At 36.8% G+C, this 144,179-nt stretch overlaps 2 protein-coding genes and 2 long non-coding RNA genes across 11 annotated transcripts; 1 reads left to right on the plus strand and 3 right to left on the minus strand.

Moving 5' to 3' along the window:
• Positions 1-7,267: 7,267 nt before the first annotated feature.
• On the minus strand, positions 7,268-40,365 carry LOC123867780 (G protein alpha q subunit). Of its 7 annotated transcripts, none has more exons than XM_045910038.1 (9): positions 36,256-36,588; positions 35,973-36,175; positions 27,224-27,408; positions 25,185-25,339; positions 22,655-22,783; positions 18,247-18,376; positions 16,773-16,926; positions 14,828-14,935; positions 7,268-8,801 (listed from the first exon to the last, which is right to left on the minus strand). In XM_045910038.1, the coding sequence occupies exons 1-9, from the start codon at positions 36,279-36,281 to the stop codon at positions 8,719-8,721; spliced, it is 1,173 nt and encodes a 390-aa protein (XP_045765994.1). In that variant the 5' UTR covers positions 36,282-36,588; the 3' UTR covers positions 7,268-8,718. The 7 variants fall into 7 exon arrangements, with proteins under 7 accessions (XP_045765994.1, XP_045765992.1, XP_045765997.1 ...); XM_045910036.1 differs by lacking the exon at positions 22,655-22,783 and adding an exon at positions 22,139-22,267 and having other exon boundaries at positions 36,256-36,568; XM_045910041.1 differs by lacking the exons at positions 7,268-8,801; positions 14,828-14,935; positions 22,655-22,783; positions 36,256-36,588 and adding exons at positions 11,557-11,701; positions 15,702-15,809; positions 22,139-22,267; positions 39,990-40,365.
• On the plus strand, positions 12,188-25,832 carry LOC123867795. The gene is made up of 3 exons (XR_006796504.1): positions 12,188-12,832; positions 15,818-15,820; positions 25,821-25,832. It is a non-coding gene; the product is annotated as an uncharacterized LOC123867795 (long non-coding RNA).
• Positions 40,366-41,842: 1,477 nt separating the features above from the next.
• On the minus strand, positions 41,843-75,592 carry LOC123867770 (fatty-acid amide hydrolase 2-B). 2 transcript variants are annotated; one of them, XM_045910019.1, is made up of 9 exons: positions 75,457-75,592; positions 53,945-54,127; positions 53,491-53,710; positions 48,611-48,828; positions 47,538-47,667; positions 46,032-46,171; positions 45,382-45,522; positions 44,804-45,073; positions 41,843-42,354 (listed from the first exon to the last, which is right to left on the minus strand). In XM_045910019.1, the coding sequence occupies exons 2-9, from the start codon at positions 54,119-54,121 to the stop codon at positions 42,052-42,054; spliced, it is 1,599 nt and encodes a 532-aa protein (XP_045765975.1). In that variant the 5' UTR covers positions 54,122-54,127; positions 75,457-75,592; the 3' UTR covers positions 41,843-42,051. The 2 variants fall into 2 exon arrangements, with proteins under 2 accessions (XP_045765975.1, XP_045765974.1); XM_045910018.1 differs by lacking the exon at positions 75,457-75,592 and adding an exon at positions 63,207-63,660.
• A 23,245-nt stretch (positions 75,593-98,837) lies between these two features.
• Positions 98,838-107,142, minus strand: LOC123867792. Its single transcript, XR_006796501.1, has 3 exons — positions 107,132-107,142; positions 102,681-102,686; positions 98,838-99,018 (listed from the first exon to the last, which is right to left on the minus strand). It is a non-coding gene; the product is annotated as an uncharacterized LOC123867792 (long non-coding RNA).
• Positions 107,143-144,179: the final 37,037 nt, after the last annotated feature.

Below are 144,179 nucleotides of genomic sequence, written 5' to 3' on the forward strand. Positions count from 1 at the left end.
AGTTAACCTAGAGAAAATCTAGCTAGAATATTCCGCTAGATTTTTCTTAGCCTTAATTGCACTAGGGGCGGGTTAACTATGTCCTTGTCTAAAAATATTTATTAGTAAAACTATTCTCTCGTCTTTGTAATAAAAAATGCTTTAGAGTTTAGTCTTATTCATTTCAATATTGGACAAAAGTTCCATTTAAAGTTTATTTTCTTGAGGGCGTAAACGTGAGGCGGCTTTTAAACGATCAATCAATGTGGCATCATTTATAATCAGTTCAATCCGTGGTTTTCGATTGACACCTAAAATCAAAAGCATCTAGGTTTTTCCACTAAACCATGATCATTATACGATCAATTGATTGAACTTAAGCCTTAAGTCAGATAAATCGTCTAAAGTCCGCCTAACGCATATAATGCTATGAAATGAGGTTAACCTTCATGAGCAGGGTTTAGGGAAGAAATGAGTTAGTTGATTTTATAATATGCTTAGAATCTGAGAAAGAAAGGAAATAAGTCCAAAAGTTGCGAGGTTCGGATACGTCAAAACTTATTCAATCGGTCAGTACATTACTATGACCAATTCCTGTAGATATACAAGTGTAAATTAAAAATTTATAACACCCCCGACGATCCAAAGTATTTGAGTTTTCCAAAACATCATTTTCAAATAAATAATTATGTATTTAGGCAACGTCCATCTTGACAGCTTGACATTTGTCAATTGACATAATATTAAGAACCTAACGGTTATCTAACCTTCTTTTCAACAAGAAAACTAGAAAAGAGCTGATAACTCTTAAACGGCTGAACCAATTTTTTTGGATTATAGCTAAGAACACTCTCGATCAAGCCACCTTTCAAACAAAAAAAACTAAATTAAAATCGGTTCATTCGTTTAGGCGCTACGATGCCACAGACAGATACACAGATACACAGATACACAGACACACAGATACACAGATACACAGACACACAGATACACAGATACACACGTCAAACTTATAACACCCCTCTTTTGGGTCGGGGGTTAAAAAATACATCATACAAACTAAAAAAACTCAACAAAAACAAAACCATAGTCTGTCTAAAGAAAATTGAGAGTGATTATTTATATAGCGTTTTTAGAAACCTGCAACAGTGCGGAAAATGCCAGTTTTTGTTTTGATAACCTCGCTACGGCAGTGGCGTGCGCTTCATAGAAGCATAAAGGCGTTGCTTACCCAATTTGAAATAGTTCAAGGCGCATTTTCTACACAACTTAGTAATTAAATAAACCATCAAACTGTTGCTTACCCTAGCTTTAAAATCTGTGCACGCCACTGGCTACGGGTCGATTCAAGGTAAATTGGCAGCTACAGTCCAAGTATTAAATACGTTTATTCATAGTTAAACACGGCCAAGGTAAGGGCCAGCTTATACTAAAACCAAAAAATGTAAGATTTCCATCCATCCACCATCATAGGAAAAACTTTCACATAATTGAATAGGTACCTACATGTTTAAAATAAACCAATTTTTCGTATTGACATTAATTAATGCATCACACTTACAAAGACGATTTTGAGCATTGCGTGGCTATTTATTGCAATTTGGAGTGATGTTTATAATTTTTTTTATGTTTGATCAAATAATTGGATTGTTACCAAAACTATATAAATAGACTAGCTGATGCCCGCAGCTTCGCCCGCGTGGATTTAGGGTCTGAAATCCCGTGGGAACTTTTGATTTCCCAGGACAAAAGTAGCCTATCTGTAATAGCTCGTCCCCGGGATGCAACGTGTTTCTGTACCACGTAAAAACATTTAAACGGATGATCCTTTAAAAATCTCGAGGAATCACCAGGATTTAGGAATGCAATTCCTTACAGCATCAGGGTTGAGGAGTTGCGTCCTCGAGGTCAACGACAAAGTCTTTACTTGGTACAGATACCATCAATATCAATCAATTTATAACCGACAGTTTCTATAACCCATCAGTATTGATGGTGAGGTGCCCTGCAGCATCAGGATTGAGGAGTTGGAATCCATTATTTTTATGAAACAATGTCACAAATTTCCTCTATCGATTAAAAAAAATTTACGCAAATCGGTTCAGAAATCTCGGAGATTTCGGTGTACATAGGTAGAAAAACACAACTCTCTTTTTGAAAGTCGGTTAAAAAAGTAGCCTATATTACTTCCTGGTCAATCCTCTACTCGTCTGTGAAAATCCCGTCAAAATCGGTTCAGCCGTTCCAAAGATTAGCCTTTTCAAACAGACAGACAGACAGACAGACAGACAAAAATTTTAAAAACGTGTGATTCAGTGTTTGTATCGTTCAAATAACCATATGAGCTTAATATGAGGTAGTTATTTCGAAATTACAGACAAACACTACAATTTTATTTATTAGGATAGATTAAAATTAAAGTATAAATTGGTTAAAGAACATAGTTTATTTTCACATAAAATTTTGAATAAAGTTATGCTTTATTCAACACGAAAAATCGTGTTAAACTAGCCATATAATTTGTGAAAATTGGCAAGTTCTTCTTTTTTAATCTATTAATGTGATTAAAAATCCTTATTCTAGAAAATTATGTGTCAATAGGACTATATTTTCTGATATTTAAGTAATTTTTTTTTCAGTAAGTCAAATGATTTCCAAGGACAAATATAGGGCTTCAAAGTCGAGTCTGTTATTTTTTTCATTAAAACTAGGTGCGGGCGATTGATCGTTACAAAATAAATAAAACAGTTTTTCCAATGATTGATTATTTTAAACATGTATTCAATTATGTGACAGTGTTTCGTATGATGATAAAATTGGAGCTTCAAATCTTACATTTTTTGGTTTTAGTGTAAGCGGGCCCTTAATCGACTTCCAAAAAGGTGGTGGTTCTCAATTCAAGCCGCTTTTTTCACTCTCAGCTTTCACTAGAAAGACTGACTATATTTTATATACTGGCCTCATCGTGATAGATGATTCATAACTAGAAATACTTATACCAGTATGGGCCGCGCCAAATTTTTTAATAGCTCTGAATCCTAAGGATTTTTTTCAAAAAATGACTCGAACCTAATAAATATAAATACAAGTGTAAATTAAAAATTTATAACACCCCCGACAATTAGTGAAGGTTACAGTAATAACTAGAAAAGAGCTGACTGATAACTTTCAAACGGCTAAACTGATTTTCTTGGATTATAGCTAAGAACACTCTTGATCAAGCCACCTTTCAAACAAAAAAAACTAAATTAAAATCGGTTCATTAGTTTAGGAGCTAGGATGCCACAGATAGATACACAGATACACACGTCAAACTTATAACACCCCTCTTTTTTGGTCGGGGTTAAAAACAGGTCCGGACTTCGGAAAGGTCTATTTGCATTTGTGTGTCAAACTGCGTCACAGATTAGATATCCAACAGTAGGTAGGTAACGGTTGGTAGGTAGTATTCGCTATGTTCGCGCACCAAGTTTTGTGCGATTTGTATCCGTTTCAATAAGTGGTAAGCAGGGGTTCCTTGGTTCGCATTACGTAACGATTTTTCTTTGTGCGTATATGAGTGCCGTGAACGAATTAACCCGGCATACTGTCAATTAGATACTAAAAATATTCCTGACTCACTAACTCATCAAAGCCTAGCCCAAACCCTTGGGCCGAGAAATTGAAATGACCAAATATCCCCTTTAAAAATGTAGCGGGGGCTGTTTGTACATTACGTATGTATGTGCGCTGCATTCGTAAGCACTAGAGGACGGCTTTCGTTCTGTGTCCATTACAATTTGATCTAAGGTTCCTTTAAGCGTGACTAGAACTGACAACATAAATGGCTCTGTGAATAGTTATTGACTTGGATAATTAATGTAACCCGTAAGAAACATTTGTTTCGATATCTACAAGGTCAATTTAGATTCGAAGTGAACAAAAAACCTGGCGAGATCTGTTAATAAATGTTTTAAGGTGCCCACGCACTCGAACTGAACTGCAGCTGAACTGCGCGTCGCGGCAGCGCGCTGCACGATATTCTCTCCAGCCGCGACGCGCGTATCGCGTAGCGCGGCACTGCTGTGCGTCGCGGCTGAAGAGAATATCGTGAAGCGCGCTGCAGCAACGCGCAGTTCAGTTGCAGTTCAGTTCGAGTGCGTGGGCACCTTTAACAGTAAATTCAAAATTTTTGTTAGGATTACAAAAAATAATATAAATTAAAATGCATACGACCCATAAATGCATTGGTATCACGCATTATTTATATAATTTTAATTCGAATAAATTAATTATTTATAATAATCGACGATTAAAATCAAAGATGGTAATTGATGCTGATTCGTGAAAGGAAACAAGATACAAGCACAGAATAAGGATATGATATTACATACCGTCCGTCCGTACCGTATGATATTACCGTTCGACGAAGCCGTCAGGCAGAGCAGTCGTGCGGCAACTGCGGGAAGGAGCGATACCTGACCTACGTAGTGAGGGCCCTATGTTGAAGTGTCATCATGGTATCACTTACCGCGAGATCAAAGGCGTCGGACTACTGTCTCTCTTTATACTGTGGTACAACTAAGTTTACCTATATTATATTGTTTTACGAGTCAGCATCAATTACTGATTTTTTTGTAATTATAAATAAGTAGGCTTTCAAAGTAATATGAGAAATATTGCGATATATAATATTGATTTAGATATTTTAAGTCTCGTGCCAACTTTGATTTTTCGGGATAAAGCGTGTGTCCGTCGCCGGGATGTAAGCTATCACTATATATTATTATGTAATTGCTTCAAAATCGTTTAAGGCCGTGAAAGGATAACAGATATAAGTACACACAATTTCATTTTTATAATATTAGTATGGATTATTATCATAATATTCGAGACCAGACACTTTATTAGAAAACAATTCCTTTAAATCAGAGTGTGCGTAATTTTTAATAAATACCTAAGTAAAATGATAAAAACAAGGTTATATTTTTCATAAGTCGATTTCAAAATAAAAACCCTCACTGATAAATGTTTAAATCTTTTTCTAAATCGATATATTTTATTGATAAAGTAATATTTCAATCAATAAAGGGAGTTTACAAAACTTTCATTGACTCTTACTTAAAAGGTTAAAATAAAATATAATGTAAAATTGTAACATTATTTGAGTTTTTAATATAAAACATTAAAAATACGTTAAGTATATTTTTATAATATCTAAAAATTAAAACGTTAATATAATTTGTTCGATTTCCTGTCCCGTCATATTTTAAAATCTTATGCTGCATCCAGGCAAATCCGTGACGAAACAATTTGGCTCATAGATATTATGAGGACAGGTGCATTATAGTTATTATGTTTATCTACCCACATATCTTACAATCCTGATTATGAATTCAAAAATTGCTCAAGTGCGTGCCAGAACACGGATAAGGTAGGCTCCCATAGCTATGCTAGTTACTAAAAACGTTTCAAGTCATTATTTCTTAAACAATAGTTTATTTTCAAAAATTGTCTAATATACTCAATAATGATTTAAAATATCTATGTAACGAGTATCATTCGAAGAGGTGAACCAATTTCAACTTTGGATTTTCATGTACAGACGGTACCTACCTTGAAAAATGTATACATTTTTTTTCAAAATTGTAATATGTCTCTGTGTAGCCCAGGTTTCCATAACTGTGCTAAACAACTTTTATAGTTTATTTTTAAAATCGCTGTAACAGACAGGGTTCCTAGTTTTAACTACGGAACTTTAAAAAAAGCGACTTAATGATATATTTTACTTTCGTACATCGAAAATATGATAAAAATAATATTACAGCATTGTTTTGTTATTTCGTGGCAGGGCGACTAATCGTAGTCAGCATATGGCTGACGATTTTGTCATCAGGATTTTGTCGTCATACATTATTTAATGTGTGGCATTACACCGTATTACCAATTACCAATAATAATATAATATTTGGCGTTTAAATTTGTTCTTGTTAAAAACGAAGAGCAAAAGTTCAATATCAAGAAAAGCATAGTAAAATATGTTAACAAGATTTTATGAAATTGATTTTAAGATATGAGTTTAGATAGTCCTTTATGAAACGACACATAACTTAGGTGTTAAAATATTCGTGTGATACTATTAAAAAACTCGCCTGCGGCACGGGTTTTAAACCCACACTCTGGGTTTTAATAACCTCTAAGGACTCGTTCCATAAACTATATTTTATGCCCTGGTGCAATCATCTGGAAGTCCGGATGCGGTCTTACTTAAATTCTAGAATTTAACTTATACGGCGGTGTATTGAAAGAGCGAGTACACAATAAATAATAATAATTAATCAACTGACCCTTTTATTTGTTTATTCTTCATCGCCAGTACACGCCAGGGTAAGGAAGAAATTACTTTATATTAACATAAGGACTAAGGTAAGTGTATAACAATTAATCCACCCATTTAAAAATCCCGTGGAAATGGGTGTACCACTCTGGGGTTTTTTTGTAATAACTTTAAAAAAAAAGCCTACATAGGTGGCCGACCAATTACTATTTTACTTTTTTAGGGTTCCGTACCTCAAAGCAAAAACGGAACCCTAATAGGATCACTTTGTTGTCTGTCTGTCCGTCTGTCGTCAAGAAAACCTATAGGGTACTTCCCTTTGACCTAGAACCATGAAATTTGGAAGGTAGGTAGGTCTTATAGCACAAGTAAAGGAATAAATCCGAAAACCTTGAATTTGTGTTTAAATCACAAAAAAAAATTAAAATGTGTTTCAATTTTCTAAGTAAGATAACTATACCAAGTGGGATATCATATTACCTGTATATTCTAAAACATATTTTTATGCATAATCGTTTCCGATTTATAGTGCAAAATGTCGGGAAAAATACTTGAGTACGGAACCCTCCCTGCGATTTTTACAAAAAAAATCCATTTCAAATAGGAATAAAAACAACTTTAACTACACGTTAACGATGGTTTGGCAGTAAAAGACAATTATTACTAGTGCCAACCAAAAAATGAGAATGCAATCTCTGTGCGCGTAAGTGGAATGTTAATCACGTTAGGATACGAACCCTTGGCGCCGCATGAGCATAAAAGCTGAATGAGAAAGCAAAATATCAACGAAATACTATAGTAAACGTAATATTTCTTTAGGAAACAGTAAACCACTTTTTATGAGTCAGTGTAAATAGTCTTGCATTATCTATCAAGACAAACGAAATGCAATCGCCCTGTCAGTACACCGCTGCGGCGTCGGCGGGCGGCCGGGCGGAGCGCGCGTCGTCGAAGAGTCACACTACGTATAAAAGCGCCAAGTCAAAAATATTCTACATTGCTGTACAATTACATCAAACGAAACGAAAGTTATATGTACAATGCGAACACAGATACTGCTTGGATAACATCAATAAAGTATACAGTGTTTCAAGTTTGTGCGATTAGTTCCAATTTCACATGTTTTGAGCATTTCAGACAGCTGTATCTTACTCGGAGCATACAGTTTTGCTATTGACAGTGTCGAATGGCCCAGATATGCTTTGATGGTATCGGAAGATAGGGTTCACAACAACGAATAAATAAATTCAATAAGTTACATCTCTCAAACAGAAACTTAGTCTCAGACTATAAATAAAAGTAACTAAAAATATAACACAAAGCAAAACACACATTAGCGATATACTTAGTAAAAATACTATAAAATATAGACAACAATAATAAAAGTGTATAATTAATTACATTTGTGCTTCGCGTTACGATGGCGTGCCAATAGCAAAACATGGCATCGAACTGTCCGCTCAATTCACTCAGCACATTTAGACCAAAATGTACAATATATTACATTCCTGTTGGATACTTGGCGAAAAACCATCGGCACCGCTTTTTACAATTCACATTTAGCTTCAATTTAATCTGGGTTTTTTAGTAAAAAAAGTTATACAAATGCTTCAAAAATATCCTTACACGACTAACGTAGAAACCCTCTATCAGAAATACGTCTAGTATAATGGAATTTCGGTATAAGGTAACATCAGGAAGATAACCAGACCACTGCGTAAAGGAAGCCACGACCAACAAAACATTCGCGTGCATTCGCGGAGAACACCGCCGTTATCCTATCGAGTTAAATCATTTAACGAACGCAATGTCAATTCCAATTCATCCAATATAATATATAACTGAATACAAGCTTCCGACGAAGCGCGACGATGCGACAGCGCGCGGGTCCGACGCCTGTCGCACCGAGGGACTCCATATCATTAAATAAATACCTAATAGTAGAGCGGGAGTTCCCCGCCTCGACCGCGAGGATAACGCACCTCGCCTAAGTTCATTGGACTAGTTTGTTCAAATCCATCTGGACATAATAAATGTATACTTATGTAGAAAGATATAATGGCAACAAACTTTACAAAAATCTAAAACAATGACTAAAAGCAGCACGCGGCAACGCGACTCGCCGCGACTTTAAAATGCACAATTTAATATTCACCGATACAGACACATACATAAGTTGTGAATAACTTCATCATAAAAAACTTGTCAAAAAACCTGACGCGTAATGAGGCGACCCTTCCGGATCGAGAGATGCGGTCCGTGCTAATATTGATTAAATGACTTACAATCTATTCTTAATTTCATATAAATCAGTTTAGATGGTGAGTTCATCCTCATTAGTTAATTTACACAGTCGCCGTGAAGAGATGATGTTCAAAACGCGATACGCACAATCACAGATTTGTGTCAGGAGCGGCGCTCACTTAGACGAGGTTGTACTCCTTGAGGTTGGACTGCAAGATGGTGTCTTTGACTGCTGCGAACACGAACCGGATGTTTTCAGTATCTGGAATTTGTTTACAAATTCACTTTTACAATACCACTATTTAGCTAGCAGTAATATTTTAAAGCGAATATATACGACAAAAGTAAATATAGGGCAATAAATTAATTAGGTGAGTTATTTTCCAAAATGCGTTAAGCACATGTTTTTTTTTTGTAAGATTTAGTAGCGACGGCTTAGCTTGACCCATTCAAACGATTTTTTACTTTCCAAGTAAAAATTAAATACTTTTCATACATTACGGAACTAGTTTTAGTGGAAAAGTCGTCACACACAATTGAATTCAGTAAAATATCGTGGATTTTACAGAAGTCATCCTATTTATTTTGCTCGTAGAGTGGCTCTATTCAAATGCTATTACTATGTTGGGCGACAAAAAAATTCTTGTGTTACCGCTCTAGTGCGACAATATTTTAATGACCGCTAAACAAAACAGCTGTTTTGAGTACATTTATTTTAAATACAAATGTCTACGTCTTCAAAAAGAAAAAAAAAATATTAATCACTAGAAAAGTGCATCAAAAAAGAAAAATGCATCACTAAAAAAAATACCAGCTGATGTAATACATCAGCTGTACATTTTTGCATTCTTGCAATGAGAACATTTTGCCAGAAAATTTCAGGATTTTTTTTTACCTAGAGATAGGTACTTACGAGAATATTAAATGAAAAAAATAAAATCCCTAAAGCATAACTATTCTTGCATTATTTGAGTATATTTCAATGAAATGTCCAAAGCGTATGGCTGAGTCGTCTGCATTGCTGCATGGCAGTGATTCTACTCCCGCAATAAACATTTATTTTAATTAAGAAATAATATTCTTTTCATTGACTTATACAGTTGTTTGATTGTTTTTACTCACAAATGGCTTGAAAAAACCTAGTACGATTGAGTATTGAAAATTCTCAGCGCGATTAAAACCCTTGCCTTTAGCTCAGGTATTATAATGTATTCGCGATTTTCTTATTACTGCACTTGCAACATAAACTATAAGAGTTTTGTATATTATATATGTAATATTATATGGCTAGCAAAAGTACTGCATTTCGAATCTACTATAAAATTAAGTATTATAAAACTTACACATGTAACGGCGATGGTCCTTAAAGCCCCATTACCCTGCTGTGTTAGTGTTATAACCGATAAGTCGTACTATACATAAATCCATAATTATGATGAAATAATGATTTTGTAATTTTTATATTTATCAAGTGTCCCTGAACAAAACTTTAGTTCGATATAAGCAGCAGGTTTGATTGCTTATAGTAAAAAACTATTGTCGATAACACTGTCGATTGTGAAAGCTTTTATGTCTACCAATTGCTAGAACTAGGAACTGATCGGTAGGTATGGAATTATGATTCACGAACAATATGCAAGTTGGCTATTCTAGTATAAACTTCAAATAATTGCCATCAAAGGTTTATGATTTGACCAAACCAGCTCTGCCAACAATTTTTAGACGTATATAACTTGAGGGGCATGCATTTAAGAGGGCTCTCTCCGTCACTCGTTTCATACAATCGTAGTTCCAATTTCATTTGAATATTAAGCAACCAAAGTCCATGAAATTTTGCAGACATATTCTAGAAACTAATATCTATGTCTGTGGTTTTCCAGATTCCTGTTAAAATATTCGGTTTCAAAGTTACGCGGTCTTAAAAATTTTCATACAAATGTTTGAGCCCCTGTAATTTTAAAACTACATATTTTTAGAAAAATCTAAAACACCACAGACACAGATATTAGTTTCTAGAATATGTCTGCAAAATTTCATGGACTTTGGTTGCTTAATATTCAAATAAAATTGGAACTACGATTGTATGAAACGAGTGACGGAGAGAGCCCTGTTAACCTCCCATACCAGGCCCTGCTAGGGATACATCCAGTTACTGCAGTATTTCTTGGCTGGTTACAATCAGTTTTCGTTGGCGATACCTACTCAATCACACGGAATATTAACGCTGACACACTACGTAACACGTTCCATATTATAAAAATTAATTATAACTCCAGATATTATGGGTCCTTTTCCGCCCTGGCAAGGCTTCTACAGTTTTTATATGCTTAGTAAAGTTTAAAAGTGTGTTAGAATTATACAACGAAATACATACTTATTAACTAAAAAAAGTAATAAAGCATAATATTTATCATCATAAATAACATTAGTTTACAAAAAACATTTTTTTTTGCTCATGAAATGATATTGTTTGTGTCGGCTATGGACGGTAGTGTTCCTTAAAAATTTTTAGGCAGTAAAAAAAGTGATAATCATAAAGAGATTGTTGAAAATATATTGCAAAATTACGAGCGTATAAATATGTCACTTAAGATTCGTTTTTTGCATTCCCATTTAGATTTTTCCCAGAATTTTGTGGTATAAATGATGAATATAGTAACCTATTTCACCAAGATTTAAAATCATCTGAGCAATATTATCAAGATTGTTGGAACCAAAATATGCTTCTACTATTCTTGGTTTGGTTGCGACTTGTGAGGGACACGATGAAAATATTTATAAAAAGAGCCAAAATTAATCATTTTTACCCGCCTTTCATTTATTTGGATGTAGTTTCTTTGGTTACAAAAAAATCTTAGTAATAAATATTTCAAAAAACTGACGTGCTGGATTTTTTTATTAATATTTTTATCTAGATATAGAGATTCAAAGTAACGTTACCATAAGTTTCATTTCATGAGCAAAAACCTTGTAAACTAGTGTAATTAAAACAAGAGGAACAAAATAAAACACACCTAGAAAAACAAGAAATAATATTTATTACAAATTAATATAATAATAATAATATGTTAAAACAAGTTCATGCTAAATTAAATTCTTTAAGGGCGCTTTGCATTATAGTATCTTTTACGGCACAGAATACCAATTTGATGTTTTCAGTGTCTTAAATTTCCAAAGCAGCATGCGAAAATAAAAATAAATAGAAGTAAATGATGCAAAAATAACGTGATATCAACTGTCGCACTACAAAAACTTTAGACGTAACAAAAACGTGAAGTTCGAAGTACAAACGTGTATAACGTATAAACGTGTTTAACAGGGCTCTCTCCGTCACTCGTTTCATACAATCGTAGTTCCAATTTCATTTGAATATTAAGCAACCAAAGTCCATGAAATTTTGCAGACATATTCTAGAAACTAATATCTGTGTCTGTGGTGTTTTAGATTTTTCTAAAAATATGTAGTTTTAAAATTACAGGGGCTCAAAGATTTGAATGAAAATTTTTAAGACCGCGTAACTTTGAAACCGAATATTTTAACAGAAATCTGGAAAACCACATAGATATTAGTTTCTAGAATATGTCTGCAAAATTTCATGGACTTTGGTTGCTTAATATTCAAATGAAATTGGAACTACGATTGTATGAAACGAGTGACGGAGAGAGTCCTCTTAACGTTGCTTTAGACCTTGTTTACGTTTTTGTGGTGAGACACGAAGTTATGAGTATAAGTTTTTCAAGTTGAAAACGTGACACTGGAGTTACGCTAATCTCCTTGTAGGCCGGGCCTCAAGAATATGACGATCACAGTTTGACATGACAATTCTCACGCAGTACTTAATTTAATTTTATTTATTGAACTTAAATTTATTTTTTGAATTTAATATTATTTATTGAATGTAATATGAATTATTAAATATTTTTTTTGAATCGCCTAAGCATCTCGCGTCTAACAGCCATAGAGTTTAAAGAAGAACCTTTCGGATGCAATTGACCATTTAACGCTTGATGGAAGGTCAAGTTGCTGAAAATTAGAGTACTCTACTACTAATCGGTTTTAATGAAGGATTTCTCCTTTACGCATTAATAAAATAATATTACACCGTTGATTTTCATTCAACTTGTCGATCAACTAGTTGAATTTATCAATTATTATTTATCTAGCGTTGTTATTTTAAGTTTAACGGTTGATTTAACGAGTTCGTTAATTCATCGCTAGGATCGCTAGTGTAAGGCAGATCCACACCTGCGCACGCGCACAAATCGTGCACACAATGCGCATTATAAGAACATAGTGTGGATGTGTTCACGAGTGGTCTGCGAGCGTTTCGCCTGCACGTTGTACAATTATTGACGGCGTGCACATTTTCGTGAATTTTTGGTAGTGAATACATACATGGTATACGCGTTCGCCACATGCACGTGCGCACAGAGAAAGTGACGCGGCCATAGGGGCTCCATACGCATGTTGTTCACGGGTCTTGGGCGTGCACAGGTGTGGACCCACTTGATTTGCAAGGGTGAATTTGTGGTGTTGTTGTTTGGGTGAGAACATAGTGATTACGTTGTTTTGTGTCACGTTCGTTAACTGGATAACTTGCACTCAAGGCTCCGTATAATACCCTCAATAGATTGAGAGCCCGTGAACCCTCTGAGTGACGATTTTTCTGCCCTCATTTCCCTTATGTTTAGCGTTTTTTCTTTAAATTTTATTTACACTTGATAGGGTTCATGAGCTTTTGTACCATAACCTATGGATTTTTTTAGGATTAATTTAGAATTAGTTATCTATCTGTGTGCTAAAAATCTGTTTTCTTAATCAATCATGAATAGCAAATTACATTCGCAAACTGCTAATAATAATTAAGAGCATACCACAAAAACCAAAGATAGCAAACTAAACATACCTATACAAATAAGAAAGGATAACTCACCTATGAATCCATTGGACACTCTACTTTAAATCTTATATTAATAAAGAGATTAGACTTAATAGTTATCTACATTATTGTAAATATCACTGGAGGATCTAAAGTATTTCATTGTTTTAAATATGCAGTGATTTTGAGCCAAATAATATTAATATTATAACAAAATTAACAAGCCCTATACTCTCGGGTATTATATTAAACCCAACAAAAAAACATAGAATATTATGAGTTTATATACGTTTCAAACTAGGATAAACATTTTCCATATCGTATAGCTTGACCACTGGAGGAGAGATACATAATTACCGGTACGCTAGTGCACAACTAATAACTGTTATATTGTATGGCACACCTTTTCCAGCGTACACGTATATTATGTCCAATTCAGTGCATTACACGCTCTCCGCGGGGACGTTACCCCGCCAACGTTCCATCTCGGGACTGCTTCTGAAAATTTCTATAAGCCATATAACTTTATTGGTCCGAGCCCAAGACGTAATAATCCTGAATAAGCCACTCGACGAACAATCTAGAAAGAGTACCAATGAGTTTAAAGCAAAGGTAAACCAAACAAATTCAAGTAATGTTTCGTTATAGAGAAATCCGTCTTAAAGTTTACACTATAATAATTAAGATATAGTTTCAATTCAATCTTGTTTGCGGCCGAGAAGTGAGCTGTGCAAATGAGTCTGCGCAGGTACAGGACGGAAAGGCAGCAACAGAAAATACAGGATGTAACCAAAACGCTAGCGGCCGAAGACAGGTGATAGGACTGATTATTACTGATAAGATATTTAAAAAAACACAAAACAATAGATTTCAAAAATCATGTAATTTAAAAAGTTCACAATATATTGCAAAGTAGCCGATGCCCGCGACTTCGTTCGCGTGGATGTAGGTTTTTTAAAATTCCCATGGGAACTCTTTGATTTTCCGGGATAAAAATTAGCCTATGTGCTAATCCAAGGTATAATCTATCTCCATTCTAAATTTCAGCCCAATCCGTCCGGTAGTTTTTGCGTGAAGGAGAACAAATATACACACACACACACATACAAACTTTCTCCTTTATAATATTAGTGTGAAGTGTGATGCAAGACTGACACTAGAGGTCAATGAATGTTGCGTAAATATGCTACTAGGAGACAAAGGCGCGTCATAGGCGGGACATTGACCCGAGTTTTGCACGGGTTTGAAAAGTACAATTTATGGCAAATGGTTATTGGCATGACATTGTGTTTAGTTAGTATAATAATAACGCTAAGTTTTTGCTAGCGTTCTGGATACTCTGTACATATAATAATATATCATTGAATAACTTCTCAGCCGCCAATAAGTTTGGATTGCACTGTACTCACCAGTTGCACACGTGAAATGCGAGTAGATAATTTTCTCAGCATCGGGATTGAGGTCGACGAACATTCGCAGAATGAACTCGCGCGCAGTGCTGGCGTCGCGTTGTGGACCTGAGTGCATCACTAGCTTGTACTACACATACTTATAGCACAACAAACAAACTGTTTTACTGGTTGAACCTTTTTTTTTGTAACGTGATAGTTTAACAGGTAGCGATGTACTAAAGTTACGATCTAACCTACGAGTAAAGCTAATAAGTAATATTATTTTATTAACCACGAATCTAAATAAAGGTGTATCGAGCGCTCCCTAATACTTGCTATCCCTCTTCGACTGAGCGAGAGTCCTATGAGATTGGTGTCCAACCTCACGCACTCGCCCGACAGTCAGAGAAGTATAGAGATAAGTAGGTATCCCTCTTCGTCTGACTCAGCAGTGGAAGAGGGATAGCGTTAAGTAGGTATTTGCTCCAAAGATATAAGGGCGCGCTTGATACACTTTTATCTATTCACTCGTGATATTAATCTAAACATTTACATCAACTTTATTTAAAAAAGAATCTGTAATTGAACAAACCGTAAGAATATTAAATACCGTAAGAATTTCTGGTTACGCGGCTCTGACTCTCTACGAGATAGAAACCGTAACAACGCATGTTTATTTATTGTTCTTTTATGCTTATTTTATATAGGCACATTTTTTCAAACAGAATTTTCAACCAATAAAAACAATTTGCATCTAACTATATATCTACAAAACAACTCAGTAGCTTGGCCTACTTCCACACAAAAAAAATCACTATTTTGAACAGCAGGTAGATTTTACAAAAAATCTCATGTTCAATGATATATCTAGCGCATAATATATTATGTCCACCTGTGGCTGTAGTGAAATGTGAATAACACTGTCTTTCAGGATCAGGGTTTTCTTTTAAATACTTCTGAAGAATGTATTCCCGGGCAGGTATTGGATCGCATTTTGGACCTTGTAAGATTGTTAAAATATATTATTATACAAAGAGCCCTTCAAATCTTCACATATTTAAACGTTGAAACTGAGACGTTGCAGTACATCAGTTTACATATTATGTTTTTTGAAGTAATCACGTTCAGTAATTCGGAAGTTATAAGGCTCAACTCAACGGACGGACAAGTGCAATTTCACTCAAGTAGATTCAGAGACCTCGCTTTGCTCGGTCAACTAAAATAAAAGGAAAAAGGGTCTCTTTCATTATGCTCCCTGCGAAAAAGGATAGCATTCGATTTAAGCCTGTCAATTTGGTTTAGTTAAGTGATTGTGTACTACGGAATTGGTCACACTATCATCTTTTTTATACATAATCTGATATATTTGCGTATCCTATGCGTGAGCGCGTCATTTATGCGATTGAGTTGAAACTTTCAAGGACAATAATTATTATTGTTATTGGCACATGGGTGAAGGGCTTTGACGTAATAACAGCAACATACAATAGGTGGCGCACGAGTCGTGAATTGAAAGAGGCATTACAACAAATACCGGGTTTCAGCTTGTTAATCTTCTATCGTCGACTAGTTTGAGGGACTCATCTATTAGACGACTAGTCACCCATGTACTGTATTTTTGCAAGTTTACAAGATATTGTAGTGGCAGGCTCCGTTAACTCAACATATGTATATCAAGTCCACAGCAACCCATTCAATGGCTCCTTTAAGTAAGTTATTAGCATCCAAGTCCCTTGCAATACCTGCACTCAGTTTAGTTTAGTGAAACTTATTGATGTATTGAGTTCCACTTATTGATGTATATCCAGTTAGTATATCAGTCTCAACAATTTAGATTAATTCTCTCATGAAACTGCTAGGTATTGAACCTATGTTCCCGCGCAAGCTTAGGGTATGCATGCATTTTGGCCCGTGATGGTACAAAACAATTATAATTAAATATCATTTAAATAAAGCGCCATACCATCGTATTCCGGGAAGTAGTCTACAAGATGCGAGTACATGATCTTCTCTTCCAGTAAATCCTTTTTGTTCAAAAACAGAATGACCGACGAGTGTTGGAACCATGGATACGTGATGATCGTCTTAAACAACGCTTTTGATTCTTCCATTCGGTTCTGTAAGGTAAAATAATATAAACTATTTATTTTTCTATGCCTGTATTAATTAAATAATTATGCGCAAACAACGTATTTTCGATGTGGCGATGGCGAGAGCCATGTCCGGCATTTTATCTGTGACCAAATATGAATTTGGTCACAGATAAAATGCCGGACATGGCTCTCGCCATGAGCTATGTCAGTTACTTTGTTTTCCTTGGGATTTCCTCATGGAAATCCCAAGAAAAACAAAGTAACTGACATAGCTCAACGGGTTGCCAAGCTGAAGTGGCAAAGGGCGGGGCACGTAGCTCGAAAACCCGGTAGATGTTGGGGTTTTAAGGCGCTAGAATGGCGACCTTAAACCGGAAAGCGCCAGCGTTGGCATGCCTCTCTACTAAGTGGACAGACATCAAACAAATCGCAGGGAGTTCAAGCGGCAAACGGCCGGGCATGTGGAAGACTTTACAAGAGTTTTATATCCAGTAGTGGGCGATGTCACGATCGGTTCAGATAACAAGTGTAAATTAAAAATTTATAACACCCCCGACGATCCAAAGTATCTGAGTTTTCCAAAACATCATTTTCAAATAAATAATTATGTATTTAGGCAACGTCCATCTTGACAGCTTGACATTTGTCAATTGACATAATATTATGAACCTAACGGTTATCTAACCTTCTTTTCTACAAGAAAACTAGAAAAGAGCTGATAACTCTTAAACGGCTGAACCAATTTTTTTAGATTATAGCTAAGAACACTCTCGATCAAGCCACCTTTCAAACAAAAAAACTAAATTAAAATCGGTTCATTCGTTTAGGCGCTACGATGCCACAGACAGATACACAGATACACAGACACACAGATACACAGATACACACGTTAAACTTATAACACCCCTCTTTTTGGGTCGGGGGTTAAAAAGAGATAAACGATAATGGAGCGGGTGGTTGTGCGCATCCGTTGATTACACTGACAGACTTCTTTTTCGTGGCACTAACTGCGTATGCGAACCCCAATATCCTATTATATCGGTGGTGCTGAATCTTTCTCTTTCAGTCTTTTTTGAATAATTATGTAGCTACTTACCTATATAATACTATAAATTATTCATTATATCGACTGAACTGAACTGATTCGGTACTGTCTCGCTAATGTACGTGCTTTTTAAAACTTTTGTTCCAAGCTAGTAACTGTTTGGAACTATGACACTGCGAAGTCCAAAATATAATGAAATGAAATCTTTAAACAATTGAAATATTGCCAGTTTACAGTCAATATAGTATAGTAGTGTAGTAATAAACTATCCATAATAAAAATATTCATTATAAACTCACCTCATTTTCAGACTCGAATAAAATTTGATCATATTCACTAAGAGCTACTAAGAATATGATAGATGTGACGTTTTCAAAACAGTGAATCCACTTCCTTCTTTCCGACCTCTGGCCCCCTACGTCCACCATCCTGTTAAGCCAATTTGATCGATTAATATCTATGTAAAATCCACAAATGCGAAAGTGTCTGTCTGTCTGACGAAATTTGATACAAAGATAGCTTGCATTTCTGTGACGGATAGGCTACTTTTTATCCCAGAACATTAAAATCCCAAAGGATTTTCAAAAACTAAATTCACGCGGACGAGTTTGTGGACATGTTCTAGTATTTCAAGAACAAAATCTAATATCAGTTATAAACACTTGCAGAGTAATATATTATTTTATTTGCATTTACAGTATCTATATCTACTTAGTTTAAGCAATGTAGTTTAAAATGAAACCTGTTAAAGACGGAAACATACTTTTAACCGCGTTTCATCTAGTATCATGCTATGTAAATAGTATAGGCTACCCGAAACCATAAGTTGTTAGAATGGTGATTGGGATAGCTTCAGGGTAACAAAACATAAGAGATAGTACAATACAGAGAAAAAACGTGCCAAGGTGCAAAGTCAGCCTTATCATTAAAAATGAGCAGATTCTAATTCTACTAAATTCTACAATACCCAATACAACATGCATTTTTATAAAGCTTTGCAAAAATATCACCCATAAAACAACTCCATTGACTCCACCTGAATTAAATAGTTATTTATGTTTAGCTATTTCAATTACATATTATATAACTAATATTATAAAGGCGAAAGTTTGTATATGTGTGTGTGTGTGTATGTTTGTTACTCCTTCACGCAAAAACCACTGAACGGATTTGGCTGAAAGTAATGGAGATAGATAATATCCTGGATTAGCATATAGATTACTTTTTATCCCGGAAAACCAAAAAGTTTCCCCAGAATTTCGAAAAACCTAAATCCACGCGGACGAAGTCGCGGGCGTCAACTAGTATTATATAAAAGACCAATTAAAAATATGAATTTATTCATCACAAAGGAAAAATGATAAAAAGAGATGCATTTTTAGTTTTAATCAGTATTATCTCGCATCCCGATACGTTGATATCTTCACCTTACTCAAAGATAAACTCAACTTAAAGATATCAATTTGTAAGATCAAAGTTTACATAAAAGACAAAAAAAAAACATAATATTACATTATAATTAACTCATTAATTACACATAAGTATTTTTTGATAATTTGATGCTATATTTTCACATTTTTATTTTACCTTTTACAAGTATTATATCTAAAAACAATAAAACAATGTGGCATATTTAATAAAAAATATTATTTATGTAAATATATATTATATGTGTATTAAAATTCACGCGGTTGAGCCTCGATAGCTTAACGGTTGAGGAGCGGACTGAATTCCGAAATGTCGGCGGTTCAAACCCCACCCGTTGCACTATTGTCGTACCCACTCCTGGCATAAGCATAGTCATGATTAACATGGCTAATATTCTTTAAAAAAAATATATTTATAACTACCTAACATGTAACTCCGTCGAATCTGTATTCCAACATTTCAGACACTGGAGACAGCCTTTGCCAGTTGAACCTTTGTAGAGCCAATGACTTATGAAACCATGAAAGTGCAGAATTAGTGTGATAAAATACAAGTTTCGTAACACTCAATTTGTATATTTTATACTTCTTTAATAGTTGATCTATATTTCTTTGATTAAATCAATAACACCATTAATTTATTTTTCAACATAAGTTATTTAAACAATTTCTTCAAGTTGAAAATTTAGATTCAAACTTGAATTAGCTGAAAATATTTTCAAACAATTATGATAATAAAATACATTAAAATAAATATTAATTAGTGAACCAAACAAACTAGACATAAAGCACAGCAAATCAGCAACAAAGATTATTTTGTTAAAAATGATATAATGTAGGTAATGTCGACTGGCCATGATTTTGTTTTATATTACCTTACTTCACATGTTTTTCATTCAATGTAATTATTTGTTAGTAATTCAAAAAAGTCTAAAATTAAAATTTATGTGGATGTATATATTTTTCTTGATATAAATTGTATACTGTTTATAATTAATAGTTCTAATTAGTGACTCGGCACAAGGACGTATGATAAGGGCAATAATGTGTTAATTTTCAGGCAATGGGACAAAATATGTGATTTGTTTAAATGATAAAATCATTTATTTCTGATTACAAGGAATACAACAATTAGTATTTGTATTGTATTTTAGGACTAGCTGATGCCCGCAGCTTCGCCCGCGTGAATTTAGGGTCTGAAATCCCGTGGGAACTTTTGATTTCCCAGGACAAAAGTAGACTATCCGTAATAGCCCGTCCCGGGGACGCAACGTGTTTCTGTACAACGCAAAAACATTTAAACGGATGATCCTTTAAAAATCCCGAGGGATCACCAGGATTTAGGAATGCAATTCCTTACAGCATCAGGGGTGAGGAGTTGGGTCCTCGAAGTCAACGACAAAGTCTTTACTTGATACAGATACCTTCAATATCAATCAATTTATAACTGACAGTTTCTAAATCCCATCAGTATTGATGGTGAGGTCCCCTGCAGCATCAGTATTGAGGAGTTGGAATCCAATTTTTTTATGAAACAATGTCACAAAGTTCCTCTATCGATTAAAAAAAATATTACGCAAATCGGTTCAGAAATCTCGGAGATTTCGGTGTACATAGGCAGAAAAACACAACTCCCTTTTTGAAAGTCGGTTAAAAAAGTAGCCTATGTTACACCCTGGTCAATTCTCTACTTGTCTGTGAAAATCCCGTCAAAATCGGTTCAGCCGTTCCGAAGATTAGCCTTTTCAAACAGACAGACAGACAAAAATTTTGAATACGTGTGATTCAGTGTTGGTATCGTTCAAATAACCATATGAGCTTAATGTGAGGTAATTATTTCGAAATTACAGACAGACACTCCAATTTTATTTATTAGTAGTATATAGATTACGATAATAGATAGTCGGGGTGTTTCGCGAGTGCATTGTTCATGAATAAATCTTTATTTGTTCCAAATTGTGACGAAAGGTACAGAGATTGCTTGCGTGGTATAGGTTACTTTTAGTTCCGGAAATTGAAAGATTTCCCTCAGGATTTTTAAAATCCTTAATTTAGCTGTTATACATAATTTGATTAATATAGATGTTAGTCAATACTTTAAAACCACGAAATAAATGATAAATTGAAATTTGGAACATATTCTTTTACTGTTGATCATGGGAATGATAAATCAATAAATACAAATGAAATAGTAAGTATATATAATGCAAATGTGTTTTTCAGGCAGTTAGGTTTATATGATTCTATTAGGTACCAGAAAAGTATCACTCTTTATTATTCAATTTCTTTTTCATTTGGTTGGTTCTAGTCATATACGGAGTGGTTTTTTAGGAACATAGAGTGTGGTTGATAATAATAACAATAAATGGTTAAAACATTTATGTAGGTAACAAAAGGATTACAAGACAAACGTTAGTCGAAATACTTAGAAGAAAAACAAGCGAATACCACAAAATACCGGTTTAGAAATAATTTATTTTTTCTTAAATATTAATTCAATATTAATATGTAGAGGAAAACTCTCTTTTTACCATTTTTCTATTTCCTTTTACGTTGTATGAATAATAATAAATCAGTAAGTAGGCATATACTAAAGGTAGGTAAAGTAGTGAAAGGGTCGCGACATAGCACTGCCAAGGGGCGTGACATAGCATTACTAAGGGTTCGTGATATTGGATTACTAAGAGGTCAAGACACCAGTGCCAAGGTACCGCGAGTTAGCTTTCCTAAGGGGGCACGACCCAAACATGTACATCGAACGTACCTAAAAATTATGCCGTCAAGGTCGAAAGGATACTCAAGAATACCAGTAGTGGGCTGTCGAGCTCGAAGAATATCCTGCTCAGTAGGTAGATAGTCGGCAGCCTCAATTCTAGCCAAATCGCTTAGATAACTGTAAATTCATGCAACTTACTAATGCATAAAACATACAGGCACGTTATACACAATAAAGCTCAATGCAAATTGTCTCACTAAGGCTATATTTAAATAAACAACAAATTATAGAAAAATAAATTACTATATAGTAATTACTATTTTGTACTATTTCGCGGCAAAATAACTTGCTCACATTGTACATCCGAGCAAGTTATTTGATGCATTGCAAACGTAAAAACAATTTGCATCTTTGTTTTCTTGTTCAAACCCTGTTAACAACAATAAATATAATATTATGAAACAAGAAGTACAACATCGACATGCAGTTTGAACCCTGATAGATATAGAAATGTGCAGTTAAGTTAAGGCGAAGCATGCACATCTTACAGTTGAGCGCGTTTACCTAAATCTTATCTCTTCCAAGTCAAAGGGGTACTCAATGATACCCGTTGTGGGCACTCTCACACGCAGAATGTCCTGTTCAGTTGGTAAGTAATTTGGTGCCGCGACGCGGTCGATCTCCTGTAAGTAGCTATAGGAAATTGGGAAATTTAGTGGCAAATATAAAGTTCTCCCTAGTTTTAGGCACCATGATTTTACCCATCATAATTTATTATTTATACTTAAAAAGGCAAGCCGATAAAGGGTCTTTTTTATAGTTGCTATTTGACATTTAAGTTGAACAAAGTTGGGCCTAATAATAAAAATAATATAATTGTAGTAAAAAGGTTCAAGCGCACTAGTTTTAAAATACACCGCCTATGCTTGTAAAATATCCAAAGTTCATGTTTTTCGCATGAATTATTAATTTATATCGGCGTTGATGAATCAGCCTCTCTATCAGTTAGGGTCTCAGGGCGACTCATTGCATAGTGACCCTAAATAGATTAGTTTGAGTACTGGAGATAATTTTGAACCTATGTCAATTGCGGCTTTCCCACTACGGAGATAACTAGCCACGGCTTTTAATACGTTTAAATAAACGTTTAGTTTGTTACTGAACCATACCGCCGAAACATATTTGACACATAGATCGCTGCATCAGTGTCATATATGAGAAAAATAGCACTGAACCAGTTCACAAAAGATTATCTTAGAAAGAGAGAATCTTAAGATTCACATGTCAATGCACATAGCATACAAACACTACAATGTAGAACATGATTTAAAAAACTGCTCATAAATGTTTGCAGGCATATGTAATTAAATTAAAAGGATTTTTCGCAAATGGATTTCACTATCGTATTACAAGTAACTAATTGAATTACCTCCGTCGCTGGAGTTAATGTTGTTTCGTATACGTTAAGTTAAAAAGCGTGAATTAATGATTATTGGAATCATTACGAACATCAGATGTCAAATCAATGTCATCAAGCTCATGATTACCACGTAGTTATTGCTATCATCATCGCAAGTAGTATTGAATTCAAAGACGTTGCTATGGTTACCTACTAAAATTCTATTTTTGACCCCTGAACAAAAGAAGGGATGGTAAGAGTATGTACCTATATAAGTTTAACCACTTGAGCGACATTACAAAATAAATGATACTAATAAATAGGTAGGTCTTCCATCTGAATATTTAGAAAACAACAGCTGTTATGTATTTTAATAACAATATGAATAAACAAGTATCGCTTATGCCTATTTAATTGGTCATTCATATTATCATAACAAAGATGATGTGATCAAATTGATGTACTAACAGCTATTTTAATAACTGGACATAATTTTCTCCCTAATCATTCGACCATGATTTAATTGAATAGTGAAGCAAGTGTTTTTACTTTTGATAATAATAATGAATGACAGATGACATATCGTCGATTCAGAATCAAAACGAGAGCTCCCTCACTCTAGTTTACTCTGTAATGGATATCATTCATGAATGTATAAAGGCTAAAAAAGATAGATTGATCGTCATCTCCCCGGCGCCCTTGTTTTAACATGAGCATGTACTAATGTGATAAGTCAAAATTGAAGTGACGAGAAGGCTTTTGACCGAGTACCTCGAAAACTGATATGGGAGGCTCTACGATCCCAACAGGTGCCTGAACATTACATTAAGTTAGTGAAGGATATGTACTTTGATATAACCACCAAAGTACGAAGACCAGCTGGGATTAGTGACGATTTTAAAGTTGAGGTGGGAATTCACCAGGGCTCGACACTGAGTCCTCTCCTTTTTAATCTAGGGATGAATCATCTCACATCTAATATACAGGAGCAGCCACCTTGGGATCTTCTTTATGCGGACGATGTAGTACTTATAAGAGAAAACCCAACTGAACTTCAAAACACCCTTGAAACATGGAGGGCAACTCTTGAGGATTTAAGAGTAAGTCAAGGAAAAACCGAATACATGTGCTGTAATTTTGGTGGTATCGACAAAGGCGCTACCATACAACTGCAAGGAAATCCAGTAAAGGTTGATATGTTCAAATATCTAGGCTCAATGGTGTCAAACAAGGGAACTATTGATGCTGACATCACACACAGAATAAACACAGGATGGATGAAATGGAGGGAACTTTCTGGATTGATGTGCGATCAACGGATGCCTATTCGTATTAAAGGCAAAGTTTATAAGACTGCTATTTGCCCTGTTCTAATCAATGGCTTGGAGTGCTGGGCTGTAAAAAAAACCCAGGTTTCTAGGATTCATGTAATCCCTGAAAGGGAGCTAATTATTTTGGAAGAGATTTAACGATTTAACATACTAACTTAACTATTTATTATCGCAATATACCTTACTTTATTACCTTTTAAACATTAATAATATTATTGTACCTAAATCTTCTGTACTAGCCATTTATTAACGTTTATACTGTGTGTCTTTTAGTTGTAAATCTTATATTTTTATGTAAATATTTGTATGTATAAAAAAAATTGTTTGTTAGTCAAATAAAATAAAAAAATAAAATAATACTCACTATTTGGCAGAGTCGGTGAGCTGGTATTCTCGCCTGCGGTCGTAGCACTCCTGTATGCCGGAGTCGGCCCACAGCGCCTTGATCGCTTCCACGTAGGGGCTCTCGAACGTCGTCACGCTCTCGTAGTCGATTGACGATATCAACTCCGCCTTTTCCTGAAAATATAAATAATAGGTAATATTAAATTCGCTCCCAAACAGTGTTGGAATGGTTTACCAACACCAATTTTTAAAGTAAAACACAAAACACACCTAGAAACGCAAAAAAATGAATCTTTCATAAATTACTTATTGTCGCTGCGCGAACATTAATTATAGTTATTATATATTAATTATATGACAATTTTATATTTTCAGCACCTTACAGATGAAAAATGTAAATTTACAAATCTGAAGTGTTTGTAGAATTCGATTTAAATAATAATATAATTAACCTCTCTATTAAATTAATTATAATGTAATACTAATGATAGATTAATTAGAAAAAGTAACTTGGCTGCGTTTTTAATTTATGATAGATATTTCTATCTATTTAGGTGCCTATGTAATCTCGTTTTCGTAGCCATAGGTGTAAAATAAACAGAAGTTAAATTATATAATTAACTGACCACGAATTATATTAATTACTCAAAGCGAGTGATGTGGTTTGGAGCCGACAGCATATATAATTAGTCAATTGCGCTTGTCGACATTCGGCGTAGTTGGTAACTGAACACTAGTATAATTACACAGATTACAGACTGAACTTGGCCTACATGTTAATGCCTTCCCTCGGAAACACAAGCAGGTCGGTTCCCGTTTTACATTACTAACGGAAGATACTAATAAATAGTGACATCACCATTCGAAAATTGAGGGAAAGAGCAGCGTCGATAGAAGAAAGTCGTGGCTTAGAAACATCCGAGAATTGACTGGGATAGCCAACGTAGCAAACTTTTGTATTTGGCGAAAGATAACATATTACATGACGAGATGACGGCCAACCTGCAATAGACGAGAGGCAGAAGAATATTCGAAACATCAGCTTCCTATTTTAAGCTTGCAGGAGGCAAAATGGCAATCAATAACATAAAACATGTAGACTGTCAATGGCCGAGACACCAACATCATCATCAACTCATCGCCACGGGTCTCCTCTCAGAATGAAAAAGGTTTGGCCATAATCCACCACGCTGGCCAAAAATAGATTGCCAAACTGCTTACACGTTTGAGAAAATAATGGCTAACTCTCAAGCATGCAGGTTCCTCACGATGTTTTTCCTTCAATGTCGAAACACACAATACATAAAGTTAGCGAAAAACCTCGCCGAATTTTATGAGCAGAAAAACACGCGAAATATCTCTTCGGCGTCTAGACTGCGCAGATATAGCGCTCCCCAACATTGTACCAACACTCAACCGTTCACACACAAGGTCAATTAGAAAGTGCTCGCATCAGGTAAATAATTACTATTTTAAATAGTATGTCATACTCATTCGCCAATTTACTTGTTACAGATACTTCCAATATCAATCAATTTATAACCGACAGTTTCTAAATCCCATCAGTTTTGGATGGTCAGGTTCCATGCAGCATCAGGATTGAGGAGTTGGAATCCAAATTTTTAATGAAACAATGTCGCAAAGTTCTTCTATCGATTTAAAAAAATGACGCAAATCGGTTCAGAAATCTCGGAGATTTCGGTGTACATAGGTAGAAAAACACAACTCCTTTTTTGAAAGTCGGTTAAAAAAGTAGCCTATGTTACTCCCTGGTCAATTCTCTACTTGTCTGTGAAAATCCCGTCAAAATCGGTTCAGCAGTTCCGAAGATTAGCCTTTTCAAACAGACAAGAATTTTAAAAACGTGTGATTCAGTTATGGTATCGTTCAAATAACCATATGAGCTTAATATGAGGTAGTTATTTCGAAATTACAGACAGACACTTCAATTTTATTTATTATAATATTATTATATATATTAGTATAGATGGTCGCAGATTCACAGCCATACGGGCAACATATTAGAACGTAGACGTGACGTAGAATTAAATAAATTACCGAATTGGACGGATTCCCATATTGTATTTTGAGTAGGTCCATGGCACGTATCATGCTCTGCATCGCCATGAAGATGTTCTGGTAGACGAGTTTGATGAACCCGCGCTTGTCCTCGTCGCTGTAGCCGGAGCCGTGGATGATTCTCATCTGCTTGATGAATGTTGATTTGCCGGACTCGCCAGTGCCTGAGGGCAAATGCGAAATCATGTAAAAGTGAAATTGGAACCTAAATAGACTTCAGTGGCGCCTATAGCCATACTGCTGCAGACAAAACTGAGTAGTTACTCCAAACTGTTAAAAGTGCTTTATTAAGTAAATTGTGTTAAGACGAGAATGGCCCTGATTCTGTGCGCAACTAAATTCGCATCTTTTTCTTACCAATGTAATAACAAATGGACAGAGAAACCTAATTTAATTTAGAACTGTCAAACCTCGTGACTTTAGGTGTTGAGAAACTCTGCTAAAGTCACTGAGCATGACTATGTGGTCGGGAAATCGAAGCTGAGTGATGTAGTCGCCGCTGAGGTTTATGCCAAAGTCTGTTCCAATCCAAAAGCTAAAGACGTTTTCCATAGCAGCGGTAAAGAGCTTCGGGGAGTTACGTTTGTCTGTCGTACGTCTCGTTGCACTTGGATTGGACTCATAATCAGGTTCTGTATACGGACCGACATGGTGGCGTTTTCATACAAGCACTTTAGTATTTGAATATATCGGTGGTCAGTCCGGCATCTCTGTAGAGCGCAAATATCCACCGAATTGAAGGCATAAGTCATAGTCCACACATACTTTATGACAAATATGGGCATAAATAAACAAACTATATTGCAAAAGAGTTACATTATATCTCACTAGGAAGCCTGGCAGCGCTGTGTACGCGAATTTTTAAGATTACCCACGCAATAAATGTGGCATTAAAAAATATGACATGATTTTTATTACAGTGAGGTCGAGTTAATAAGATTGAAGTTCAATTCTTAAAGTGTCGAGTATTTTAAATGAGCTACGCCAGAAAACTCGCTTCGTAGCCCCTTTAAGCAGCTTCATCTAATCAAGCTTCGTTTCGCTACAGAGGTCATCAAGCCATGATTTAATATAATATCCTAGGCTGCGTCACATGGAATCAAATCAAATAAAATTATATATTTTACAATTAATCGTAAATAATTAATTAATTAATTACAACACAAGTATATTTACTTGCATACAATGTGAAGAAGAGTGGAGTTTTTAATATTTAAGCGCAACACTGTAGACGACATTCTTCCCTTAACTCTTAACGAAGTTTTACTTAAGAGAGTGACTGAATTTGACATTTGGGGCACATTTTGAGTCATGAATGACGATACGGGTATGTCTGACCTTAGAGACGTTGAGAGGGAGTGTAGGGCGTTGGCGGTCCGATGTAATATGCTACCTGCAGTATTACACAGTGCAATAGTGAGGTAAAGCTCACTCTTTTTAACCCCCGACCCAAAAAGAGGGGTGTTATTAAAGCATACTGTCAAACATTTTACACGTGTACCATATGGGTGATGTATATATGCAGAGGCCCTACAATGACCTACGAGTGCAGAATAAAAATGGTTTCAGAGTACTGATGGGGTCGCCGTGCTGGTGCAGAGCGTCACAGATGTTTGCGGAGGCTCACACTGATGATTTTTACGCAATTAAAGAGCTGCATCTATGATGTGCAGAGTACGCGGGAGTTCCAATGGTATTCTGAGAACATTGGCTGTGAAGTGGGAAAACCCTTTTATGAAGCTCTGGGTGCACATTACACATGAACACCAAGTGGTCAAGACGGCATATGAGTTGAGCTAATTCAAATTAATTAATAATAACAGCAATCTAGTTTAATTGCTAACATATGTAGTAACTATCACTTTATGGATGAAATACCTGAAATAAATGTTGAATAAGTACTGAATTGAGTTATTATTAACTTGATTTAGTAATATTATGTTAAAGACATAAGAGCAATATTTTTTAAATAACTAGGCATTTCTAGAGGCATATGTGGCACAGTTGTGGCATAATAATTATGACAATATATGTTATCAAGCAGAGGTGTTACGGAAGTCGTTGTATCGGAACCGAATTTGCAACCGGAGTTTTTATTTTTAACCGACTTCCAAAAAAGGAGAAGGTTCTCAATTCGTCGGGATCTTTTTTTTTTTTTTTTTATGTATGTTCCCCGATTACTCAAAGACCCCTGGACCGATTTGGAAAAATTTTTTTTTGTTTGAAAGGGTATACTGTGCAGGTGGTCCCATATAAATTTGGTGAAGATCTGATGAATATCTTCGGAGATGGAGAACAGAACTCCTCAATGGATAGGAGCAAATTGCTCGCGATCAGTGTAATAGCTTAGTAAACAGTAGGGTTTTAACTGGGCACAGCTTATTATAGTACAGTGGGGCCACTAAAAATTGTGAAATAAAAAAATTTCAAAAGAAAAATAAAACCGACTTCAAAAACGACAAACACTAAAAAATAAAAAATAACTTTTGTTTAGCTACACGTGTAATGCACCTAGGTATGAAGTCGGGCGAGCTTCACTCTTGGATTTCTAATTTTGTTTTAATATGCTCGCTCGACTTCATACCTAGGTGCATTACACGTGTAGCTAAACAAAAGTTATTTTTTACTTTTTAGTGTTTTTGGTTATATAGGAACCGGAAATGGAGGCGGAGGCAGAAGAGAGATGTGTAAAGTTGCCTTCAAACTAGGAAATATAATATAATATATAAATATCGCCCACCCTACTTCTAAATGTCACTGTTAGTGTAACATTGTTAGTGTTAGTGTAACACTGGTAGTGTTAGTGTTGTAGGGTGAGCGATATTTATCTATACTTCTATACTTAATATTATAAAGAGGAAACCTTTGTATTTTTGTATGTTTGTATTGAATAGGCTCAAAAACTGCTGGACCGATTTCAAAATTTCTTTTACCATTACTTAGAGGGATTCTTCCGAATCCGTATAGGCTATATTTTATCCCGGAAAAAAGAAAAAAAAATAAAAAATAAATGTCCACCCGTGCGAAGCCGAGGCGGGTCGCTAGTATATTATATTATGTTTCCGTAGTTTGAAGGCAACTTTAAGGGCAGGTCTAAGAAAATAGAGTTACACACATTTATTGATCAGTTTTCAGTCTTATCAGTCAGTCAGTTCTTATTATCAGTTCAATAAATAAATACAGGTAGGTAAATCGAATCTAAACTCTTAAAAAGTACCTACCTGCTAGTAGTGTAGTTCAGCAACATCAATATATTCAACCTCCGATATGACTACCGATTAAAATTTATCGGAACCGAAATCGGAAACGAATGTGCAAAATCAATCGGTAGTTCCGACCTTTCAATGCAAAATCAATCGGAATCGAACCTCCGTTACATTTCTATTAGCAACTAGCAAGTAGCAACCCGCGCGCCGCGACTTCTATCAAGACTTACATTGTTTTCGTTTAACTTTACTATTTACAGTATAATAATGTCCTTAAAGCTGTGATAGCCTAATGGTTAGGACGTTCGACTCCTATTTGGGAGGTCGGGGGTCCGATCCCAGGCACGGACCTCTAACTTTTCGGAGTTATGTGTTTTGAGCAGTAATCACACTAATATTATAAAGGAGAAAGTTTGTTTGTGTGTGTGTGTGTGTGTGTGTGTGTGTATGTTTGTTACTCCTTCACCCAAAAACTACAGGACGGATTGGGCTGAAATTTAGAATGGAGATAGATTATACCCTGGATTAGCACATAGGCTACTTTTTATCCCGGAAAATCAAAGAGTTCCCACGGGAATTTAAAAAACCTGCATCCACGCGAACGAAGTCGCGGGTATCAGCTAGTTAGTTATAGTATCGACTAATTTGTGACTTTTTATTTTGACAAATTTCTTAAAATGAACACTTTCAAGTAAAGATTTTTATGTAATCCTGTGAAGATGATACTGCCATTGTCGGAATTAGAATGCCATAAGCCTACCTTGTCGTATTAATTTACGAATTGCGAAAAACCATATTAAAGAATTTCGCGGGCAGACCCGTCTCATGCACCTTATATAAAAATATCACTTGCTTTAACAAAACATCGTGAGATGAACATGCATCGCATGTTTGAGACTTCTCTGTAATGTTCTCAAGGGTATGTGAAGTCTGCCAATGCGCAGTTAGCCAGCATGGTGGACTAAGGCCAAACCCTTCTCATTCTCAGATGAAACGTGTGTATCTGTGTATCTGTCTGTGGCATCGTAGCTCCTAAACTAATGAACCGATTTTAATTTAGTTTTTTTTGTTTGAAAGGTGGCTTGATCTAGAGTGTTCTTAGCTATAATCCAAGAAAATCGGTTCAGCCGTTTGCTAGTTATCAGCTCTTTTCTAGTTACTGTAACCTTCCCTTGTCGGGGGTGTTATAAATTTTTAATTTACACTTGTTTATTTTTTCATTCATTATAGGCAAGCGCTTGCCCACAATTACACCTGATGGAAAGTGATGATGTGGCCGAAGATGGAACGCGTTTACTTAGAAGATGCTTATTCACTCTTGTTTTACCTAAGAAATCGAACTGTAAAACCTAAGGACTCAAAATCTTGTTCTCATAGTTGAATTGTATGCAGATAGCAGATGGATCTGAGAATCCACCACATTATTACTCCAAGAAAATTGATACTACTATTGTATTGATTGTATTGTTGTTATAAATTACTAGCTGACGCCCGCGACTTCTTCCGCGTGGATTTAGGTTTTTCGAAATCCCGTGGGAACTCTTTGATTTTCCGGGATAAAAAGTAGCCTATGTGCTAATCCAGGATAGTATCTATCTACATTCTGGATTTCAGTCAAATCCGTCCAGTGGTTTTTGCGTGAAGGAGTAACAAACATACACACACACACACACATATACAAACTTTCGCCTTTATAATATTATAGTGTGAAGTGTGATAGTGTGATGGACAGCACGTCATAAATAGCTTCAGCAGTGTGAAATATGGTGCAGCAAGGGAGACCCACTTCTATGGTCTAAATTGGGATGATGCCTTTGTCAAAATAAATTATTTCTTAGTAATAAACGTTTTGACGTTTGATAAAAAGTCCCTCATTTGACTAGTAGTCATCATCCATAATAATATAATAATATCAGTGATCAGCTTTAGAGACCAGATTTTTCACATTAACGTTTAGATAATGTGTTTGACTACATGTTATATGCCAATAAGGATACAATTAATTACAACATACAATAAGTATGACACTTGTGGGATTTTTAAGAAATAGGTAATTACTTATAATCCTCCTCATTGTTTTGTGCGAATATCTATTTTAAAATATGACTCTCATCTCTGTTGAATAATAACTATTAGGCAACAATTGTGGTCTAATGACTAAATCAAAAAAATGTTAAAATAATGTACTCAAAAAAATGAATTTACTTTCTCTAAGATAATGATAAGACAAAACAGAAATCTCTATCTGCTATGTTCAATTATAGATTCAATTTATACACATGGACTACAGTCCATATCTATATAGACCATACTAATATTATAAATGTGAAGTGTGTCAGTCTATCTATGATGTCTACCAGCTTTCTATGGCCCATCTGTTTAAACAATTTTGATTTTTGATTTTGATGATTTTTAATATACAGTTTCTACTGAACGCCTTTTTGTTGAAAACGAAAGAGTTCTATATACATAATTTGTAAATAACCGCAAATCTATGTGGACAAAGTCACAACATCATCATAACGCCAAAATTGACCACATTTTGTGCATATTTTGCCCATTTTTAGGGCTTCGTACCTCAAAAGGAACAACGGAACCCTTATCACTTTGTTGTCTGTCTGTCTGTCTGTATGTCTGTCTGTCTGTCTGTCCGTCCGTCCGTCCATCGTGTCTGTCAAGAACCCTACAGGGTACTTCCCGTTGACCTAGAATCATGAAATTTGGCAAAATTTTAAAAGTAAGATAACTATACCATGTGGGGTATCATATGAAAAGGCTTTACGTATACATTCTAAAACAGATTTTTATTTATTTTTATGTATGACTAGCCGATGCCCGCGACTTCGTCCGCGTGGATTTAAGTTTTTCGAAATCCCGTGGGAACTCTTTGATTTTCCGGGATAAAAAGCCTATGTGCTAATCCAGCATATTATCTATCTCCATTCTAAATTTCAGCCAAATCCGTTCAGTACTTTTTGCGTGAAGGAGTAACAAACATACACACACACACACACACACACACACACACACACACACACACACACAAACTTTCGCCTTTATAATATTATAGTGTGATAGTTTTTGATTTATCATGCAAAATGTTGGAAAAAAAACCAGAGTAGGTAGGAACCCTCAGTGCACGAGTCTGACTCACACTTGGCCGGTTTTTTCAAAATACTATTTATTATTACTAAGTATTTTAATTGCTTAGTTTCACAATATAATATTTGTATGTATATTCATAACTTACTTACTATTACTAATAAACAATAATGAAATATTTTTCTACATTTTTTAGAGTAAACTTGTGAAGTTTGTCACATTAATTTTTAGGCTGATAATGTCAACTCACAATATTGGACAGAATTTGAAAGGGGCCATTTCTGCAGAAACCTGTTGCTAGATTTTGGCCAGTGCCATTGATAAATGTGTTAACTTTCTTTATTCCTTCAAGACCTGGGTTTTTTTATAAAACAGACTTTAATTTGCCACGGAACTTTACCAATAGTGAACAAGTAAGGGCATTAATTACTGAAATTACTATCTATGATTAAACTATCAATGAAAAAGTATTAAATATGCATTATTAATATGAAAATAGCGTTTTATGCATTTGCATATATGCAAACATGCAAATATGTATATATATGCCAATGTCTACTTATAACTAAAATAATCTACCATTAGATATGAAACCTATCTCAAATGGAAGGTCCCATTTAAACTTTATTTCATAACAGATGATGCTCCCAACTTCATTTTTATCACTTGGTATATTTATCTTACTTTAAAAATTTAAACACGTTTTAATTTTTTTTTAATGATTTAACCACAAATTCATGGTTTTCAGATTTATTCCTTTACTTGTGCTATAAGATCTACCTACCTGCCTTTCATGATTCTAGGTCAATGGGAAGTACTCTATAGGTTTTCTTGACAGACATGAAGAACGGACGGACGGACGGATAGAGGGACAGACAGACAGACAACAAAGTGATCCTATAAGGGTTCTATTATGGAGCACATTAAGAGCATTATGGAGGCACCAGGCTGCAGGTTTCCTCACATGTTTTCCTTCACTATTAAGGCAATTGATAACAAAGTTAGAGGTGTGCGGCCTTGCAAAAAGAAGGCTGACTTTCTATCCACTAGGTATCACAGCTCCAAATAATAATTAATAGCACAAAGAATCAAGCAAAGTTTGTTAAATTTGTCCCTAGTCTTATTATGTCCTTATAGTTTTGTAGAGACATAGCATTATTGTGCTGTATTACAATGAGTGATAATAGAGTTATTAAGTATTTTTGGATGTAATGATCATAGAATGATATGAGACAAAGGAGACTTTTTTTTATCAAATGTGCATGAAAAACCAATAAACTAGTTAGTCAAATATGGAGTCAATCCAGATTTTATCAAACACAAACATGTCAAAAATGCTGTTTGCTCTCAACTTACAGTATAAACTCTATATGACTTTATTGAGAGTTGTTCTTAAATGGGGAGAAGAAAAATCCGTATTAGAAAAAGAAAAAGTCTATTTCAGACTAGTGTTAGTAATTACATAAAAAAACAATTCTTATTTGAATGCTATTGCATATAGTCAGTTATTTTTGTCTGACGTCTTTTGCTGCACCAATAATTTTCATGTATTTTTTACTTATTTTATTAATATATTGAGGCATCTTGGTGATGAAGAAAGCACCTTTCCCATACATTCGTTTCCTTATCAATAAAAGTTTTCATCAATACACTTTCAATTTTCTCTTATTTGCTATGTTTACAGTTTGAAAGTTTGTGAGCAAGTAAGAATGTGATAGCATATATGCATATATATTTTTTCATATAGATAATCCATGATTCCTATAATAACAGTCCACACATGCAAGCAATCCCAATTTGTAAAAAAAGAATTGATTTCTTAGAAAGTTCGGTACATATATGATGCTGACAGTGTTTAATTGTTGTCGTTATTGAGAGTGGGTGTAACCAACCAAAGCCATGTGATTTTGACACTTTAGGGAGTTTGTCTTTAAATCATGGCGTTTACACTGTATTTGACAAGCCTATTAAGACAAACAAAGGATAAATCTGAATTTTATATGAAAGTTGGGGTATTCTTGCATTTGTCTTGCATCTTAACTGAACCATCGATAAAACATTGGAAATGCGCTCTGGATTATATTTTAAAAAAACCATTAAGATGTTAACTGGGAGTTTGTACTTTTGTAGCAAGTAGACTTTAAATATTTCAGATATTTTAAGTATTACAGGTTTCTGATACCAAATATGGTGGTTCAGCTTATTTCAAAACATTGTACGGCCCTTTTTTTAATAACTAAGGGGTTTAACTGTGCTTGCTTCTGACTAAAATAAATATACTGTAATTAAATTATGACATTGGTATTATAACTGTTGAGGGTTAGCGCAAAATGCCTATGATTCTGTATCACACTGCTAACCTCAAATTATGGCCTAATTTATTGTAAGTGCTATGAATTATAATAATTTGATCATCTTACCAAGCAGAAGTAGCTTGAGCTCTCTCCTGGCATCGCGTTTGTCCTTTCGGAGTTGCCGCTCTATTTCCTGGTTGATTCTCTTTTGTTCCTTGGCTTCTTCTGACATGCAGCACTCCATGTTTTCTCGAGGCGGAGGCCGCAGACCGTCCTCTCGCGCGGATCCCTGTCCCTTCGGCAGGCCTATCAACCGAGGCACACCACTCCTAAAAACGATATATCTTTACACTCACTGCATCACGGACACGATTATTTTCCGACACGGCGAATACACTAATTCACACACCGACTCGATGGCACGTGAACGATCATCCGATATAAGATCTAATAAATCCTAAAACCGACAATCCGGTCACTGGGTGTGGTGACTTATGATCAGTCATATACATATACGCTTCTGTCAACTGCCGACATAAACACTTCGAAATCCGTTTATATACGAGCGTCGAACCTTGCAAACCGACTGTTTAATCTCATTAATATAACTAGATTCAAGAAACCTATGGCTACTCCCCGCACCAGTTTAATAATATAATGAATACTGTGAACAAACAGCAATTTGATGATACCTAGGCAATCTACTGATAACTAGAATAGCCTATGTCTAGGTTACGGTGTGATATGCCGTACTTTGCGTATTTAAACACTTTTACGAGGTATCTTCGCCCGAGTTACATACCCGAGTATATATCCATAGGGTACGATCAAATCTTTCACTCCAATTTATTGCACTAACCACGATTTTATTCACTCAAGTCATACAACGTCCGCCTCTCAATATGGCGCTGGGAGATTTTGGGCGAAGTAACAACTGCGCGTGCGTCGTGCCAGTATTTAGAAAATAATAAATAGCTAGCAGTAATTCGATCAAGCAATACAAAAGTTGTTTAATGTAGAATTCAATTGTTCTGGATGGTTTTCTTTGGTCGATTTATAAAAATAGGATTTTTAATTTTCATCCTCACATCAAATCGTGTGACATATTATGTCAAAATCAAATTGACCCAATTCCATCATACAAATGTCATTCAGTTTCTGTTCTCTATTTACTCTGTGGTGATATTTGTTTAAGGTTCCGTAGTAAAATGACACCTCATAGCCATAGGTAGTTATAGTTTCGTCCAGTTGGTTGTCCGTCCATCCGTGTCTCACAGCAGTCATCCTTTTTTTTAAAAAAAAAACAAGAAAAACGCTGTAAAGTTGACATTTTTGGCAGAGAAGCTTGTTACCAGTTAACTACCTATGTACCTATTATGTACCTAATGCAGTGATTACAATACTCTTACATATTGCTTAAATATTTGCCTACCAGTACGCCTTCTAGAAAAATATGTTTAGGCAAAAATATGTGTAGGCAATTTATATAGTTTCTTCCTTCTAGAAATAGCTTCATTATTTAAAAAAATGGCAGCACCTAGGTACCTACCAATATTGTGCTGCCCTCACTGACATGGATTTACATTCACATCGCTGGCTGCCCTACGTGTAGGTACCTAAGTTTTCCACACTTAAATCCATTATATTCATATTGTTTTATTTTACAATAATCAGTAAGCGGTAACTAGTATTGTAATTGTATTTAAAATGTTCAGATTTTATTTGTAAACTTATTCCTAAATCAATTTCAGCCGTATATTTCGCAGCCTACTTTCAGTACAATTTATTACTACATGTCTGACTTAGTATTTATGAAATCTAGACTATGGGAAGACCTAGACTGATTATTGTAACCATTTAAACGAGCCGAGCGAGAGGTCCTCGTCCGTACTGTGTCCCTTTCTAATTAGGTGACCACGCGTTACTCATTTCCATATAGGAAAGGTATTCCTATGTATTCCATACAGAATAAATAAACACATCAAAATATACTCTCAATTTCATTTTGAAAATAGACAGTGAGTTGGACAGTTTAATATCCGAGGGGAGAGAGTTCCATAGCAGTATTGCGGTAACAGTAAAAGAGTGAACTTATTAGGAAGAGGAGTGTGTAATCATTTTCAGCCGTAGATTATTTTGAGAACGAAGAGAAAAAAGAGTGTGTATCACATAAGTAGTTACTACTCAAATCGTTCTTTAATATAAAGGGGAGTGGAGGATTTATATACGAAGAAGAATCGTGAGCCACTTGAGCTTACGTCGGAACTTGCATTGCAGATGTGGTTATGCTTTCGTAGCCCAAAATACAAACTTTATACAAAGATTTTGAAGTCGCTCAAGTTTGTTCAGTTGCCCTTCAGTTAGATTAAGATAACAAGTATCAGCGTAATCGAGAGTTGGTAGAAGAAGAGACTGAGCCAGCGCAATCTTAGTAAAAATAGAAAGAACATTACGCAGTCTTCGGAGGAAGCTGACTGCACCAAACATCTTTCTGCTCCTCACTCATTTGTAGTATCCAAGATAGAAATTGGTCAAAGGTGTGCAGTAGTGTGCAGCACCAGAATTGATAGTTGAGGAGTTAAGATTCAAAGTGCAATGATGAAGTAAATACTCGGTACCTACAAACAATATTATAACCATAAACAGTTTCTGAACTCCTATGGCTCCTATAACTCCTGACTTGATGTACGCTGCATCATCAGGGTTGATCAGTTGGGACTTTAGAGTTTAATCATGAAGTCGTTGCTTGGTATCTACGACATTAGATCGCCATCAACCGTTCCGTAATGTCTATAACTTAGGCGGGCAGTAACCCAGCAGCATCAAGATTAAGTAGATGGATCCAGAATTTATTTATGGCACCAACTCATAAACTTTTTCTAATGACCAAAAATAATTCCAAATGGATCCAGAAATCGGAGAGCCTATGTACACCGATACGGTAATCTCCTCCTTTTTGAAAGTTGGTTAAATTTTTTACTTATCTTATTAATTATTAAGTAATAACTACTACTAAATACTAATAAAAACAAGTGCTCGAGTACTAAATTTAATGATATATTAGATATCTATTTAATTTTTAGTGTCGTCGTCCTTAATATGCTACATTATTTTTATGGTCACCCTACGAAAAGCAAGGGATAGGTACATTACAAAATTAATAGGGTCCAGCTCAGCCATAGACATATATTACTTTATCAATGAGCTCGGCTCGTTTTGTCTTCTTTTATCTATGCTTAATCGAGTTTCGGCACTGGTAGCAAAGCGGACTGTGGTTTAGTGGTCAAGGCTTCGGGCACGATTCCCAGAAAATTAAGGTTTGAATCCTGCTAGTCCCGCAATTTTTAATATTCATTTAAAAATTATTATTTAGAAATTGCCTTGAGTGTGGGTAAAGCACTACCTATAAAAATTATAATATTACTATACTGAAATCTAGTACAGTAAGTTTACTATATGATCGAGTATCAAAACCAAGTGAAGTTAAAAAAACAACTATTATGGCATTTTCGGTAACGTTTTAAAAAAAACATTCAGTTTTCATTAGATAGACAAGTAACGCAATTATAGGCTGAAAATTTTATTCGCTGTTTATATCACATTTATTAGAAACCACATTAAAATATGGTAAATTGCTAGACCGTGTAATAATAAAAATCCTGCCCAATTTTATCAAACAAAAAATATTATTATTTCACGATTTTAATTCTCTTGTTGAATGACCATGTATTTTAATTCTGACTTGAATTTTTCGGCTGGCAACATTCTTAACCCGTAGCAAAACATCTCAATATTTTTCGCTAGTCGTAACTAGGATCGCGTTTTCTTATTAGTCTGTGCTCGCAAGTTCGCAACTGCGTTTTCGAGCGGGATTTTTAAAATCAGCAATGGAGATAAAAATATGGAGATGAAAAAAAATATTTTATATCGCAACATATCGCAGAGCTTTTTAAAAATAATTATGATGATATTCATCGTTGTCAGTATATAGGTTAATTAAATCTCTAAAATAATTACCTATCTTATTGTTTTTTTTTTTAAGTAAAACTATTTTGGCATAGGACCCGAGTAATTCTTTTTAAATAATATTTAAGTAGGTATACATAATACATATTATTATGTATTTTACATGTACATACTTACGAGGTTTTTTTCCACTGTGTTAATTAAAAAACAACAATTAGACAACTTCGGAAGAACCACCGTTTTCACAACTCCACTATTGATTGTTGTTTGAGAAAACCATTGAAGAACGTACTTATTGTGTTCATAATCCAGTAGGTACTAAGTAATCGGTGAAACGTCCATTCACTTCCATGTTACTAATAAAATTACTTTTTAGAGACCAAACGGACAAAACATAAGTATGAAGCACTAACTTACAGTTTAGTCTTATTGTAAACATATAAAATTGTTATTTATTTTAATCTCATTATAATACCGATACATAAGACACACAACACACATTTTCGCATTGTTCTTAATGGTCACACCATATGTAGGCGACTGGGAAACCTTGCCATCTAATCGCTGTTATATATATGAAGTGGTATACGTCAGAGGATTTAAGTAATATATCTATTTCAGAAGCTGTAAAAGTGTCGCCGGGGTACCTAGGCAGTTACAGTTAACTCTAGCCGCATGCTCGTCCTAGGCAAGGATTAACCTTGCACTTACCTACAGTACGAGTTAGCTTCAGTTGGTACTAAAATGTCGGGCATGTCACGGTTGGATGATCATTGAGATGTTATAGTACACCGTGTCCGGGATCAATCTAGTGATAATATACGACTATATTAGGGGTGTGTGCTACAAGACAACTGCTTGCCAGTTACCACTCCAACACTAACTAAAACCATCTCCAATACACCCCTCCTATGTAGCTACAGCACTTAAATTGTTTGGTTGTATTGTGTGCAAAAAATAATTTAGGTACTTAACTTGAAAGTCTGTGGTTTTGCAGGTCCTCAAAATAAATGGGTTTAAATAGATTGGATACAATATTCTCCTTCGCCAGACACTTAGCAAAATTGTAAAACGGTAGTTAGAATAACTCGATCAAAAATATGCTTCGGAATCAAAAAAATCGCTCAATTTTGTTGTTGTTTTAGAGTCATGGTTATGAGTTTAGAAGAGCGCCCCTAATATAGCTAGTTTGATGCCAGAAACACTTTGGTACAACTTTCATTATTACCTGCTTACTAATAATGATGCCCGCGACTTCATCCGCGTGCATTTAGGTTTTTTAAATCCCGTGGGATCTCTTTGATTTTTCGGAATAAAAGTAGCCTTCCCCGGGGTATAAGCAACTCTGTACCAAATTTCATCAAAATCAGTTTAACTGTTGGGACGTGAAAAGCTAGCAGACATAGTAGACAGACACACGCATTTATAATATTAGTATGGAATGGATATGGATAACTCACCAACCTACTTATGTAAACATTTAATCCATGATTATAAAATATGCAAGTCTGTCTGTCTAGTCCGCTAAGTTTTCACGGCCCATTCGTCTGTTCAAATCTACCTACTTATAATCGTGACATCGAATCCACAATCTGTCCCAAACTGAGTAAAGGATTTAGACAAAATATTTTGCTATAGAGAGAGATTGCATCCCGGGGTCAGACATAGGCTTAGACTACTATCCCGGGAAATCGAGGAGTTCCCACAGGTTTAAAAAGTCTAAAACCACGGATAAAGTCTCTGCCATGATCTAGTATTATCATAAAATCATGGCATGATTAATTATTATGAGTGAGCCAAGGTTCCCTTCGTTGCGATCACGATACAAAATATACTGGAACTTGGGTTCTACTACCTACTTATTACCTAATTAGTATTACTTACATGGGTTCGACCTACAGCTGCTGTTCGTCTTAATCCTAACCTAGACTCTGATTGAGGACAGACGAATATTATTAAGGTTCGAAGGCTGAGGCTGAAAAACCTCTTATTGCCTAGCAAGGGAGAAATAAAACTATTATAAATACTTATATTTCAAATATTTACTTTTTAAATTCCCTGTAATAATTATACACTATTAAAACAAATTTATTTTTATACAAAAATACTTATAGGTAAGGATCCATAAAAATCTAACGTCTTTGTCAATTATCTCTGTACCTCAGCTTTGGCAATTTTAATTTCCTTGGTTAGGTCCTTATCGCCTTTTCTTACATTATTCTAACATCGTTAGCGTTACCTATGCAGTCTTTATACAGTTTAAAAGTTCTTTGTTTGGCGGTGACCACCCACCAAAAGCTTTTTCGAATTCCTTGGCAACGGCTATTGTTAAGTGATCATTGCATTTGTTTGCAACTATTTGTATTCCTACCGGCAAACCTTTGTCAGTGAGTCCCAGCGGACAGGCAGTTGCAGGTAAACCTAGCGCGTTGAAAATTGTCAAATACCCACAATTAAGAAACTTGTAGAATATTCTATAGTGCAGATGAGCTGGGTATGGGAAAGTAGGAAAAAGTAATACTGCGTCGTCGGATAATGCTTCCTGTAAAAGAAAATTTCTTATATTACTATTGATATTTTATTGATAATCCAGTTTGAAATTATTGGAATAATTGGAAGATTACTTCACTTGATGTTTGAAGTAGGTATAGGTTAGGCAGATGATAATCTCCTTGTACCTAACGTGATTTTTTTATCATCGTTCCATTACTTCACAAATGTACTAGAGTTTAATGAAAGCTGATAAATAGTGATTTTTTAGCGTTTTTAGAAATCTGCAATACCTACTAGTTGTTTATAAAAAAAAGTAAATCTTGCGTAAAAATAAATCCAGTATCAAAATCAGGTTAGGTTATAAAACCTCGCCTGGTTTTAATACTGTATTTATTTAATAACAAGCCGATGCCCGCGACTTCGCCCGCGTGAATTTAGGTTTTTTGAAATCCCGTGGGAACTCTTTGATTTTCCGGGATAAAAAGTAGCCTATGTGCTAATCCAGGATATTATCTATCTCCATTCTGAATTTCAGCCAAATCCGTCCAGTGGTTTTTGCGTGAAGGAGTAACAAACATACACACACACACAAACACACATACAAACTTTCGCCTTTATAATATTAGTGTGATATAATAATTTTTACACTTAAAAATTCAGCAGAATTTATTATTTAATGTGGAATCGAATAGAAATCGCGTGGCATTAATAAAATTGTTTTGTAATGCTGTACCTAACCATATTTTTATAAAAAATCTATATTATTATGATTATTAATTTTAAACTAGACTAGATAGGTAGGTGAGCTCGCAACATACTGTGCGCTTATTCGCAGTTATAGGTCATGGAATATGTGGTGAATAGCCCCATATTTTAAAGATTTTTGGGAGTTGGTTCCATAATTTCATGTCGTGGAAAAAGATCAACCACGACAGATGGTCGAATTACATAGTTACACTAGGAACTCTGGCGGTAAGAGTGAAATTGTTAAATAAATGCGATAGAAATAGACAAAGTACACAAATGCAAAGAGAGTCTAGACGTCTCTGCTGTGCTTTTGGCTTTCCACATTGTTATCATAAAGTAACTCACATTACCCCTAGCATTAAGATACTCGATAAACATTCACTTTGCCTCCTTGGTGCTCCTCTTTATAATGAATCCATACAACCACTTTTGGATCAAAAAATTAGAACATTTTCGGCTAATACCGACAAATTGGGCGCTCTAAATTCTCACATTGCATTTTCGATCCTAAAATATTGCCTTTTCGTACCTAAATTAATTTATATCCTTCGCGCGAGCCCAATTTGGAAATTTCCTGGACTACTCGATAATATGGATGCCACCCTTAAAAGTACACTAGAACAAATTCTAAATTTAACTTTAGATGAGCACTCCTGGAACCAAGCTACTTTACCGGTCAAGTACGGTGGCATCGGCGTGAGGAAAATTTCCAGTGTAGCTCTTCCAGCTTTTCTGTCCTCTGTGCATAGTATAAGAGAGCTTAGCTCTCAAATTCTCAAATCAAATTCAATATCATTGACCTATGCCACAGAGGCCCTAGAGAGTTGGAAGGTCAGATGTCCCAATGTCGATATTCCAAAGGAACGTTCTACACAAAAACTTTGGGATTTGCCATTGGTTCAGCTGACACATTCAAATTTGCTGCAAAATCTTACAAGTGACAGAGATCAAGCCAGGCTCCTAGCATTATCGGAAAAGGAATCTGGGTATTGGCTTCATGCCTTGCCATCCAAAAATCTCGGCACCCTTTTAGATAATGAAAGTTTTCGTGTGGCTCTAGGTCTCAGATTGGGAACACCGCTGTGCCATCAGCACAGATGTCCGTGTGGAAAAGAGGTTGATAAATTTGGAATTCACGGACTCTCTTGCCAAAGGAGCGCTGGTAGGCTATTTAGGCATGGCTCTCTTAACGACACGATCAAAAGGGCTCTTGCCACCATAGACGTTCCTGCGCTCATTGAGCCGGCAGGGATTAGTCGGGATGATGGCAAGAGACCTGATGGATTGACGCTGGTTCCCTGGGAACGGGGACGGGCGCTAATGTGGGACGCAACGTGCGTTGACACATTGGCCCCGTGTCATATCAGGGAGACAGTATCAAGACCGGGAGCCGCAGCAGAAATGGCTGAAAACGGCAAGCGGCGCAAGTATGCCTCTCTTATTGAGAGTTACATTTTTGTTCCGTTTGCCGTGGAGACCCTGGGGCCATGGAGTCTTAGTGCAAAGAAATTTTTACGAGACATTTCACCGCGTTTAATAGCCTCATCGGGTGACAGAAGGGCTGGCTCATTTTTTGCGCAACGGATCAGCCTGGCTGTCCAACGCGGAAATGCAGCCAGTATTCTTGGCACCATTCCACGCGGGCATGATTTGTACAGTAATTAGATAAGGCTAGCTTTAAGTTTTATTGTAATATTTTCAATTAAAAAAAAAAAAAAAAAAAAAAAAAAAAAAAAAAAAAAAAAACTCACATTGAAATCTGATTTGATCTCTTCAAAAATCCTTAGCAGATTCTTGTAGTAACTTTTTGGTAAAGCATCAAAAAACTTCTTCACTGGGCCATAGGCGACACTCGTCAACGAATGATTCGATAGGCCGGCCATTTTCTTCAGAACATCGGGCCAAACGGAAACCCACTGGTCGCGTTTTTGCGGGTCTGTGTAGATGTTCTGTACATGTGGAATGTTGAAGAGAACTCTCACACTTATCTCCCACATATGTTCGATGTTCGCTATTTTCAGCTGAAATTAGGTGAAAGATAAAATTTAAGGTACCGGGTTAAAGTCGAGGTAAAGTCAATCCAGTTCACGATATTCTGAGGCTAGTTTGAGGGTAGTTTGATAAAGTTGCAACAGTGCGTAAATTGCGCTGATGAAGCAACGTTGATCTAAGTCAGTTGGGGTTTGGATTGGACCTGTAACTGCTCTCCGTATCTCGGAGATTATCAGGTAGGATTATAAACGAAGATAGAATTTTATCTTCTTTTATAATCCTACATGTTGCTTTAAAAGCCAATTTTCTAAAAGTGTAAAGTACTTAACGTCCTGACCTCCTTAACTTCAATATTGTACGTCGACTGTAAGTAGGCTTTGGCTTTGTCCAGCGCTTTCTTCACATCCGAGCCTATTTTATTTGTCACGTGACTGTCATCTCCCTCCATGTAATAAAACTTGAGCCGCGTGAGGTCTACCTGTAAAATACCAAAATATTTTTAACTGACTTCAAAAAGGGGAGGTTCTCAATTCGACTGTATGTTTTTAGGGCTCCGTACCTCAAAAGGAAAAACAAAACCCTTATAAGATCACTTTGTTGTCTGTCTGTTTGTCTGTCCGTCCGTCCGTCGTGTCTGCCAAGAAAAGCAATAGGGTGCTTCCCGTTGACCTTTGAATCATGAAATTTGGTAGGTAGGTAAGTCTTATAGCACAAGTAAAGGAATAAATCCAAAAACCGTGAATTTGTAGTTACATCAACAAAAAAAAAAAATGTGTTTCAATTTTCAAAATAAGATAACTATACCAAGTGGGGTATCATATGAACGGGCTTTATCTGTACATTCTAAAATTTTTATTTATTTTTTGCATAATAGTTTTTGTTTTGTCGTGCCAAATGTCGGAAAAAATACTTGAGTTCTGAACCCTCAGTGCGCGAGTCTTACTCGCACTTGGCCGGTTTTTTTTTATATATTTAGATTTTTCTTACCGGCTTGTCCAAAGGCACATCGGGTCCATTAGGTTGCCTCAAAACTTTGAGAAGTAACGTCAAATCTTCAGCGTATCTTGTTATAGGTCCAAGTGCAAAGTACTCTTCGAATTCTGTATCTAAACAATCTGGTACGTGACCTGGAATGGAAGAGAATTTCGAAAAATTAATTACTATAATAGGTATCATATATTTATTTATATTGCATAAAAATAAAAGTGATATGATCAGGTCCGGTTACGGAAAATTGATATGGTAATCAAGAAAAAACAAAATAGCGTGCAACAAGAGCTATTTTTTTATGTATAAGAACAGCTTAATATAAAATAGTATGTATTTTCTTCCTACCTATACAAGATGTAACCTGAACACTAGCAAAAACAAAGGCAGGTGATATTACTGATGATTACTGATAAGGTACCACAAGAAAAAAAAGATGTTTACAAAAACCTGTACTCTAAAAGTTCACAAAATATTGCAAATAAAACATCTGGCTGATGCTAGAGGTCAACGATCGTTATGTAAATAGCTCGCTCAGAGTCAACGTCGTGGTCGGACTCTAGCACGCTATACATTGCGGGTTTGAAAATTACTCAATCACTTTAAAGTACTAGAGCTGACAAATGATTATTATTATTGGCATTGGATTGTGTTTAGGTAGTATGATAATAACCCTAAGTTTCTACTAGCGTTCTGGTTACACCTTGTACACATATTTCTGTTTGTAATATGCATTGAACATAATAATATAATATCTACAATCTACATATATAATATTATGTACGATACTTAGGTACAACTGTACAAAGTATTTTTGGAAACAACAATAATACCTATGCATCAATCAATACTATTATTGTTATTACCATCATCGATACACCTTGAAAAGTTTTAAGCTTGTCACACACGTGATAAAATTATGATTTTTTTAATGCTTATTCACTGCTTTCTAATTTTTATTCTGCGCTGGCTCCTAATGAACCATCTAACTGATTAGACGGATGATGATTATGAATAATTTAATGGAAGACAGAATTACTTCCAAAAAAACGGGTGAAGACTGAGTCGGACTTGGACACGAGTACCTGCCTTTTATTCTAGGTCAACTGGAAGTATAAGGTTATAGATTTTGATTCCCTTGACGGTTCCTGACTGATACGACGGACAGACTGCGAAGTGATATTATAAGAGTTCCTTTTTTTGCTTTTGAGGTACGGAACCCTAAAAATGACAAATTACCTCTTTTGACGTGTGTATGTGTGTATCTGTGTATCTGTCTGTGGCATCGTAGCTCCTAAACTAATGAACCGATTTTAATTTAGTTTTTTTTTGTTTGAAAGGTGGCTTGATCGAGAGTGTTCTTAGCCATAATTCAAGAAAATCGGTTCAGCCGTTTGAAAGTTATCAGCTCTTTTCTAGTTATTACTGTAACCTTCACTTGTCGGGGGTGTTATAAATTTTTAATTTACACTTGTATTGACTTATTATGTATCCATCTATACTTGCCTTGAATAGAAAGAAGCCTTGGTGTGGGTTTGTGTCCGAAGATACCATTGAACATCGGCGGTAGTCGCAATGATCCTGCTATGTCCGATCCTACGCCCATGAGCGAGGCAGCCGATGCAATTAACGCTGACTGGGAATGTTTAGAAAACAATATATAAGTAATAAGTAGATCGATAGACATCTCTGTATCAGATCGATTGAGATCTCTACATCAGTTTCGGCTTGCAAACCACATTTTGAAGCTAACCGCCAGCGCGGATGACAAGAGCGGCTCGTATACTTATTTGCGGCGCCGCAATTTCACTATGAAACGATACAAGAAACTATAAAGCTCATGCTCCGCGCGCTTACCGTCAGCGCTGGTGGTTAGTGTAACTATGCAAGTACACTCAAACAATCGGACAGCCAAAGAGACGTAGGTCTCATCAGTTCCGCAGATTTTGGTTTGTTCCTTGTGGATCACGGACATCCACTAAGTCCAGTCCAATATTCCTAATGATTCACGATTTCATGTACCTATACGTATAGGTAAAAATCGGGTTGTAGACGACAATTTTTGCGCAGTTCCTTCGACTTGTACGTTTTATGGCGCTCCAAAATCGATGCTTTTACATAAACATACGGTTTCATTTAATGGACCGTACATACGTTTGAATTGTCTCACCCTGTAGTCTCACCAGCAGCGCCCGTCCTCTCGTGTTAACACAAACGAAAAGCCAATATTATCTGCTGATTATAACCAACAGACAGGATACCGTACTTTTAATTAAATTGGTGATCATAAATAAGTACCTAGAGCTAATTACCACTCGCCACTAGGTGGATGGATGAGTGATAACAGAAGTGTGTCGCAGGAGAGCCGCTGGATCCAAGCAGCTGCAGCGCAAGACTGCGCGGCGTGTGTACTATGAAAGTTTCTGCAGGGACCTTGTAGGCCTTAGGGTCCCTGTAGGGTCTCTGTAGTCCTGAATATCTTGTAAGTTGTAACTTTCAAGATATTCAGGAGTACGTCTACAGGTTAAGGACGACGATGATGGCATCTAATTTCTGTAACATTCTCAATAATTCCTTACTTCTCCTCCAGAAGATCCGCCCGTTGTACGCTTCTGGTCATACGGATTCATTGTCAACCCGGTGACATTGTTGTACGTCTCCCAATTCATACATAGCTGTGGCGTGTTGGTGACAGCTATGGGTATGGCACCAGCTGCCCTCGCCAAGCGAACTATATCCGCGTCTTGTTTAGCGGGATTTCTGTACGGATAGACGGTCCCGCAGTCGTTGCTCATGCCTGAAACAAACTTCTTTAAGTTTTTACCCACGACGGAACTGAGGTCAATTTATACCCTAGTGGAAGGACGGGTAAATACGAGTTACCTTTGCATCCACTGGTGGGACAAGCCGGTGGGTGCATGGCTTGCTCACCCAAATTATGTGTTAAACCTCAGAGGTTGCCAGTATAGATTTTGTATACGTATGACTGTTAGGTACCTAAACATATTTTCCTTAAAAATTATTATTACTCGACCAATTTTGATGCTTTTTATATTTTTATTGTTAGGACTATAATGGGTAAGTATGACATTAGAGCAGGTTCTTAGGCAGAAGGTCACTAAGGGCACTACTATAACTTGATTTTTAAATTCTTAGTTAGGTACTTGTAAACTTATTTTTTTTTATATATAACTGTCGCATAATGTAACTGCAAGGAGTAACTTTGTTAGTTCAGGCGCATAGACTCTTAAAACATGTGGATTGTGAGTATCCTATTAAATAAAAACCTTATACATATTTAAAAATCGAATTAGTAGATTACGTAAATATCTTCCTGCGTCGCTTCCTCAATTTTGAGGATCGTGGCTCCCCTTTGACGCAATCCTTGCTACGATGTTTTTCCATTGCACTCTGTTTTTTGCCGCATGGATTGCATCACAGATGGGTGTGTTGACCGCTTCTTTTATTTGGTCTGACCAACGTCTCGGGCTACGTCCGCGGGGTCTCTTTCCTTCGATCTTACCAGTGACCATGAGTTTTTCAATATTGCTGGCGTTCTTCCTTGCGATGTGACCGAAGTACTCAAGAGTCCTCCGCAGACAGATGTTAGTTAGCCTCATCTTTATCTTAAGTTTGTTAAGTATTGAGACGTTGGTTCGATGTTCAGTCCATGATATGTTGAGCATGCGTCGCCAACACCACATCTCAAAAGCATCGATCCTTTTTTTGTCAGCAGCTTTGAGAGTCCACGTCTCAGCTCCGTAGAGAAATATGGAGAATACAAGAGTTCTCACTAAGTGCATTTTTGTCCATTGGGATATGTTCTTGTCCTTCCATATTCTAGAAAGCTGAGCCATGGCGCTCTTTGCCATGCCGATGCGACGGCGGACTTCCTGCTCGCAGCCACCCTGGTTGCTTATGTTGGAACCTAGGTAAACAAAATCCTCAACCATTTCCAGGCCCGTAGTGCCGCTGAGATCCAGCTTACCTGACCTATCCACAACCATAACTTTGGTTTTAGACTTATTTATAGAGAGCCCCAGAGCGTTGCTCACCGTCTCCAATCTCTTCAGGAGAGCTGTCATTTCTTGTTCATCACATGCTATCAGAGTTGTATCGTCCGCGTATCGCAAGTTTGTTAGTCTTTCTCCGCCGATACTAACTCCCCCTTCCCAGTCCGATAGCACTTCACGCATAATAAACTCTCCGTAGATGTTAAAAAGAACGGGAGACAGTATGCAACCCTGGCGTACACCTTTTGCGAAACAAAACGGCTTTGAGGTGCTGTCATTTACCCTTACTACCCCAGAGCTGTTATAGTAGAGGGAATGCAAAAGGGCTACGAGGTGTTTTGGGACGCCAAGTTCTAGAAGCACTCTCCACAAATGCTGCCAGTTCACACAGTCGAAGGCCTTGCTGTAGTCGACGAAGCACAGCACAACTGGTGTATCGAACTCGTAACACTTCTCGATCAATTGTCTGATGTTCAAAATTTGCTCTCTGGTGCCTCTGCCCTTCACAAATCCTGCTTGTTCTTGAGGTATCTGCCAGTCTAAAAAGTGCCGAAGTCTCTGGTTGAGGATGTGCAAGAGAACTTTACTTCCATGTGATATAAGTGATAGTGTGCGATAGTTATCACATTTTTTGGTAGATCCTTTTTTGTGAATTGGCAGGATAATAGACGTTGTCCAGTCGGCAGGCCATTCGCATGTTTGCCAAATTTGGTTGCACAGTCTGTGGATAATCGCGATCCCAGTATGTCCTAGTGCCTTAAGTATTTCCGCTGAGATTTGGTCAACACCTGGGGCCTTTCGGTTTTTCAAGACCTCGATAGCTTGCTCCACTTCCGACCGCAAGATGGGTGGTTCTGACTGGCTACCGTCCCACTCGTGGAGTGATGTTGATTGAGTGGGTGGTCCCTGGTAAAGAGTTTCGCAATAAGATCTCCATCTTTCCAAGATTCTATCTAACTCATGTATAGGAATACCATCCTCATCTTCCACTACCCATGCCTTTGGTTTGAATTGCTTGGATAATAGTCGAACCTTTCGGAATAGGTCAGCCGTTTGATATGTCACAGAGTGCGCTTCAATTTCTTGACAAATGCTTTCTAGGAAGATGTTTTTATCCCGACGGCATTCTTTACGGATTTGCTTGCTTAGGGTAGCGTATGTAGTAGTAGGTTCGCCCTGACGAGGATGTTTTCCGGCTAACAGGTCCTTGCGTCTTTGCACAGTTTGCCAGGTTGCATCAGACATCCACATTTTGCGATTTTCAGTACGACTTCTGCGATCTTTTATTATTTTCATTGTAGCGATGACTGGCTTTTTGAATTCTTCCCATATGTTATTTGGGGCTGTTACATTGATGGCATTGCACTCTCGGAGTTTCTCTTCCACGGTGTTGCGAAAAAAATTTATTTCAGCTGGGCTAAGTTGTTTTAGGTGCAGTGGAGCTATTCTCTTTCGTCTTTTGAGTCGCAAGTTCATCCAAGCTACCAGTAGGACATGGTCTGAGCCACAATCAGCACCTGGAAATGTTTTGGCTTTTCGAATGGATGACCTCCAGCGGGTGTTTATTAAGATATAGTCAATTTGGTTTCTGTACCTATCACCTGGAGATTTCCATGTATACAAGCGACGGGGAGGTTGTTGAAAGCAGGTGTTCGCAATGGTTAACTTGTGCTCAATTCCGAAATCGACAAGTTTTTCGCCGCGTTCGTTTTGTTTACCGAGGCCATATCTACCAACGACACTTTTGTTGTGTTGTTCTGGAGTAATATTCCCAACTTTTGCGTTCCAATCCCCAATGATTAGTGTCACTTCTCTGTTTGGTATGGATTTCAACGTGTCTGTTAGGGTTTCATAGAATGACATCAATTCATCCTCTGGAGCTTGTGCCGTTGGCGCATAGATCTGAATAATGTTAAGTGTGCACGGTTTTGTGTTTAGTTTCAGAGAGATGATCCTATCGGAAATGGTGTTGTATCCGAGAACATGTTTATTTAAATGAGGAGGCAGGATGATTGCGACTCCATTTCGGCTTTGGGTGTCGTTCCCTGAAAAGTACATCGTATTACCCGAGGCGGTCTTGAAGTGGCCCGCACCTTGTTGGTGTGTCTCGCATATACCAAGGATTGATAGCTTATGGTGTTGCATTTCCTTTTCTATAATGCTCAATTTACCCGTCTGCAATATTCCACGGACGTTCCACGTTCCGATACGGTGTTCTTTAATGATGGACGTCTTGGGGACTTGGCCGTCAGTAGCATTTTTCCCATCAGAGGCCTGGCGGCTCGCCTCTTTAGGAGCTTCGGTAGTCCATTTCACACCACTCGGCCCGGGTACCAAGTGGCGCCGAGCATTGCCCGGATCGCCATGAAACTCACTTACTCTATTGTTACTTGTCATAGGGGGGCTTTCTTGGGATAAATAGTCATGGTGGGTTCCCAGATCCTTCCACGCCAGTCTTTTCGATTACTCTCGGCCACTGCTTGCCGCTTCTACTTCGTTGAAGCAGGTAATGGGTTATTAGACGCCGCCCAGATTCAGCGTTGCTGCTCTTTTGCACCACCCAGGGGACACGTGCAGGGTATCGAAGGGTTACCACCTGCGGACGCGAGCAGCCACCGACCCCCGTAAATATATAAGAAACTTAATTTTTAATACATTTTTAATAAAACAATTTCGCACGATAATTCTTCATTATTATCTGTACGCAAAGGTTAATAAAAATTAGCATAGCTTTAACCTTCATGAATGATGAATACCCTCCGGACACAGAATTTAAATATTTTTGAATAGATAACCTCAATTCAACCTAAGGAAGTGAACCACCTTAAAAATGCTTCATGATTTTGAGACTCTAACCCGTCAGAATCGAACGATCGTTTTTAATGATTAAAAAACCGGAGGGTCCAACTCGCACCCTTCGTGTGCGAGTTGGACTCGCACACGAAGGGTTCCGTACCATTGTACAAGGAATACCGTCTGCGCCATCTACTTAGGTATATAATTTATACAGAGAGACAGAGAGACAACAAAATGATCCTATAAGGGTTCCTTTTTAGATACGGAACCCCAAAAAGCTATAATATTATGACAGAAATCTTTCAAAGTGCGGCAGATATGATGAAAGATATTTAAAATCGGCTAACTCATAATTCGCATGACTTTGTTTATATTTTATTCTATTACAATTTACAAGTTAGCTCTTGCTAACTAAGTAAGCTTGGATAAATAATTCATCCAAGGCCGTAAGTGATGATGCAGTCTAAGATAGGAGCGAACTAGTTTGGAAAGGCGTACGGCAGTTATCCACAATCCATACCCCGTATCGGTTTTCTACATGGCGTCGTAAATTGCTTGGCGGCACAGCTTTGCTGGAAGGCGGAACCACGGTCGAAGGTCTCCCGCTAGACACTACTTCGAATTGTATTAGATAGGTATTAATTACTTACCTTCCACCGCTATACTTTCTTTCACAGTCATAGGTAGGCCTAATAAAGGATATTCTTTAGCCAGTTCCTCTGGCGACCGCTCGTTTGAAGCTATCATTTTGTCTATACATCTTGCTTCCTTTAGTGCCATGTCGTATCGGGGCTCGACGACAGCGTTCAAGAATGGATTAACTTCTTTACATCTTTCTATGTAAGCTTCCACTAGTTCTTCAGATGTGATCTGTAATACAATCAGTTCTTACTATTTGGTGAGTTGGTAGTTGAGTGAACCTTTTATGGCTGAAAGTGCCTACTGTGCTAAAATTCTACTTATAATATAACTATACTATAACTTGTTTTATTTGCGTTTTAGCTGCGCGAGTCAGAAAATCCCTGCTTTCTCCGTAGCAGAAGTCCGGATTCCCGTGAAACATTTTCCTCCTACGTAGAACAAACGAACTATTGGACGTTTTACCTGTTTATTCCTGATCATCATAGCCAATGTGGTGGCAGATTTGAACAGTATTGGATTCACAGGTGGTGGACATTTTCGGTTCCGTTTAATGTTTAACAGATAAGTGACAGGCCACACTACGATCGACAGCAAGGACACCAAGAACCTCAGGAACCAGCGCATGAACCCGTTCAACATGACGACCTGAAAAAAATAACATTAGATTTTACAATACACGTTTAATAGGTATATGTAGCATTTTCTATAGGCAAGCGTACTCAATCTTAAGCTGCATTATCACTTGCCAGCAAGCGAGTCTGATTGTACCTAAGCGTTAGTCCATACCTAAATTAAAAAAAAAGCCAGCCAAGTGCAAGTCGGACTCGCGCACCGAGTGTTCCGTACTTGGGTATTTTTTTCGACATTTGCACGATAAATGAAAAACTATTGTGCATAAAAATAAATAAAAATCTGTAACCACAAATTCATAGTTTTCAGATTGATTTCTTTACTTGTGCTATAAGACCTACCTACCTGCCAAATTTCATGATTCTAGGTCAACGGGAAGTACTCTATAGGTTTTCTTGACAGAAACGGCGGACGGACGGACGGACGACGTACAGACAGACAGACAGACAACAAAGTGATCCTATAAGAGTTCTGTTTTTCCTTTTGGGGTACGGAACCCTAACAAGTAAACAGATTCAGCACTCGGCATAATCTAAAGATAAAATGAACATTAGACTAACTTGCCTTGACTCAATGATGAGCTCTCTGGGGTTATTATGTGTGGGAGGTTCCAGAATTGATACCCGGCAGGGACAGTAAAGAAATTTCTAAATTGCCTCTGGTCTGGTGAATCAGTGGAGACTACGCTGGCTACTACCCTAGTGGCAAAGCCATGCTACCAAGCGATTGCGTTCCAGAACGATGCTGTGTAGAAACCGATAAGGGGAATGGGTTTAATAAAACTGACATACCCCCTTCAAGTTTCCATCTTAGATTGCATCATCACTTACCTCCAGATGAGATTGTAGTTAAAAGTAAAAATATGTATAGGTACTTAATTAGACATTTATGTCTTTGCTTTTTCGTGTACTCAATAAGTGGCTTTTTAACTTTCTTGTCTTGAATACTCGTAGCTTTCTCAAGAGAACGTCATGCGAGAAAGTAATCTGATCTCTACTGTGTTTAGTGGAGCTACTAAGTGCGAAAGATCTTAGGTCTTCGAGGTTTGAAAATAAGGAGTAAGTACCTATAAAAAATTCATGGAGATCCAAACTATTTCAATTAGATAGGAGAAAATGGGAAATCTGTAGATAAAAGGGACAGTTTCATATTTCAACCCTCTGTTCGTAAAGCATGACCTATAAAATGCATACAATTCAACATACCAACTGTCTTTGATACATTCAGTCAGAGATTAGATTTAAACTATGACTGCATCCAATTTTACATTTACGCTGGCGGCTCACCAGCCTTGAACCGTCGGTCTCCGAAACACATACAATAAATAAATAATCAGTGTTCCTAGGTATATAGTATACCTACAAGGTGAAATGTCATCAGAAGTTACGCCGACAAAGTAATGCAGTTAAGTAATCGATTTTTCTATTAAAGCAATATTGATCGAGTGCCTAACTGGTTCAAGTCTAAGCCATTCTCCACGCATTGTTAAAATGTCTAGTGTTCTACGCAACCGAACACTTGTTAGTTCAAGTAAAGTGTATTTGTTTGCCTTACTATTACACTTCTCTAACCGACTGGATCGATTTACATACTCGATTGATGACGAAGTTATGTTTAATCATAAGTTATTTGTTTTAAACCATACAATTTTTACTTAAACGTAACCTATTGATAGATTACAGATACATTAATTTATTAACTTTGCTCAATGTGGAAGTAGATATACAGTAGTTTTATTAAACAGAATTGAAATTGAACCCGGTATTGAAAGAGTATGTCTGTGATGTTCAACTTCCGTAAAGGCTGGAAGTATGTCAAAGTAGGTTTCTGACCTGCAATATTATGATAAATAATGTATAGCGTGTAGTTACATTGGCAAAGACTGCACAAAGTATTGTCACGGAATATTAATTGATAGATGAGAAAGGAGCGATAAGAGCATAAGAGTCTACGTAAGGAGATAATATATTTAACTGAAAGGTTGGCTTTCTATAGTAAAATACAGAGGACCCTAGTTTGAGAGCCGGAATAGAGGAAGATACTAAACTTTTTCGAAAGATGATGATTTATGGGATCCCGTGAAAATATACCGATGCCGGCTGGTGCAATTTTATGTATTTTTTGAAACAGTGGGTTTAAATAAAAAGAGCAAATCAGTATAATCGCCCAAATTTATTATATCACTTCACTAAACACACTAATACAAATCACTCATTGCTTTATTACTATTGTTACTTTGTTACTATTTATATAATTTACACTTGTTTACACAAATGGACATAGTTTCAGCTTACAATGCGTACGATAGAACAATAATCCTAAAAATGAGCTCGCATAGCTTTATATGGCGTTATCCCCACCGAAGGGATTCGGCAGTGGTGGCGGAGTTGCGTTCGGCTGTCAATGGCGCTGGCGTTGATTGGCTGTCATGGCGGCAGTAGGCTATGATTGGCCGTCTTGGCGGTTATCGGCTGTAACAGGCGGTGATTGGCCAGCTTGTCTTGACTCGGATAGTCTGGTTGGCGTTGGCGCGTTGCGATTGGCTGAGGCGGCGTGGCGTTACATTCGGCCGTCCTGAAACAATGAATTGCTCCCGCAATGGGAAAATGCTTGGTTAGCTTTCTGGTAGACGATAGCTCAACAAGGTCTTCGGTTTCAAGTTATTTATCGGAACAGTTAGCACTGTTGGATATAAGAGCCGTAGGCGCTGTGATATGGCTTTAAAGAGTCTGCTCAGGCATGTACAAGCTTCGTAGCCTCGAAACCCCTTAACACTTCGAGTTCTCTTAATGCCTACCAGCTTGGTTACGAAAATGAACCTGAGTAAATGCTATCAGTGTTTACTTCTATCGCAATGCTTGTGGGAGCTTGCCACTAAATAACTAAATTCCTTTGTTATAATTAAATGAAATATTAATTTTGTCAGTTACATTATCTAGTTAGCTTTATCCTATCGCTTGCTATCCTTTACCGAGCATTTGCCTTGTTACGCATAACCATCCCGAGTTCGCTAATTTTACATTTATAGTAACATGGCATCGTGATCTAGGTAAATACCAAATTATGGATATCACATTCATTGAGAGTATTGTCAGTAGTCTGAATAATATCAGTTAACAGTTTGTCCAATCATTTTATTCGCAGTTTCGCTAGGACCTGTGGCACAACGCGTTTAACATAGTCTTGGTTAGTGCTTGGCTTGGCTTGACTAGGCACTTGGCTCGTGGTAGTATCATGGAGATCAAAACATACCTATTAATCAGTCAACACTCGGAAACTCAAAATGTCTACTAGTAAAAGCATTCTTATGGTCACTTTATAAGTTTACTAGGATGTCCAAATAAGGCAAATTATGTATAATATTCTACGAAACTGATCGTTTTCGGCTAATAACAAATTTTGCAAAAGCATCTGTAATAATCAAATTGTACCTACACTACTGATGAGCGATACCCTTTCGCTGTCTTACAAAATGGTTTTACAAAATGTGGTCAGTATGAACTCTTCAAAATTCTAATCCAATGCTATTGGTTTGTGATCTAAACTGCAATCTTTTCTACTTTAAAACCACGACGAAATAAAAGAACATTATTTAATTTATAAATTATTATCGTTTTCAGTTGTACTATTTTTCCACGTTTTACTTTAGAGACATTTTTGAAAGAAAAACCGTCAACAGACTGGCTTGTAGAAAAGAAGTAAATAGCTTTTTGTGAAGCTGTGAATGCTATTACTCTGACTTGAAAAGGAATCTCACTTTAATCCTTGCAGGGAGATCTCTCAACGAGCAACGAGATGAAAGTACTCCTATCGAAAGTAAAACTTGGCTATTGAAAGTAAAACTTGGCTACCGAAAGTAAAACTTGGCTACCGAAAGTAAAACTTGGCTACCGAAAGTAAAACTTGGCTACCGAAAGTAAAACTTGGCTACCGAAAGTAAAACTTGGCTACCGAAAGTAAAACTTGGCTACCGAAAGTAAAACTTGGCTACCGAAAGTAAGACCTGGCTGCAGAAAGTAAGACCTGGCTGCAGAAAGTAAGACCTGGCTGCAGAAAGTAAGACCTGGCTGCAGAAAGTAAGACCTGGCTGCAGAAAGTAAGACCTGGCTGCAGAAAGTAAGACCTGGCTGCAGAAAGTAAGACTTGGCTGCAGAAAGTAAGACTTGGCTGCAGAAAGTAAGACTTGGCTGCAGAAAGTAAGACTTGGCTGCAGAAAGTAAGACTTGGCTGCAGAAAGTAAGACTTGGCTGCAGAAAGTAAGACTTGGCTGCAGAAAGTAAGACTTGGCTACTGTCTTCACTTCGACATCTATGTAATTCCGAAAACAGTTCACGATTGAATTTAGGTAATACAGGATCATCAGTCAAATAACAGTTTTCTATTCCATTCCTATTCCCTACTATGTAAGCTACATAACCAGGCAGGCATACTAACACCAACTGAACTCAAGATATTATGTAAAACGTCAGTCTAGTCGGCTTAGTGAAAATTCTTACGGTACGTCCGGTCCACCTGACTAACAATGAACGGCACAAAGCTATATCATGGTTATAATTAAAAGTGCCACTTGAACTTTCTACTTACATTACGATTGGACCGACAATCTTAAGGTAGAATGATGAAATTGACTCGATTGAAAGCTTGTTGGCAAAAGTACGTAACATACATGCTGCCTACAAGCACTACTTTTTTTTCTAAAATGACAAAAGCATTATCAAAATCATAAGGATATCTAACTGGTAATAGTTACTATTACGTTTCCTCCAAGTGCCCAATTCTGCCTACATTACACTACCTATTTGTATTTACTCATACGCTGTGCCACTGGCTTGTATATTATACGAGACAGTTCCAAAGCCGTGAGTAAGATCTACTTACTATGCTCTCAATCATTCAAAGAATGTGATTTAAACTACAAGTTACAACACGTACAGACTTCATAAACACTAACTTTTAGTAAAAATAAAAGAACAGTCATACCATACAGCATAAACGCTTAACAGCGCTTATGTCACCCCAAATAGGCAACAATGCGGCGGCTTATAGATACCCATTGGCTGCAACCCTGCATCGTTAGCGCGCCACGATGTGGTGCCTCGCAGTGACGCGCTCGGCATCAGGCACACAGCACACAGCAAAGCATCAGTGGTGACCATCGTAGGCGATGACGTTTGCACTTCACGAACTCACCAAAAATTCCGAGAAAAGAAAGATAAACACAATATTATTGTTTGACTACAAGTAGCTCCCAGTCAATTTATAAAGTACGTCTACCCCAATTATGAAGATCTATATTCATATTACATAACAATCATATAACCACATGAAAATCAATTTCACAAGAAACTCAAAAGTGAACATCATAAAACAATTCGATTTTACATTCAAATTGCGATCGCCATGCTATATGCAAAACTGGGTTTGAGCACACTGAAAGTGTTCATCAACCGATTCTGACGTAAATGATATTATTGTACCCTTAAAAATAATTTACAGGTACCCCACACGTACCCCGTGTTGTCTGTATGACTGCAGCGGGAATATCACCGACGACGCGAAAAAAATAACCTTAAAGGTTTATAGAACCTTATACTATAACTGAGCCTTGTGCAAATAAAAACACTAATAGCGTCAAAGCTTGTTTCTTGAAAACTTCTGGTTGAAATTTGCGGGTAGTCTGAGAACTATTGTTACCATCCGATATACTAGATCTTTTTTTTTTAAATTAATTCCTGATCAGTATGTATTTGTGTCAGTTCATAACCACTCAACAATTTTAACCGATTTTGATAAATGATACGTCATTCGTCTTGATGGCGTGTGTGTCAATGGATATATAAAATTCTTTAAACAATCAATGTGGTGGATTTTATACGATTTAATGTAAGAGCCGAAAAATATGCAGCGCAAACTACAGTCGGGAGTTTTTATTTTTTATTATTTAACTTATTGAATTACTTGTTAACTTTTTCGTACCGGTAGCACTTGGTCATAATTTCCACATACTGGAAAGCACTACTACTAACCCACTAAGTACGTTTTCTAGAATTAAACTGCGAATTCAAATTGCGGGTATCTCGGCGAGATGCAACGTGAAAAGTGGATGGTTGAGCGGGTTTTTACCTGATTCGATAAAAAGTTGACTAAATCAATCGGTTGCAATTTTAGCATTAGTATTCACCGCCATTATTTTATCAGTTATATATATACAATACGTGTATTTTTGTTAGGAAAACTATAAATAAAACAATACACACAAATATCACATTTACAAAAATTAAAACTAAAACTCGTCGAGCTAGTTACCTTGCCTTACCCAAAACTAGAACAATTTATGGCAGAAAAACCCTTACCTATGAAGGAGCTAAACTGTACATCAAAATACCTGCACACATAAAAAAATATACACTCCTTCAATCCATTTAAAACTGAATAATTAGCTGCTCACATTATGAGTAATGCGAATTACTTCAACAAGTGCGCTGAATGAGTACTTAATTAAATGGCGAATATTGTAAACTTTATTTTCTCAGAATTAAGTTCTCATGTAAATGACTTTTTTTGTCTTTATGAGAATTAAACGTCTTTAAACCTAAACCTTTTTTTTTTTGACGGTCAGATATGCCACAAATTACAGTTATATTTATCTTTAGCTATCACTCAAACCATTCACTATCCGCGAGCGTATGATGACCACCTATCATAACCCGCGTGCCCTAATACTAATTTCATAACCTCAAACAGGGTGTTAGTAATATTAACCTTTCACGGTCATCTCATCAGTAGAGGTTACAAACACGATCAACCTCATTACACTATGCATCAATATCATTAAAAACGGGATTGAAATTTGAAATGGAATAACGGATGGATCATACCTCAGTTATTACGCGTAGAAGTTGAGGGTAGGTTGCCATCGGGCGTAGAAACCATGCACGCTGCAGATGAATGTACCTCCGGTTCAAAACTCTTCTAAGGACCTTCCGGGCCCCAGAAGTGGACGATCTTCATTGTCGCTTGATTTTTACACGATGATTCGTTTCATCCTTGCGGATGAACAAAGTAGATGGCATGTCTTTGCCGACTCGTTAATTGGCGCGATTATGCATCATAACTTTCTTTATTAATCCCACTTCTGAGATGAAACAGTGGGTTTAAATAAAAAGAGCAAATCAGTATAATCGCCCAAATTTATTATATCACTTCACTAAACACACTAATACAAATCACTCATTGCTTTATTACTATTGTTACTTTGTTACTATTTATATAATTTACACTTGTTTACACAAATGGACATAGTTTCAGCTTACAATGCGTACGATAGAACAATAATCCTAAAAATGAGCTCGCATAGCTTTATATGGCGTTATCCCCACCGAAGGGATTCGGCAGTGGTGGCGGAGTTGCGTTCGGCTGTCAATGGCGCTGGCGTTGATTGGCTGTCATGGCGGCAGTAGGCTATGATTGGCCGTCTTGGCGGTTATCGGCTGTAACAGGCGGTGATTGGCCAGCTTGTCTTGACTCGGATAGTCTGGTTGGCGTTGGCGCGTTGCGATTGGCTGAGGCGGCGTGGCGTTACATTTTATTATAAAAACTTAAAACTAAAATATAAACATTAAAATCCAAATATGTCATTTTTTGAAGACTGGCTCACTTATTGCGCAACGGATCAGCCTGGCTGTCCAACGCGGAAATGCAGCCAGTATTCTTGGCACCATTCCACGCGGGCATGATTTGTATAGTAGGCTAGCTTTAAGTTTTATTGTAATATTTTCATTAAAAAAAAAAAAAGTAATAATACAGTTTTTCACAAATGAATATGTCAACAATTTCACAACTTAAACATATAACAAACGCATTGACAATTTTTCATTATATTTATGACCTAGCACATGCATTCATTTTTCACAATATATCTACTGTGAAAATATATCATTCATGAAAATTGTAAACGCTTTCGCTTGATCACGGTTCAAATAGTACAAGGTTTTCATTACGATTTATGCAATACGATGACCAATGATTTAATATTTTAAACTTTAAGGGCCTCTGGCAGGGGGTTGCCGCAACAATAAGACGTGTCTGGCAATGCATGACGTAATTTCTAATACTATTCCGAAGAAAATTTAAAAAACCGGCTAAGTGCGAGTCAGACTCGCGCATCGAGGGTTCCGTACTCGGGTATTTTTTCCTACATTTTGCACTATAAATCAAAAACTATTATAATGAAAAATAAATAAAAATCAGTTTTAGAATGTACAAGTAAAGCCCTTTCGTATGATACCCCACTTGGTATAGTAATATTACTTTGAAAATTAAAACACATTTTTTTTCTGTGATATAACCACAAATTCACGGTTTTCAGATTTATTCCTTTACTTGTACTATGAGACCTACCTACCTGCCAAATTTCATGATTCTAGGTCAACGGGAAGTACCCTATAGGTTTTTTGACAGACACGACGGACGGAGGACAGACAGACAGATAGATAGACGGACAGACAGACAGACAACAAAGTGATCCTATAAGGGTTCCGTTTTTCTTTTTGAGGTACGGAACCCTAAAAATTAAACTTTTTACTTTGACGTAAGATTTTTCCAAAGCTACCATGATCCAAACTTCATAGTCGCTGATCGTTCTGCCCTGTGTTGGGAACAATACGCAGATAAACTTTCAGCTTTTACAACATAACGAAGGTCTGGCACGTGCTGGCTCCTAGTCCATAAGGATTCTAACGATACCAGAATGAACTAGAGTGAGTGAACTCCCGGATGATTCTGAATCGACGATATGTCAAATATTAGGCTATGGCGACATACAATTGTAGAAAAATAGGGCTACCTGGGTCAAATGTGCTAACATTTGACGCTTGCCAGTGACGTCGAAACCTCGACGTTTTGTTGGTAGTTCCCTAACTGCCTTGAACTGTGACGATATGGAATACATCCAAATCTGTTCAGGCATTCAGAAAATATGGTGGAACAAAGAAATTCACATCGAAATTCATACATACATGCATGATGTACCTACCCTACGCTTGTTTTTTTTTTGGCAGGACCGTGTAATAAAGATAAAATACAGTTAGGTTACCTTCACTGTGATCCTTCTCAATAAAAAATTTGTTATTTTCGACAATACGTCGCGTAAGTCTTCTAACAAATTCGATAACCATTTCGGGTACCACACATTCGAATTATTTAACAACACTTCAGCCAAAACGAATCCTTGGTATATACTAGCACTTAATACCATTAAAAACACACGTGTAAAAACGTACAGACCGACATTCAAACACGATAAACACAAATTTAATATTGAATTCTTCATTATACGCTTCCTTAACCCGCTAGCTGGTTTAAGTAATTTAGGTATTTAGGTATTACATTTAGGTATAATATTTCAATGTCATAATTCAAGTACGAATTGTCGTTTTTACGTCTACTGTGGGTAGAAGAAAAACTTGTCTGTATTACGAAAATATTATATCCACAAGTACAATATACAATAGAACAAGTACAAAGAGAACTGCTATCCATTTTACAATAATGACAAGTGAATACATATAATAATGAATGACCTTTTACTCATTAGGTGCACAAATGAGTTGATAAGTTATCACTTATCACACGTTCGCTGCTAGTTATGCGTATCTAGTACTTTAAAACAACTTATTTCGTAGATCGAAGTCCAATCATGGCGAAAATAAATACAGATTGTACAACAGGTGCATAAAACAAGGCATTTTAACCGATTCTTAATTTGGTGCATTTTTCTGTAATAATAATACGTAGAAATAGATTAAAATTGTTAGTTAACGTGATGATAATAATTAATAATCTATACGTAATCAAAATTTAATTGAATAAACACAATTTTAAAGATACGTATAGATAACTGTCAAAACTTATCATCACGTTCATAGTTAGTTAATGTTATGGTAGACAATTTACATAAATTATTTTATTTTAAAATTAGCTAGGTAGACTTTATTTTAATAGCTAACAGCTTTGCGAATCCGTTAATCTATACTTAGCTACGAAATATCCTGTTCTATAACATATTATTATTGTTATCGATTTTTTGGTCTGGTTAAAATAATTCTGTATCTGTATAAGCATCATAGCACAATAATTATCGCGGTCTCAATAAGACACCCCTAATTTGCGAAAGATAAACTGAAGTGAAATGATTAGATAATTTTATGCGAGATAAACTTGCGAGGTCTGCATTTACTTGCTATCACCTGGATACCATTTATAGGTATGCTATGTTATGCCTGTTGCATGGTATCATTGGTATCTTATAGTATCTACGCACAGACGCGCTTGAATAAAAGATGCGTAATAATATAATAGTGCGTACAGGTAATGCGTACAGTGCGACAAGGTTCCTTTGGCACTTGAATGACATTGACAGGGGGGCGTAGTTGTAGAACGAAGGCTGCCAGCAAAAAAGAACCACTCAATTTTAGAGAATATTATGTTGAAAATATCAATGTTGAAAACAGAGTGAGTATGTTTTATCTAATTTTAACTGAATGAGAAATTGGGAAAGCCGCCCCTGTTTCCACAGCGAGAAAGAATAATAAAAACCATTGACAGGCCAATCATGTTTACCTGCTCAAATAGGCCAACGTAGTGCTAAATTTAGTTGTAAGATGCAGACGCACTTGTGCTGTATCTATTAACAGTATATCGTGATGTTAATGAATATGGAACGACTCTAATATAAAAAAAAAGTGAATTTCAGATTTTTTACTTAGCAACACCACAAACAAAAGGACAGCGTGACACTTCACAAGATGGCGGCGTTATAGTTCCGATCATGGAGGTTAGAGAGAAGGAGAACGATCGCTGTAGAAAATAGTGTCCCCGAAATACGGACAAAATAAGTGAGGCGCTGCGATCGCTAAGTTGTCTCAATAAAAGCGGGCTGTTGTGCGCTAATTTGAAATGATATATCAACGTTTAATATACGTGTATATAATATTAAAAAAAAACCATGATTAATTAAGCAAATAATAATTTTACACATTCAATATTTCAATGTGCTACTATGAAGATATTACCTTTGGTACTTTAAATAATGATGATTGACGTAAATTGTTTTTCACTCTATTTTTCCGATCAGATGCTAAACCACTTGTACATCCACGCACAATACAATATTTCACCATTTTTTAATGTTTCTTTTCGTCAAAAATTAAAAAATTACGGAGCACGATTATTTTCTCACCGATGCCGCGAAGAAAATTTATACATTATGCAACTAACTTCATCTACTTGTACTCATAAACAGCTAACTTCACAGATACTCCTTACCGACGACAGCGCGGCTGGTGGCTGAAAAACGAATTATAAATTCTACCAATTTTCAGGGACAGGCGCGCTTATGCTTTAGCGCGTAGCGATCGTTCTCCTTCTCTCTAACCTCCATGGTTCCGATTTTGGCCACACGTGAAAAGATCCTTGTCGCACTACATAGGCTGCACTAAAAGTATCGGGAATGGAATATTTCCACTGTCCCTGTCATATTAAAATCTTTTTAATTGGAAACTCCTTGGTTTTAAAAATCGAATACCATTTATTTATTTAAAAAAAGATTCTCGGTCTTTTCACAAGGTCTTGTCGAACTTGTTTAGTCGTTGAGAAAATGGAATTGACTCGAGAAAATTCTAGAGCGATGATTTATTATGACTTTCGAAGTGGTTTAACACAAAAACAGTGTGTTGACCGGATGATTTCTGCATTTGGTGATGAAGCCCCATCTAAAACCACATGTTATCGCTGGTTTGCTGAATTTCAACGTGGACGTGTCAAGCTCAGTGATGATCCCCGTCAAGGTCGTCCAAAAACTGCAGTCACCCAAGAAAACGTTGATGCTGTGCGTAAGCTGATTGAAGAAGATCGACATGTGACATACCGCGAAATTCAGGCAACTTTAGACATTGGCATGAGTCAAACACAAATAATCTTGCATGAACAATTAGGTGTAAAAAAGTTGTTTTCCCGATGGATACCGCATTTGCTCTGTGAAGAGCAAAAAGCGGCTCGCGTTACTTGGTGCGTCAGAACTCTCGAAAGATTCCACGCAGGATCCTCAAATGCTGTATACAACATCGTATCAGGTGACGAATCCTGGATATACGCGTACGAACCCGAAACAAAAAACCAGTCACGAGTTTGGGTGTTCGAAAATGAGTTAAAGCCAACAAAAATTGACCGTTCACGAAGTGTTGCAAAAAAAATGGTGGCCACGTTTGTCTCCAAAACCGGCCATGTTGCGACTATTCCTCTTGGGGGACAAAGAACGGTTAATGCAGAATGGTATGCTAGCATTTGTTTGCCACAGGTCGTTTCTGAACTCCGTAAAGAGAACTGCAACCGCCGCATCATCCTCCATCACGACAATGCGAGTTCTCACACAGCGCACAGAACAAAAGAGTTTTTAGAGCAAGAAAACATAGAATTATTAGACCATCCGCCGTACAGCCCCGACCTAAGCCCTAATGATTTCTGTACTTTCCCTAAAATAAAGAATACATTGCGTGGTCAGAGATTTTCATCACCTGAAGAAGCTGTGGACGCCTACAAAACGGCTATTTTGGAGACCCCAACTTCCGAATGGAATGGTTGCTTCAAAGATTGGTTCCATCGTATGGAAAAATGTGTCAAATTTCGCGGAGAATACTTCGAAAAGCAATAAATACATTTTTAAATAGTAATGTTGTGTCACTTCCTTGATTCCCGAAATTTTCAGTGCCGCCCTCGTATATTTACGGGGGTTCCATGTAATACATGGCAAGCAACAGAGGTGGCAGAAAGAGTGTTCCATAATTAATTAAGCGGTATGTAAATGAAAAGGCAGGTGCTAGACAAATGCCTAAGAGTCATTTTCTATCCTTTTTTGAGCTGAAAATTCAAAAATATTGTTTACTTACTTATTATCTAGGTACCTACTTTGGATTATGATTAAGTAAATATTGTCATTTTTTTATGTTTTTTTGTTATATTGCTTGAGGTGTGCCGCTTCGTCGTCCAACTAATATAAAAACAAATAATCTTAAGGATAACTAATATTAATATATAATTCGTGTGTGTCGTAAAGAAAATATTTGTTCACAAATGTGTGAAATATGCGAATCTAGTAAATTGACTTTAGTCGCAAGACAACAGTTTCTAGACCTACCTAGTACCTAGTTTTGTATCTAAAATCTAAATAATTCCTACGTTGCTGGCCATGGCTACTATCACTTGAACGATCGTTTCTTTTCAAATAAAATCAAATCAATAAATAAAATTATTTTTTACTTTTTAGTGTTTGTGGTTATTAAAATCGGTTTTTTTTTTCACAATTTTTAGTGGCCCCACTGTATTAAAATACGCTATGCCTACTTAAAAACCTACTGTTTACTAAGCTATTACACCGATCGTGAGCAATTTACTCTTATCCCTTGAGGAGTTCTGTTCACCATATTAAAATGGAACCACGTCGGTAATATGACCTACCAAACAAAAAAAAACAAAATTGGTTCATATTTGGCCGAGTGATTGCGTAACAAACTTACAAAAAAAACATACAGTCGAATTTAGAACCACCTCCTTTTATTGAAGTCGGTTAAAAATTAAAACTCCTGATCCAGATGTCTAAATCACATTGTTTTGACAACACATGTGTTGTCTTATGTTTAAGAGAACTAGATTCATTTATATCGGACGTATCGTTAGTTTCAGAATAAGTAATTAATATGGTAACTTAATAAAAGACCAAGAATTAGAGATGGTAGAATAATTTGTATGTCGTCCGTAGAATATTCCAATGATTTTTGAACATTTTTCCGCAATCAAAAATAATTTATTATAAGTAGTTAATTATTATTATAAACTCACAAATTGTGTTTGGATTCAAAAGAACGTCACTAGTGACATTGGATAAATTACAAGTATTAGATATCATTAAAAATGTCATTTTTTGTTATTAATTTGATATCAGTCGTAGGTAAAAAAAATACTTACAGGAAAAGGCTATAAGTAAATGTTGCAAAAACCTAACTTTATGTTAGGAATACGTAGCGCTTCATTTAAATGATTTATTAATTTATTAAGTTCCTAGTAAAGATTCTTGATATAAAAATAATAATGAATAATATATGTATGTATAAGTATAGCTAATTATTCAGGTTCTGTGCTTACTTAATTAAGTTAGGCAAAAAATTTAAATTAAAATCACCTAACTTTGGATTTCAGCTTGGTGCGAAATAGGTGTGAAAATTAAGAAAAGTACGCTAATTGGGCGGGCCTTGAATGATTGTATAAATAGGGGTTATATAAGTAGGGACATGTTAATAAGATTTGTGCAAAATGTGCCTAAGTCCAATTTACGTATTCGGAAGATATTGTAACCATAACATTATTACGAGTATGCTAAGAGGGGTCTCTCCGTCACTCGCTTCATACAAACGTAGTTCCAATTTCATTTGAATATTAAGCAACCAAAGTCCATGAAATTTTGCAGACATATTCTAGAAACTAATATCTATGTCTGTGGTTTCCAGATTTTTGTTAAAATGTTCGGTTTCATAGTTACGCGGTCTTAAAAATTTACATACAAATGTTTGAGCCCCTGTAATTTTAAAACTACATATTTTCTACAACACCACAGACACAGATATTAGTTTCTAGAATATGTCTGCATAATTTCATGGACTTTCATGGAATTTCATGGTTGCTTAATATTCAAATGAAATTGGAACTACGATTGTATGAAGCGAGTGACGGAGAGAGCCCTGTTAAAACAGGAAACAATGCAGACATGCGTTTATGATTTAGAACGGCAGTTGTGACATTGTGATCTACTTGTATGTAACGAGGTACAACTTACTATTACAAGTGATACTACTATGTAATGTACCTATTTAAGTGTTCCACTGCACATTTGCACGTAGCGTTTTATAGAATGGCGAATCGAGTTCACTGAATGTTTCTAACTAGAGTTAAGTTAACTAAGTGCCGGTTAAGTATGAAAATCTTAGAATGTACAAGGCTAGCTAGGTACTCCGGCTAAGGTTCATTACGCAGTACTCTGGTGTAGAAATCGTGCAAACCGCTGCCTTTGGTTGGTCAAGTACTGTCTTACGCCATTGCAGTTTACTTACTTATATGATGTATCTACACATGTTTGTAAATGTGTTGCTAATAATATGATGGGAAGCTGCCTAATAAGTCTTGCAGTTTCCTGCACACGTTTTTTTTAATAGCGAAAAAACGAGTGATTACCTACTGCCGCCTAGGCTATAAATCAATGCGTTGCTGGTTTCTGGAATCCAATTTAAAGTCTGGATTTAAAGCCGGGCTGGCTTAAAATCCAGACTTTAAATTCTGTCACCAGATGAAGCTGTTAACCGCGGTGTAATGTTTCATATTTTTTTCGCACTAAGACTCCATGATCTCAGGGTCCGCACGACAAACGCAACAAAAATGTAACTAATATGCATACTTGCGTCGCTTACCGATTATTATTAATGATTAGTAAAAAAATGCCCAAGTATATCATGAAATCATGAACGGAAACTGTTTCACGAACCTGCTATGTTGTACAATTTCCCTCTATGAAATGAATGTAATGGCTGAATGAACAACTACCTAATAGGCACCTAAGTACTTCTAGGCACCTGAATAAGTATTTCCAACCTTTTTTAATCGACTTCCATAAAAAACTTAAATGTATGTCATCGATTTTTTCGAGGTTTTTGGACCGATTTGCATCCTGATCCTGCAGGGTTGCTGCCCGCCTAAATTATCCAGATTCAGGAAGTGTTTATAGTGAATTAATATCGTAAGTACCAAGGTCCTACCTACTTTATTACCTGCATTCAAGCTAAAGTACCAGCGGAAAACCAAAACCTACATTATATTATTAAAGAGTTAAACCGCAAGAAAAGAAATTCGACGTAAATTCAGTTGTAATTGTAGTGGTAACCTACTATTTCGTAATAGACTACGTTAAACATATATCTACTGCATCGCCTACCTACCTTGATATTACATGAGTCGATTGAAAACCCTCAATCGCAACCACTCGTTCGATGAATGAAAAGTCTGGAAACATACTTTTAACATGCCACGCTATTTAACTCAAATCGCATCATAGCACAAGAACCTAGCATTTAGTTTATTGCTGCCGTTGATATAGAACTAATACACGACTAGGCACTACAAAAAGTTGAAAACTAAAACCCGACCACGATCGTCTTAATAAACGGTGAAATATTATAGTAAAAAATATAGTAAAGAACCCCATTTTTTTGATGTAACATGCGTTAGGTAATTGTTTTCATATAAAATATAGCCTATGTCACCCGGACCTTTACAACGAATCAATTGACACCTTATTTATCAAAATCGGCCCAGTAGTTTAGGCGCTACGGTGGAACATACAGAATCGGGATTCAAACATACATACATACATAGACTGCTAAAATCATAACTCTTCCTTTTTTGCCCCTGCCATAGTCGGGTAAAAATAGCCTACAGTTGTTAGTCTCTTTCCGGTCGGTCTTAAATTCTTGAAGTGGAACCGTTACGCATTATGTTGAACATGCAACCGTCTCTACTGAATAATGTAAGTATAATATATAACTCTTCAGCGCATTTTGCTCAAAATCATCGCCAACCGATACGTTCACTGCTGGACTCTATGGAATAAATAGATAGGCCGAAGGCTCCTATGTGCGAAGCCGGGCGGGTCTACTATATACCATGATATCTCCCTGGAGATTAAATATCGAATTAGATTCAACTCAACGCTGTATTCAAGTCATAGAATAAACACCATTCAAGTGTTGATATAGGTACTTATTATGCTTTCAGTTTTAATCTGCGAAAGTACTGTTTGAATTGGTCTAGTGATCTTCGCGTGATACACGCTAGGCATGAAAGCACATCCTACTAATATCTAGATCACAGAGACCTAAAAGCTGTTCCAACTTTGATCAAAATTGGTCCTCTAGCTGTGCCTCTCTGGGAGCGACATTAGTTGCGACAGCGCATTCAGACCATTGTGCTTGTTAAGCAACGTGGATTCAAATCTGTACCTTTCCTCCGTGCCTCGGTGAGCACGTTAAACCGTCGTCGGTCCCGATTCTTACACTAACATCTGATACAAATAAATTAGTCGTTAGATAACCTAAATCTCTTTTTCGAATTGTAGAGTAGATATTTAGGTATTTATATGGAAGGCTCTGGGAGTTATACCGCATTATTATCCCAAGAAAACTCCGACTTAGGGTCTTAGAACTTTTACTATGTTTGAGATTTTAATCTTTACTATTATTTTATGTTTTGCTTGTGTATAGTATAATATTTTAATACTGAATTTTAATTTTAATTTAAGGTTAATATTCCAACACCAGTTACAGTGGTAAAATGTATAAGGCTCATCAGATATTACTTCAACATATTGTATCTACTTTATTTACATTTTATTAAATAAATCATTCAATCATTCATTCGTTCATTAAAATGGGTCACGATCCTCACCAATAAGGGATACGGTCAAGAAAGAGAGAATTTAAGAGTTAGGGTGAATAAGCCTGATTTGAATAACTAAGGTTGTTACACACAAACCATTAGCATCCGCAATCGAAGATTTGATCGCTCTCCGGAAGCTAGAAGCTGCGATTGAATTTTTACGTCATGCATGACGTAAAAATTCAATCGCAGCTAAGGTTTTGATCTATACAGCTTACATCGGCCTTCCAGTTGGAGGGCCGGGGTTAAATCCTGGGGACGCACCTTTTCGGAGTTATGTGCGTTCTAAGCAATTAACATTTGCTTTAACGGTGCAGGAACACATCGCGAGGAAACCTGCATGCCTGAGAATTCTCCATAATGTTCTCGAAGGCGTGTGAAATCTGCCAATACGCACTTGGCTAACGTAGCAGGTTTTTGCCAATCCCTCCTCATTCTAAGAAGAGACCTCTCTCTGCTCAGTAGTTGACCGACGCTAGGACCTTAACATTTTATTACTCCGCCAAATCATGTGATCGTCGATTTTAAAAGTATCGTGTGTGGTTTAACTTTTTCATAAGTACCTAAAACATTTTTTAAGCGAATAACAACAATTTATTTCAAATATATTTTCATGAATTTTATTTTGCTGTCATGTTAAAATTTTATTTTCATTTTAACAATAGCATAGGGTCAACATAGTTCATGTAAGACGAATTCTACCGTCTATGACTTACCTACCTACTTACCTACTAATTTTTTTCGATATTTCTTATTTTTAAAATATCAGTGCGTAGGTGATTCCTAGGATACTGCTTATTCCTAGTGACACTTACTTGTATTCTAAATACGTTAATTATTTTAATGAATTTTCTTAGTTAAGGCCATCGAACGTTGTAATTAAATATTCAACTTATTACCACAGATTAATTAATAGTTTCTTCTTAACTATTAATTACACTTACACATATTCGACACTGCGTCAGTGCAGTGAGGCAAACCAGAATTTTATTTTTTATTTTTAGGGTTCCTTCTGTACCAAAAGGGCGCCAACGGTATCCTATTATTACGACTCCGCTGTCCGTCCGTCCATCCGTCCATCCGCCCGTCTGTCTATCTGCGGGCTCTATTTCGTGAAACATAATAGGTAGTGAGTTAAATTTTTTATTACATAAATGTGTACTATTACGATTGCGATTGTGTTATTGAGATCGCTATAACAACAAATAATAAATAAATCTAAATAGCCACAAATAAAATTAAAAATAATAAAAAGTGTTATTTCTTGTACGATAGTACCTCTGGAACCCTTCGTGTGAGAACTCGACCTTGACGAATTTTTTATTTTGGTATCGTATTTGGTTACTTTATCATTTGAGCTGAATGGTCGTTAGTAATATCGTTTGCTGAAACGACCAATCGCTAAAAGACAAAAAAATTGAAAAATCTGCTGCTACTGAGACTAAAACGAAATTAAGTATGTAAATATTCACATAATATTTAAACCTCTAAAACAGATAAGAAAAGTACCTAATATAAGTAGGTATACTTATAATAAATTCAGCTGAACCGTGTTAAGAGGCGCAACAACTTTCTATTTCTTTAATGTGGTAGACCCATTAAGACTAATGAGTAATGAATGAACAGTATAGAATCGAATACGTAGTTCAAACTAAACCAAAAGTACTTATATCAAAATAAGTAGACACTGGCAGTCGGTGAGTAGGTACCTGCTGGTACCTACTTCTTCCCTACTTCGTCCGCGTGGAAAATATTGTTTCCCATAATGCTGAAATATTGGGGTTATGAGGGCTACCTGTGCTCTTTTTAGTAGACCATACCGACTAACTGACTGTTTTTGGGTTCCGTGCCTCAAAACGAAAAAAAGAAACCTTACAGGATCACTTCGTTGTCTGTCTGTCTGTCTGTCTGTCTGTCTTTCCGTCCGTCCGTTCGACCTTAGCTTCCGTCCGTCTGAAAGCTTAAATTTTTTCATGTGGAAATTTTTTCCGGAACAAAAGTAGCCTATATTATACCCTAACAAGCAAACACACAGACACATTTTCACGTTTATCACATTAGTATGGAAATAGGTATTGATAAGAATATTACAAAACAAACACTAGTTTATGGTAAAATTATTACTTTTTAAATCCTTTTTCCTGTGGGAAAATATGATTTTTCCGAGACAATAAGTACCCTCTATTATAACTAGCAGAAAAATAGATAGACACCACCACACACCGGTGCCGTAGACTTGATTCACCTGGGTTGATTCACCAAAGTGAATTAAGAATAGGTACTACTTTGTTGACTTAATTCACCTATTGCAGCTAGGTGAATTAAGTACCAATGTGATTAGAAGATTTAAATTCCCTTTGGTAGTTAACTGAGTGTTCTAAAAAAAAAAACAAAAAGACCATATTGTGCGATTTCCGCCTCATTCAAAATATCGGACGGAGCTAATTCCATTTTATTTTTTACTTTATAGATACTTGAATCCATACTTGACTAAGAACCCTCATACTTACCAAAAGTAAAAGAAAAAAACTACAAACGAAAAACTCAATTCAAATGTTAATATAACGCGTTTTGTAATTACGCACATTAATTTTATATCTGGCTAGACGGCAAGTTAGTTGTTTTTCAGTTTAGTTCTCCATAATAATATGAGCGTCACTCAGAAAACAGTTATTATTTATCACAAATTAATTATTGGAATATTGGATGATAGGTATTCCAATATTAATTTGTTAATAAAAAATCAGCAAGAGACTGTTAAAATCATAACCCATACATACATAATTACATTATATATTTAAAACGCGGTCTTATTCCTTAAAAGTCGGATGCCTTTTTAGGTAAACATAAAAACAGTAAACTATACCTACTTATTAATCAATCAATCACTTAGGTATCAGGTACATATATTAAAAATAATTGGTCTCGGCTACGCTACCGGAGCGGCGACCAATTCTTAATCTTAGAAAATATATTACTAAATTATTTTACGGTATAAAAGAAAACCAAGATATAATCTAAAATATTACTTATGTAATACTTAAGTGGGTACTGACTGAGGGAGAATGGTTAGAAATTTTCCAAAATTACCCCTTTACATCATGACAAAATTGAGCTAATCATTTACAAAAACTCATGATAGATCATCGTTAAAATCGAAAGTTTCACTATATCTGTGAATGATTTTATTAGGAAAATTCGCTGAAATAACCCATAGAAAGAAGCTGAACGGAAAGTAATTTAGATTTTTTCCCAGAAGAAACCCAAATTATTAGGTAAGTACTAAGTACACTGAAACTATCTGTATTGCTACATACATACATCAATGAGTGAAACCAGGCTGCTAGGTAGGTATGTACAATAACAATAGCACGATACTCTGTCGAAACTCAATCGCGTGTGTATAGTTATATATAATTCATTACATATTATATTCATAATAATTTAATTTCATATACTGGCATTAAAATTTTTCATAATTTTATATTAAAAAAATACGCTATATAAAGAAGGAACATTTGTTTATTTACGGTAAAACTTTCAAGCTGTTAGGGACAATAACAAAAATATGATTCTCCATCAAAAGTCGTGGTTTGAGGAATTTTTAAATTAAACTGTCTTTAAAATATTCATTAATTAGGTAATTAATATTACTTATTTAAAAATATGCAACATGAAAACGGGACATTGTTTAAGGGTAACAAAAAATCCCGAGCATCCATCGAAAAAAATGACTTTAAAAGTATTCATTAATTAAGTATTATATTAGTTTAAAAAGTTCGCTTTATAAAGACGGAGCATTGTATACTTACGGTGAAATTTCCAAACTGGTAGGTAATAACAGAACCACGACTCTTCGTCGAAAGTCGGACGCGTTTGTAAACGGACGGTTGGCGTGCGCACCACGCCGGCGCGCGCACTCTACTTGCCCTGGCACAACGCTGCCGGTTCACGAGTTTCACTACACACTTCTTATCATTTGAAATCACGGTTAAGTTAGCCGGTTTCCACAAAAATTATACTTACCTGATTGATGGCGAAAGAGGACGCAATAAACACATTTGAGCAGTGCATCTTTGTTGAATATTTAGGGGGATTTTAAGTCCCACATCAATACTTACTTGAAACCACGGTTAAGTTAGCCTGTTTCCATGAAATTGATGGCGAAAGAAGAAGCAACAAACGCATTTGAGCAGTGCATCTTTGTGCAATGTGAACCATCAAGGCCTCGATTTTAAGTCCTATGTAGCTCTACTTATTTAAAATCACAGTTAAGTTAGCAGGTCTCTATAAAAATTATGATGACTTAACTCAGACGTTCTCAATAATACATAGTTTTCCGTTCCGTTCATTGTAATTTTTATTAAAGAATATTTATCATACTAATAAAAAAAAAATCCCCATTTCCTTCAACTAAGGGAAAATTGGATAGCTGCGTGGTCCGAGGCTTTCCAAAAAGTTCTATGCGATAAATTTTCATACACAACCTGCACAATGGTTAACCGGGATAAAAATTTAAGCAACTATTTAGCATACTATTTGTCTTTGATTCGTCAGTTATCTGACTGAGGGGAGGTACCTATTGGCCTAGTTGCCACAGAGCATATCAGTTGTTTTATTGTTTGTTGGGTTCCAAATAATCTGCATCCGGACTAAGCAGAATCGTATGCGGAAGGATCTGGGAGCTCACCGCATTATTATCCCGAGAAAGCACCAACCGTTTTGTGATGGAAAGAAGTTACAATCGTCCTTAGGAATACGACTTGAGAGAGTTCGGTTTTCACAAGATGAAGCAGGGGAACCAATTTCTTAGAATACCCGGTCCCCTACTGCACTGCCACTATTGGTAACATTGGTAAGAATACAGTCTATTCTTTAACAGCAGTTATAGGGTCTGCAGTGCGCTGACCGCTAATACTCCATCACTTTCCCTGGTCTTGTAGTACCTAAAGTTATATCACGTAATATTTCCAAATACAGTATGAATATGACACGGAATGTCTGTCTGTACATCACTACTCATGTGGCTCAAGTAGGTACCTTCTTGATCCGGTATTTCACATCATCATCGATTTAGAAATGTCATCGGACTTTGAAATACCTGAATTTCATATTTGAATATTTGCCTGTTATGTGTGATGCAAGGCAAATGTTAAATCAAACTGGTCGTTCATCGCTATCATTATGTAGGTATATGTAATATGTATAAAAACCTATTCATACTAATTTTATGTCGGAGTATGTCCGACTAGTACAAACAGCGACTTAGCCAGGTTATTACCCACCAGTGTATGCGACTATGGACGGAATATGGGCGCAAACCTAGCTTTGTCGCTGACTCTACCTAATCGAGGCAATAGATGGATTCTGCTCCCAACATGGAAATGGCTTTTTAAGGCTACGATTTAAAAAAAAAAAAGAATATTAGGTAGTCATTTTAATCATGACTAAGATTCCCCTTTCCCCTCCAACTAAGCGTTAAGCTTGTGCTAGGAGTGGGTACGACAATAGTGCAACGGGTGGGGTTTGAACCGCTGACCTTTCGAATTTCAGTCCGCTCCTATAACCGTTGAGCTATTGAGGCCTAGCTAAAGATGCCGATAACAACATCGATCTTGGAACATGACACCATTATAGCCGCATCAGCGGATCCGATGCCTGGATTATGTTGACGGTGCCAGCGAAGAGGATCTGCAGGAACCGTCGGGAGATGACTGGCGCCACCTCCCCCTCCACCTCCACCTCAGTTCCTCTCACAACGTCACCACATGACTCCCTATATATTCTTAGAGTAAGTAGCTTCTCAATATTATAAGTAGGTCAAAACATTTATAGTACAACAATCAAGATAAAATTGAAAACTAAAACCCGACTGCGATCGTCTTAATAAACGCTGGAATATTATAGTAAAATTGTTTTTTGTTATTTGGTATATTTTAATGTTGTTGTACATTTATGTTCATGTGGTCAGAATTTTCTTCCCTTTCATTTGACATCCAATACAATACCAAAAAAAAATTTGTATAATATGTGACCCTACTATATTAAAATATGCTATGCCTGGTTAAAAACCTACTGTTTACTAAGCTATTACTCTGATCGCGAGCAATTTGCTCTTATCCATTGAGAAGTGCTGTTCTCCATCTCCGAAGATATTCATCAGATCTCTAAAATTGGACCACCTCTGAAGCATGACCTGCCAAACGAAAAAATTATCAAAATTGGTTCATATTTGGCGGAGTAGTCGCGTAACAAACGTACAAAAAAAATACAGTTGAATTGAGAACCTCCTTTTTTTGGATTCGGTTACAAATGCACGCGGATGGAGTTGCGGGCACCATCTAGTGCTGTATAAAGTTGAATTATTGTATCACTGATTTTCAGGCGTGACCTAAAGAGCGACGTTCATTGTACATACCTAGATATATGTATAGGTAACTATATACAGGATCGTCGCAACGCAACTAGGCCAATCGCAATTTCCCGTAATAATGTTGAAGTACGCGCAAAAGTACCTATACAGTAATGCAATGAATTGAATAGCAAATATCTATTCTTTGTTTTAATAATGAACACATTTTAGCAATTTCACTAGAAAGTGCCTAGTAATTGACAATAAAGTACTAACCCCGGCGACCTCATAATTTTTGTATATAAGCATAATATTTATTGTAGGAATAGAAAATTAGGTTTGAATTTTCTACTAACACACCACTAAATTACCTGAGTGACGGTATTCTGAGTTAAGTATTTCACCACTGCGATGAGGTTTTACTGCACAGCATAAGCTTAAACAACCGGCCAAGTGCGAATCAGACTCGCGCACTGAGGGTTCCGTACTCGGGTATTTTTCCAACATTTTGCACGATAAATCAAAAACGATCATACACAAAAATAAATAAAAATCTGTTTTAGAATGTATACAAAAAACCCTTTCATTATGATATCCCACTTGGTATAGTTATCTTACTTTGAAAATTGAAACACATTTTAATTTTTTTTTAAGTGATGTAACCACAAATTCGCGGTTTTCAGATTTATTCCTGTACTTGTGCTATAAGACCTACCTACCTGCCAAATTTCATGATTTTAAGTACCCTATAGGTTTCTTGACCGACACGACAGACAGACAAACAGACAGACAACAAAGTGATCCTATAAGGGTTCTGTTTTTGCTTTTGAGGTATGGAACCCTAAAAAATGCCTTACTTGAGATCCCGAACGATGCAAAGATGGCCATTTTGTGAGGAGCGACCTTTCACCTCCGTCTGAGATGGCGGCTATGCTCTGAAAGGACGAAGCTGGGAGTGCAGTGGTCTGTTTCTGTGCCAACCGTAACAAGGAAGAGGCCACTGAACGGGTTCGAGAACGAGTCGATCCTGTTGGGAGACGTAGAGATGCTCGGATGGCGATGACCACCACCCCGATCCGTCCATCCTATAGTCCCGGGGAAAGGGACTTCTGGGTTGCTGAAGTGGAGGATAATATTATGAAATACCTACTATTAACTACCTAAATTAATTATTGTTTGCATTTATATCGCTGTATTATTTACATTATAAAAAAAATCTTTTGCAGTCTCCTTAATACTTTTAACGTCATCTAGGAGAATCACTACAAATCAGGCAGTACACTCGTACGTGAGCTAGTTAAACTACTCACCGCTAGATAGTGCTTAAAAATTAAAATTATTTAATTTAAATGTTCACGTTTTATTTATTTTGAATGAAATTATTTTAGTATCAATAAAAAATAAAATTGGAAGAAGTAAAAATTATTGATGTTAATAATTATAAGACTATGGTGCTCTTCATTATTAAAACCTTTGCTTTATTCAAATTTATGTGTCTATCCGATAATAGATGGCACTATATATAAATAAAAATTTAAAATAGATAAAAGTTAGTAAACAGTGATATAAAACTAATTCACATTTTTTATTTATAACAAATTTGATTTTACTAGAAACAAAAAATTTACACTTGTTAAAAAATAAATAAATAATCTGAGTTTGTTTCCGGCATCTATAAGTATAGGTATGCATAAAATCCTGCAACTTGTACATTATTTTTTGCTACAATATTTTTGTCTAAATTAATTTCACGATTTATTATAAAAAGAGTAACACCGTAAAATACATAATACAAAAATAATATACTTACTACTTATTATTAAATTTCAAATTCAATATTGATGGAATATAATAATCTTTTAGTGGAAACAGAATAAAAATCATTTAATGACAAAAAGCGAGTTTTCCGTACGCGCTCCTGGCGACATGTTACCATAAATCAGAAGGGGGATTGCCCCCACCCACTCCGGGTAAGCATGATCTTTTTCCGAGATCCTACATTTTTATAAGAAGCATCCGCACGCTCCTTTCTATTTCACAACAGCGAATAAGGGGCGCAATAACATTTTATAACGCTTGCTTTTGACTTGGAAGTGATAAAATATTAAGATATTTGAATACAGGTAGGTTTCTTAAGAAGATAGGCATTCTTAAGAAATTTGCTCCATTATATAAACATAAAAATACTATAAACATAAATATAGGATAAATAACTGACTGACTGACATACCTATCGATTTTTTAGAAACTTCAGATTATGCATGCATTTTTTCTTTGTAACGAAAAAAGAATTATAATAATTTTCCACCAAGCTCTAAAATATTATACCTACCGTTTTTTTACTGATGAATAGGTATGTAAATATGACAGCTGATAATGTCTGTTTACAGATTTGTAATATATAACTTACTGTATAACTAGCTATAACTAACTATTCTATACGAATTATTCTATTTTACTTTCACGACACTAAGCACTAAGTAGAATAGATCCTTATGTTGCTATGTTTGTAATAGAAAATGATACCTACCTACTATACAATATGCAATAAACATAGTCCATAAAACTGTACACGCACTTTTCACACTACGTTTTTATTTTATTTTACGTTTTCTAAAAACTTAACAATGTCTAAAGTGTTTGGCACTAAACAATAAACAGACTTTGTGTACCGGGGACCTTAGGGTTAACGCAGACCCGAGCGCGTAGTAAGTTAATAACTTTCCCGCCCGCCCTTAGATACGTTCCTGTTTCCTTCGAATTTCGCGCCAATAGCGCGCTCTAGATCCAAACTGTCTCAACTTAAAAACGTCGCCTTTTGATATACCTAACCTCATTTTCGAATCCCTGGCTTGATTATTATTATATAACTGTAGTAACTACTAACCAGGTATGCCTTAGATATTCAAAACGGTAAAACAATAATATCAATCCATACTAATATTATAAATGCGAAAGTGTGTCTGTCTGTCTGTCTGTCTGCTACCTTTTCGCCTTTACCTAACTTTAACGGTTCAATCCTCCATATAGGTATATCCGAAGTCAGCGCGGCGCGGCGCCGGCGCAGCCCAATTAAAAACATTGCTAACAAATATTATTTGCTAGTCCTAAGAGTTTGACGTAAAAAATAGTTGTCACCAATTAAGTATCTACATCACTTCTATTAATGATTATCAAGAAAAAAATTGTGTTTGTTCAACTGTTGACATTAAAAAAGTGTATAATGCGTCCGAAGTAACAATATTTTTTATATATTTTTTCTAACTGTGTGTGCAGACTGCAGACAGATGTTAAATCGCGTGCGTTAATGGAAACAAGGAAATTTCATGGCAGTTTGCAGCGACTAGCAATCGGTACAGACTATAGCTCTATCACAATATCATTATTTTCCCTTCAGCATTTTATTTCTGTTAGGTATTTGTTCGAAGCAGTACAACTTCACAAGTCATAGCATTGTTTTTAATTGTAGGGGTCTTACTTTTTAGTCTAATAACGTTGGCTTGATGTGTTGTTATTAATGAGTTTCAAACTAGTTACCTAGTACCTACTTATCTCTGTGTGAAGAAAGCTCTCGAAGTCTCCTTTTGTATACCTACCTATTAACAACGATTATAAATCACTATAAATATGGATCATGTGCAACACATGTGAAAATCCTTTAAAAATTATATAAAACTCGCTACCTTACTTAATACCTACTTAAAATAATAGCCTCCGAAAAATCACGAAACATTATTTCGCATACTTAGTTTGAATATGATTATCTACATTAAATAAAATACGCAAAAGAATCCACGAGCGAGAACACTCGCATCGCTGAGTGTTAAAAAGTAAAAATTATCGAGATAATGTAGCAAGTTTGCTACTTTTCACGGAACGCGAATTTTCACTCAAAAGTGCGCAAATTCACTTACCTATAGTGAAAAACCATTGTAAATGTGAAAATTGAAAATTTCTTTTCCCTGAAAAAATGCCATGTGAAATCGCTGAAGGAAAGTTAAATTTCACAAAATGAAAATATTAAAAAGCAGCAATCTCTATCACTTACTAGCTAGTATGTAATATTTGGTTGACTACCAAAAAATGTCTGAGGAAAATACTTGGCTAAAAATTACAATGCTTCTATTATTCTCTATAAATATCGAAGAGACAGAAAATCCAATAATTTTTTTTTAACTAAGTAAAATTGTAGTCCCCCATCCAATCAAATTGCAATTTTCATTTTCTTGCGGTTAACAAATTATAGAATAAAAAATTTCGCTTCTTCCCGCCTTTTTTTCGCGCCAACTTTTTCAATATGTCGCCCGTGAGAGCCACGCTCTGCCACCATTAACCACCGACACTTCACCGTTGCTATAAACTCACAAATCATGAAACGCACCGCTGCTCACACTCATACGAAACACGACTTTATCACATTTAGACAAGGTTCATTATCACTACGTTTAAAAAACTACGTTGAACGGGAGCAAAATATTTACCCGCCAAAATAATCTGGACCTTACTACTCTGTGGCATAATGTACATTTTCACATAAAATAGTTAAAAATTGTGAAACGAACAAAGAGAGCGAGAAACGAGGCCAACATTCGTTAATAATGTAATGTATATTTATTGGTCTACATTATTCTACCGATGTCGGCTTACTCTAAATAGGCTTTTATTTTAATTATTTCGAAGATTAGACAGCGGAAAAGGAGCTTTTCAATTTTTAAATTGCCAAAATGATCTTGCTATCTTCCATTTATCTTTTTTTTTCGTTTTTAAAATATAAAAAAACAATAACTGCCTACACACACAAGAAAAATATTCCCTATACAACCTATTTAGTAATATTGTATAATTTCTTTGTTTTTGATTGCAATTAAAATATTGATTTGAACACTACAAAAAATTGATTTAAGTTTAAAAGTCCGTAAGTTATATTATTAAATAACAATACTAAAATTTATCTTGTCGCTATATCATTTCAGGTTACCTGCCTATTTTTTAATATTTTTTGTGTACGTATTTATTTTTCCAAAATCAGTTTAACCGTGCGGCCTAATAATTTGTATGACATCGGGCGTTCCGCATCTAATCAATACACAGGCTTGATGCGGCGGGCGGTTCGCGCGCTCGGGATCCTTCGGCCGCGCTCGGCTGTCGTCGGCTCGGAGCCGGGCGCCCTCGGCGACACTCGGGTGTTCTCGCTCCAATCGTAATTCCATTTTCCGCCCGCCTTGGCAAATTGAAATGTCGTAACTCTTGGGGGAATATCGAGTTTCTAGCCAAGAAAAATATTCTGCTAAGGCATTGTAACGACGATACTGATATTATGGAATATTTCCAGTTCATCATACGACTCGGGGAGAGTCCCCTAAAATGATTGTAATTGTGAATCCGCCCGCCACTTGGCCGCCGCGCCTGTCTCAGTAGAGGTGTTGCTGTCACTTCCATTCTTTCTTTCTTATTACCTCATAATATCGCAAAACGAAATATTTTTTATGAATAAAGATTAAAGATCATTTGTAAAGGAATACTCCATTTTTTTTTAATTTTTCGTGACATCATAATCAGCGAGAAGATTACTTACCTACACGAAATAGAAAAAATTGAGGTAGGTCAAGTTTCGTAATATATGTAAGTACATAGATCGTACACTATTGATTTTATTTAAATTACTTTTTTTTTTTAATTACGTGTTTGGAAACTCAATTCGTTGGTTTCCGCGGTTTTATTTATTTATTGATGATTTATTATTACCTTTAGGAGCGCACTATTTTTCATTTATTAAAAAAACAAATAAAGTACTTAACAAGTACAAGTACGTATTTTTGTATGTAATATTAGATAGAGGCCCAGTAGGTCAGATAAATTGAACCCTCAGTGGTGTTGTGTTCACACGTAAATAACATGTACGAGTTGGGTGAAGGGGTGTGGGCGGACCGTCCCCGAGAATCAAGAACACTGTCCTACAGATTGTAAAGTAAATAACACGTGAATTTGAATCTTAACCCATCGTGATAGTGCTGCTTAATTTCATTTTAAAAGTAAAAAGGCTCTGCGCGCCATGACAGATAGCATCGGAGCGTTTGCGAACGGAAAATAAGTTTTTGCCCAAAGTACTACCTTATGACGTGGGAAAAGGAATTGATGTTTTATTATGACTGGCGCGATTGTGGAATAGGAATAGATTTTGAACACGCAACAAGCGAAGAGGTAACTTTGGTTTCACTTTGTCAGTTTTAATACTTTGTACCTAGTTTCTTTGTTATTGATAGTTATAGCGTTTGAATTATTTTGATTTGCAGTTTAATCATTTTTGTCGTTTGTAGCGATATTATTTTATAATCTAATCTAAAAACTTTATTGAATTGCGATTATTTACTTACTTCTTATGCAAACTGATATCACGTTCAATATGATTCACATTGAAAATCTTGATTTCTTTTCTTAAATTAAATGCAATAAGCGTGCGGATATAGGATGTAACAAATGCGAGGTGATATGCACCTGAAGGTGCACACACATTGTTGTGTTGTTGCTTGTTGTGATGCAGCTAATCATATGCTATACGATGCCGTTAATATAATATAGGTAGTAGTACACTTACGAGAAATGTTGCAAAACTTGCGATTAATGTTATAATTTGATATTTTTGTTAAACTTCAATTAAAAAAAAACCCCTTTGATCTGAAGATGTCGGCAGTGCGTTCACTTACCCACTGTACTCGGTTACCCTGAACGACTCTATTTCGTTTAATTAATTTTATTTATAAATAACTATACTGTACCTAAGATTTAGGCTTTCCGTAGGAAACCTGGATGCCTGAGAGTTTCTCCATAATGTTCTCAAAGATGTGTGAAGCTTGCCAATCCGCACTTGACTAGCTGGTAGTTCACTATGACGAAATTGATTTAGCCATAGTCTACCACGACTAGACAGTGTCAAACCCGTCTCATTCTAAGAGGAGACCCGAGCTCAGTAAGTGAACTGGCGATGGGTTAATAATAATGATGATCTGGTATTGTATTTTGGTTTTTCATTGAAGCTTTTATAAAATAAATAGGTAGGTAGCTATAAATTACGTAAAGATGGTATGATTTTTCTCCTACTTCCGTTCCGGTTAATCTGCGGTACATCCACTTACCCACTGCTCTCGGTTACCCCGAATTACTTGTTTAGTTTTGGATGTTTGCACTAGTTGTTAAAATTGTGCCTATGAAGTAAGCATCAGTATGTATCTTTTTTATTATTTTACAAACAAAAAGATTCGTAGCGAATGCCTATACTTATTGTAGGATAAGGTTATTTTGTAACCTTTCCAGAAGCTCTTTGAAGATATTGCGGCTCTCGGCAGTGGTAGGGGGTGGGAGGAAGGCTTGGGTCCCGAGTTTTGAATTAATAATGTTGCTATCGGCCCGCCTTGCGATTAATTTCATTATTTGTCTAGTGTTTTGGTTGTCTATTATTAACACTACGTGACTTTAGATTATTATCGTATAATCAGAAAGTTTTATTGTACACGGCCGAAACCTACAGCTGACATCACGCGATGGGCCTCGACTCTAACAATGTAGCTAATTCTGTTGTCCAGTCTTCATACAAAACTAAAATGACAGGTCTAAATAAATCATGTATTGCTAAGTATCATTTTCATAATGCTTCCCGCGGAAAAGGAAAATGTTATCTTAATCGATGAAAGCGGTCATAAGTCTCTTTTGTTCAGTGACTCCCTTTAACTCGCTTTATGTCTCTTATCTAGTTGAAAAGAGCAACCGTCGAGTTTCTTGCTGGTTATTCTCGGTGGGAAAGACATTCTAAACCAGTTGCAGTAGTAGCTTCTATTGACAATTCAAAAGAACTTTTAAACGTTTATTAGAATAAAAATCTTTCTATTTTTAACCTAGGTGGAGTATGGGAAGAGCCCCCCTCCCTCCCCCCACGAAGTGACAGACGATATCAAATGAGTCGCAGGGAGCCGCTGGATTCAGGCGGCGCAAGACCAAGGCGAGAGGAAGTCCCTACAAGAGATCTTTGTTCAGCTGTTGATATCTATTGGTTGACGATGACGATGATGATGATGATTATGTTAATGAGAAGTCTACCGAGGCTGGATTTATGCTGGGTTAGCACATATGGTACTGGATCGAAATAGGTCTCAATTAATAAACATAGGTGCATTAATTGGTTTATGAGGCATATCAAAAACGGGCGAGGCTTTTGGGGTGTGAGGCCCGTGGCCGACATAGCGCACGCCTTGTTCCCTTTCAGAGATACTTAGCTTTAATTTAAAAAATTGGATCGACTTAATTATGCTGATCGCACATTAATATGCGATGCAGGCGCCGCACGCCACAACACATCTTTCACATAATTTAGATGTATTGATCGCAGTGACGTACCTACTCAGGTTTCGTACCTTTTTAATTACGTTCTTCAAATAAACTTTGGAAGTTAATTTACATCTTCAAAAATCATGCTAAGTATTAACTTCAAGAAAAACTATTTATTTTGGTTACAAAGAGTTGTCCATACAGTCCTACTAGAATAATACAGATACACAAAGCTTGTTAATAGTCAAACAACAAACTTGTTGAAGCCGTCGTCATCGAATAAACAAAAATTATAAACAGATGGAAAACAATGGAAAAATCGTAGCCATTTTTCAGCAAAATCTGTAAAAGTAACGCTTCGAAAAGAATTAATTAATGCTCAACGATGGGAGATAATAAACCGGCATTAAGCGATACTCCCGGAATGTTGAAGGAGGCGGGCGGCGCCGAGGGCGCCTTAACCTTTCCTTAACTTCCAGGCGAGATTGAGTAGCTACGTATATAGAGTAAGTTTAATTAAGACACCCTGTTTTGTTACCGTGCATTGTTTATGAGGTGGGAATTATTCGAAATTACGGGTTTTCTTGGAAGACTTATTAGTTAACTTGCCTTTGCTTAGATACTAATAAAGGTGAACTTTTAATAAATGATAATGCTTGGAGATACCTACATATAATTTGATTGAATTAAACATCATTATACTCGTAGCTCGTTAACTTGGCCTGGCTTCCCACAAGTAAGTATTACACTTTAATATGAACTTCCCCATGAAACGTTCTAAATAATCGTCAAAACTATTGAGAACTAGGGTTTGTACAAACCTACAGACAAGGATAGTGATTTGTGTTATTTACTAATCAGAGGTTAAGTATCAATTAGGTAGATATATTTATATTGCCTACTTGTATTACCCCAACGATATATTAAACGATTTTCTTTCTTTCTTCTTATATCAGAAGAAATCTGAGACAAGTTCGTTGTTTCAAAAATATCTATTTGGTTTGATTGTTATAATCATGTTATTTTGTAACTTCTGTATGAAAAGTAAAATAATGTAAAATATACCAAACTACCATTGGTATTGTATACCTTTACATAAATAAAAATACCTATAGGTAACAAATAGATGATTTTACAATAGGCGGTATAGAATACGTATAACAATAAAAATAAAAAGTAAATAAAAGAGACGACAGATAAGAGGAACAAAAATCACACTAATATTATAAAGGAGAAAGTTTGTATGTGTGTGTGTGTGTGTGTGTGTGTGTGTGTTTGTTTGTTACTCCTTCACGCAAAAACTACTGGACGGATTGGGCTGAAATTTAGAATGGAGATAGATTATACCCTGGATTAGCACATAGGCTACTTTTTATCCTGGAAAATCAAAGAGTTCTCACGGGAATTTTAAAAAACCTTCATCCACGCGAACGAAGTCGCAGGCATCAGCTAGTTAATAATATGTAAATAAACACATCAAATTCAGGATGAGCAAAATAGTTTTAATTTCGTTTTGAAAATAGATAGTGACTTAGAATAGATTCAGAATCAAAGATTCGCGCAAAGACTTATGCGTATCACACACCTGCACAACCCCCGCGCTAAACCGGTGCGGAATAGCACGGGATGACGTGCGGGTGTGCGGGGCGTCCCCCCGCCTCATACCCCAATTGCCATGTCGACCTGTCGCTTACTATAGTTTACTTTAATTTACTTAGTTATTACTATAGAAGATCTATAGATCGACGAAGCGTAATTCTCTTTATTAGTCCATGTTACTTGAAATGAACTTCTATTTATTTATTAATTTTTACCTTTAATCAAAACTTATGATGATACTAATTTACAGTTTACAAATAAATTTATTTAAGTATACATAGTATAAACTCGTCTTGAAACTCAGTATTTCTCAGACATGAAACCAACTATCATTTACTTTATTCATCATTTTGTTTATTTGATGTTTATGACACCTAGTTTTTTAACCCCCGACCCAAAAGAGGGGTGTTACAAGTTAATAAGTTAATAATACGTGTGTGTCTGTGTATCTGTGTGTTTGTGTATATGTGTATCAGTCTGTGGCATCGTAGCTCCTAAACTAATCAACCGATTTTAATTTAGTTTTTTTGTTTGAAAGGTGGCTTAATCGAGTGTTCTTAGCTATAATCCAAGAAAATCGATTCAGCCGTTTGAAAGTTCTCAGCTCTTTTCTAGGGGATGTTATTTTTTAATTTACACGTCTTGCTAGACACTGTTATTCGCCAAATCCCTTAGTGACTTTAATCTTTTCACACTAATATTTAGTTACACGCACCGGTAAAATCAGCTCCAGGAAATCCGAGATTCACTTGACGTAAGTTTGACTGCGGAAAGGAAAGTTTGGACCGATGAGGCTGTAGACAATACGGCTACCTATAGAACGAGACCGCCTTTATTAGAGTCGCCTCCTCGCCTCCCATCCAGCCAGTGTGTGCCCGATTTATTGCCACCAACGCTTATAGAATGTGATGTGCGAGTAATGCCTTATTGCTTATAGCTTATTATTCATGTCATAGGAGACAGTTTTAGCCCACTATTTGATGGGCTTTGACTATGACTATGACTTTGTTTAGGAGTCAGTAGAGCGCCCGGCTTCAAACGGGTGGATTTTTTGTAAATAAGTACTTTCTTAGGGGAGTTCTACGAGTAAGTTTTTTTTTATTCACTATAGGTAAGCGCTAGACCACAATCACACCTGATGGAAAGTGATGATGTGGTCTAAGATGGGACGCGTTTACCTAGAAGGTGCCTATTCACTCTTGTTGGGAGGGATGTGTGACCTAGTTATGACAACGCATATCAATCGATTGCAATTGATAAGCAACCTTGATCCGAGTCGGTAACTGGATGGGTGGTCGACTTTGGAATGTTATGTTCGAATTAAGCGTTTCCGTTGCCTCCGTGTCTCGGAGAGCATGATTTTTATCACTAACATCTCATAATAACTGTCAAACCGAACTGTAAGAGTCGAAATCTCGTTCTCTTAGTCGATTTGTATAAGGAAGGATCAGCTGGGAAACCACCGCATTGTTATTCCAAAAGAACTCCTACCAGTGTGATTAATAGACAGGGTCACGACCCTCAACAATGAGGAAGAGGATTATGAGGAGGAGGAAACAAAAAGATGTAGAGAAAGGCGGAATCTCTTTCTAGAAGCAGTGGTTTGAACTGTCAGTGAATCAGTTTTTTCTTTCATATGTAGGTACTAGGTACTATAATAGAAGATGTAGGCACCTTCCAGACCGGCCTAACTTTACTAAAAATAAGCTAAATACTTTTAATAAACTTGAAGTTTATCAAAAATAGGTATTTAGCTTGTGTTTACCTGTAAAGTTAAGCTGGTCTGTGGTTTGTCGAATGAATGAAGTTTTCTTAAGACACGAAAGCTTCCTCACGATATTTTTTCTTTTTTTAAGGTAGCCTTAGAAAACTTTAAAGAAACTGCTTGATTAAGGTATAAAAAGGAAATAGCGTGTCTAGTAATGTATCTCCTAAATTAAAAGATTAGCTAACATACTCACGTATAAAAATAGTTTAACATTTACACTACCCATATTATAAATGCGAAAGTGTGTTTGTTTATTAGTTTGTCCTTCAACCATGCTACTTCGGAGCTGCGGCCTGCGGATCGACGTGGTTTTTTGCATAGACAATGGACATACCTACTTAGTCAGGTTAAGATCTGGAGAGTGACATAGGATAATTTTTATCCCGGAAAATCAAAGAGTATCCACAGGATTTTAGAAAATAAATCCACGCGGACAAAGTCGCGAGCATCAGCTAGTAATGTTATGATAAATATTAAACAGCAGTGACGTGATTTTGTATCGTTAATAATGCAAATATATTATAAGGGTTTCAAACAAGCTCTGGTCTGAGAAGAAGCCCATAAAAAACAGCCTGGTATTATTTTTACTATCACAATAGGTACCAGCAATACCTAGATAAAGAACGATAAATAGATATAGAAAAGAAGTAAGTAGGTACTTAAGACTAACGTGTTTGGGAGGAAAACTGCATGCCTTTGAGTTCTCCATAATGTTCACAAAGGTGTGTGAAGTCTACCAATCCGTACTTGGCCAGTGGGGAGAACTAGGGCCTAAACCCTTCTCATACTGAGAGACCTCTGCAGTAGTCCGCTGACGATGGTTGATGTGACTGTTACGGGTACACTCCGCCAAGATTGAACGAATACCTATAGCATCTTCAAATCCAAGACAAAAGTGGACGGAGTGGTTTCTAAAGTTAGGGTGTGAATAAATTACAATGATAAGGACCAGCCTTTCCAATATTGGAGCTTTATAATCTTTACTCGCCTACCCTCCCACCTCCACGAAAACTTTCCCGACCCCAACGCCTTTTATTTCGAGGCCGAAACGAAAATATTCCATTTTCCTTACAACTTGACACTCGCATAAAACTTGAGCCTGACAACAATCTCGATCTTACTGAATGAGTGGCTGTGCCGATGCCACCATCATCATCATTCATCATCATGATCAACCCAGCGCCGGCTCACTACTAAGCATGGGTATCACAATGAGAAGGGTTTCGCTATAGTTTACCACGCTGCACTGGCCAAGACGGATTGGCACACTTCACCCATCTTTGAGAACATTATGGAGAACTCTCAGGCATGCAAAACTCCAATAAGTTAGAGGTGCATGCCCGGGATCGAACCCCCGACCTCCCGAATAGGAGGCGGATGTCTTAATCTCACACAGTGATATCACTTCTTTTTAACCCCCGACCCAAAAAGAGGGGTGTTATGAGTTTGACGTGCGTATCTGTGTATCTGTCTGTGGCATCGTAGCTCCTAAACTAATGAACCGATTTTAATTTGGTTTCTTTTTGTTTGAAAGGTGGCTTGATTGAGAGTGTTCTTAGCTATAATCCAAGAAAATCGGTTCAGCCGTTTGAAAGTTATCAGCTCTTTTCTAGTTATTACTGTAACCTTCACTTGTCGGGGGTGTTATAAATTTTTAATTTACACTTGTGTAGGCACGATGTAGATGCAGATTCAATATTTTTCAAATTTTTGCTCCAGAAACCAAGAATCGCTGCACAATACGAATTTCGACAGCTTAGATCAAAAGGAACTACGTGCAGCCGAATCTATAAAGCTAGCGAAGACGACCGCTTGAAGAATCCGATTACGGAAGAAGTGGTGTCCAGCCTACTGATTCGCTAATTATGTGTCTAACACTGAATGATAGCCACCAAACTCATTTGACATTTAATTTTAATCCATTGAAAGTTTTCTATGAAAAAAAATTAATATCGCTCAATGAAACAGCAATGTAGAACCAACCAATATCAAATGAGCTTGGTAGCTATCATTCAGTATTAGACCTCTGCAGCATCAGGATTGAGGAATTGGAACTAGATTTTTAATGAGACCATTTTGTAAAGAAAATCTGGGAAAAATCAGTGTACCTACGTAAAACATGCATAAAAACCCCGCAGAAAGTATTATATAATTTAATACCTTTTTCATGGAAATCTCAGGTTTTGTATATCAATAACATCCGCCCACAAATGTGACGGATAAACTTTACGTACTGAAAGGTCTCCGTTTCCACCCCCAATAAAATCTGTATTTACGTCAGATGTGTTACCAGTCAAGACACCGGACTATACAAAGAGAAAACGGCCCAGGAAAGACTTTACTGAATTATCAAATGAGCTGCAACGGACGCTGTAAGCCTACCACCGACGGATTGACGGATGCTTATCATTTACTAGTTATGCGTGAATGTGTGCTCCGATATTTTTGTACCTAATAAAATTATTGTATATTATTATTTTGTTTATGACTAATTAACAACAACTGTTAAAACTATCGTAAGTGATGAATGTAGATGATTCCGGCTATACTCACAAAAGTTTTAAGGGAAATTTGTAACAACAACCGTTTTAGTAATTGATTTATAATAATCTAATGAGCTGCAATGGACGCAGTAAACGTACCATCGATAGATTGACAGATGCATACCATTTACTAGTTATGCGTGAATGTGTGCTCCGATTTCAGGTGATACATGTGTGAGAGGGATTGCGCATATGTCGACAGGGTGGGCTGGAGTGTGGGTGGGGTAAGCGAGTAACTGCTCAGGCTTGTAGCTAGCTTGGTACATTTTATTGTAGCGCGCCTCTCTAGATACTACTGTGAGTGGAGCTTGTGTTTTATCGATGTCGATATAAACGAGCACTACCATTTTTTTCATTTCTTCGTAGGCATCTAAATTTTTGATGCCCGTAGTTAAGTATATTCTAGGAACTGGGTGGTGATGTTCCATGTTGCAGTTTATATTTGTCTTTGCGTTATAGATTATTTATTATAGGTATGTCATGAAACAATTCAAAGATATAATTTCACGGCAGGATTCGCTGATATAATAATTTTATATAAGTACTAACTATATTAGTAGATATACATAGTATATCACCCCGCGTACCTCTACTGGCATACATCTCCCAGGTTAGTCCGCTAGCGCTATTATCTTAGACTGCACCTAAAGTTAGATCGAAGAGAAGAGCTAACTTGCAATCGAATAAAAAAAACGATATGTATCAATTAATATTCATGTGGATTGTTATTGATATTTATTGTATAACTGGTCTAAAATACACTCAAATCTAACCTCAAGACCATTTCATCTATGATATAGACTAGCAAGTGGCAACTCATGACAAAAAACTACAATTTAGATTATAGTCCGTACGGAATGACTTCTCACGCGCTACTCAACTCTGTGCGGGTCACCAGTTGTGTCAAAATTACGGATCACATTTAAGGACTAAAATCGTACTTTTGACATGACACTTGACACATAAAGGCTACATAAAGGTAAAATGCCGCCTGAGAAGCCATTTTTTTACTCATCATACTATTGGTTTAGACTGGCAAGTGACAACTCCAGGTTATTTATACTTACAAAATTATTGTGATTTTAAAAAAAAAACTGATTTTTACAAAACAAAAACAGAAGTTTAAGCAAGAATTAGAAATTCAATCAAGAGAATCATTATCAGCAAATAAGATCTTTCGAATCGATATCGATACTTGTACATTATTTATACGTGCATCACTAGGCAGGTTTACTCGTTGCCGCTGGGGCGTCGCTTCAACTGCCCTCTATGAAGCCAATAATTTTATTACAAGTTCATTACGACGCCCGCTGCTTCCCATCATTTTTTGAGCTATAGAGATTGTTATGGGTTAGGTTGAATTAGAAATCGATATTGTAATAAAATCGTTGCAAGTAGTAGAGATGTATATAAATAAGTAAGTAAGTACGTACTATTTTTGAAACAAAAATAATGAAAATACAGTTCGTCATTTCAATACGCTACTATTTTAATTTCTTAAATTATACGTAGTAGACAACTATTTAAACTATTTACTATACATTCTGATTTAAATTCATAATATGAGCTGAATAAATATCAATAATAAACAGCACAAAATGAGCATCGGTATTCGGTGCGGACGATATCGACTGCGCCAGTCAAGTAAACAATTAAAGTAATTGTTAATGCTCATTTTCAGAGTATTCAATAAAGCTGAATAGATAGGTACGGTTTATACAATTTTTTATCGTGAAAATGTGTAGGTAATCTGTCTCTATTTATGTTTGCGGGTTTTCATCCTTTTTTCCAAAAAAAAAAGTGTAGCGTTTGAATTGGAGAGCAGCCCCGACGGGCAATTAAAATTCGTAATAACTCGGAGGCCGAGTCAACGTAACTTAAACAAAGCGACAAAAATAATTAATCGCTGACACGCTCTCGGTGTAAAAATGTCGCGCCGCGGGGAATTCGGCATCACGCAAAATCATAACTTATTCAGAATCTTACAGAAAAGTACAGCGAATTAACAGCCACCTGAATAACTGATAACATCGCGGTAAATTTGATGTCAATATGTGTTAACACTAAGCTATTTAGTTCACGACTCGGACCCCTTTTCCGACCGTCTCCCTGCACACACGAACACGGCCTACCCTACTCCCGTTCGGATCTTCGCTGTGTGCGCTCTACACAGCGGGAAAAGCAATTTTTCACAGGTTACACGTAAACACACTAACGTAGCAAGCGAGTGTAGTGAGTGCTTTGCCCCAAGAAAAGTTTTGTAGTACAAAATTTGTTCACTAGTTGTGTCTAGACATGCCATGCTTTTAAGTTAAAGGTGAATCCTTCGGGACATTTCTTGAACTTGGTACGTAAATTAAGGTTATCGCCTTCGCGGTAATTAATATCTAAATATTAATTGATAAGCACTTTGGCGTATAATCACTAGGTGATACTAATAAATTCACGCTGCACCGTACACAGAGAGGAACGTGCCGTGGCTGGATAACGTGTTAATATTTTTGTGCCCAGATTGAGTATGGGCGCGGCAGAACCTTAAAGGTACAATATTTTGACAGTGACATCCAAATACAACGATCCCTAAGATTATGAAAAGACGATCCAACAGTTAAATCTATTTTTAGATACAACGCACACCTGCAGAGTGGAGTGGAGTTGAACCGCAGTTGAGTTACGTAAGGTATATTTAAATCGGCGGCGCGCGTAACGGCGGCCAGCGGTAACGCATGTCCTATGTTTATCAATATATGTATACCTATATACATATTCGTTTTTTGCTGTTTCGTAGGGTGCCTCAAAAGGAAAAACGCAACCCTTTTAGGATCCCTTTGTTGTCTGTCTATCTGTTCGTCTGTCCGACTGTCTGAATGTCTGTGAAAGAGTTATAGATTTTTTAACATTCATGAAGTTCCGTATTTTTACTGAAAGAAAATCAAAAAGTTCTATCCACACGTATAGTACGGAAAAAGTTCTACACAAAAAATGTTCTGGAAAACCTTATAAAAGTGAAAAAGTAAAGTATGGAATTTTTTAAGCATCATGACGGTCCTTATTTTTTTCTGAAAGAACACCAAGAAGTTCTATGCACACGTTTAGTGGAAAAGGAGTTCCATACAAATAATTTTCTGGAAAACCTTAGGTGTAAAAATGAAAAAGAAATCATCATTTGCCATCAAGTCTGAATGCAGTAGTCTATAAATTAAAAATAAGAAAAGATTTTTTTAATGTTCAATGGCAATTTTTTATTGGATGACCAAAGATACCAAGAACACAGTTCACGATAGTTAGGGAAGTTGTAAAAAAAACATCGAGGCTTGGCGTCACTGGCAGGCGTCAAATTTAACTTCGTTTGTCGCTAGGTAGCCTAGGAAACTATTTTCTTTGATTTTACGTGACCCACCCATAGCCTCATATTTTAGATATCGTCGATTCAGGATCAACTCGAGAGATTCCTCACTCTAGTTTACTCTCCCAAGGTTATAAAACCATTCACCGGATCAATTGCTATATTTTTTACCGGTTTACCCAATGGCTTTAAGTTTAAGTAAAGCAAGACACACGTCAGTGCGTGTGCCAAGTTCTAATAAGACAAAATTCTAATTTTTGTTTCTGGGATCATACGTCTCCGACTGATAATAATTTTTGAGAACTCTTGGAGCTTATTTTCAGTTCCTTGTCTTAGTAATTTTTTTGTTTTACAACTTTTGGTCTTTACGAGGATAAAAAATATGGCGAGTAATTAACAAGAGAACAGATTAGTGAGCAGCTCAATACGGTAAAATGCTACAGTGTGACGATCGCAATATCGTCTGATTGGTTGATACTCGCTCACTATTGGCTACAATGCATTGTTGCTACAACAAAATCATACATTGTAAACAAAATATAAGGATGTTTACAAATAAGCGTTTTTCCTGCGCGTGACGCTCATTTTGGCATATACGCGCGCGCTTTTATAAATAAAACAGAAGGCATGTGCACGCGCTTTTCCGACGTGTTCGCTCGAACCAGTGGATCAGTTAGTAGCAATATGGATTGCGACGAAGAAAGGCTCGCGCGTATATTTGAGCTAGTAACCTAGGTACGCCTACTCTCGCTATGACAAACAAGCTTACGTATAAGCTCGCAAAAAACCCGCTTATCTGAAACCGCTCTAGTACATGTTCCTTATTTTTAAAATATTAATATAGTTGGTATTTAGGTAAAATATATACCTTTTGCAGTATTAATTGTCAAAAGTTAACAGAAATCTAACTTTTTCATAACTTTTTGTAAAACGGTAGAGTACTTGTGTTAGCAAGTGCCGCGGGAAAATCATGGCAAGGGAATGCATCGTAAATGATTACGGAATGTGCCCGAACGGGACGGCGATATTGCAGTCACATTGCCATTCAGTCTGTTAGACAGAGATCAAATATTGAATATCACGTGCTTTGCAGAAAAGGGTTACGTCACGGTGGATTCCTTTTGGAAAATGCGCTATTTGTAATCGCTTTAGGGTAGAAATTCCAGTTGCTGTTGGTTAAAATACGCCGTATCGGGTTCTGGCGCGAGGGTTGAGCGGGCGGGGGGCTCGGTGGCTCTCAACTGTGGCAGATAATCAATATCCGCTTGGCTTGTGGACACTATAATAATATACGTTATTTTATAGCTGCGTTGTTCCAGCGTACTGTCGTGCCTTATTCGCCATCTCGTTTCATCTAAAATGGTCAGCCGCGTAGATTTGTTAAATGATAAGTGTGAGAAAGTATTTATCACTAAAGTGAAGCGTGGGTAATTGTTTAATCTACTTGGGGCAGAGGCGATACGGTGTGGTACGGGCAGGGCACGGGGGTAGCGTCGCGCGTGCCTACTAGCTGGCGGGGGTAGGGTCCTTACACACGGCGACATTTTCACGTACAGCTGAAGCGTGTCAGACGCTACTAAAACGCGATACAGTCGTAGCTTGTGCAACTTTGCATGCATTTGTAACGCCGTTTGCAGTGGGTTAACATGTTTGTAAAAGCGCATTAACTGTGCGTGAAAATATAATGTTCAAAGTCGACTTTTTGGGGCATCGTTACAACGTGGTTTCTAGTTGCATTTTTAACGAGCAAGAGCAGTGATGGGGTTTCGATATTGCCGTACTGTGTCCATAGATTCACTATTGCTATTGCATCGATGCAAATGTGACAAATTAATTATCAGTCGACGCCGCCGGGGAAAACCATGTAGCGAATAGCAACTAACCAACCCAACTTTGCTTGTGTATCGGATTCTATAGGATATATTTCGGAGAGTGTGTCCTAAATTATTTCTTAGTAGTTAAGATTAATTTTTCACTAACTCAAAATTAGCATGTTGGTGAAGCAACGTTGAAGTTTTACCCATCCTAAAATCACCCAATGCGCCTAAAGGAGTTTTACTTCAAAAATCACGCTTTTTATACTAGGTATGGCATTTTTGAGCAGCAATTTACTCACCTTTACTACCTATAATATCTGTCAAAGCCGCACTATATAGTAGACAATTATGTTCTTACCTTCTGTAGTGTAATTGAGGAGAAAAAAATTAAGCATTTAGGGCTCTTACTCTGTAGGCGGGAGCTGGTGCACGGTCAGCGACAGTATCGCGCGTCCCGACTCGTGGCATCTGTGTCGGCCCTTAGCGATATGTTTATTTTTATTGACGGTATTGAGGTTGTGTTTGATCGGGCGCACGCGATGCGGGCTCCACTTCTTCATTAGTGACCGAATCGAGTGCTATGAGCCACTTGATTGACTTAATCTAATCGAGGTCGTCGTATCTATACTATTTATTAAACAACTAGCTTTTTGCCGTGCGACTTCGTCAGTGTGGACTAAGGGTTTTTAATGATTCGATTAATCATTTATCTGTTGTAAAATCTCAAGTTTCTAGATACAGTTTTGAGCTGTAGTTGACTATGTCAGTCAGTTCTATTTCCTTTTCGATTTTTGCGATTAAAGTAAGGTTTGACCTTTAAAAATTCAACCTTTGATATTAAATCATGAAGGTACGAATACGATAATATATGTGCTACCCCCTACGCTGGTTTATTTTTTTGGCAAGTTAAACGTTAACGGTAACTTTACTTTACTGCCTTCAGTGTAATTACTGTCCCCTTGTTTCACAAAATACTTAATCAGTGATTAATAGGTATTAACATGTAGGTAAATTTCAAATAACTAAAACGTAAACAGGGGTCTCAATAACCGAGCATGCCACCTGGTAAATAAAAGGTCTTTATTTTTAAATAACATTAGTATGAATTACAATTGGTACATAATTCTTAATCTATATGCTGAAATAAAAGCAATAAGGGAAAATTTTCACTAATATATGTATTATGTAAGCAATAAAGGCAAATTTTCACTAAAATAATAATTACAATATTTTAGTCATCAATAAACATTGCATTGATTCGATATTCCCCTCCTACCTATTAAATGACCATGCAAAGTGTTTTGAAATAGTAATGGAAACATAATTCAATTGAGCCCCGATGATAGAATGAGATAAAACAAGTTCATAGGATCTAACTGGAAGTGGCTGGAGTGCAGTAACAGTGCACTACTCTAAACACATTTCAGACAGATTTTTCTTAAACATCTTCTTTCTGCGTCATTTCCTCAATTTTGAGGATCGTGGCTCCCCTTTAATGCAATATTTGCTACGATGTTCTTCCATTGCTCTCTGTTTCTTGCCGCGTGGATTGCATCGCAGATAGGTGTGTTGACCGCTTCTTTTATCTGGTCTGACCAACGTCTCGGGCTACGTCCGCGGGGTCTCTTTCCTTAAACATATAAAACTTCTTTAAACATATAAAAACAAAAGATGACTGACTGACAGATCTATCAACACACAGCTCAAACTACTGGATGGATTGGGTTAAAATTTGGCATGCAGATAGTTATCGTGACGTAGATATCTGCCCAGAATGATTTTTAGAAAATTCAACCCCTAAGGGATAAAATAGTGATACAAAATTTGTATAGTCCACGCGGTCTAAATCGAGGGCATAAGCTAGTACACTATAAAATGAGTTTGCTAGTACTAATCTAGGAAGACTTTAGCCTTTTACCTAGGTATATCACCAGGCCATTCTTAATTTTTTAAATATTATTTTACCCAATTTTGTTAGCTACTCGTACTTCATTAATCCTGCTTTCCTCTAGCGTACTTAATTTTCGATGGCACTCTCTTCTTCTTCTTCTCTCTGGGCTGGTTTCCGCACTTAAGAGGGCTCTCTCCGTCACTCGTTTCATACAATCGTAGTTCCAATTTCATTTGAATATTAAGCAACCAAAGTCCATGAGATTTTGCAGACATATTCTAGAAACTAATATCTATGTCTGTGGTTTTCCAGATTTCTGTTAAAATATTCGGTTTCAAAGTTACGCGGTCTTAAAAAATTTCATACAAATCTTTGAGCCCCTGTAATTTTAAACCAAATTTTTTTGGAAAAATCTAAAACACCACGGACACAGATAATTGTTTCTAGAATATGTCTGCAAAATTTCATGGACTTTGGTTCCTTAATATTCAAATGAAATTGGAACTACGATTGTATGAAACGAGTGACGGAGAGAGCCCTGTTAAACGTTTCCGTTTCGATGGCACTTCTAGCAAAGTGATTAAATTCTTTGTTTCACTATCAAACTCAGATTAGTAACTACGTGTAAATAAATTACCAACTATCGATTTATTTACGACGCGTGGACGGTATTCGATGAATAGGCGTGTAATCGCCGATAGGTATTGTTTGTTCAGGTTTCTCCCCAGTTTATCAATTCTGGGCGTCGATCAATAACTTAATCAGGTGCTTCGTGGCGATATGATTATTTCTAATGAAAGTATTGATTGTTTTATTAACCGAATGTTTGGTTTAGAAACACTTGCAAGCAGGAAAATTACCATCATCATTTCAGCCTATAAACGCCCACTAACCAACATGGGCCTTTCCCAAAGAGTAATAAAAAAATATTAACAACGTAGCAAATTCCTACGAAGTAGACATTTAATTTTCATAATAGTTACCTAATAATAAGTCCCTATTTAGTTGAGACCAGACATAACACGATTCGGTCTCTTCAAATAAAATAGCATAGCAACGAATACCTAGGTATATATGTATAGGTAATATATATACCAGATACCTACATGTGAGAATTATAATATTATGGATGAAATCGTGCCTATAATTATGTAGCGCACCCTATTACTGCCGGTCATTGAATACGAATACAGTTGATAATATAGGTAATTAATACTTGCAAATTGGTATCGGACAGTATCGGAATATTATGTCGTGTATTACGCTTTACGTTTCACGAGTAAAATGTGATTGTTGTCTGTATGTTATCATTTTTTATTAGGGTTCCGTACCTCAAAAGGAAAAACGAAACCCTTATAAAATCACTTTGCTGTCTGTCTGTCTGTTCGTCGTGTCTGTCAAGAAACCTATAGGGTACTTCCCGTTGACCTAGAATCATGAAATTTGAAATATTTGTATTTATAACACCCCCAACAAGTGAAGGTTACAGTAACTAGAAAAGAGCTGATAACTTTCAAACGGCTAAACCGATTTTCTTGGATTATAACTAATCAAGCCACCTTTCAAATAAAAAAAACTAAATTAAAATTGGTTCATTAGTTTAGGAGCTACGATGCCACAGACAGATACACAGATACACACGTCAAACTTATAACACCCCTCTTTTTGGGTCGGGGGTTAAAAATGGGCCGTGAAAAGCTAGCAGACAAACACTTAGATACGTATATTTAATATTAGTATGGATATGGGTATAGTATTATTGGTTTAGCTTCCGATTCCAACCATGCCGTAAGAAGCATCGCTTCAATTAGGTGCCCATGCGTTGAATTAACAACCCTATTATTTCGAAGTCAGTTAAAAATCACAACCATTTTTACATCAGTTGCTCAACTAAATCCTTATTTACCCGCAGGAGGGCGCTCTACAAACTTATTTTTTCAATTAAGCTGGACAGAGCGCACTCTCCCCTCGCCACGTGCGCGCACCCCCGACGCATTTCATCCCTCGGTGTATTGACCTTCGGATTGTTCATCAATTTATGAATCATCCCGCCGATGACACTTGCATTGTACAATGAGCAACTAATACAATATAAGGAGAGGAGACTCGTACTCAGTAGTGAGCCGGCGATGGGTTGATGATAATGACTATAAGGACTCTTCACCATTATGTGAATTATACAGGAAGAGGTCCAGCGGCAGACTAAGGCCATCGCAGGTATCACTGAATAAGGCTCTGTTTGGTGTTTTTAGGGTTCCGTACCTCAAAAGGAAAACGGAACCCTTATAGGATCACTTTGTTGTCTGTCTGTCTGTCTGTCTGTCGCGTCTGTCAACAAAACCTATAGGGTACTTCCCGTTGACCTAGAATCATGAAATTTGGTAGGTAGGTAGGTCTTATATCACAAGTAATGGAATAAATCCGAAAACCGTGAATTTGTGTTTATATCACACAAAAAAAAATTAAAACGTGTTTACGAATTTAATTCACAAAATCACATAGACGGCGCAGACCGTTATTAACTTGCAGAGATCTACATAAAAAGATGTTAGGTATATCTTTTACAAATGGTACAGAACCCTTCGTGTGTGAGTCTAACTCGCACTTGAGCGTTTTTTTAATAAAATCCATATGAACTTTATTGCAGAGCTACATATATTTTTTGTTTGTAGCCTTCGCAGTTGTTATCGCTAATTTTAATTCCCTAATTAAATAACTTGCTAAGTAATTGATCGTTGTGTAGGTCGTGTAGTAGACAATCGCTTAACACCAAATTACAGGGATCGCCAAACGTGAGGGCTGTGATGTAAATTCATAATATGTAAATTTCCTCATTCTAGGCACACTGGAGAAGGCCAAGCTGCGCTTAGGATGTGTAATTTAATATGCTCCGAGTACATTTTTAATTAAGCCTCAGAGCAAATACATTTTAATATGCACCATTTTCGCCAAAAGTAGCTAACTTTTTTATAAATAAATGATGCTCGCAACTTCTTCCGGATTCATCGGATTTATACTTTTGAAAATCCGTAAGAAATCTTTCATTTTCCGGAATAAAAAATAGACGAGTAGCCTACGAGTATGTCCGTCTCCGAGATGCAAGCTGTCTTACCAAAGTTTCTTAATTCACAGTACCAAAGTTTCTTAAATGACAGTAACAGAGAGATAGACAAACACATATTCACATATTTTATAATAATACTACCCACGGCTTCGTCCTCGTACTAATTTTACCACCCGTAAGTTAAGTTAGAAAAATAGGGTATAAAGCCATTTATTACTTATTTAAAACTAATAACCTTAGTTGATTTTCATGTCCTTTAGAACCTCAAAAACATAGGGCTTTCATAATCATTTTGGAACCCCCACTTCACCCCCTTTTTCTCGAAACCATATCGTACCTGATGCTTGCGCCCTAGAAGGGACATCCAAATTTCTTCGTAGACTTTATAGTTCCTGAGATTTCGTGATTATGAGTGTTTCGATTTTAAGTAGGTATTTAGTATAGATTAGTAATGTAATTAATATTTTGAAATAAAATTCTGTTGTTTGTCTTACTCAAGTTGAAATGAAAGCAAATACTTTTCCAGTCTATCGATTGTAATAAAAAGTTGATACTTTCCATTTGCATATTTTAATTGTAATAGGAGGGTGTCCCTTTAGAGAGTAGAGTGTGGGATGGGTACCCATTTGCATACATTGCTGCGACGACGCACGACGCTCGCCAACAAACTGTCCCTAAACTAATAGACGAAGAACTGGTGTCGGTGTTGCTCGAGTCAATTAAATTATTTTATCAACACTCATCACACTATCACACTAATACACACAAAAACTACTGGACGGATTTGGATGAAATTTGACTGGATTAGCACGTAGGCTACTTTTAATCCCGGAAAATCAAGATGTCCCACGGGATATCAAAAACCTAAATCCACGCGGACGAAGTCGCGGGCATCAGCTATTATCTTAAAATCCTGATTATGGATTCAAAATGAGTCACTTAATGGCATACTTTATTCACATATATCTTTATTATGAAAGAAAAACTATTTAGCATAAAAAAAATTAAAATTTTAATCGGTGGAAGAATTGATGTCGAAGATTTGATACAGGGTCCAAAAGAATTTTTTTTTAATTCTTGTGGGTCTGTGCAGTGTGCACGCTTCACACTGAAACTACTGAATGGATTTGAACGCAACTTGGCATACTTTACTTAGGTACCTTTATATACTTTGTGCAATAAGTACATGGCTAAGTATGCTACAATAGTCAATATGCATTGTCACGATTAACAATACGAGACAACAGCAACAAGACAACGTGTCAACTGAGTATTAAAGAAAGTTTAAACAAAAACTTTATATAAGTCCTACCTGTAGAGTTTTTTCTGTATACAGAGTTCTTACTGGTAAAAACAAAGGAAACAAACAGAATTTCTACATTTTGGATTTTCTTACACGTGCCTTTTGTAAAGAGCTGAGGAAACGAGAGTCAAGATTCACGTTTTTCTTTATTACGAGCTTATATAAGCTTTAGTAGCAAAAATATATTAAGTATAAGCATGAATACATAGTAGAAAACCTCATTGATTTTTGAAATTGGTTAAAATTTTGTGATCACTAGATCTTACTCTACTACATACTTATATAATTTTATTTTAAAGATCATTAATTATGGAGTAGCTACGAAAATAATAATATTTGTGATTCGTGTTAGGCAGATTTATAAAATAACATTATACAAAGATATATTTTTACTTTTATTTCAATGTAAGTTAACACTAATAATGTTTTTTTTTATTTTGGACTGACATGCATTTAATTTTATGAAGAGTAGTTTAAGAACCGGGTGCATAATATGTACCTACTTGCCTACGTAGATAATATGTACAGTTTCATACCCTACTTTACTCTTAGAGCAAATAGTAAAAACTTAAAATGCTTAATAATATCAGGCTAGACACTCGTTGCCTACTTTTGGTTGAGTGATTGCTTTTTGTTATGTCCCGGCCACATTAACGACCAAGAACGCGATGTTACACGGCTTTACAACGGCATTTTGGCGTTAGACGATTGTAACCCCAATGCAATGGACATAAGAAGTTAACCGTTCAAGTTTGGCCACTCAGTTTAACGCGTTGATTATTGCGATAATTATGACGTTGTTGGACATTGACGTTAATTGACTGCTAGATTTTGGTTTCTAGACAGGATAAACGCTCATACGATATTAGTCAATGTACGCTAAAGCTCAATTAGGTATGTAGTGTTAAAACAGTTTTTAGCGTTCCGTTTCCAAAGGGTGCCAACGGGACCCTATTACTAGACTCCGCAGTCCGCTGTCCGTCCTTCTGTCTGTCCGTCTGTCTGTCTGTGAAAGGGCTGTATCTTGTGAACCATAACAGGTAATAACTTGAAATTTTCACAGAATGTGGATCTCTATTTCCGCTACAACAACAAATACTAGAAATTTCAAAATTACCGCCGTGAAAATTAAATAATCTTTAAAAGTGTTACTTCATGTTCGATTTTAATTAAGACATGACCGATTTTTTATTTTGTTATTAATTCATCCCAGTTTTTCTGGTCACGCATCATATTTCATTGGAAAAAATATCAAAAACCGCCTAAAATATCCAACGGTGCATTAAGAGAACCTCGACTCCACGCTATTCATATTCCAATCATCGATTCTTAATACGGCGCTAGTCTTGTCATAAACAATGAGGTTAAGTGCTCCGTAAATAGCTGTAGTCTCCCTTCCTTACCTTCCTCGAGTTCGGGTTGAAGCCTTGGTAAGATAGAACGCGTGTTGGCAGCGATGTGTGACGGCCGTTATGCCGAAGGAGTTATTTTCGCTACGCGCCAGCAGCTTCTAGAAAGTAATGAACTTATTATTTACTAGATGACGCTCGCGACTTGTTTCATGTGGATTAAGACAGTAGGTTATTTTAAATTTTCTTTTTGTTTTTCCTGGATAAAATAATCTTACGCCCATTTCCGGGAAGCAAGCAATCTTTAGTCAAAATCGATTAACGGATGAGCTATTAAAAGTGCCGTTGGAGCTTTTCAATTTTTCGGGATAAAAAGTAGCCAAAACCCGGTTCCGCATTCTAAGCTCTCGTTACTAAAATTCAAAATCGGTTAAACGGAAGACAGACACACATTCTCATTTATAATATTAGTTAGAAGTACAGTGCAACAGTTTAGTTTTGAATTTTGAACCGACGACCTTTGGATTTCAATCTGCTCCTTGACCGTTAAGCTATTGAGTCTTCAGAACTGCAGGCCGCAGGGTGTATCTACGTCACGCTACCAAACAGAACATCAGTGGCTCACGAAGTAGGCAGCGTGGCTCCACACTGTGAATGCCTTTATAAGTACAGTTCCATACATTTCAACTTCAAAAAGTCACTTCGGAGTCATTGCCGTCACGCGTTACAGGCGGCAGCTGCACCGCGTTGTATGTGACCATAGCTTTAGGCTATTTTAGTGGGCAATATCTAAGATTTGACGGGAATCGAGAGGAAATTGTGAGCGTAGCAGCAACACGGTCATATTTATTTTGAGATCTAGACATCGATGTTGGATCGAACGCAAATTCGGGTAATGTTTCGAAAACAGATTTAACTCAATCGTTCCTGTGGAGCTTTTTCGAGTGTGTTATTTATTTATTATTATTCTCGTCAATTCAGTAATTAATCAAGTTGCAAAACTGAAGTGGCAATTGGCGAGGCATTTAGGTACGTAGCTCGGAGGGCCGAAATGCGAATTGGGGTGCTAAATCCCGCGACTTCGCCCGCGAGGATTTAGGTTTTTCGAAATTCCGTGGGAACTCTTTGATTTTCCGGGATAAAAGTAGTAGTGAAGTGTGATAGTGTGATTCATTTCATGTAGACCAACCTTGTGGCGACTAACATTCCCTTGAAAATTCTACTGAGAAGAGCTTGCGAAAAGCTCGGTAGTTACTCTTTTTAAAATCCAAAAATGTAACATTAATAATAATAGAATGAGTTACTTATGATCATTATTGCGGGCAACTGATGGCTTTCACGTAACTTTGCACGCTAGAAGGGCAATTCTGTAACCGAAAGCTCCGTACGACATCTAACAAGTTGTAGGGAGGCACTGGATACAATCGGCACAAGATTGAAGCAGACCGGAAACCTTTACAAAACACATACATACTTACTTAACTACTTATTGTCCAGCTGTGGGCATATGTACAATTGTGCTAATTCTGTTGTACAAGATCTCTAAATTAAACTAAAACGACAGGTCTATTATGTATAAGAAATGCTATCCCTTCGGAAAAGGTTAGTAGGTAGGTATCTACTAGATTTTGTTTAGAGAATTGTGTAGGAAGTTATAGGTACTACAGAATTAGCAACAATATCATCTTGTTCACACCACGGTATCGGCATAGCCGAGCTTTGGGGTGTTTTGGGCGCTCTCCCCCGATTCGGCAAAGCTTTTCTTGGTTTGGTGGGGACCACAGAATTGAAAAAGCAAATATCTCTATAAACAAAATATGTTGCTTTATTATGTAGAATTGGTTATTTGTGTATGTTGAGTTGCGACTCGTTAAAACAATCAACACGCTGTCCAAGTAGCAGCTTAATACTTCTACATATCCATAGTACCTTGTGTTATACCATTTCTATTACCGTATTAGAGTTCTATGAGTGCTACAGTATATTATTATTTATCTTACAAAGCTTTTGTTAAATGACACAAATAGAATACTACCGACATCTGTTGCCGGGTGGCGACTTTATTAGGTATACCATGGTATTTGTATGGTTAGGTCGCCTAACCATACAAATGCGTCGTCATTTGGGTAGCAATACTAATATATTACAGGTAGTTGAAGCTTTTTTTAAATATTTTTACTAACGTAAAAAATTACAACTTACGAGTAGAGTTAAATTTTTTGTCACAGTATTGTCTATTTCTAAACACGGAATATGTAGTCAGTTTTAAGTGCTATTATTTTCACTAATAAAAATAATTACATAAGTAAAGCATTTGGATTTCACTAACAGGGATCAGGTACCCACGGTAAAAGCGAGACTTTTAGCATAAGTAGGTCGCATACGGCCAACGGAAGCTGAGCTCGGCTTATCCGTAAGATTTTCCCTTGGGGCGAAGAAAATTCATCCAGTGGGCAGGCCGCGGGAGCTCTCGTGGAGCTGGTCGAGGAAAGTTGTACGCGTTCATAACTTATTCACGATACAATGCCTGCACTACGATTTACGAAACAAAATAAAACAGCAAATACCAAGTCAACTTTAATGAGAGAAAATAATTATTGCTGTAGTGATATAGGCACCTAAGCATTATGCTAAAAATTGTCAAATCTAAATGACGATAAATATTATATTATTTAATAGCTATCATCCATTCCTACTCCATACTAATATTATATAAATAAATAAAAGGAAAAGGTGACTGACATATTACTGGACGGATCAGGCTGAAAGGCATAAAGATAGCTATTATGACGTAGATATCTACTAAGAAAACATTTTTGAAAATTTAACCCCTAAGGGGGGAAAATAGGGGTTTGAAATTTGTTTAGTCAACATAACTAGCCTGTACCCACAACTTCATGCGAAGTTGTGGGTATAGGCTAGTTAAGTGCGAAAGTAAATAGGCACATAAATATAAAAGTAAGTAGGTACCTATAATATTATGTCCGTTCTTCATCTTCATCATTGAACTGATTTTGAGGTTAAGCACGAAAATAATATTATATAGATCATAATCTTTTTATTTTTATCTTATTATATAGATCCTTGATCTTCTTGAAAAAAAATATTTAATTAGATATTCTGTAAGGTAAGTAACTATAACAGCAATGGAATAAATCCATCTCGAATGGTCGGTAGACCACCCAAACACTGTTGATTGCGCAATCCGCGGTTAACAATGATCCAGCATCTGGTCGGGTTTATATCCATAATAAATCAGCTGAGGAACGCCAAAAAATATCTATTAACGAAGTGTCGAACTGGGTCGGTCTGCCTACTCCGTGTTGCATTGATTTTCATGACGATTTCGATAGATATGAATTTTTTAATGAAGGAATGCGAATTAATTCAAATAATGTTTTTTTCTATAGCTGACTAGCTTGAATAATAACTTACAGCTCAAACAGGTTAAAACTTTGATTTTCCGGGATAAAAGTAGCCTATGTCCGTCCTCGGAAAGTTATCTTTTTGCCATTTTCCGTCAAAATGGATCAAACAGATGGACCGCGAAAAGCTAGCAGGCAGACAGACACAGTTTCGCATTTTACTAGATGATGCTCGCGACTTCGTCCGCGTGGATTTAGGTTTTGGAAAAATCCCGTGGGAAATCTTTGATTTTCCGGGATAAAAAGTAGCCTATGTCCGTTCCCTTCCCGTTATGTTAAGCTAACTCTGTAAGTACCAAACGTCACAATCTCTTAAACTGTTAGGCCGTGAAAAGCTAGGAGACAGACAGACAGACACACTTTCGCATTTATAATATTAAGTATATAATAATATATATTAATATGGATAAGTAGATACGAATAAATTAGGTATCTAACAGTTATGTTGTAAGTAAAAACGATGTGTGGAAACAGAGCCAATAATTTGGAACGAGTAGGTACCTAGGCAGTTGCCATGCGTCAGAACAAGACAAATTGGAACGACTGTAAATTAAAATATACGTACCTACGTAGTGCGTAAATCAGTGCAAGATTTACACCTTGGCTGGAAGAATATGTAAACAAAGTCAAAAACAGGCGTGACTATCGGATTCCAGAGATAATAAATAGTTCCTAACAAAACACGTATCTTGTATCTAAGTATCGGAATAGTAAAACGGACTAAAGAGCATAAACAATAAAATTATAGCTATGAGAATAAGTATAGATATATATTTTTAAAAACATGGAGCAAGAAACCAAGGCAACGACAATCGATTGAATTTGTACCGAACAAACAAACAGACTGACAAGAAAGCGAGTTAATAAAGAACGTGTTATAAAAACCTCGCCGCATGCAGTTTGGCTTGGCACAGGTACCTAATTTGTGAATAGCAATTTTCGTCTAAAAATGGAAAAGCTTCATTATAGGGATGAGGATAATAATGATCTCACATTTGCACATAAAATAAAATTGTTTAATTGCGTGCCCAATTAGATCAAACTATTACGTCACTATTTTCATAAGAGAAGTTTCGAAATTTCGCGTAAAGAGCAAATCAGCGGGTGTCCACGATGTACTTACTTACTAAAAGCAATTAAGCCGTTTGGAAAACCCAATAATATCTAAAATTACTAAAATAAAAGAAAACAAATTCGAAGCTAGAATAACATGCAACGTTTACGAAGCTGACTATAAGATAAACATGATTGATCCAGAAATAACGGTCAAGGAATTTCGATTGCTACTGCTGTGTCCATTTACTAGCTGTACATAATATTATTTTTGGAATTTTCAGTTTAAGATTTCAGCCAAAAATTTGGAATTTATCTATTCCCTTCTTTTTAAGTAGGTTGGTATTGGTAGGTAGTTACCTATATAATGATTAAACATGTCGGTGATATCCACTAGTCTGGTAGGTATCTAGTAGGAGTTTATGGCAGTTAGGTACATTTCATGTTTCATTTGAATTTATCTTTATATAAAGATAAATCAGTCGGTCGTTGTATGTATGTATGTTTGTATGTATGTATGTATGTATCAGATTCTGTGTGTTCTACCGTAACGCCTAGGTATACTATTGAGCCGATTTTGATGAATGAGGTGTCGATCGATTCGTTATTATGGTCCGGGTGACAAAAGCTACGTTTTATACGAAAAAAATCGATCTGACGGATGTTACATCCATTAAAGTGGGGATTTCCAGAAAGTTTTTTTGCTATTGTCACTATTGTATCGAGTGGGATATCAAACGAAGGAAGGAGGAGGAGGAAAATGTTAAAATGCACCGAGCGACAGAAAAACAATTTTACTATATCTATCGCGCTCTATCGGCGTCTTGTTTGTCTGTCTGTCTAATCGTTAAGTGCCAACCTACGTGTTCGCGCATCGCTTATTTGATTGTGTTGATAGTTACTTGTACATTATTATACTACCTATGAATTATTGCTCGCGGGAATGTTTTTGACTTAGTACCTAACTATAAATAAACGTATAATAAATAAATATGTAGTGCTCGATTCGCCTTGCAAGTTGCAATGCATCCAGCTATGCATTAGCCACTAGCTAATACTAAATTAGATTGACATAGTAAATCAATTGCATTTAAACTCAGTATTATGGAGGTATAACTAAATAATATTAATGATGTAGCACGTTTTTTATATTATAAGTTACCTATTACCTATGTATTTTTTAATGAATATATTTTATAACAAGCTACTCGACAAGAGATGGCAGCACTTGGAAGTCTAAAACTTGCTAAAACCGTTTGACCAAAGAATCCAAATAGAAATAGAGGCTACGAAATAAGTTGAAGTTATCCATTATATATTTTTTTATCTTATCAATACTATAATATTTGTTTCAGAAAATTGTTTTTCAACAATCAATAGTAGTTACTTACCTACCTAGTTTTTTTGCAATTTCCCTACAATTTTCTTAAATAAATATGTAATGTATCTGTGTATCAACCTAGGTTTATTTTACTATTTTTTGTTTTTTATAAATTAACTATGGAGTTTTAGATTTTTTTAATATCATGTATGTTACCTTACCTAAGGAAATTGTTTTGAATCAAACAAAAAACGAGTGAGATAAATTATTATTTTTATAGGTAGGTGTCTATGTATGTTCTATGTAGATAAAGCTATTAAATTAAATGTATGAATTTATGATGTCCATTCTAATCTTGCTAGGTCGAGGAAACCATTTGTCAAGTAGCATAGTACGGCCCGGCGGCTAATTTGCTATCATCGCGTACAAAGTTGAAGAGTCACCTGGCTGCATACGTACGTCAGTCAAACAGCGCGCGCTATTTTTATTTTGGTAATAATCTGTCTACTTCCAACTTACTGCCGACGCTCCACTTGCTGCTATAAAAAGCCAATATCAACTTTAACGTCGTTGAGATTGCCCGCATTATCTCATGATTATCGCGTGTCAAAACATCGCCACGCTCGCGATACTTCGCATGTAATCTGATAAACGATGTACGCTGCACGCTTCGCGCTTTTACATTGTCCTTTTCTCGCCTACACTCTCTGTAGCGTGCTATCCTATTCTGCGGGTCATCCATTTCATTCATGCGCGGTACACCTCGGCGGGCGCGCTGTTTACAGACACAAACAAACTGTACACTGCAAACCGCTTAGCTTTAAGTACGAGACCGTGAAAGTGATATAGTCAAGTGTTTCCGTCTCTCTCAGAGAGCCGAGCAGTTAGTTCGCGGAGGCCGGATAGATGTCGCTATGCGTACCGATTCGTAGCTTACGTGTGATATAAATGTCACAATAAATTTGGGCGCGACGTTGCCGGACTTCGCCACCCGATGCGGTGGCGGGTGCGCGTTTTATAAGCAACAACGTTATGGTGGGAACTACAGAGATGTTATGACGGGGGCACAGAGGTTAATTTAGGTTAAGCGGGATGCAGGTATATGTTGGCCCGTGTGTAAGCGTCTCGTAAACGTAACGAGCGTGGCGCACACACGTACGTGAACTGTCAGTAGCTAATGCGAGCGATGCGCTGTGATCGCTTATTGTGGTGCAGCGTGTCCGCGCGGTTTATAGCATTTAATTCAATTTAGTAATTGATACGTTTGTCACCTCACTTTGACGCTTTGTAGTTTGACTCTTGTACAATTAAATTGAGTACCTATTTGATATAAGTAATTTATCAGGAATAGTTTTATTACTTTTTTCAAATTATTATTCAATACTAATAAGTGTTACTATAATACACTTATAACTAAATAACAATGAAAATGATTGAAATTATCTCGATTTTTATTTATTTTATACATAAACATGGCATAAATAAATTAAGTAAATATGGTACTTACTTAATAGTTTATTTTTGTTAATTAAATTCAAATCAATACCCAATAAAAGTTTAAATTGTATTATAATATTATGTAATTGATTTAATAATATATTTAAGAATTTTACATACCTATTAAGTATTTTTTTTACTACGTATATAAGACCAAAATTGTCAAAGTGACATGTGCCTAAACATGGTAATTCACGCCGCATTCTTCGATACACCGTCGGAACCGTTGTGACTTACACACTTACAAAACATATTCTCATTGCCATTACACCCGTTTTAAATAACTAAGTAGCACTTATTACCAGCACATTAAGTTCAAAATCCAGAACCTGATGTTTCGCTTCTGTATCACACACATGCAAAAACGTCGCATGTGTACAGTAGTGGACGCAATGTGTACATTGACGCTTAATGTACCTACTGTTATAAATGAAATGTGTAGCTTTCACGAGGGCACACAACTGTATTTTAATGTTTTATCAGTTTTACTACATTAGAATTTGAAACGCAGCGCACAAATAATAGGGTTGATTTTTAATATTCTGTAGAAATATGGACTTGTTTCGTTTTGCGTACAAAAAGGTGTTAGTTGTTGGTAAATGCGTGACCTGTTATTGTGTGTATTAGGTTACTTTAATCACAATTTGGAGTGGGCCGCGATATGGCTTTGGAAGTGACGACCTAGCAACAGGGTTAAATTGAATTGTTTTATTGACTTGTTTTTATTCTGTAGATTTAATTTAGTTTCATTTTGATACTTATAGGTTTTTATAAATGTTATGATCTATTACCTCTATTTGCATATAATAATATTATGTTTACCTCTGAACTTCGGAAGTTTCTAGAGAAAGTAGGCATTCGGTCAGTCCCAATCGTACTCTTAGTCGAGCCCAACACTTTATCAGCCCTAGAGAACAACCCCCACCATTACTTACGTGATTAATGGATGGAGTTACATCCTCAGCAATGGAGAATACGATGAAGAGAGAGACGTATAAAATATAAAGAGGATACCTAGTCGTTTGGCTGCAGTAAACGGCTGCCGAGTAAATTAGAGAAAGACAGGGTTGTAACTAAGAGTTGCAATGACACATAAGAAAGAATTATAGAGATATTCCCTGCGAAAATCTATCATAAGTTATTTCCTAGAGCCTGTCATAAAAATCCATAAGTTTTACTACGTGAAATAAACATTTTTATTAATTCTCTAAACTTCTATATTAACTCCTTATTTCCATGATTTGCTTCCAGGACGCGTTCCTCAAAAGCCTCATAGATGGCGCTGTTCATGCCTTTTAAAATAAGTCACAGATTTTTTCTTAATTTGGACTTTTGTTCTAGTCTATTTAACAAAAGTTGACGAAAAGAAGTTATTTTGAATTTTCAGAGACCTAAAATACCTACTGCGGAAAATGTCACTTGTTGATTCTATAACCCCCACCTGGTTTTGACACTAGATTTATTTATTACTACTGCACTAGATGATGCTCGTGAATTTGTTAGCTTGGATTTAGGGTTTTAAAAATCCCATGGGAACTACTTATTTAATTTTTCGAGATAAAAATAAGCAACCTTTTCCTACCTCCTTCGACTGGTATGAAAACCGGCCCAGTAGTTTTTGAGATAAATGGTATTAAAAAAGCACAAATAAACAAACCCAACTAACCCAAGTCCCAAACGCATAATATCTTCGTTCTCTTGGTAAAAATCACAAAACATAATTAACATTGAATTTGTGTGCACCTTTGGAGTGCGCTAACAGTGGAGCATCTTTGTAGGTATTCATTTCAACATAGCAGGTAAGTAGTTGACGCATCTGTAGCTTAATCTGTGATCGTTCAAAGCAAGCTTTCGCTATCTATCATTAGATGGCGTTATAAATTTTATATCCATTATTATTAGCTTAGAACGGGCTGGTCTATGTACACTCCACGGTGCATTCACCCTGTGCAGTGTGCAGGAAAGGATTTTGGGAAGTTATTTTAGGATATCTGTCGGAAACCTAAATCCACGCAAACGAATCAGAAAGTAAATCAAGAAGTTGGAAGAAATCAAACCGACTGAAAGCTTTCATCGAAAATGCTGTCAATCTTTTGAAATATAACAAAATGACCACACGGACACCTCATTAGTATCTACATCGCACTTGTGCGAAGCCGGAGTGGATCACTAGTTAAATATATTTAAACGAATTATAGTGTTTAAATAAAATATAATTTTTCAGGAAAGTGATGCTCGTATCCATACTGTGCCATCGCGCGCCGACCTGGAATGCTGCTCTGCGACTGTTGTGATGCATATCGTCGTATGTAGTGTCCTCCGCGCGCCTCAGTCCGTGCCTCGTTGTTGCCTCTTTGTTTTCGACATGTGCCTCCATATAATAACCATTAAGACGTATTATTAATAAGCGCAAAACAAGTAGCCAAATAGTCAAACATTAGAAGTCAGACTACGTATTGAACAAGTCCTAGGTACTTAATTAAAAACCGGCGAAGTGCGAGTAAGACTCGCGCACCGAAGGTTCCGTGCTACAGTCGTATTTTGCACGATGAATCAAAAACTATGCATAAAAATAAATATAAATCTCTTTTAGAGTGCACAGGTGATACCACCCTTCTATATGATACTCTACTAAGTATAGTAATCTTATTTTGAAAGTTGAAAATACTTACTCATTATTTGCTCCTGACCACATTTTAATTTTATTTCGAAAAAATTATAGCCATTTTCACTCGGGGTAGTGTAAGGATTTTTTACCCGACTACGGCAAAGCCGAAAGGAAGGGTTATGATTTTAGCAGTCGATGTATGTATGTATTTATAACTTAGATCGTAGATCCATACTAAGAAAGGATTTTTCGGAAATATCCCCCAAGTAAAATCGGGGTGGTTGAAATAGTTTTCTAAAAATGTAAATTAGCTAAATACGAATGGTGGCCACAGTGGGAAAGACATCAACGCGTTAATCCCGTTAGTCACTGATTTTAGGGAAGCTCTTATTTAAGAAAACTACATAGCTACAAAGGTAGGGACATGTTTGTCGTTTGTATACAGGTAGGTACCTAAGTTACTTGCAAGTTGCATTATTATATTCCTTTCGACAATGTTTGTCCGGCTCTATCGTAAGCTTTCATTTAAATAGCCTTACTTTTAAGTAATAGATACATAATAGGTTTTGAAATGAGGTCTAAGTAAAAAGACAATATTAAAATATTCAAAGCTAAGAGACGCGATAAAATTAAAAAAAAATGAGTAAGTAGGTATTTCACTTTATACAAAAGAAGCTTGATTACACATCAGTACTTTCAAGAACCTTTGTTTCTTTGTTGTTTGGTTTTAATTTCTTATACCTTTATACACTAGGTATTTAATCTTAATATTAACTTTAGAAAACTAATCAAACTTTAACAAAAAAAAAAAAAAATATAGGCTATAGTTGCATATCAGATCTACGAATCTTGGTTTAAACTTTAAACTTTGAACGTCAAAATGGGTTGCAAAAGTCAGGGTTTGTTGACTTTGGACCTACTTTGAACTTTAATCATTGAGGTATCAATACTGACTTGTGTAACCCACTTCGCTTTTTTTGATGGTCTAACATTAACGGTAGGTAACCGTAACATTTACCGCTTTATATTATGCAAAGAGGAGGGAGGAATAATTCTGAGAGGAGACCTGTGCTCAGTAGTGAGCCGGCGATGAGTTGGTCATTATGATTATGCAATAATTGGCCTCCCCTGAGAACTAGTTCACAATTTGACTTATACTTACAGAATAATATTAGCGCGCTAATTAAAATATTTAACTGTTATTTACGTATCTAGGTAGGTAAGTAGAAGCATTTTTACTGTATTACAAAATTGTTAATTATGTTAATCTATTCAATAAGGTACGATAGGACTGTCATATTATATGTAGATGTATTTTTTACTATAGTGTATAAAAGCTTTGTAAAAATAAGTAAAAATATTAAAAAAAATCTCTTTAATAATGACTGGAACTGGGAAATGAAATCGTTTGTATCGTAAGTAACTTGGTTTAGGCTAGAAGCTAAAATGATTTAATAATGTCTTAGATCACCAGGATCAAACATAAACGAATTTAAGTATTTGACTGTGCCTGCGGTTCGTAAAGGAGATGACATTTTCTTTTGTGTACTTTTCTTTTTTAGCAACGTTGCACACGGGAGAGTACTTAGGTATTTGTTTGTTGGTTTGTCCTTGAATCTCACCGCAACGGACCAACGGATCTGCTTATTTTTGCATGAATATACATAGTTACCGACCTGGAAAGTGACAGAGGCTACTTTTATTCCGGAAAATCAAAGCATTCCCACGGGACTTTGAACTCTAAATACAGTCGCCGGCATCAACTGGTGTTCAATAAAAAGCAATTACAAGGTCTAGATTAGAGTACGCTTGCCTAAAAGATGTGAGAATGTCTATTCATTCCTGCCTGGAAGGATTTTGAAAAAATATCCATCCGTCTGCGTATAATAATTTTGTTATACGCACGAGGACTTCAGAATTACATTATTCATAATATAATATATCAAAGAAGAAATCACAAAACGTATAAGATTCGTAACAACCTACGTAATAACAATCATCAGGACGCGAGGATCGTGATGGAAAAATACGGCTATGAAAGCCGGCGACATTTTTTCAGCAAATTACACGCGCGCCAAATCATTACACACCCAAACAGAGTCAAAGAGGCAAACCGAAACACTCGGGAAACTTCCGACCGTTAGAACGAGACGGCGTATCCCCCTGCTTACTATGAAAACTCGAATTTTATTCGCCCAATTATGAAACCATCCCTTTTTTCTATGCATTGACAAAAATATTACATTTTTCAGTGCCTTTTGGTGTAAAATCGTTAACACGTATCGCTTACAAATCTTTTGAGTAGCAAAGTTATTCGAGAAATGAACCAAAAGTATGGGAGGGTTGGTATGAGAAAGGGGGAAAAAGGGTGTTAGGGGTGAGTGGACGGGGGGATGAGAAAGTTATTAATTCTGGAAGCGAGAGGCGCCAGCCTACGGTCTCGACTGCAACAGAGTGGAGGCTTACCTTAGATTCGCTTAATGTTCTTCTGATAATATCATTATTACGATGCCTGTTTTTTATACATTTTTGGGTATGTGGAAAACATGGTAGACATAAACACGTGGTAGACATAAACAAAAAATTTGAAGCACATACAATATTACACATTATTAACATTAGTAATAATACAGCTAAGAACTGAATATTTAGTAGTACCTTACAGGTACAGAAGGCTAACTCCGCAAAGATGTTTAAATAAATAGCAACACTTGTGCCGACGCAATAAAGGGCAATTCAGCTCGCACAGAGCTGCGGTCTAAAATTTAATGAACACATCTTGTCTATATTTCTATTGCGTACCTACTCTCTTACTATGAGACAAGTGCCGCGACGCGACTGGTTGGTGATAAATGATAATATTACCCTGACCCATATTATAAATGCGAAAGTGTGATTGTGTGGTGGGTTTGTCCTTCAATCACGTCGCAGCGGAGCAACGGATCGACGTGATTTTTTGTTAGGTATAGTTAAAGACCTGAAGAGTGGCATTGGCTACTTTTTATCCCGGAAAATCGAAGAATTTCCACAAGATTTTTAAAAACCTAAATCATCATGAAGTTGCGGTCATCAGCTAGTAACTTATAAGGAAGTGACAAAAGGTCTTACGGACACTTGTTTCCTCGTAAGTATTCATGTATATTAATATTATAAGTGCGAAAGTGTGTCTATCTATCTGTTTTTTTCTTTTCTTTATAAGGAATCCCCTGATATTTGTTATTCAGGGCTCCCGAATTTTCTGTCAGTTATCTTTTCACAAAGGCACACTCTCCGTACATAATGCTATAGAACAAGACACCCAGTACTTACCCGTACTGCGGAGTCTAGAGACCCTCGCAAGGAAGTCTGCGTTTTCCGAGTCCGTGGCCTTTTGCCAAAATGTATAAGAACATAATAATAGGTATGCGACTTTTACAGAATTTATCTCAGTAGGTGTTAGAATTACAGATGCTGCAATCTACTTTTCCTTAGCTAATTAGAGGTAAGTAGTCAAACTAACAATGTCCGTGATGTGTGTTATACGTGTAAGCCAGACCGGCTTACTTGGTCACGTGCTCCGAGAAATATATCCACCTATAACTGCATGTACCTACTATTCCCTGTTCAACGGTACTTATCTCATATGAGATAGCAAGAGATGAGTCTCGCGAAAGAAAAAGAGACATTTATTAAATTTTAGGTCAACATTGCTGTGCGAGCTGAATTGCACTTTATTGCGTCTTAGTAAGAGTCGCTATTTATTTAAACGTCATTGCAGAGAGAGCTTTGTACTTATTTTGTGATACAAGTGAAAATCCCAATTTTTTTGGACTTGAACTTGCTGGGCATTTAATAAGACTAGAAGGCGTGTATCTTGTAACTAATATTGTTTAATTCGCATTAAAAACAGCACAGTGTATATAATAGATACTAACCATAGATACAAATTAAAATTATTGTAAGTGATCGATCACAAATTGATTCAAAACATAACAAACTGGTATTGAATAATCTTATCATTTTAATATCAGTTTATGTATCGATTAGTATTCATTCATTGTAATATAATTGACAGGCTACGACGCTATCAATTACTCTATAAGCGAATTAACAAAACGATACATTTAAAATAGATTTCTATAGGCTAATTTGCAATATTTAAAGAAATGACCAAAGAAATATATTATTAGAAACAAGCTGATGCCCGCGACTTCGCGTGGGTTTAGATTTTTAAAATCCCGTGGGAACTATTTGATTTTGTGGTTAAAGAATTTTATTCTCAAAAGAAATTATACAAATTTCACTTAATGAGAAATTACAGTAATAAACTTTTTCGGATTTTCCGAGATAAAATGTAGCCTATGTCACACTCCAGGTTTAAATTCTATATCTATACAAAAAAAATACGCGGTTCCATTGCTCCTTTGTGGCGTGATTCAAGGCCCAACAAATAAACAAACACGTTTTCGCTTTTACAATATGAGTAGTGACTTACTTTAGCTATTTATCCGTCAGATAATCAATACGAGTTTTTCACCGATGTAGGTTTACCTACCACAGGAAAATCTACCAACAATTATTGACTTGAAAAGTGCATGAAAATCACGCGGACAAAGTCACGAGTATGAATGAACTTATGATCTTTTCCGATGGTACGAAATATGGATATTTTGTTAAAAATATTGCCACCTAAAGTAATTTTAACTCTACCTACGCTTACGTTATGAAACAAATTGTTTAATTAAAAATTCTATAAACGTTAAAGGTTAACTTGTACACCCATTTAAATTATGTTTCTGGTCCTCCTACGGCTTCTATCGTGAATCTACAATTGGATCGAAATATTCTAACGAAGGATGGCGTTCATTGTGGCAACTTCAACCTAGGAAACTGCAGCTCTGAAGTCTGAACAATCGTCGACTGCTTTTGAACCACTTGCGCAGTTTATCAGCCAGATCTGGTGATTGTCTTGTGGGAGGCTACGGCCGTGATTAGTTACCACCGAACCGTCAAAGCCGTGCTACCAAGCAATTAAGCGTTCCGGTACTACGCCATGTAGAAACCGAAAATCTACCGTACCCCTTCCAAGTTAGTCTGCTTTCATCTAGACTGCATCATCACTTCACGATGCACATCCACCAGGTTATATTGGAATAAAAAAAGATTGTTCATTTCCGTTCCCCTTTCAATCTTGCCTTAGATGATTAACAGACATTTAACCAGAAAGTTAATGCAACATAGTCATTTTTCACCCTACTTCATGCATTTTTCCATTGATTGTAAATACACCTAAGTGAAACTGACTGTCTAACTGACATACTAACTTAAGGTCAAATAAATGTCTAGTTCTTGAGATTTAGCATACAGGTTTTAATTTTTACGTAGACCCTTACCTACTAAGAAAGGATTTTCAGAAATTCCACACGAGCGAAGCCGTGGTGGGCCAGCTAGTAGAGGTGAAGAATTAGAGGTGAAGTATCAGATATGGCTCTGCATACAATATTAGTCTGAAATTACATTTTGATTAGTGTAGTCTGACCTCGGGCCTTGAGCGCATAGAGCTCTACTCATATCGATCTCAGTAGGTATGAATATTTGAAGCCGACCCGTCCTTCCAAGCTACTACAGACCTGCGAAGGCGAACATTAGGCCACGGTAATGGTATGTATACAGTATTCCAACTTCGTACAAACGGGCGAAATGCAAGCTATACCTACGCACCTCGATGTCGGCAGGCGCTCGACACGCAGACAGTCGCGACTGTGCCGCAGTGACGAACGGGCGGTGTTTTGTTTTTCTAACAATAACCACGCGATTTTTTCGTTGTATGTGAAACCCGATCAAAGAAGCCACAATTTCAGCTCAGAATGTCGGTATTTAAGGTACCGGGACTACAATAAGATTAATTCGCAAACTTTTTTGATTGTACCCAGCGATGATTTTATGAAATATATGCAAAAAATGGAGAAAATATTCCGAACTTCATTTAAAACCAAATAATATATAAATTGTAAAGTAACTGCAGGTATCTATAACCAAGGAAAAGATATTCCATTTTCTCCATCTTGTCCATGTCACCCAAAACAATTTTTGATTAAAAGCTTTATACTAGAATGCGGATTTTTTAAACTTTAAAATTTAATAATTCGTAACGTTCGTTTAATTTCCTACATCTCAGTCGAGGCGCAAATATTTTTCGGTCTCGAATGTATAAGACCGATTTGTTATTCAATCATAAACATGATTTTTTAATTAAATCTACCAATCAAAAAACAACACGCATTTTTATTGGACATTTCCTATGCAATTCACAAAGTATTTTATTTGTTTATATAAAAAAGTATATTTACAATCACAAAACTAGATGGAAACACAAAGTAGGCAAAAATTAAAATGCTGGCGGCAGGCAGCCCTATCGCATGTTTACGTACCGCGCAGCTGTAGGTATTTATTTCAAAGAAACGGCCGAGTTAGAATACTGTATAGATAATATTACCGTGATTAGGCATTCATTTTGATTTATTTAATCAAGTATTGCTCAGGACACGTCTCCATTTCTTGTGTTATCTCATAGCATCAGCGATATACATGTCTGTGCATTGCATTGATTTTGTAATTTGTGCGGCAATTCACTATTCTTCTTCTTCTTTATAGTCGTATTCCTCATTGCTGAAGGTCGTGACTCCTTTTCATTAATTACATAACCGTAGGAGTTCTCTTGGGATAATAATGGGGTGGGTTCCCAGATCCTTCCGCATATAACTCACTAAGAGAACGAAATTTCGACTCTTAGGTTAATTTACCGGGACGAAACCGAGACGACGGCTTAACGTGCTTCCGAGGCACGGAGGAAACGAAAAGGTCAAATTTGGACCTCCAAAGTCGGCCACCCATCCCGTCACCAACTTAGGCCACTTGAGTATAACATTTAGGTAATAAAAATAGATTATCTCAAAATGCTATAGAAAATACTACACTCTAGAAAAGCGCGAACGTTTCGGTACGCCCACTTATATGCCGTAGGCACTCAGTAGGTGGTAACCTAATGATGCAGGCAGGCTGTAGCTTCTCAAAGGTTTTGGCTGAATTTGCTTATTGATAGATAGACCTTACATGTAAAAAAATCATCACATATTAATAAATCACAAGATGGTAGCAGGTAAAAACATTACATAATAGGTACTTATGCATTTTCGTTTATTTAGAAACTAGACTCAGAGTTTTTCTTCAGAAAAGTTATGCAGATTTTCTTTGAGACTTTAAGAGAAAAGTGCTCGGTCTTCGCTTTGGCGGTATAGGTACGCAACGAATGAGATTTGGCGTATGAACCTAGCGAAATGGGTCAAGTATCATAAAAGACGTTTTTTTACGATTGAATACTGGTGGGATAAACTTTGTATTTTTTTATTTACTTATATAAAAAATCGTGTATCTTTGTTCGTTCCATTCATAATTATTGATCCCATTGCGATTTGTTGGGACTTGCGGGAACTTTTTTGACGTAGCACCATTAACGGCTTTGGTCTAGATTTTGGCCATAGCCAGTTACCACCTTACCTTCAAAGACAAGTACTTAAGTACCATTCCGGTAGGATGCTGTGTAAAAATCGATCACGGATTTAATTAAATTGCCGCTTCCATCATAGACATGCAGTCTAAAATCGAAGCGGTATTATCACCAGGTGAGATTGCACTTAAAGGTGAACTGAAAAATTAGTGGGAACTACCGACAGAAATAAAAACTTATAACTTAGAAATAACAGTGGTTAATTTTTTTGGATTTTCAAATTAATTGTACAAAAAATTACATATTTTTGTAAATTAAACCCAACATTTTATAAAATATATTACAATAAAACTTAAAGCTAGCCTTATCTAATTAGTATACAAATCATGCCCACGTGGAATGGTGCCAAGAATACTGGCTGCATTTCCGCGCTGGACAGCCAGGCTGATCCGTTGCGCAAAAAATGAGCCAGCCCTTCTGTCACCCGATGAGGCTATTAAACGCAGTGAAATGTCTCGTAAAATTTTTTTAGCACTAAGACTCCATGGCCCCAGGGTCTCCACGGCAAACGGAACAAAAATGTAACTCTCAATAAGAGAGGCATACTTGCGCCGCTTGCCGTTGTCAACCATTTCTGCTGCGGCTGCCGGTCTTGATGCTGTCTTAACCCAACATTAATTTAGTTTTACATCTATCGGCACTTTTACATCGACATCGATGCACTTTGAGCACTATTAACGTTACCATGTCGGTGACGCGACCTTGAAGTTTTAACCCGTCCCAAAACTATCCATTGCTTCTAAAGAAGTTTCCAGAGAAAGCACCAATACACGAGCAGGTAGGTATAGCCGTTAACTTTACGTATGTATCACCATTGGCTCTTTCACAATTTGCACTAAACTCTACCAGGGATAATTAAGATGTATTTATAATCAGGCAGTACAGTTATGAGGGTCAGCGGGTGAGGGGGTGTTGATGGGTGGTGTATCTTCAATAATAATCAACGTGGACGCAGTTACGACTGCCCATCCATATTGGAGGTAATTGGATTGTGTCGGGAGTGTATTTAGGTCACCGTTTACGCTGACCTTTTGTGGACAATGGACATGCCCGCTCTCACCGAGTGGAAACTTTTAAAAATTAATAGCTTTGATTCTGTATATCTATCTAGAATGAGTTTTAATCCATACTTAAAAAGTTCTTATTATTTTTAGTAGATGATACCTGCGAATTCATCCGCGTGGTTTTAGGATCAACAAATTTCTGAAAGGCCGGCAACGCATTAGCGGTTCCTCTGGTGCAGCAAATGTTCATGGGCGGCAGTAACATCGATGTGGCGGTAATCACTTAACATCGCCTGCTCGTTTACCCACTAATTTATAAAAAATAATAATAACTGCACACGTCATTGCGCAGAGTCTACCTATATTACCCAGGCTGTATCTATATTATTTGTATCAGGGTACTTTTAGGCATATGATAAACGATATGATTACATATTCCCATGGATAACTGTAGCCAGTATGTATAAAACAACGATATATCCACAGTAATTGGATTGAATTGAATTGCCACGATGCTCGGAGTTTATTTAGGTCATAGAGTTGCCTACTGCCGTCTGACCTATGTCGCTGTTATAATAAAGCTTCCATAATATTATATTAACCTTTTGTTTTCTCACTTTTTACTCGTTGATAGATTTTTGGTTAGCATAATCTCTCAGCATCTGATGATGCTGCAAGTGCTGCAATGACTGGGACACACACGGCAGCAGATCGATTGGACATCACCCTGCTGCACCTAGAAAATACAAGGACTGCATGAATATAGAGCTAAGATGCCGTGACGCATTATTCTACGACTGTTTTAATTGTTATTGTAATCAAAATAAAAAAGGAGATGCAAAGTATCAGAGTAGCTGATACAGCTCAAAAGCGCACAGGTTTGCAAGAAACCTGTGTGGACTATATACCTATCGGTTAGGCCTCATTCGCACGAGAGTTTTTTTAACGTCGGTTAAAAAAGCGTTCAAATAGAACAAATGCATTCCCAAGTATCTGTTCACACGTAAACGCTTTTTTAACGCTCGTGCGCGCTTTTTTTAAGCGCTTGACCACAATCACACCTGATGGAAAGTGATGAAGTGGCCTAAGATGGGACCTGTTTGCCTAGAAAATGCTTATACACTCTTGTTTTAAAGATACCCGAATTGTAATTGGTAGCAAAGACAGATTCCGTTTTTCCTTTTAATTTTAATCCAGTGATAGCGCTTTATGTCCCTATATTTTACAGAGGGCAATCATAATTTAAATAACTAGGCTACGCCACCCTCATAGTACGAGTATTTGTACTAGAATACCGCCATTCACCTACATTAGTTATCGAGGTCAGGCCCTTAAAACCAGCTTATTAAAGCGAGTTAAGGTGATCGTATACTAGATACTAAGCTAAACCACAACAATTTGTAACTAGATACGTATCTGTCAGAAAAAGTACTTTTATAATTTATTGTTACCTATAGCGGCAATAGAAATACACATTCTGTGAAAATTACAACTCCAAAATCGGTTCACGACATAAGTGCAACCCGCTGACAGACAGACAGACGGACTGACAGATGGACAGACGGACGGACATAACGGAGGCTTAGTAATAGAATCCCGCTGGCACGCTTCGCGTACAGAACCCTAAAGCGGACCAAATTGAGAACTTTCTCCTTTTTGGAAGTCGGTAAAAAATGTTTTGGACTTCATTACGAGGTGATTCGGTCACATCAGGCATATCGGGGCTGAAATGACCTCTACTCACGAAACTTTAAGGCGTGGCAGATGCTGCTGACACCACTCGCATTTTCAGTGCTGGAACAAGCGCCTTTTGTGGCAGTTGCAGTTGTAAGCGATCTCTTATAAAGCGTAATACCTTCAATAATCCCCGTATTTGAATCTCGATCGCCTTTTGCGGCAGGAGAAAGGAGATATAAGTAACGAGTGTTTGAAGCCTTATTAACTTTCCCATACTTTCCCCTTTTTTGCAATACACACCTATTTTGTATATAGCCTATAGGTCGATTTCACTTTTATTAGATCCACACTATTATAACAGGTAAGAGATCGCAAAACTCTTCGATAGTCTATTTTTTTCTATCAAAATTTTACATTGAATTTTTTTTTATTGCAGGACAGGCTTACCCTTGTCGACGATCATGTCTTAAGGAAAGCAATAATGAGGTCTTAATTGGAGCGCGCCTATCTTTACATTCTTGCCTTGCGTAACTTTCTGGTTTTTCTCGCTAGGACCGGCATTTCAACTTTTCCATCGGCATCATCTCAGGAACACATTTTCTCCCTAGAGTTCCTTATAAGGTCTTATTAGTAAGGTCTTTAAAAATTCATCCCCTAAGGGGGTTAAAATAGGGGAAGAAAGTTTATGTTTTGAGAAAGAAGAAGTTTCGGCCCAATTAAAAGCAATTGAATATCACTTGCTTCAACGACGAAGGAAAACATCTGAAAGCTGCATGAAAGATCTCCATACTGTTCTCAAAGGTGAAAAGTCAAAAAGCAGCCAATAGCCTGAGCCCTTCTCAATCTGAGAGGCGACTCGTGTTCAGTAGTGGGCCGGCGATAAGTTGATCATGATGATGATGATGGTGGTTATTGTATCTTTAATATTAACCATTTTACTGTACCTAAAATTGTATTTGCCATGCCCTGACAGGGTCTCATGTATTTAGCTTTTAGCTTTAAGCACCCACCATCAATTAATGTAAATGTACATGAAAGCAAATAAATAAATCTGAATCTGAATCTGAATCTGAAGTAGCGGCTGGTAAGTTAGGCTGAATATACCTATTTGAAACAATGTATTTGAAACAATTATATATATTTGTGTATTAGCCTTCGTCCTTCCCTGTGTTGTAAGCTGACGCTATATACTAAACGTCAAAATCGATTAAACGGATGGGCCGTGAAAAGCTAGCAGCCAGACATACAGACACACTTCGCATTTATAATATTAGTATGGATATGGATATTAGTCGAACAGAAATCGTCATCAATAAAAAAGTTAATTAAAATATTAATTAAACTGAAAAAACCGGCCATGTGCGTCTCATACTTGCGCACCAATGGTTCCGTACTATAGTCGTACTTTTTCGACATTTTGCACAATACATAAAAAACTATTGAGTATGCATAAAAATAAATATAAATCTGTTTAAGAGATGTACGAGGTAAAGCCCTTTCATATGATACCCCACTTGGTAAGTAATCTAACTTTGAAAGTTGAAAATACTAATAATTTTTTCAATAACACATTTTATTTTTTTGTGATGTTACCACCAACTCACAGTTTTCGGATTTTACCCCTTGCATGTCAACGGGTAGTATCCTATAGGTTTCTTGACAGACATGTCAGACAGACGGACAACAAAGTGGTCCTATGAGTGTTCTTTTTTCCTTTTGAGGTACGGAACCCTAAAAAGAGCAATATACAAAGTTTAATTAACATAGGAGGGGAGTCGGTTGAACATTGTGATGAAAAATTTGTTGCATAATATTACATTGGACTGAGTCAAAACATTCACAAAAACAACAGCTGATATATTTATACCTAGCCGATGCTCGCGACTTCATCTGCAAGGCCTCAGGGTTTTCAAAGACCTGTTGGAATTTCTGGGTTTGGGTTATCGAGAGAATCTAGGCAATCAAGTATACCTAGGCCATAAAATAAAAACCGGCCAAGCGCGAGTCAAACTCGCGCAACGAGGGTGCCGTACTCGGGTATATTTCCGACATTTTGCATGATAAATCAAAAACTGTTTTAGGATGTACAGGTAAAGCCCTTTCAGATAATACCCCACTTGGTATAGTTATCTTATTTTGAAAATTGAAAGACTTCAATTTATTTTGTGATATAACCATAAATTCACGGTTTTCGGATTTTTTCCTTTACTTCTTCCGACAGACAGATAGACGGACAAATGGACGGACGGACGGACGGACGAACGGACGAACGGACGAACGGACGAACGGACGAACGGACGAACGGACGGATGGATTGACGGACAGACGAGGTACGGAACCCAAAAAGTTGAAATAATTAAGAAAATACTTAACTAAGAGAAGACGTAGTATATTTTATTTATTTTCACTAATAACTAGTATAGTTCTAAATAGGAATATCAAACAAGAATATAACGTCATGCTTGTATCTAACGGAGAAAATTTCAGTAACATTTGGCAACGAAATTGCATCGATATTGAAGCCACAGGCAAAATATGTCTAATTGTTGCTAGTCATATCTGTTATCAGGAGTGAAATACACCTTATATATCATTTTCCTCTTTTTTCAGCGGCTCTTGGGTTTAGAAAAAACCAACCAGCCAAGTGCGAGTCAGACTCGCGCACCGAGATTTCCATACCCGGGTATTTTTTCGACATTTTGAACGATAAATCAAAAACGATTATGTATAAAATAAATAAAAATCTGTTTTAGAATATGAAGGTAAAGCCCTTTCATATAAAACCCCACTTGCTATAGTTATCTTACTTTGAAAATTGAAAATACTAATTATTCGTCCATGAGCACATTTTTTTTTTGTCATTTAACCACAAATTCAAGGTTTTCAGACTTATGCTACAAGACCTCCCTACCTGCCAAATTTTATGATTCTAGGTCAACAGGAAGTAGTACCTTATAGTTTTTCTATGACAGATGGACAGACGGACGGACAGACAACGTGATCCTATAAGGGTTCAGTTTTTCCTTTTGAGGTACGGAAGCCTAAAAATTATAATATTTTTTCAACAAAGCCGTGATAGCTAGACAGCCGCCTTCTATTCGAGAGGTCTATTTTTTATTTTATGTAACCGGAAAGATTTTTTCTCAAAATGTGTAGTTTTACGAACATTATTTTTCAGCCATCACGTCAAGAGAAAGAATGTGATAATACCTGAAAGTCAATAATCTTATAAATATGTTGCTCCGAGAACGTCTACAGGTCGTCTGGGTCGTGGAGATCGAACACTTGGTTCATAAAACATCTTTATTGTTGCTTCAGATATTGTGTATTAAATATTAGAATAAAAAAAAATTAAAGACAAAACTATATTATTTTTGTGAGACAAGAGAAGCATGTTTAGATTTATCAATATGAAATGAATGATATATCCAAGTAGTACATATTAAGAAAGGAGCCTCAAAATTAATTCGAGTAGCAATTTCGCGAAACTATTGCATCAAAAATCAGTCACACTTATGACTTTTTTCTATAAACACACCATACACACCTAACGCATGTGCGTTAGTGTGAATGTGGCGTGCCACGCGAATATGATTTTACTAGCCGATGCCCGCGACTTCGCCCGCGTGGATTTAGGTTTTTTTGAAATCCCGTGGGAACTCTTTGATTTTCCGGGATGAAAAGTAGCCTATGTGCTAATCCAGGATATTATCTATCTCCATTCTAAATTTCAGCCAACAACAACAAACATACACACACACACACACACACACACACACACACACATACAAACTTTCGCCTTTATAATATTAGTGTGATTAAGGTGCTACACGACTTACGACCTTTGAATGTGAGGCTTAAATGCTGATATCCTCGGCCATCTATGCGGGAAATCGGGTCGGATTTTGACCCGACGTCTAAGGGCCGATTCGCAACCAGCACGTACACGTGACACGCGCGTAGTGACGCGCGTGAATCAGTAGACATAACTGCACGCATTACCTCTACGCGAACGTTCACACCACGCAAGCGGTATGCCATGTCTCATACAGTTCCATACATTACAATAGTGCACGCTACGTCTACGCTTACGCCACGCTTACGCAGCCTGTGTGAACGAGCTGTTAACCTAATCTATGTAAAGCCAGACGAGAAAAAAAAAAAGAAGTCGAGATAAATTCGAATTGAAATATAAGGCACCTATAGTAGGAGCCCGACTACATTGCCCAGTATGAACATTCGAATCTCGGGGGTGGTCACCCCCTCTCATTTAACGTGATTGAGTAGGTCGGAAATTGTTTAAAGTAGCAGATTTTTTAATTTCATTTCAGAAAGCTCTTTGTTATTTTAAAAGATTGACGCTTCGCCAAGATGTAATTGATACGTGCAACTGCTTACCTACCTACTAAGTCTTTTACTTGATACGTAGATTCATCAATTTTCAGCAGATAATTTGTTTGACTGTTCCAGTGTAGCTCCAAAATATCCTCGTCAGCCTGCTAGGATTCTGGTGTGAGCTCGGCTGGTTGGATAGATCAAGTAGGAAGCTCAATTCGCCTTTCATGTACCTACGACAGACGGATAACGTCTAAGCATCGTAATAGTCAGGAAGAAAAAAAAAGAAAAGCTGTATGAATTGTTTAAGGTCTATTTCATCAAGTCGGTAATAGAGAGAATGGTTTAAATGGGAGCCAGGCTTCGCTGTGTATAAAAAGATTCAATTGGTGTCTGACTGTCAATCCGAAACTAAGTAAAAAACCGCCGAGTCTCAGATACCCCGTTTAGGGAGTCGAGCTGGCATAGGGCACTCTCTCTTGCACAATTGTATAGAAGTGAAAAGGATGAACTGCGAGTATAATCGTGATTGGTTTGTGGGTGACCATTCTAGGTGCATTGATATCATGTTCAAGAATGGATTTTTAATAATACCACTCGTGCGAAGCCGTAACGGTTCAGCAAGTTTTAAAATAAATAAAATTTTAATGTTATGTACGATAAGTAAGAAGATTTTATTAATGATAAACCTAATTATTATAAGTTCCAACTACAAATTTAATCTGTTAATTTGAACCCAAACTGACCTCTTAACGGCGCAGCTTCTGTGCTCGCCGAATATAGTGGTTACGAGTTTATAACAGGTTTTATTACTGCCTAGCTGCTATGCAATTATTGTATTACTACTGTAGGTGTTTAGGTTCTAGATTAGTATCAAATGCTTGATTTGTTTCACACCAAGCATCTACAATCTAATCCAATATTATTTTATCCGGACGGGCTACATACTAACATTAATACATACTAAATACTAATACATACTAATGTTATGCGAAAGTATGTCAGTTGGTTTTTGGTTGGTCCTCCAATCACATCGCAACAGAGCAATAGATAGTGATTTTGTTGCATGAATAAGTACAGTTAGAGGAACAGAGAAAAACATAGAGTGACCTAGATAGTGACATAGACTTTATAAATATCCTAGGAGACAAAAAGTCCCACCGGGATTTTTAAACAACCTATGTACCTATATCCTCGCGGACGAAGTCACGGGCGTCATATAGTCCAGCATAAATTAATTCGTACAATTTCCGATTTTTTTAAATCTGTTTATTGACTGGCCCAGTGTGTCTAAGCCTAATTTAAATACCTGACCTCTGTTACCTACATAGTTACAAACCATAACTACCCACAATAAAACAATCTTAAAAATCCATACTAAAAATGTAAAAGTGTGTCTGTCTGCCTGTCTGTCTGTCTGTCTGCTACGTTTTCACGGCCCAACCGCTGAACCGATTTTAAGGTACAGACTTGGGATACATCCCGGGGAAGGACATAGGCTACTTTTTATCCCGGAAAATCAAACAGTTCCTACGGGATTTCAAAGGACCGATTCCACGCGGGCGAAGCCGCGCGCATCCTCTAGTAATATATAAGTACACTTGAAATTCATGCTTTCAGATAGTCATATTAAATCATCACTATTCCCGGCAGTTTAAATCTTTATGAGTTATTTGATTTTATAATATTTCGTTTTTCAATCTTTACGGCTTTACACACTTAGAATTTTTTATAGATAGATTTATTGTTACCACCATCAGTGTAATAACAGCTATCAATATTTTTGTATTTGTTTACATTATTCTATAATGGTAGTTTGTTAGTTTTAATATTTAGAGGTTCACATATTTTTACAGCGTACCCAATGCTCCCGTTTCGCATTTTCAGTACTGAAAATTGTGCGTGCGATCTTCTTAAAAAAATAACTGGTCAAGTGCGTATTAGAACCCATATAAGGTAGGGTTCCGTAGTTATGCTAGTTGCTGAAAACTTTGATGGTCATTCTTGTTATTTTAAGCGGTCCTTATTTCTTAAACGGTGTTTTTTTCCAAAAACTCTCTAAGAAACCTTGAGATGATTTTTTGCCTATTCAACGAAGAAGAATAGGAATAGGTACCTACTCCAGGAGGTGAAACAAATTTTATTTTTCGTCTCTTAGCTATCATGTTCAGGTGATACCCTACCCTTAATTTATTTTCTAAGGAATGCCTGTATATAGTGCGCCACAGCAACAGCGGTGCGTTTCAGGTTATTTAACAGGTCGTAAAGTTTACTAGACGAGCTCACAACTTCGTCCGCGTGGATTTAGGTTTTTAAAAATTTCTTGGGAACTTTGCTTTTCCGGGACAAAAAATGGTTAATATTGGTCTCCAGGATGAAAGCTGTCTCTAGGTACGAAATTTCGTCTAAATCTGCTGAATGGGTGGTTCACGAAAAGCTAGCAAACAGACAGACAGAAACACTTTCGCATTCATAAATGCATATATACGTCTGTATGTGATTATCACAGTCAGACGGAGTGGACAATGCTGTAAGGTTTCCTTCTGCTACTAAAGAATCCTAAAAAAGAAGCATAATTATTTAAGTAAATCGTCTCTTGTAGTTTTCCGGCGTAAATAAGGAAAATGCACTTCGATCATCGACGTCGGCCGACGCGGCGTCCGTATTTAATTAAAAATAATGTCGGAGGCAGTATTTTCTCGACAATAACCGAGCCCGGGAAAGATAGCTTGTTATATAAATTTCTGCCGACTCCTGGGGGACGTGGAGGATAAGGCGAGAAAGCAGCGGCGGTAGTGTGAGTATATTATACCCATTTTCTGGGTCGTCCTTCCTACAAATACGTTTTATGCGGAAGCTAGACTGACTCCACGGGTTCGATGGAATAAAAGCTTTAATTCCTGTGCATTAAGGCTTCATTTCGAATGTGCTGTTACCCGTCCCGGTAAAAGGTACTTATTTGATTAGGGTGTCAGGCGTATCACCGCGAGTGTGAGCGCTTACCCGAGGTTTGTGTACTTACGTATTTCGATTTTTTTAATGTATCGCTTTTTATTGATATGGATTAACTACTTTATTTTATTACCCACCTGTGATTGTTTTTTAAATGGTGTTATATACTTCCAGACATTCCAGATATTCTTTACGAAGGCATTATGATTGCTCTTCCCATTTTAACAATTTTTTTAAAGTACGCACTTGGCAAAATAATATTGGCGTCACTCAGAAAAGCAGGTATTATTTAAATATTTTTATTGAATTATTGGAATGTCCTCTCAAACCAACACAAAAAACATCAGGTTCAATGTGTAGAGGTTATCCGAGAGTTTTAATCTAAACAAACTAATGCCAAAATAAATAATTTAATTAGAGCGTGATTGCTATCACATCATCTAATTATTCAGTTCACAATCCAAATACCGAAAATATGCGATATCGCTCCGAATCTCGGAAGGAGACTGAACTAAAACCTTCGAAACACCCGTATTTATGCAAGTTCAATCTTGTTGGCCTCCTAGCAACAGATTGTATGACATCGAATGAGCCAAATATCGATTTTATCAAACTACCTGCATTAGATAAATTAATAATTTTATATTATTTTTGACAACTCAAATCAATTTTTTAAAATAACCTTACAGTTCGGCCGTCCTGAATTTAACACGTCCTCGTGTTTCTAATAAATCTTGTCATGTCAGTCGCGGGCTTCCTTGCCCTAAGTCAAATCCAAATCATGGGCTATCCTGCCCTCCGTCAAATCATTAAAACCTACCCTTGAACTGCCGAACTCTCAATTTTAATATCAAGTCAACAATAAATCCAAACGACTAACTTCTCATTCGATGTATACAAAATCTGAACCACTCATTGCAAATTACTTTCTAATTCACAAAAGACTAAATTATTAAAAAAAAACTAAAAATTTTAATCACCAAATCAAACTCAATAAAAATTTTAATCGAATGTGGGTTGTTTACAAAAAGATACCAAAGCGAAATTAAGACAACGTGAGACACGTCCCGCTTCTGAATTATTGGCGTCACTCAGAAAAGCAGGTATTATTTAAATATTTTTATTGAATTATTGGAATGTCCTCTCAAACCAACACAAAAAACATCAGGTTCAATGTGTAGAGGTTATCCGAGAGTTTTAATCTAAACAAACTAATGCCAAAATAAATAATTTAATTAGAGCGTGATTGCTATCACATCATCTAATTATTCAGTTCACAATCCAAATACCGAAAATATGCGATATCGCTCCGAATCTCGGAAGGAGACTGAACTAAAACCTTCGAAACACCCGTATTTATGCAAGTTCAATCTTGTTGGCCTCCTAGCAACAGATTGTATGACATCGAATGAGCCAAATATCGATTTTATCAAACTACCTGCATTAGATAAATTAATAATTTTATATTATTTTTGACAACTCAAATCAATTTTTTAAAATAACCTTACAATAATATGACCTATATTATGTGATAGTAATTTTTACAATACATTCCTAAAGTGGCTTTTGCTATCAAAATTTAAAACTATAAAGTTTACTTTAATCTTCAAGAGATCATGAATATTCAACGCGTCAACGTAGTCCCGCGGATTTGTCATGGCTTTTGCATCGACAACGCGTTGCAAAAGCCGCGAGAAAGCTTTGTCGCCCTGGTCGTGCTCGGGCTGTTGGTCAATATGAAAATGTAAAAGAAAAAATAGCGAAATGAACGGTCAATCGATCTCCGGTGACGCGTCGGATTTTCCACTGGGGAATGAATTAGCTGAGAGCTGAGGAGAATTTACATTTTTATTGACAAGCGATCTATTTTCGACGCAGAAGGCAATCGAAGGAGAATAACTTTTCCAGATTGGCCGTTAACAGGAGTGTATTCGGAGCGCCCTACGTACAAACGAAGTTTGATTCTTACTTGAATACTTACTAGATTATGCCCGCTGCTTACTTCATCCGCTTGGATTTAGGTTTCATAATGATCCTGTAAGAACTTTTTGATTTTCCGAGATACAAAGTAGCCTATGTCCGTATCGGAGATGCAATTTATTTCTGGACTAAACTTCAATCTGTTAAACAGATGGGCCATGAAAAAATAACAGGATAGGCAGACAGACACACTATTGTATTAGTATAAATATTATTAGTAGGTATGGATTAACTAGCGTTCAGGAAGCTTCGAGATGTCTTCTTGTCCAAAATTCCTCTGGTATGCCAAAGTCCTCGAATAGTGCGTGTGTCAGTGATGATATTTGGATCCGAGATATTGGGGTCTCATAGAGAAAGATCGGAATCACTCAGCGGGCTATGGAGAGAAGTAGAGAACTATGTTTGGAGTTTCTCTACGTGATTAAATCAGAAATGAGGATATCCGCAAAGAACCAGAGTACCCAACATAGCTCAGCGTGTTGCAAAGCTGAAATGGCAATGGGCAGGGCACATACCGAACCGATAGACGTTGGAGTCCCAAGGTGCTGGAGTGGGGAACTCGCACTGGAAATGTATTGTGACTTTGGTAAAGAAGTGACGGTAGGGAATGTTATTCTATGCTTCGCGAGAGCGCGGTGGAGGCTTTCTGTTCGCTGCGTGGATGTACTACGGCAACGGTTTATAAACCTACTAGCCGATGCTCGCGACTTCGCCCGCGTGGATTTAGGTTTTTTGAAATCCCGTGGGAACTCTTTGATTTTCCGGGATAAAAAGTAGCCTATGTGCTAATCCAGGATATTATCTATCTCCATTCCAAATTTCAGCCAAATCCGTCCAGTAGTTTTTGCGTGAACAACACACACACACACACACACATACATACAAACTTTCGCCTTTATAATATTAGTGTGATGTGATGTGATAGTGTGATGTGATAGTGTGATTATACCAAACATTGTTGTCGAACTTTCCTCCCTAGCGCAGTGGTAAGCGCTGTGGTCTTATTAGTGGGAGGTCCGGGGTTCGATTCCCTATAGGGGTTCGGAATTTCATCATTTCTAAATTTTTGGTCTGGTCTGGTGGGAGGTGGCCGTGGCTAGTTACTACCCTACCGGCAAAGCCGTGCCGGTATTTAGCGTTTACGATGCCGTGTAGAAACCAAAGTGGTATGGGCGGTATGGGTTTAATAAAAACTGCCATACCCCTTCTAGCTAAGCCCGCTTCAATTTTAGACTGCATCATCACTTACTACCTGGTGAGATTGCAGACAAGGGCTAATTTGCATCTGAATAAAAAATAAAGAAACTCACATACATCATGTATAGTGCGCGACAGGTTGAGATGGCAACCGGGGTGGGGACGCCCCGCACGCCCGCACAGCCCCTGCACTAACTCTCTGCGGGTGACGTTACTGTACATGACTATACACACATGACAGATGCATGACAGACACATACATGTGACTATACATGACTTAACTCGTCCGACAAACAAGTGCTTTGCGTGTTACCAAACCTGCTCAACATCTCAACCTGCGCGCCTCGCAGTCTACTTGATGCCGCGTCACGAACTGAGACACATTGAAAAAAAATTATATCTAACACCCCCGACAAGTGAAGGTTACAGTAACTAGAAAAGAGCTGATAACTTTCAAACGGCTGAACCGATTTCTTGGATTATAGCTAAGAACACTCTCGATCAAGCCACCTTTCAAACAAAAAACTAAATTAAAATCGGTTCATTACTTTAGGAGCTACGATACTACAGACAAATACACAGATACATAGATACACACGTCAAATTTATAACACCCCTCTTTTTGGGTCAGGGGTTAAAAAGGACCCCGCACGGGCTCGAAACTCGAAAGTAGTCTGGCATTAGGTAGGCACTGCGATAAACAAGTGAGTTAAGCCATCATACATCTACGTATATTAATCTTACATTTTTTGTTATTCTATTAATTGCCGTATAAACGGCGCCTATTGTAACAATAAAACTACCCCTATTTTATCCGATCGTCATCAGCTTATCACATTAAACCGCAACGCCAAAGTAATACGCATAAATGTCACGGGCACCGATACGGCACTGGCTCATCTGCAAATTGAGCCAAAAACGTGGAGTAATTATTTAAACCGTCATATAAATTACCGCTCAAACTTTTCACACCGATCTGTATGTGTGCGTGCGATGTTTATGGGTACTAGGGTACGGGGGCCGCGCCTGTGTGCGTGTCTCACGGTGGGCTGAAAATGGTTCCATCATTTCATTCCTCCATCCTTTTTCAGCATTGTGTAACTTCTGTATTGAGTACAGTGCGCGGGAAATTCTTTTACGCGAATTGTTTGCATGGATTTTTTTTGGTTTCAATAACCGTGATGTTTCATCTATATAACAACTTAATATTTGGTTTACTACGTCAGTAATAATATTAGTTATATAAATGAAATCATCCCGGGTTTCTTATATTTTATTTTATGCCATGGGATAAAGAACTGATAATCTAGTTAAGTATAACCATTAGATAATGCCCGCGACTTTATCCGCGTGGATGTAGGTTTTTGAAAATCCCGTGGGAACTCTTTGATTTTCCGGGATAGAAAGTAATCTTTGTCCGTCCCCAGGATGCTAGAGATGCTTTTTCTATACTAAGTAGATGGTGTCCACAACTTCCCACGGGATTTAAAAAAACCTAAATACACGCGGACGAAGTCGCGGGCATCGTCTAGTAGTATCTACTAGTATCTACTGAATTCAGAATGATATTTTTACAAATTTTGTCGGTATGCAAAACAGAAATTGTTTACTTTAATCCGCAGTATCAATTAAAAAAGACAAAAGCCGAACAAAAAGGCTAAATAAATAAGTGGCCAAAACTTTTCCGTACACTGTACAGGGGTGAGTATCAGCTTGAAACATATTTAGCTTTGTTCCCTTCACTACGGTTAATCTGTCCCGTTTCCTCCCATGTCAAGTGCAGATAGACTTTTTGGGTCGGGTGCGGGCGGAGGGTGACCGGGCGGGGAGGCGGGGGGGTGCCGGGAGACCATCGGGTCGAACCCACCACCCTTCCTGATGATGAAATATTGTACACGTGGTCTGATTTTGAATGACAACGTTTTCCTCGGCCGCGCGGGGCACCCACTTTTGACGCGACGTTTTATAGCGAATCGAGGATTTGCTCTCTGTAACGATCATCCTCTTTAATGCGAATTGTTCGGTATTCTTTAACGTTTGCGTCTTAAGATTTTTCATCCCACTCAAAGTGAATTCAAATGATGCTCCCGTACTATGAATTACGAGTTACGACCTTATTTCACACTAAGGAACGGGTCAAGACATCGGTTTGCTCCGCTGAAGTAGGTACCTACGCTGGAATGGCGTGCTACGAGTATACAAAATGAATGTTATTTTTTTTCAAGGAAGGAGATAAACCATGTTGCTGAAAGCCGCTCTGGTTTGTTGTTCAAAAGGCCTCTGGATTCAAGCGAGCGGGCGCGAGACCGTGGCGTGTTGAAGTCCCTACATAAGAGGATTTTGGCCATAGCCTACCACGCTGGCCAAGTGCGGATTGGCAGATTTCACAGACCTTTGAGAAAAGTGGGTATCTATCGGTTCATAATGATGATGATGATAGTGAAAAGAATGCCCAACTGAGTTTGTTGTGGGCTTCTTTTCAGATAAGAGCGCGATTGGAACCTTCTTTAGCTTTCTTAGGTTTAGTTTTAAGTTGACTTAACAATCACCGATCCCTTCAAAAGGTGTACACTGTACAGTGTACCTTCTTTGACTTTGACTTCGAGATATTGACTAGTTCAATGACGTGTAAACAGCACAAAGACGAAGGTCCCAATGTTATTCGAATGACCTTGGCCGGTTTGTTTATTAATACACGCTGATAGCCCGCCTACCGCCACCGACCCATTTACCCTGTCCCTAATAAGGGAGAAATAACACAGCGTCAAGCACAATGCCATTTACTCTGTTATTTTCAGGACATTTTTTATTTGTTAGATACGCTAAATCCATACTTCTTTAAGCACTTTAACATACGTACTTACTAATGTAAAAAGTTATTGTGTACCCGAAAAGGAGAGTGTTCTGCTTTGTTTGTTACCTTTTTTAACCCCCGACCCAAAAAGAGGGGTGTTATAAGTTTGACGTGTGTATCTGTGTATCTGTGTGTCTGTGTATCTGTGTATCTGTGTATCTGTCTGTGGCATCGTAGCGCCTGAACGAATGAACCGATTTTAATTTACTTTTTTTTGTTTGAAAGGTGGCTTGATCGAGAGTGTTCTTAGCCATAATCCAAAAAAATTGGTTCAGCCGTTTAAAAGTTATCAGCTATTTTCTAGTTTTCTTGTAGAAAAGAAGGTTACATAACCCGTAGGTTCATAATATTCAAGTGTCAATTGACAAATGTCAAGCTGTCAAGATGGACGTTGCCTAGATATACATAATTATTTATTTTAAAATGATTTGTGGGGGGTGTTGAAAATTTTTAATTTACACTTGTTTACCTACCTATACCGATTTTAACTAGGTTTAGACATAGGAACATGCGTATCAATATCATCGTCGTCAACCGATAGACGTAGGTCTCTTATGGGGTCTTCCACCCGTGATCGTGGCAAAAGACCGTGGAGTCTTGCACCGTCTGAATCCAGCGGCTCCCTGCGACTCATTCGGTGTCGTCGGTCCACCCAGTGGAGAGACGACGTCTAAAGCTGCGTTTTCCGGCGTGAGTTCACTTTTCTAGCTCCTTGGTACCCCAACGGGCAAGGTTTATCGGTTTTTTGAACTAAGTGGTCTGCCCATTGCCTCTTCAGCTTTATAACCCCTCGAGCTACTCGTATGTCGGTTACTCTGATTCGCCTACGAATCTCCTCATTTCTGATATAATCACGCAGAGAAACTCCAAGCATGGCAAAACATTACAAAATATAACACGTAAAAAAATGCTAACTAAGTTATTAAATTGCATACCTACTGTATTCGCGGTAGTACACTGTATTGTACTAGATAATCAAGAATTCCGACATCTTCCTAATTTATGTTACATCGCTGAACCCAAACACTTTAATCTCTTCGAAGTGTATCACCGAAGAAGGCCTTATACTATTTATTTCCACTTCTTATTTTCACCTTGCTCTCTGTAAATAAACACAAATGTAACACTAAAATTTGAATTCTACTCGCCAAACTTAAGGTTAATTTTCCTTCTTCTAACATTGTTTGATCTCCAGATTGGTTGCCCGATCTGTCGAGTGATTAATTCGCCCCTTACCTCAAGAGGAGATTTATTGGTTCCGCCGTACGCAAAACTGCGGGTTCGTAAAAAAATCTCTATCGAAAATTGAATAGAAAAGCCATTTCGGAAGCCGCTCCGAACGAATCTGTTGAATGATACGGTTCGCAATGCTTTCACGGATGCCTACATTTATTCACGAGGTAGACTATATACCTATTTAAGTAGGTACTATCAAAAATTATAGATAACTAGCTGATACCCGCGACTTCGTTCGCGTGGATGTAGGTTTTTTAAAATTCCCGTGGGAACTCTTTGATTTTCCGGGGTAAAAAGTAGCCTATGTGCTAATCCAGGGTATAATCTATCTCCATTCTAAATTTCAGCCCAATCTGTCCAGTAGTTTTTGCGTGAAGGAGTAACAAACATACACACACACACATAAACTTTCTCCTTTATAATATTAGTGTGATCTTGCATCGTTTTCAAACTTACATCCACTTGGCTAATAAGAAGCTTGAGTGTTCAAGCCGTAAGACCTGCAGGAGGGACAAAAGTCGCTAATTTAGTTTTGTTTGCATTTTTCATACCTACTGAAAATGTGAGAAGACGTTAGAAGCATCGAGCGCGTCTTAAAAGTTAGAAGCCTTGTGCAGAAGTTACACCAGCATCCAATTCGAGGTCAATACACAGATGCGGCCGTAAACTGTAGGTCTGTACAAAGTTTCAACTCAATAGGATGCGCGATGCTTGAATGCATACGTAAGGCACAGACAGACAGACACTTAAGATTTACACTTTAACACTTAAAATAAGATATAAGTACATTATTGATAGAGTCTTTTTGACGTTACTGTAAAGGTGGCACAAGTTGACCGACATGAAAAATAAAGTTTGAATTTATTAAGTACTAGCTGTGCCCGCGACTTCGTTCGCGTGGAATAGTGACTTTTCGGGCAGCGTGATTCTTTAAATTGACATAACTTTTTTGTTTATAAACCGATTGACATGAAATAAACACTAAATGTTAAGTGAAGCTTACTACAATATATTAGTGAAAACCGTATCTAAATCGAATAAGCCGTTTCTGATATTAGCGTGCACAAACACACAGACAAACAGACAAACAGACAAAAAAAATTAATTACAATTTCGGGTTCGGCATCGATATAATAACAACCCCTGCTACTTTTTTTTAATATATTTCCATTGTACAGACACCACTTTTCTACAATTTTATTATATGTATAGATAGAAGACTCTTTAAGTACCTATACCTAGTACTCGTACCTTGTAAAAGTAAACCTAAAACATTAAATAGGCAGCAAATACATTTCAAGCGCCATCAAAAACTTACTAAGTATATAAATAAAGTAGGTATTGGAAATCTGCCTTGGGACATTTATTGCGAACTTTGAATTAATGATCAACCGAAGTTAGAGCTTTCTCTTTAGTAAGATGCAAGGCATCTGCAGTCATAACATAACTTGTGCCGGGCAAGCTTTCTGTTTATGATGCACCTCAGAGTTATTTATTTTATTTTTAAATTTAATTAATTCAATTATTTTTAAAATTAATTTAATTAATTTCATTGAGTGTGCTAAATTACAAGACAAGATAATTATCACAAATCAAGGCACACTATTACTGAGCTCGGATCCTAGTACTATTATTATCTCAATATTCTTTGTTTTAGACACGTTCTTTTTTTTGTTAACGGGGGGGGGGGGGGGGGGGGATCTGCTCAAGATGCTCGATTTCTTTGAGGAGAGATCGGGTTATGTGGGATTACTTTCTACTAAAACCGCCTTGGTGGCCATCCTCAGCACATATTAGGGGGCTTCGGGAACTTACGAACGTGCGCCGGTGCCTCTCTTGCGCGACGCCCAATGGGCTCATCCTGGAGGATGCGCTCCCCTGGCTTCATCCTCTTCGCATGTAGGCACGACAGTTTACAGGGTGTTGGCGTCCTTCCAAGGTATCCGGCCAGAGCTCCACTCCAGCCACTAGCGGCCCGGTCCAAGCACCCGGGACTACTGGATGGACGGATCAGTATGCTAGGTAATTCATAAAAGTGCCGCGCGTTCGGTTTCTTCAAACTAATGTGCAATCACCTTTAGCGATATGAAAGCACACAATCCGTTGAGCCTTCTATTCATTGCATTGCACCTACTTCATGACCCGAGGATGAGGTAACTTGTATTAAGTAACATTAAAAAACATTTGCATAATTGTTTTGCATCGTGCATAACAATAAGCGCAATCTGATCCTTATACAAACAACTTTGACTCGATGATATTAATCTTCTTTCGCCTACAATGTTATTGCCCAAGATTCGTGAGGTTCCGAAACTGATGTGTCAAGGTATGTTGTACTATTGCATGACGGAAACACTCATATAGAAAGCAGACCAGCTGTGACTGCATCCACAAAGTGCGAAAAAAATGGACGGTGCTCTCGTCTTGTGTTGTTTGCTGGCGGTGCGTTATTCAACGGCGTTTCCCTTTAAACGTATATGTAGCCACGATCAACGTACAACGGCATTCACAATGCCGTTTGGCGTTAGATGATTTTAAGCCCAATTTAATAGGCATAAGACGTTAACCAATCAAGTGTGGCCACTCAGTTTAACGCGTTGATTATAGCGATAATTATGGCGTTGTAGGGCATTGACGTTAACCTTAACGTAGGCGCAACATTAGAGAGATGGAGAGAGAGAGAAATGGTGTAGTTCCGTTGTCCCCGTTAACGGGGACAGTGGAATTTGAATAAAATTATTAAAATCTTGACTGCCAATAGTGCCAAGTGAATTATGTTCTTATAATATGGAGAAGTAAGGTGTAAACGGCTATTATCTATCTACTCGGTGGTATGTATAACGCTTGCGGCGATTCACAAGATGTCCTCCGTACTTGCGAGACTATGGACTGTAGAATCAGAATGTCTTTCGAGTGCAAAGACGCCAATTACCTTTTTAGAATCTCAGTAATGAAAATACCTACTTAAATTAAGGAATAAGGATAAGAACCCATCACTAGGTAGGTAGGTACCACTAGTTTTATTTTACCAATTTAACTAATGGTCATGTAACACATAGGCACAGCCATTCTTTCAGAGCGAGGTTGATTATAGCAAAAAATAAAAAAAGCGTAAGAGTCGATGTAACAGCCCCGTGATATGTTTGGGGATTATACCCCTCCATCCGCGGGGAGTTTTTATTTTCAAACTCCTACCTTTATACGTTGGCCTGGGCTTCATGTGGGGAAATCATAGAATATTAATAACTACAGGAATTTCATCCCCTATTCACATTTCGCACATTGTTTCCAGTTTTTTCGAATATTTTTTTATTGCTCAAGACACATCGACGGGATCATAAAAGTGGTCTGTAGACCCCTTTACAAGATGGACAGACAACATCAAACGAGTCGCAGAGAGCCGCTAGAAGACCGTGGCGTGTGGAAGTTCCTTTATTAATAACATAACACGTTTTGGCTTTAAACGGAATACTTGGCCAAACCGAATGTGGCCAACCCTACTACGAGTATGTGTAAAGCAACTAGCAACCAACACTGAAAGGTACTAACCTGCCTACTAACCTAATCGGAATGATTACGTAAAATATGTCGCACAAATCCAATGGTGCCTCTTATTTATAACTCATACCGCGGTATTTCTTGGTAGAGCGAGCTAAAGTCAATATTGACATCCACAGTGACTGTCCTTGAAGTTGTGTAAGGTCGCACCTCGCCAGGCCAATCATGAAATGTTAAGTATGGAATCGCATGACTCTTTCCAAGTTATGATTTTTATTTCAGCATGTAAGTCAAATACATTTTATAACCAAAGCTGTCTTAGCTAAATAATCATAATAAATAGGTAGTCCACATCCACGTAGATTTAGGTTTTTACAAATCCCGTATGGGAACTCTTTGATTTTCCGGGACAAAAGGTATTCTATGTTTGCCTTCAAGATGCAAGCTATTTGTACCAAGCACCAAGTAGATTATGACTCAACTTCGTCAACATTTTTAAAAATCCGTGGAAACTCTTTGATTTTCCGGAATAAAATGGGTCGCCGGGATGTAAGCTTTATCGGTAGCTATGTATATACCAAACGTGTTAATCTAGCAGACAGACAGACAGACACACTTTTCATTTATAATATTAGCTGTGTTATTAGTATAGTATTCTTTCATAATGAGGTTGTGGAGGTCAGATGGCAATCGCTTTGTTTAAGAACTCGATATGGGTCAGAAAATTATAAGTTGACCCTGGCTTTACACTCGAAGCCATTGAGTTATATACTATGGAGATGCAGATATCATTCATCAAGGGTCAAAAAATATCCCCGGGAATCTAATAACACAAAATAGTTGTAGGTTGTAGGAACTAATACTTACCTGAATATTTTTTAAATAAACATTTTTATGTGCCTCATTAACATTATAAAAACACTTGTAATTTGTATCGACTGTCTATCAATGCACAGCCTAAGTTTGAAATGTTAACTGTATAGGTTCCTCTTTTAATGTTA

Source organism: Maniola jurtina, chromosome 8 (assembly GCF_905333055.1).
Source record: "Maniola jurtina chromosome 8, ilManJurt1.1, whole genome shotgun sequence".
NCBI classification, from domain to species: Eukaryota; Metazoa; Arthropoda; class Insecta; order Lepidoptera; family Nymphalidae; genus Maniola; species Maniola jurtina.

What these genes read in the sequence shown, in the direction of transcription:
- LOC123867780 (XM_045910038.1), bottom strand. Translation starts at nt 36,281, where the DNA reads ATGATCGTTCACGTGCCATCGAGTCG. An exon ending in GCTCAAGCTACTTCTGCTTG is followed by an intron (nt 27,409 to 35,972) that starts GTAAGATGATCA and finishes ATTTGCCCTCAG; the next exon opens with GCACTGGCGAGTCCGGCAAA. An exon ending in CTCACCGACTCTGCCAAATA is followed by an intron (nt 22,784 to 25,184) that starts GTGAGTATTATT and finishes AATTTCCTATAG; the next exon opens with CTACTTACAGGAGATCGACC.
- LOC123867770 (XM_045910018.1), bottom strand. Translation starts at nt 63,443, where the DNA reads ATGAAGAATTCAATATTAAATTTGTGTTTATCGTGTTTGAATGTCGGT. An exon ending in TGAGAAGGATCACAGTGAAG is followed by an intron (nt 54,128 to 63,206) that starts GTAACCTAACTG and finishes TATTTTTTTCAG; the next exon opens with GTCGTCATGTTGAACGGGTT. An exon ending in AGAAAGTATAGCGGTGGAAG is followed by an intron (nt 48,829 to 53,490) that starts GTAAGTAATTAA and finishes AGTTTGTTTCAG; the next exon opens with GCATGAGCAACGACTGCGGG.